The sequence below is a fragment of the Phodopus roborovskii genome, unplaced genomic scaffold, assembly GCF_943737965.1.
Source record: "Phodopus roborovskii unplaced genomic scaffold, PHOROB, whole genome shotgun sequence".
NCBI lineage: Eukaryota > Metazoa > Chordata > Mammalia > Rodentia > Cricetidae > Phodopus > Phodopus roborovskii.
The window spans coordinates 24,399,978-24,540,912 of record NW_026125295.1 but is presented as its reverse complement, the minus strand read 5'-3'; the positions used below and the strand labels follow the sequence as shown (position 1 = coordinate 24,540,912).

Genomic DNA, 140,935 nt, shown 5'->3' with positions numbered 1-140,935 from the left:
GGCAGAAAAGAAATAGGGGTTTGAATAAATTTATAGCCTATTGAAATAATTGAATCAGTGACCTCCAAAAATGTAAGCATTCTAGTTTGTTTTGTTGTTTTTAAAGCTCTATAGTGTAGATTTCTAGGACTGAAGTCTAAGGCTGTCAGAGTAGAGAGGGCTGATAGAAACACAGCCAGGGAAATTAGACTAAAAACTCAAAATTAAATATGCTACCGTTTCCTTACACCTTACTCCAGTAATCATTCTTAGTGAATATATTACCTTCAACAAAGCAAAATAAAGTGCTTAGTCCCTGTGTGGAAGTGTGTGGGAGGGACTGGGCAAAGAGTTGGATTCTGGGAATTCTCTTTAGAGAGCAAAGGATGCCGAGAAGCCGCAAGTGTCCATTGTGATCATGTCTTACTCATGACAGCTGTTTTGTCTGGTGTGCTTGTTTTATACTGGTAACAGCCAGGGAGATGGCTCAGCAGTGTTCAGATCCCCAGAACCCACAAAAATGCTGGGCAGCCATGGCAGCCTGCTTATAATTCCAGCTCTGGGAAGGTGGAAGGCTGAGGAGGTAGGGAATCCCTGAAGCAAGCTGACTAGCTAATCTAGTGGAAACGGGGTGATGTGGAGAGCAGTCACAGAAGACCTCTACATGTATGCACGCACGCACGCACACACACACACACACACACACGTAAACACATTCAACATATATATACATATATACATATACATATATATATATATATATATATATATATATATATATACAATTGAAAAGATTTTCTAAAACTTTCTTTTTTCAAATCTACTTTTCTCCCTACAGGGTCTGGAATTAAACAGGAATTCCTCTATGTTAACGATTTTTATGAACCAATCTCTATCTATATTACCAGATAAGAACTGATATGAGGGACTATTGAGATGGCCCATAAGGTAAAGACACCTACCACCAAGACCAACACTTTGAGTTTGATTTCCAGTGCCCACCTGGAAGGAGAGGAACCACTCCCCAGAGTACTTGTCTGACCTCCACAAGTGCCATGCACTTGAGATTGTGTGCTCCCCTCCCCCATCACATACACGCACCAGATAAATATGATAAACACTTTCTAAACAAGAATATCGCAAGTGTGACAGAATGTTTAAAATGACAAAACTCTGTCTTTTACTTTTGTCACTAGAAAGAGAGGTAAGGAAACAAGCCTTTCTTGGTCATGTTTCTACCTGGGACACTTTGCTGTGGAGGGCTGTCTATAGAGCGGAGGATGCTTGGCAGTACCTTCAGCTTCTGTCCAAGCCACCAGCATGTCTCAGTTGTGACAACTGAAAATGTCGTTGGGAGCTGGAGAGGTAGATCCGTTGTCACAGTGCTTGCCCGGCATGTATAAAACCCTGGGGCCAATGCCCAGAGCTGCATGAATCCAGGGGAAGTGGCAGTACCTGTAATCTCAGTACTCAGAAGCAGAGGCAAGAGGGAAGAAACAAAATTCAAGGTCATCATCAGCTCCATAATCAGTTAGAAGCCTGCCTGGGATACATCAGACCATGTCTCAAATGTCCTCCAGAAGACAAAAATCATCCCCCAGTTGAGAGTCTTTGCTCTTCATTAGTCATCTCTTATGAGGGCACTGTGCTTGTCAACTGTTAAGGCTGAGATCTCTGTGCGCTGGTGATGGAATGGGGTTCAAAGAAGCAGTGTTGATAGGAACTCCCTTAAATCTCAAGGGAGAGCAACATCACAAAAATGCAGTCCACAGCAACTCCTATCCACGTCCATCTTGTATCTCCCTAAAGTGCAGCAGTAATCGGCCCCTTGCTGTTTCTCCCCCAGAATAGCACTGTCTGTCATGTCTATGTGCCTGTCTTCTTCTCCCCACTCCAACACCTTTGAACACATTCCATGTCCTCTGTTCTCCAGAGGCTCATTTAAGACAAACTTGTTATTTGTTTCTCCTTAGGCTCTACTAGTATGGCTTATCCATCTCTAGCTTCCTTCCCATTCTCTTCATTTTGCACCCAAAAGCCAAAGAGCTGCTCTGGCCCCTCTAAGCTCTTCCACACAGTTGCATGTGGGTGGGTGGGAGGAACTGAGCAGCCCAAGCAGCACCCAATTTAGCAGCGGGGAGGAGGATGGAAAGGGCTGGCAATGCTCGTATGTGAGGAAGGTTGCAGATTTTTGTCACCCCACTCACAGATGTGCAGAGACAGCATGCTATCTTTGTGTCTCTAAAATTATTTTCTCTTTTCTGAATCTCTCCAACCACAGAATGGGGGGGCATTTGAATGAAACAACTTAAAGAGACACATCAAGTGAATAGTTCATCTTCTCAGGTGAAAAACATAAACCATTCTTAGTTTTTAAATATCTGCTTCCTCTCCATCCCCCTTATCTTTTAGAGATGGCATTTGGATCAGTGATGGAGGTTATGACTGACAGATTCTTTGGGGACAGAGGAAGGAAGGGCTCCCTGGGTCCACTTCTAGCGCCCGCATCTTTGGTGAATTTTGTGAGGTGGGTGGTCTGGATATTCCCCATATGTCACTGGTGAGGGTTAGACTGAATCTGTTCTTAGGCTACTTGAGTGCACCTGCTGTTGAGGCGGTGGCTCTAGCGCCTGTGGTCTGGTGCTTCCTGGCTAGGAAGGACCTGCGTGTGTTCCCTGATGACTCAGAGCTGCTCTGGCTGGGACTCTGACCCCACATCCTCCACCAGGCTCTTCCCAGAGTGTCCACCCCCACCTTGCTAGTGACTCACCTTTCTCTCGTGACGCCTGGCACACAGAGGCCTGTTGGCTCTCAGCACCGTCAGCTCAGCTACTTTTTCTTCTGTGGTCCTGGGGGCATTCCAGGGCATTATACTCAACCCTTCTCCCTAAATAACCTTGTAGCCACTCTTAGGGGCCAGGTAACATGGCAGGTACGTTCTCCCAGAACCCCAAAGATGGGTCTTCAGGAGAGCCCCCCAACCCCTTCAAGCTGATTTAGGAAGGTTCAGGAGAAGGGAGAGAATACTCACATCAGCTGGTGACCTGCCTCAACTTTCTGTCCCTTCCCAAAGAGTTTAGTAGGATTAGCAGGACAGGCTCCCCTCTTTCTGTCCACTCCAGGACTTCTGAAATAAAACTACTTTTTTTACTGACCCCATTGCCAACAAGCAAGGAAAAGCAAATCTGTGACCATGTAGCATACTTTCTCTCTTACAAAGTTCAGCTGTTTAAGCTACCATTTGGCTAAAATGTCTGAAAATTCTATTTAGTGCCTGATTTGAACTTTTCTTTCTCCTGTTTCCTTTCTTTGCATTTCTTCTCTAACAACTCTAGGCCTCTAGAAGTGTAAGGGAGGCTCAGTATATGGTAAATGAGAAAGGAGACCACATGGTGTGATATTTCAAAAACTGTTTTGCCACCATGCATACCTTTATAGTTTACCTACCACATATCGTGTTTTAATGTAGATGTTCCATGGAGGCCTTCAGGCTGAGACCACAGCCCTGTGGGTAGACCGCATCTGTCCAGGCAATGGCTGGAAGAAGTACAGATTCCCACCCAGGAGGCTAGACAACTTGGAACAACCCCAGACAGTCAGAAGGGTGCTCTGCCATCCTCACGTCTGGAGTCTCAGGACGAGCAGTCTTCCAGTGTGGGAAATTTCCTCAGAAACCCAGTGAGGCCAGGTTCTTTGAAGAGAGACTTCTTCAGGTTCCGCTTCAGAAGATTAGCAAAGCAAAGTCTTTGCATGGAAGGAGTAACAGAGGGACCAGAGTCTTTTACTTTGTAAAAGTTTGTTTAAAAAGAATCACTATTTGTGTTTTTACATCATCAGTGTTTCTGCTGTTTTTAGAAAGACCTAATTGGGGCCAGAGAGGCAGCTCAAAGGTTAAAAGCACTGGCTGCTCTTCCAGAGGACTCAGGTTCAATTCCCAACACCTACATACATGGCAGCTCACAACTGCCTGTAATTCCAGTTCCAGAGAATCTCACACCCTCACACAAAGACACACATGCAGGCAAAACATCAATGCACATAAAATAAGACTAGATAAATTATTTTTTAAAGAATGTTTTTTAAAAGGATTTATTTATTATCTATACAATGTTCTGCCTGCATGCCAGAAAGGGGCACCAGATCTCATGGATGTTTGTGAGTCACCATGTGGTTGCTGGGAATTGAACTCAGGACCTCTGGAAGAGCAGCCAATGCTCTTAGCTTCTGAGCCATCTCTCCAGCCCTTAAAAAATGTTTTTAAAAAGAGAACCTGCTGTTCTTCCAAGGGCACAGGTTCAATTTCCAGCACCTACATGACAGCTTACAGCTGTCTGTAATTCCAGTCCCAGGGGGTCTGGCACCATCACACAGACATGTATGCTACCAAAACAGCAATGCACATGAAATAAAAATGTTAAAAATGACCTCTACAGGTTGTGGAGTTGGTTTGGCAGTTACAAATTATGTTGGGCAAACAAGAGTTTGAATTGTCAGCACCTATGTGTATGCCAGGAGGGTAAGGGACCCCTGTAATTCCAGCCTGGGAAGGCAAGGACAGGATCCCTGGGGCAAGGCAAGACTAGCTTTATCAGCCAGCGTGGGGTTGACTGAGAGACCCTACCTCAAAGAATAGGGGGGAGAACAAGAATAAGGTGGAAGAGTGATGAGGAAGATCCCTGATATCAGCCTTGGGACTATTCCTCTCTCTCTCTCTCTCTCTCTCTCTCTCTCTCTCTCTCTCTCTCTCTCTCTCTCTCACACACACACACACACACACACACACACAGGTATTTGAATATGTATTTACACATGCATACTACATGCACACACAAAAGAAAAGAAAAAAAATTCCAAAAGGACTTTTAACATCTGTTTTAACAAGGTGACTTAGGATATTTCTAATGGACAAATGCAAAATTCACTTCAGACAGCTGGAACACATAAGCAAAGGCCAGGAAGGGGGATGGCTGATGTCTCTAGCGGGGGCAGGTGGCCATCCCTGTCCTTGGGCTTGGGATAGACAGGACTGGAAGGCAGTTGGAGCAGGCTCTGGAGATCTGAGTGACAGGATAAGAGAGCAGCAGGTCAGCTCTGAGACAGTCTGAGTTTCTGGCTGTTTCATAAGAAAGAACCCAGCAAGAAGAGAAGCATGTTCCAGAAACTTAAAAATGTAATTTCTGGTGGAATTCCTGCATTGTGAAGAGGACAGGCCAGAGATGGGGCAAAGCCATTTGAGAGGAAGCTGGAATCCATCCTAGACTTAGATGAAATATAATGCTGTGTCTATTAGCAACCATGAAGAGAAGGACGACTTTCAGAGGGTCACACGCATTTCCTAATAAAGAGATTCTAAACATTTTTGACAATTTCTCTCTCACCTGCGCAGGACTTAGGCTGTCTTTGCACAGATCTTCTGCCTTGACTTCTCTTGTCTTGATATGCGTACTGTCCTTTGGCTTGTGCTTTTCATTCCAGTCACCCACCACAGACTGTAGCTCATGTTGTCCCCACTAAAACAATGTGTGCAAGAGCAGGGTCATCATTTTATGCACTATTGTCGCTTCAGTCCACACCTGGGACCAACACATTGGTCCTCAGTAAACCCGACAGAGTAATAAGTGAATGAATAGCTTCTGGGAGGAGTGATTGACACCACCCTCATCGAACATGCTTTATCAAGTGCCCTCTGGGGTGAGGTCCTGTGTGGTTTTTTGTTTTGTTTTTGTTTTTTAAGTGAATCGAATGAGCTTAAAAACTGATGTCCCATCCTGGCCTGAAAGTGATGGTTGCTGGTAGCTAGAGGTAGCTCTCCTTCCTCTGAGGCCTGGTGCTAACACAGTGACACCTGTTGGATCCAACAGAAAACCAAGGCTTTCATGCAATCACAGTTTTTCTTTACAAAGAAACGTGTAATCTCACTTGAAATTTTCATCTTTAATCTTCTTTGGCCTTTAAATTTTTTAAATATCTGGGGCCTTTCTCCGTTTAATTTATTGTTTTCCTTTAAATACTAGCCTTATTTTACCTCATGGTCCACTTTTCAGGTAAATCATATTAAATTGTGAAACACCTCTTGCACAAAAGTAGTTAAGGAGTGAGGTATCACTAAGATTACCTTATGCCCCATGCATGCATCATTCTTATTTGCGGTGGAAACACAGGCTACAGCAAAGGTGTTGATACTAGACTGCTGAGCAGCAATCCCAGAGGCATGCAGTCACTACTGTAAACAATTGTTACACTTGAAAAACAGTTGGTAGAACCATAGCTAGAGACATTAGTGATTGTACTTTACAGCCGATCCATCTCTAAAATTACAGGAAAACATACTTGTACCTCAGCCATCTTGTCTACCTTAGGAGCCACACTTATTGATTCAAGTGGTGTTATTGCCCTCTCATGCTGTGACTTTTACCATGTGACATTAAAAATGGAATTGTTGGCTTATTTTTACTTCCGGACTGTCAAAGTTTTAAAAAAACAGCCTTGTGGTTTTGGACTTATTTTGCTTTTGTTTTCTTTTTCTAGTTACTGGTTCTATAACCAGATTTTCTTGGTAGTGGGATATTCTTATGGTCCTGATTTTGGTGATCTCTTTGAGTGGTTCCAGGGAAAAATTGTGTATTGTTCTAGAGTTTGAAACTTGAACTTATGCACATGCTAGGGAAGTGCTCTATCACTGAGTTATATCCCTAGCCCTTAGAAAGCTGCTCACCCCACTCCCCATCACCTTGTTTATGGTATTTTAAAAACAAAAATGGCCAACTTTTATGTATCCATAATCAACCTTTTCCTTTGTGATAATTTCTTTCCTGGATGTCCTGGAACTTGCTCTGTAGACCAGGCTGCTCTTGAACTCAGAGATCTGCCTGCCTCTGCCTCCCAAGTGCTGGGATTAAAGATGTGGTATATGCCATCACACCAGCTAGTTCTTTGTGATAATTTCTATCTCCTTCCTGTCTAGATATCAGGTACATATGTCCTTGGTTTTGTTTTGTTTTTATGATTTAACTTTTCCAAGTGATTTAATTCATTTGAAATTTATTTACATATATTTTTGAAACAAGCTTCTTATATTTCCTCCAAGTACAACCTCAGCACCTTTTGCTTAATTGACTATTTGCTTTTCCACAGTCTTCTAGATATTGTCAGCTGTCAACATGACTCAGCCCAGAGTTATCTGAAGGAGTCTCAATTGGGGGATTGCCTGAATCAGATTGGCCTGTAGGCAAGCCTGTGGGAATATCTTCTTGACTGCTAATTATGTAGGAGGGCTCAGTCCACTGTGGGCGGTACTATCCTTAGGCAGGGAGGCCTGGGTTGTATAAGAAAGCTAGTTAAACACAAGCTAAGAAGCAAGCCAGCTTTGTTCTGTGGTACTTGCCTCTACTCTTACAGTTCCTGCCCTGGCTTCCCTCAATGATAGACTGTAATAATAAACCCTTTCTTCCCATGTTGGTCATGGTGTTTAATACAATGACAGAAATCAAACTAGAACACATGGATTGTGTAGTAGACTGATTTCCACTCTTACATTTTTTGGGGCCCACCACCAGCTCCCAAATAAATTAATATAGAGGTTTATTATTACTTATACATGCCTGGCCTTAGCTCGTCTTTTATCTTGCCGGCTTTTTTTTATCTTAAATTATCATGTCTACTTTTTGTTTCTGAGCTTTTACCTTTCTTCTATTTCTGTCTTTCTTCTTACTCCATGCCTTGCTGCTTAGCTGGGAGCCTACCCCCTTCCCCCCTGGAGTCCTCTCTGCTTCTCCTTTCTCATTCCTGATCTCTTCTTCCCAGATTTCTCCTCTCTGCCTGGCAGCCCTGCCTATCCTTTCTTCTTCCTTGCTATTGGCCCTTCAGCTCTTTATTAGACCAATCAGGTGTTTTAGACAGGCAAAATAACACAGCTTCACAGAGTTAAACAAATGCAACACATCTTTGCTGCATTTGTTTGTTAAATAGTAAACAAATATTCCAAAGTATAAACAAATGTAATACATCATTGAATAGCATTCTGTAACAGGGTTGTGTTCTTTCCTTTATTATAAGCTAATCTGATGCATGAGTACAAATGTATGGCTTTTGCTTTGTTCCCTGAAGCACCCTACATCATACAGTTTTAACCATGATAATTATTCCACACCTTTTCGTTTGTTTGTGTTAGGTTTCCTGAGACAGAGTCTCTCTACACTGTCTGCACTATCCTGGAATTCACTATATAGATCAGCCTGGCCTCAACTCTCAGAGATCTGCCTGATTCTGCCTCACCACATGTGCCACCACCCCACAGATTATTTCAGATCTTCTAATATAAGTCTTCCTCATTATTATTTCCTTTAGAAAAATTTTAAAACTTTTTCTTGTGGTGATATAATGTCTCTGGGTCTTTTATTTTTCGTGTCATACTCTCTCCCTTCCTTTTTTTTTTTTTTTTTAAGATGACCTATTAGGATAACTTAGCCATTCGTCTGGATGCTCAGCATGTACGTAAAAAAACCAGGGATGATGGCTTGCACCTGCACCCAAGTGCTGGAGAAGCACAGCCAGGATTCCTGGGCTTCAACACCCAGCTAGTCTAACTAAATCAGTGAGCTCTGTGTTTAATAAAAGACCCTGTCTCAAAAAAGAAAAAATAAGGTAGAGGACAATAGAAGGCACCCAATATTAATCGCATGCCCTGCACATACATGTGTCTATACACATGAACATATGCACATACACCCTACACATGCAACATCATCTAATTTGAATATTTTCTGATTGTAATTGGGCTGTCTTTTTTGTTATTGAGTTACAACAGCACTTACATAGGTCTAGATGTCTTTCTGTTATTCTGTGACCGTTTCAGTTTCCTTATGGAAATAAGCATGCTTCAGTCTGAAGTGGGGGAGGAAGTTGATCCCATGGGAGGAAGCAAAACAGTGGCAGCCTGTGAGCCTAGAGTGACCCTTAGGACATAATCCTAACAGGTACAATTCATTTCTGGGTCTCTGGCCCTGTCACTTCCCTCCCACTCATGCACTTACACAGATGTCCCCTACCCCTCATTCATGGTAGATTTAGTCTTACATAATTGGAGAGAGAAACGGTGGGAATAAGAGGCCAATTGTTAGTGGAGGAACCTCTTAGGTGACATTTTTCATACTTCCTGGGAAATCACCCTTTGCCCTCACCTTGGCCACATCAGGGCCATTGTCCATCTCCTCATGCCCACACTTCTCTTCACAGTAATTTATCCGGCTCCTGTGGGTGAGCTCTTGAGGTGGGGCTGGCAGAGAGGCTCAGAGGGTGCTCAGTTCTGTTCTCAGACTGTGGCATTTCATTGAGAAGGAACAAATGGTGACTGTTCTGCTAAGCCACACAACAAGCTGCTTTCTCCTGCCTGTGACCTTTACTCAGGAAGAGGCCAAGCACACTTGTCAAGCCTCTTCATTTGCTGCGAAGAATATGTGGTAAACAGACCAAGAAGGCTCTCATTGTCATCAAGTTTCTAGAAGCCACCGGAACTTTTCACAGAGGGCCTTTGCTTGCTTAGTCAATGGCTGTGATACAATTTTACTGTGGAAATAGGTTACTTGAATAATTTAGTTGGTTGGATTTGGGTTGGCCTGGATGATGGCCAATATCTTGTCAATGTGGTGGTGATTCCATGGCAAACATGTTGATTCACCCATAATTCATGCCTTTATACGGTGCTTGATACAGAGCCCTGGTTTTGTAGTTATTCCAGAGGGTAACCTTTGAAGGGGTCATATACTTCTGCCTTTCCAGGACTGGTCTGTTGTGGACTTCTGAGAGCTTTTGAGGAAAGCAGAACATCCTGGCATGATGCCCTTTCTTATTCCCATTGGTCTTGGTGAGGTCCTGATGCTTGGACTGCTCTGGGTCATCTTCTGCCAGCAAAGTGCAGACATTAACAACAGAGTTGAGGCCTGAAAGATGGCTCAGAGGTTAAAAGCAATGCTCTTCCAGAGGTCCTGAGATCAACTCCTAGCAACAACATAGTGGCTCACAACCATCTATCATGAGATCTGGTGCCCTGTTCTGACATGCAGGCAAGCACACAGACAGAACCTGTATACATAATAAATAAATCTTAAAACAAAACAAAGTACAACAACCAACCAACCAAAGAAACAAAAACAGATTTGAGAGGTGAATAAAAGCCTAATCCAAGTCCTTACTGGTATAGCTGAACTCTAGAAACACCCATTTTGGGATTCCTTGTGGATCTGGGTTGATGCTCAGGGAATCCTAGCTGATATCCACACATTTCCTCAGTGGGTCAGATATAAAACAAACTCCTCAGCAAACATTTATAAACACACTGGTGTGGTTAGGGTTTCACAAGATGTTGCATTCCACAGGACTTCTGAGGACTGTTGCTTTATGACAAAGAACTGGAGATGGACTTGGGCAATTGTAAGGATCCAGCTCAGGGACCAGAGAATCCCCTTTGCTTCCAACTCAACAGCATCTTAACCCACGATGATGCATCTTACATTTAATTATTAATTTTCTCTCCCTGAAGGATTTAGAACTGAAATCTTCTTTCCCCTCCTCTCCTCTCCTCTCTCTCCCTCCTACCTTCCTTGCCTCTGTCTCTTCCACCCATTAAAGTCTATTGAACCTCCTCCATGTGAATATTTCTCATTGTGTTGGTGATGGGCTCTCTGGATCCCTCACCTGGGTATCATGAGCACTGTGCTGATTGCAGCGGCACCATGGGCTGTGAGCTCTTTGGTTCACAGCCTCCTCTTCCTCCTCTATCCAAAGCTGGATTCTTCTGGAGACAGGACCAAAAGAAGCTCTAGAATCTAAAAATGTTTTACTTAATGTCGACTGTGCTGGTGCCACTACTTTAAGTGTGGAGTAAAAGATTTACTGCACAATTGAGATTTAAGGGCAGTTATATCAATCAAAACATGCAGAATGGATGTAACTGGTTGGGAAGACAGTTTCTGAGAAAAAGACATTGTATGCAGCTTCACCAATATTCACTCGACAATGAGGATGCCCAGAGAGGTCAAATGTTTTTGTTTTATATGTGCTAAAATTTATCAATATGTATACAAGATTTCCACTCTACCCCGAACATTTTTAATCTAATTTAAAAAGTAAAAAATAAAAAATAAGAAATTGCCTAAGTAGTTATTTTTATTTTATGTGTATGCATGAGTGTTTTGCCTGCATAAACATACCACATATGGTCTTAATACCTGATGAGGTCAGAAGAAGACATCAGATTACCTGAAACTGGAGTTAGAGTTCTGGGAGCTAAACTTAGGTCTTCTACAAAAGCAATAAATGCTCTTAACCATTTTGGTGGTTTGAATGAAAGTGGTCCCCATAGATTAATATGTTTGAATGACTTGGTCCTCAGTTGGTGGAATTGTATGGAAGAATTAGGAAATGTGGCCTTATTGGAGGAGGTGTGTCACTTGGAGTGGGCTTTGAGGTTTCGAAAGTCCATGTCATCTGGGCAGTGGTGGCACATGCCTTTAATCCCAGCACTAGGGAGGCAGAGGCAGGCAGATCTCTGAGTTCAAGGCCAGCCTGTTACCAGCACTTTCCCCACCAGCCTTGTCCCACAGCCCTGTCAGCCCCAAATAACACACAGAGACACTGTATTAGGTATAAAGCTGTCGGCCTATTGCTAGCGTTTCTTATCGGCTAGCTCTGTCTTAAATATTATCCCATTTCTATCAATCTAAGTGTTTCCACATGGTCCTATCTTACGGGAGAGAGGATTCGGACCTTCTTCTCTCAAGTCCCTACATCTTGACTCTCCTTTCTACTACATCTCCCAGAATCTTCCTTGCCTCCTAGTCCTGCCTATCTTGCCTTCCTATTTGCCAACAGTGATTTATTCATTAACCAATAAAAGAAACATATTTACAGAATGACATTTCCCATCACCAGCCTGGTCTACAGAGCAAATTCCAGGACAGCCAAGACTTCACAGAGAAACCCCAAACAAACAAACAAAAATCTAATGTCATTCTCAGTTAGCTCTATCATCTTCCTGGTGTCTCAACATGTAAGTGCTCAGCTCCTACTGCTGCACCATGTCTGCCTGCCTGCAGCCATGCTCCCTGACATGATGGCCATAGACTTATCCTCTAAAACTATAAGCAAGTCCCCACATAAACTCTCTCCTTTGAGTTGCCCCGGTCATAGAGTATCTTCACAGCGATTGAAAAGTAACTAAGAACCGTTGAGACATCTCCTCATCCCCACACCCTTTAGAGGCCTGGAACTTGCTGTGTAGAGCAGGCCGGCCTTGAAGTCACAGAAATCCATCTGCCTCAGCCTCCTGATTGATGGAATTAAAGGTGTGTGTTCCCATGCCTAGCTATAAATACATCTTTTAAAAAATGAAAAGAATGAATGAAAATGTAGTAACATCAAAACACCTGTCTTATCTTTCCTACCCAAGAAGGTCCAGGAAAGGAATTCTAATCAGAAAAGGAAAGATTCACTGGCCCTCTGAAAAGTCCAGGTGTAACATAGACTTAAGGTATGGCTTGATTTGGTGCTGAGACAGTGCTACTGGGACTCAATTTCCAGGCATGTTGAGGCTCTGCTGCGTTGGTCATGTCTGAGGAATTGTATCAGTCAGAGTCTTCTAGAGGAGTGGTTTTCTTCATGTAGATTGTGACCTCTTTGAGGGGGTCACACAACCCTTTCACAGGGTCACACAACCCTTTCACAGGGGTTGCATGTCAGATACCCTGTTTATCAGATATTTACATCATGACTCATAACAGTAGCAAATGTATAGTTATGAAGTAGCAATAAAAATAATCTTATGGTTGGGGGTCACCACAATGTGAGGAACTGGGTTAAAGGATTATAGCATTAGGAAGGTTGAGAACCACTGCTCTAGAGGAACAGAAACAACAGGATGTATTGTGCCTCAGAAGTCCTAATCTGGTGCTGAAAACCTGGAAGTTTCTGGAAGAGCCTCTGGTCCTTAGTCAGCAATGAAACCCTGGAAACACTGGTTCTGATATCAGTGAAGAAAATCAGGTACAGCAGCAACAACAGCAGGGCAAATCAACTCATTAACAAGAGTGAAGGCCAAAGAAGCTAGATGAACCACCTTCCTTCTGCCACACCCTTTTTATCTGGGGTGTGGGCTACCAGAGGGTGCCACCCACATTTGGGGTGGGTCTCCTCCAATCTTAAGGCAACAAGGACAATTCTTCACTTCACCTGATCTTAAAAGCAGCCATTGCAAGCCCCAAGAATGGCCACTCAGTTCTGGATTTTCCCTTGTGTTGGCATGATAGAGGGCATTTCTCCAGAGTTGTATGCCCTCAGCAACAAGTTCACTGGGAAGAGAAATGTGCCCTCTCTCTTTCCATAGTCTTAGAAACTCATTGGTTCCAAGTGGATCACTTACACATCAATGGACCAATCACTGTGACCACGGAAGTACACTGCACAGCCTAGGTCACATGACTTTCCTCAGAGTTCTTTCCAAGCCAAAGACAGCTTCATTTCCTTCCCTGGAAGTCTCCTGGAGTCACTGTGCCTCTGTTAGTCCCTCTGGCATCATAGGATTATCACCATCTTTTGCCCAGTGCTCATGAATTACAGTTAACTGACCACCCAGCCACCCAGATGCCTGAATGGGAGATTCAGGCCTGATTCCTGTTGTTAGCGTTTTCACCTCTGAGGTTGTCAGCATCTTAGTTCAGGGCAGTATGTGTGGTGAGTCCTGTCCTGTGATGATTTGGTGGTGTTTAGGTGTTCCACCCTTCCCTTCCCTTCCATCTTAATAGAATGGCTACTGATGTTCACTCAAGAGGGCCAGCAGGTCATTCCATTACACACAGCTGTTGTCCATGGCTAGTTCTAACACTGAGTAGCTCAGATGCAGATGGTCTCTTGGCAACTGTACCACTCCATGTCACATTGTGATACCCATTGCTACTCAGTAGGATCTGTGTATGCAAACTCAAGCCATTTGGATGTATGTGTTCAAGTCTCTCTCTCTCTCTCTCTCTCTCTCTCTCTCTCTCTCTCTCTCTCTCTGTGTGTGTGTGTGTGTGTGTGTGTAGTGTTGGGGGAGGTAGTGCCTTCCTTAAGTTCCAGGCTAGAAGCACATGTCCCTTCCTGGACAGGTTAAATTAGATAATGTACAATCCCAAGCTGCCCTAAGTATTGCATCAATGTTAAAACAGACAGCCTAAGGTTGAGGGTATCAAAGGTGGCCCCACCGAGAAAATCTGCCGACAGTATGCATATGCACACACTTTGCACTGATTCCCTTCAAAGTGCTGAGCTGGAAGCAGGGCAGGCACGGCAGAGGCGCTGCTGCGGATTCCCAGCTGGCACATTAGTGACCTCTGCTGGTAGGATTTTCCTCTCCCGGTGTACAGAGGGAAGCCTCCCTTCCATGACTGGTTCTGTTGCCTTCTGAGGTGCCACACTGCAGAGGCTCAGGAAGAGCAGATCTTGGCACTTCCCTGCTAACACTTTCATTGTCTTTGCCCTCAGACTTCCTCTCAAATCTTGCTCACTTTCAGATACAACTGCGTTTTATTTAAAAATTCTCAACAAGGGTGCTGGAGAGATGGCCCAGTAGTTAGTTAAGAATGGATACTGCTCTTGCGGTGAACCTGGGTTTGCTCCCCACACCAGCCTCTTATGAGGGAGTGATTCTAACTCCATGTCCGGAGGGACCCAATACCTCTGACATCTGCAGGTATCTGCACATACCTACACACAGACACATGAAATTAAAAATAAAGAATGGATCTTAAAACAAAATTCTCAGAAAGGGAGCTGGCCAGATAGATCAACCTGAATAATGGAATTCAGTCTCTGAGACCCAAATGGTTTGAGGGAGAGAACCGACTCCTGAAAGCTGTCCTCTGTTCTCCACATGTATGATGTGGCATATGTTCTTGCGTGCACACATGTGGACATGCACACAAATTAAACAAATGTGAAAAAAAAAAAAAAAAAAACCAAGCATGTCCAAAACCAAGTGCAAGTCTGTTTTTGTGGTTGGGTTGTTTTTGTTTCTGTTTGATTGTTTTTTAAAGGCAGGGTCTCTATGTAGCCCTGGCTGTCCTGAAACCCGCTATAGAGACCAAGCTGCCCTTGAACTCACAAGGATCTGCCTGCCTTCGCCTCCCGAGTGCTGGGATTAAAGGTGTGCGCCACCTTGCCGGCCAAACTTTCTTAAAAACAAAAAATGAAAACAAACCAGCATGTTTACAACACATCAAAATGAAATAAATACTGAATAAGGTTATTCTTCCGGTCCACACTGGACGGCTAGATGCTGAAGCACCATTTATAGATACACAAATCACACATCGTTACACCTCATCTAATTCACAAACCAACGCAAAATGCTGCTGTCGTCCAAGCATTAGCGTGCATCTGAGTCAAGCAGACCTTTTGACGAACTTTCCAAACACATCTGTTCTAGGGGACTCCAGTTGAAGTCACTGTGGCAGATCTTCCAGGATCCTGAAGGTTTTTTGTTTGCTTTTTGTTTTGTTTTGTTTAACAGCTTTTCCATAAACCTCTTGTCTTTGTAGAGCCACTGGGTGGCACTTGAGAGCCTTTTCCAGGGTGAGGTTCGCCTGTGGGTGGAGTCTCCGCAGCCATCTTCATTGTAGGGCTCTGACTCTGTAGTCAGAGCTCATTGGGCCAGAGGCTAACTCCTGACCGTGCAAGAACCAATCGTCGCACGGGGGGCATGGCGGTCGGAAACAATTCCCTTGCCTGGGAAGATCGTTATTTTCCACCCACAGTTTGGGAGAGCCTAGGAGGCTTATCATCAGCACAGAGAGAACATAGAAAGATGACTGGAGGGGGAGAGGAGCCGAGATGAGATGTCACAGGGAAATGTTGCTGCTACCAGTTTAGTTTTGTTTGTTTGTTTTTGTCTAGGCTCCTTAGAGTCTATCATATACAATTTCCCTTCCACCATGGCATTTGTTTAAGCGAGGAAAATTCCCGAAGATGCAGTTGTTTAACTGACGTTTAAGATATAGAGCAGAATTCTGAAAAGTTTTGAGACCACTCAGAATTTGAAATGCAAACTACCGAGAAACCTCATAATGGGGTAGGGTTTTGTCTAGCAGGGCTTTGTGTTTAATGAGAAACAGAAAACGTTTCCCCCAATTTGTTTCTATATTTGCTATAACAACAACAACAACAACAACAAAACAAGAAAACACACAAAAACACACAAAAAACCAAACCTCTAAAATGCATACACAAAAGCAAAAGATTGAAAACAAGTGATCACGGTTAGGAAACTAGTTACATAGTCATCATACAGTTACACAGTAGGCAGCTATTGAAGAGCACATTATATTTTAAAGAAACTTAGTATAGACTGATGTGTGTGGTGCTATAGTCTGAAAATGGTTAAGATACAAGTTCATTCACACACAGAGCGAGAGGGAGGGAGAGAAAGAAATTGAGAGAGATTCATTAACATTTATGGAATGATGTGGAAAATTTTCTCATGTACATGTATTAGCTTTTTAAATACATATCGAACACACATGTATGCACAACTGTAGTAGCCCACTTTTTACCTTTATTGAATTTATACTTAATATACTTTACAGTAGACATTTCTCTTACTCTTAAGAGCTCCTGGAAATGAGGTGGATCTTCATAAATGTCTACTCCGATTGGTGGCCCAGCCTGCTGCCCTCCCTATCTGTGAATTAGTAGTGCAATGGGGATGGGGGGAAGAGGTGGGATGTGAAAGTTCACTATGGCTTGATCTACACAAAGTGAAATGTGGAACGGTGTAGTTTGTGGGACTGGGAAGTTGCTATCTGAAGTTGAGGCTTCTCATCTGAATTCTAAGTGCAATCTCAACACCTAGAACAGTGGAGGCATTGGCTTGGTCCTGTGAGCTCTACATCCAGTAATTAGTGAAAGCAATACCCTTTCCCCCAGATTCCTCTAAATAAAGATTAAAGCATCTGGCTTGGAGCCTGGGCTAGTTGGCTGATGTTGAATGTTTGGTGTCGTTTTGATCAGCTTGTCTTCGGTATGCCCTAAAAGGAAGTTATACCATTTACATTAGAAGAGACTGGTAGCTATGAGGCTGGCTGAGCTGTGGTTGAATTCAGTTTCTTGAGGGGATTGTTAGAGGTATCTCTTTGAATATTGTTATTGTTGACAGGGTGTCATTGTGCAGCCTAGACTGGCCTCCGACTCTCTTGTTGTTGTTGTCACAGGTCTGTTTTCGTGTATGTGTGTGAGATTATAGTATACTTACACCAATCACCATCTCCCTCCCTCCAAACCTTCCCTTATACCTCTCCTTGCTCTCTTTTAAACTCTCACCTCTTTTTTCATTGATTGTTGTTGTGACCTGCTTACTGGCTTACTTGTTTGTATGTTTTCAGGGTTGAGCCCTGGCCTGCCCGTCCCCGGGGAAGACTGTGTCTCCCACTCTCAGCATCCTTAGTTGCCTGTAGCTCTTTGTGTGGGGCTGAGGCTGTGTGGCCTTTCCTCTTTCAGCTTTGCCTTGGCTTCCAGTGTTGCCCTTGTTCAGCTCATGTTTAGGCAGCCACGTTGATGAGACTTTATAGGTGTATCTCCTGACAGTATTCGGAGACAAAGTGTCAGAGCACGCTCCCTGGCCCTCCTGCCTCTGGTTCTCTGTCTTCCTGCCTCCGTTTTCTGGGTCTCACTATGTGTCTCTGGCTGAGCTAGAACTCAGTGTGTAGATCAGGCTGGTCTCTAACTCACAGAGATCCATCTGCCTCTGCCTCCCCAATGCTTGTATTAAAGACATGTGCTGCCATATGGAGTTTTATTATTATTATTTTAATTTATTATTTGTATGTATGGTGTGGTGGTAGTGGTGATGGGCATTTCCTTTCTGTTGCTGCGATATAATGCATAACCCAAAGCAACGTAGGGAAGGAAAGAGTTTAATTTAGCTTACATGTTACAGTCCATCATTGAGAGAAGGCAGACCAGGAATTCAAAAGCAGAAACTAGATACAAGAACTATGGAGGAATGGTTCCTACTGGCTTGCTTTCTCACTCAAGCTCATCTACCTTTTTTTTTTTTTAATTTATTTTTCGAGTTCAGGCTTTCTCTATGTAGCTTTGTAGATCAGGCTGGCCTTGAACTCACAGAGATTCATCTGCCTCTGTCTCCTGAGTGCTGGGATTAAAGGTGTGGCATAGACCACCACTGCCCGGTTCATCTAGCTTTCTTATACAGCCCAGAGTCATCTGCTTAGGGATGGTGCCTCTGGGAATGTGCCAGGCCCTCCTGCATCAATCATCAATCAAGATAACTCCCAAAGACATGACCATAACCCAGTCTGATGTGGGAGATTCTTTTGTTTATGATCCCTCTCTCCATGTGACCTTAGGTGGTGGTGTCAGTAAAAACTCACCAGCACAGAGCATGTCATAGCACAAATGTGGAGGGCCAAGGACAACTGTAGGGGTCAGCTCTCCTTTCCATTGTGGAACCTGGTGTTGGAATTCAGGTATTCAGGCTTCCAAATTAGTCATCTACTGTGACTTAATATTTTTTCAGCGCTTACCTTTTCTTTTGAAGGATGTTTTCTTTTGGGTTGGAGAGGTTTATATGTGCCATAAACTTGGAGAAGTGTAGAGGGATATTCACTTTGTCTCCTTCTGTGGCACTGACCACGCCCATTGGGGGGTGGCTATATCGTACTGAAGCCAACCCAAAGGGAAGTAAGCAGGAAGAAAATCAGGGGGAAGCAGAGATGGAGTGAGTGAGAACATTGCTGTGTGAGTTCTTGGATCCAGCTTTGCTCAAAACCTATGACAGTTTGTGTCACTTATAGATGGGATGAGCTCTGAGATATGTCACTAGGCAAACTTATTGCATGAACTTCATAATTGCATGAAATTAGATAGTATAGGTTGATTGCTGGATGTAGCCTCGATGCAATAGAGAGAAATGGTAAACATGAGATGTAGGAGGGATGTTGCTAGCCTCATTGGCATATTTTTCACAACTTTAACACATACACAAACACACTCTAAAATAACCATAAGAAGCACAGTATGGCAGATGTATAAACCGGTTTGAATCCCGTGTCTTACATAGGTTCATGTCAACAGCTGGGGCGCTATTTCAGGAATTGTGGAGCCTGGCTGGCCAAGGTAGGCTCCTGGAAGTGAGCTTTTGGAAACTTTTCAGTTGAGACCTTTCTGCTTCCTGATCCACCAAGATATGGACAAACCACCGTAAGTTCCCATGTCTTCCCCTCAATGATAGGCCCTAGCCCTTGAACTTGAAGGCCAAAATAAATCCTCCTTCCTTGATTCTGTCTAGTATTTGCCATATGATGAGAATAGTATCTGGTCCAGTAGTGTATGATCATCAAATATTGTGGACCACACAGAACTGGGCTGCTGTTTTTATACAGGTGGCAGTGCTTGACCAGATTCACCATCAACTCCCGAGTAACACTGGGCTTTGATGTTCTGATGGGTACCATGGCACTAAGTGCTAAGAATTCTTCAGCTCCATTACACTCTTGTGGGATCTTCAGTCTATATTTGGTATGCCATTCATAACACTAGACTCTCCTTTATTGTGGTTTCTGTCTCTGGCAACTGAAAGGTTCTTGGTGAGATCCTACTCAGGCCCTAATCCTGATTTCAGATCTGTTGGAAAGGGGGGGCTGCTGAAGAAGAGGGTAAGGGTGCCTTCTGAAGGAAATTTAGGGGCTTCCCTTGTAAAATTAAGAAAGGGCTCATCAGGAAAACCCACAGGTGTCCACCACACTGAGAAGACTCAGAAAGGCCAGCATTTTTGGATTCTTAAAACTTCTAGGGGAAATGCCTTGTGTGGGCAGCCAGAAGCTGGGTGGATGGACCTATGTGAGGTGACTGAAGGACTCCAGGAGGACCTGCAAGCAAACCCTGGGGTTAGTTATATCCTCTCTTTTCTCAGCCCAGTCTTCTATAGCCAGGGTACATTCCTCTGTGGCCCAGCGGCTTCTCACTGATTTAAGTTCCCCCAGTTACTTCCCCTTCTGTTATGATTGCTAGTGCCTTCCCCTGGAGTCCCATCTTTCTAGAGAGACTTCCCATTACAGTGACCAAACGTCTATCCCAGTTTGCCTAGAACCTTGTTAGTTTTAGTGCTGAAAGGTCTGCATGCTGAGATCAGCCCCTGTCTTGGGCAAACTAAGATGTTGGTCATCCTGGATGGCAGATCAGATGTTCAGGACCAGTCTCTCCTTGATGTCACTACACTGTCACTGGGACCATGGTGCTGAAGAAACTGGCTCTGGGCTTCACTCTACTGGAGCTCCTGCTTGACAGCAGAGATAGAGTTGAGATTTCCACAGAGAAGGTTGATGGGAGAGGTCATTCTGTAAATCTGTTTCTCTTATTGGTTAAAGATTAAAGCACTGTTGGCAAATAGGCAGGCTAGATAGGTGGGACTAGGAGACAAGGAGGATTCTGGGAGATGTAGTACAGGAGAGTCAAGATGTAGGGACTTGAGAGAAGAAGGTCTGGACCCTCTCTCCAGTAAGATAAGACCACATGGAAACACTTAGATTAATAGAAATGGGTTAATATTTAAGACAGAGCTAGCCAATAAGAAATGCTAGTAACAGCTTTATCCTAATACAGCGTCTCTGTGTGTTATTTGGGGCTGACACAGCTGTGGGACCAGGCTGGCTGGAAAACTGCTCGTAACAAAATGGCGCCCAACATGGGTACTAAGAACTTCCACTTAAAACTTAACAAAAGCTTAAAAAGGGATTTTAGAAACAAAAGAACAGAGACAAACAGGTCATCTTGGCAGCAGTATTTTTCTCAGTTGGGCTCTGTTTTGCTAGAGACAAGCAGAGATTTTCGCAGCTCCTTTAAGGGAGATTTCCTCACTTGGCATAAGTGGCAAATCCTGCTAAGAACTTAATGGTGTGTATACGAGAGCTAGCAGTGGCAGTGATGACATCTCCAAGCTGGCAGCATGCTGCTGGATTAAAAAAAAGAAAGAAAAGAAAGAAAGAGTGTGAGTGTGGTGGCACACACATTAAATTCCAGCACTTGGGAGGCAGAGGCAAGCAAATCTCTGTAATTTCAAAGCAAATCTGGTATACATAGTGAATTCCAGGGCAGACAAAGTTACACCGAGAAACCCTGTCTCAAAAAATGAAAAAAAAAAAAAAAAAAAAGTAGAAGAAATAGAGTAATAAAAAAGCCATGTAAAAATGGAAAATACACAGAGAATCTGGATACTATATGCTATTGTGTTGTCTTTGAATTGCTCAATTGCTAAGGAAGGAACAACAATTACTGTAATACACTTGATTATCAATGCTGCTGAATTAATCCAATTTGTATATTTTAAAAATGCTTTGACTTCCACGTCTAAGGACAGGTTACTGGGAAAAAGAATTTCTATTTTTATTTCCATAAAAAACGAAAAGCTATGGATTCCTTCCAGACTAACATGGTTTGATCAAGCAATAACCCCTGAAACAGTGTCCCAGGTGATCCAACATTTAAAACAGCTGGGACAAGGCAGCCTTGTAGGCCACTACAGCCAAGATTTCTGCGTTTTCTTAGGCTCCCTAAGATAGTGCCCCCTACCAGTAGGAAGCAGTTTGGAAAGAACAGTGCCTAAATTCACAAATATTGTCTATAAATGTTTGTTTTCATTTAAATGGGGTTGGTTATAAATGGTTAATGATCACAACCAATCTGTGTTTAAAGGTAAAAAGGGGATTATGGTATAGAAATAAATACTTTGTTTTAGAATAGATTTTCATTTATTGATACAATTTAAGGTCATTTTGTGATATGTTTATTTCTCTTCTTGTTTAATTATTGTGTTTATATAGCTAATTTAAAATGTAATTTAGTACAGATTATAGATAGTCACCTATAATAGTCAAAACATATAGTTAGGTTTTCTAGATATACAGAGATATATTTCAAACAGATAGGTGTTCTTCAAACCTTTCAAAGACCTACAGAATATGGCATTTAAAATGGTTTAGGGTTTTTTCTTAACAGTGAGGTACAACTGCTCCTGGCAACACCACCTGTGTCAGAAAGGAAGATGGACATCGAAGAAACTTGTTATGGAGTTTACTTCCAATATGGTAAGACTGGACATTTGGGCAAGTTACTGCTCTTGTCTGGACTGTTTGACTTTATGCTGTATAAACTGGACATGCAGGACCCACAGAAAAATGACTGACAAGCTGCCAATGTGGACAGTTTAAAGTTTCCTACTTTGCTGAGGAGTCTGCCAGACACACTATGGCCTGTAGGTGGAAGATGGAATATTACAGAAGAACTTCAGGTGACTGACCAGGCATGGAGTTGTCTCTGTCATCTCTAGAGTTTATATACCATCCTTCTGTGGTCTTTGAGGGAGTTGAAGATAGATAGTTATGGTTATAGTTTTCCTTAGTTAGGATTAAAGGTAAGTTAAATATAAGACTTTAGACTCACAAAGATAGGATAGATGGAATCATTTCTTTAAGTCTTGCTAAATGTTAATGGACTAAATATTGTTAACTATAATTCTTATTTGATAACTGTTTTGTTATATATTTTACTATGTCAAAGTTAAACCCCTCCTTTTTTAATTAGGCAGAAAAGAGGAGATGATGGGAGATGTCATTCTGTAAATATGTTTCTCTTATTGGTTAATGAATAAAGCACTGTTGGCAAATAAGCAGGCAAGATAGGCAGGATTAGGAAGACAAGGATGATGCTGGGAGATGGGTTAATATTTAAGACAGAGCTAGCCAATAAGAAACACTAGTAACAGACCAACAGCTTTATATCTAATATAGTGTGTTATTTTGGGCTGACGCAGCTGTGGGACCAGGCTGGTGGAAAAACTGCACGTAACAGAAGGTGTCAAGATCGGAATGGCTACGGGGTTGGCCTGCTTGGAGCAATGAGGGAGTGAAGAAAGGACAGGCACACATAAAGAAAAGCTGAGCTGGGGTGTGGGATAAGCTTTGATGCAGACACACCAGCAGCAGCCCAGAATCTCAGTGTTATTTATTATCTGAATTGAGGAGGTGGATTTTTTTTTAATACATAGCTGAATGAGGAGACAGGTTTAGCCTATCCTGGAAGGAGGTCTCTATAGGGGAGCTTTCTCAGCTAAAACATTGGGGAGAAGGAAGCTGGAGCCCATACTTTTCTGCACACACCATCAACATCTGCACAAGGGAAAGGGGAAGGCTTTGCCATTCCCATGGGTCTGAGCACTGGTGTCAGCATTTATTTGATTCATCTTCCAGATATTGGTGTTTTTTTTTTAACTCTGGCTATGGTTATGTCAACAGCACACATTCATCCAGGAGCTTTTCCACTCCTACAGAGTACCATGAGGTCCCAGGCAAAAGATAGCAGAAGTCTGAGGGGCCGTCTCCCAACAGCACTGCAAGGCCGGATCTTTCAAATTAAGTGTTGAGAAATGACTCTGTGGACATAGGAGAGCATTTTAATATGGCCAGGAGCTTGGACACACACGTGTACACTGAGTGACGAAAGGCCCTTCTGTCTATGGGTGTGGTGACAGCCAGCCCCTCCCCAACCCCAGCTTTACAGGGACAAGTACACAAATGGAGTCCTGTATGTCATGTGTCTGCATATTTGAAAGTTATAAATCAGGCCTAAAGGTCTCAATTAAATATGTTCTATTCTACTCCTGTATGTGATTTCTAGTTATTAGAGCGTGGGAGAGCAAGCAGCCATTCCAGAGATGAGTCAGCTTCACTCTGGCAATGCCTGGCAGCTTATGTGAAGTAACTGTTTTCTAGCTGACATGTCATTTCCTTGCCCTTCCTTTAGAGGGACCAGGATGTGTGTGAGTGTAATTGATTTCCCCGACTCTATATATCAGGTTACGATATTATGCAGCAGAGTGCACTGAGGGAATTTGATTTCTGAAGAGACTGGATTGTCCCACAGATGGTAACTCTCTTCTGATCCTTTGTCCTCTCCATAGGTGACCCGTTTGAATGGAACATTTATTTGACTAATTTTCCAGATATTGGTGTTTTCTGGAACTCTGGATGCTTTCTCATATAAGCTTCATGGGGGGCGTCTTTCATTATCACCTGCAATCATTCTGAAACCAAAAGATGATCTGCCCTAACCCTCAATCATGTCTCAAATCCAACCCAACACCAGGTTCTGCTGATTTTACCTCCTAAACATCTCCCGATTGTTACTGCAGGTGTATACTCTGAGCCAATATCACCTTTAGCACAGCCACTTCCTCACAGCTGTTTCTGGCCACTGCAGTCCTTCAAGGCATTTTCTGCATTCCGACACAGTGCTTCCTTCTTTGCTTTGCTTTGTTTTGAGGCAGGGTTTCACTATGTAGACCAGGCTAGGTGTAAATTCACAGAGAGTCACCAACCACTGACTTCTGAGTACTGGGACTTAAGGTGTGAACCATGACTCCTAACCACAGACACTCTTTTATAACATGGCAGTGATTGAAATGCCTTCTTGGGCCTGGGAAGTCACTAAATAAAGTGCTTGCTGCTCAAACACGAGGACCTGAGTTTGATTTTCAGAACTCACATTTAAAAAGCAAAACCAAACTGGGTAACCAATAAGGGGGCTCCTCTCTGGGAGAGGCTAATTCTCCCTCTCCCAGAATTCATTAGCCTATTTTATTACCCTGTGTTTTGTTTTGATAAGGAATGGGACCACATGAAAGTTTCCCCTTTCCACATTAGCATGTCTATTGATATTGTCATTGTTTTGGTCTTTTGTATTCATAATATATATATATACATTATTATATACATATATATACATATTATATATACACACACATATGTATACATATAATATAAATGTAACAATAATAATCAAAGAAAAAGAAGCTATCAATTTGGGAGAGGGGCCATGGCAGGGGTTGGAGGGAGGGTACCTAGAAGGGCCTAGATGGAGGAAAGGAAAAGGGGAAAGTGATCTAATTCTATTTTAATTGGAAACCTATTTTTAAAAAATGGGGGGTGTAGTGGTGCATGCTTATAATGCCAGCACTGGGGAGGCAGAGACAAGCAGATCCCTAGGGATGCCCGGCAGCCTGTCTACTCTGCTTGTTGAACTCCAGGCTAGAGAGAGAGAGACCCTGTCTCAAAAAAAAAAAAAAAAAAAAAAAAAAAAAAAACAAGGTGAATAGTGCCTGAGGAACACTACCTGAGGTTCACCTCTGACCTTCTCACACCTGCACCCGTATTAAACACACTCACTGGCTTACTCTTTCCTCCTTTCCCCATCTGTGTCTCCCTCTCTCCCTCCATTCCTTTGGGTTGAACTCAGGGGCTCACACATGCTAGGCAAGCACTGAGCCACATCTCCAACCTCAGTGCCTCTGTGTTGCTCTCCATACAAGATCCAAATCTTCAGCACAACCCGAGAAGCCCTACGTACTACAGCCCTTTGTCCTTCAGGTTGATGTCAAGCCCATTGCTCCTGCTTTCTGATCTTGGCTGGCCTCCTGTGCACTGTGATCTCTTCAGAGGCAGACCCCAGCACACGCCAGAGGCCCAGAAGCCCTCTCCTTGTTAGCTGTTACTCTTCTTTAAGATCTCAACTCAAATGCTACTTCTTCAAGGTCAGTTTTGGACATGGTGTCTCATTAAATGGTCTCCTAGAACCTTGAACCTCTTTCTCATAGTACTTAAAAGTGGTTGCAATTGCTCATTTTTTGTTTCCCCCTGGATAGTGAAAACTGTTTCCTGCTTCTCCTCCTGTATTCTCGGTACTGAATGCAGCCTGCTCCATGCAACTGAAACGCAGCTCTTGAACGCACACCTGCTCATCTCCTGAATCTCAGACCATGTGTCTAGTTACCTGTAGGCAACTCCATCCTTCCAATCGCTGAAACAGTCATTCTTGATTCATTTTTCTTATATCCTGGTACCTAAACACCAACAAAAACTGTAAAATCTACTCAGTGTGGTGGCACACACTTTTAATGCCAGCACTCAGGAGGCAGAAGCAGGTGGATCTCTGTGAGTTTGAGGCCAGCCTGGTCTACAGAGCGAGTTCCAGGAAAGGCTCCAAAGCAATACAGAGAAACTCTGTCTCAAAAAACAAAAACAAAAACAAAACAAAACAAAATCTACTCAATGTCTGTTCAATGAAAGAATATGGCTCCACTGAGGAAGTTTCTTGCTAATGTCTACATTGTGAACAGCTAATAGGCTACACTTAAAAAGGAAGGAGTAGAGAGGGAAGCATACAGATTAGAAAATTATAGCACAGACCTCATTGAATTTAAATTATAAAAAATCATGCCAATTATGATAATATGATTTTTGGAGATTAATTTTTGTTATTTTTAGTTATATGGACATATGGGACAGGGGCAAGAAAGGGTATGTGCACATGAATGCAGGAGCCTGCAGAGGCCATGGGCTGTGGATCCCATGTAGCTGGAGTTACAGGTGGTTGTGAGCTGCCTGTTGTGTGTTTTCGGACCTGGGTCCTCTTCAAGCTGTCTCTGTGGTGGGCTGCTGAAGTACTGAGTGAACATACTGTTCACACAAGCACATCCATGTCAAGATCCCTCGTGCCTTAGATCCATGGGAAAGGCAAGCCCTTCCCCGGGAAGGCTCTAAGGGGTGGCAAGGTCTTCTTCCTTGGTCCACGTGCAAAGAAGTTCTACCACAGCATATTTCTCCCAGAGGTCTCTGGGTCAGACTGCTTGCCTACAGAGAACCACACTAATGAGCTCACTCACACCTTGTTTGTGTTGTGTTTAATAAACTCATTCGCGTTTCCAGGCTGCTGCTGGTGTATCAGTTGGTCAATCCCAGTCTTTCTGTATGTGTGTCTGTCATTTCTTCATTCTCTTTCTCCCAAGTTATGTCACATCCAAAGCCATGAAGGTCATGGTAATCTTATTAGTACAAGATAATAAAAAATTGTAGTTGATGGAATTTAATATAAAGTAACATTTTTTTTGGGGGGGTTGATATGTGTGCATGCTGTGTGTATACATACTCCCATGCAGAGGACAGAGGCTGCTGTCAGGGTCTCTCACTGAACCTACAGCTCACTGATTTGGCAAGGCTGGCTGGCCAGTGAGTCTTGGGGATCAATTTGTCTCTGCTTCTCCAGAACAGAAACAAGGTACATGATGTATGCAGGGTTTTACATGTGTGCTCAGAATTTGAGTTCATGTCATTAGGCTTGAGTGGCAAGCACTTTATTGATAACTATCTCCTGAACTGGTAACTATTAATTTCAAAAAAAATTTTTAAAGATTACTTTCTTGCTGGGTGTTGGTGGCACACGCCTTTAATCCCAGCACTTGGGAGGCAGAGGCAGGTGGATCTCTGTGAGTTCGAGGCCAGCCTGGTCTACAGAACGAGTTCCAGGACAGGCTTCAAAATAATACAGATAAACCCTGTCTTGAAAAACCCCCAAATAAATAAATAAATAATAAAAATAAAAAAGATTTATTTTCTTATTTTATGTATATGGCTGTTATATGTTGGGCACCACCACACACATTCTTTGTGTCTGAGAAGGTCATAAGAGGATGTTAGATCCCCTGGAACTGTAGTTATGGATGGCTATAAGCTAGCATGCAGGTGCTGGGATCTGAACCTTCGAAAGAGTAGCCGGAGCTCTTAACTGCGGAGCCATCTCTCCAGCCCACTATTTACTTTTTGGAATGAGCGCAGTGCCATCAGTACATGTGAAGTGGTCCGCTGCCCAGACCCTGCTTCAAAATATTACAATAGAGAGGGAACGTTGGAGAGGGTACAGCTAGATTATGATTGGTGACGAATTGTTGGCATGGGTTATGGGTACTTGGGAGCTGCACATTTGAAAATTTCCACATCAAAAGATCTAAAAATATATGTCCAGAATGTGACATGTCCCTACTATTTCTAACATTCTTGTTTTCTCTTTTCAGCCTTGTCCAAGTCACTGCTGCCTCCCACCTGCTCTCAATCTCTCTTCACCTGCTCTCCTGCCCTGTCCTTCCTGGTGTCTGTCCGCTGTACTGCAGGGAGAATGGTTTCTCTCGAAAGCATCAGATGCTCTCCCTTTCTGCGCAAGCCCTGTAAAGGGCCTCCCCTCGTTTGGGGCTTTTGGTACCTCCCTGACCATGCCCCTTCCCCCAGTCCCTCCTCAGCTTCACCACAGCCCTACGTGTCCGAAGAGAAGGAGCCAATGCTGTGCCAAGGTCCACAGAGACCTGCTATACGTTCTTTGCCTGCCTGTCCAGCTGGCTTACCCAAACACAGACTTTTGGAACAGTTTACATCCACCTGCGGCGCCTCTGTTCCGATCACACCAACATGGACCTGACCCTTAAGGTGGGGGCCTCCCTCAGAACTTCTTTCTCCTCTGGTTTTTGAACCCTTTGGAGCTCAGGCTCAATTTCCTAATTCTCTGTTGCTCCATCAGCCCCATTCATGAGACTTGAGTACTGGAACATACATGTTCCCTTTTATATCTTTGTGGCCTGTGGCTTGATAAACTCAACAATACTAAGAATTAAGCATATTAAGGTATAGATGGATTTTTCTTTGGGCCACCAGCTCACAAACAATGGTACAGAGACTTAATATTAATGATGAAAATGTGGCCTTAGCTTAGGCTTGTACCATTAGCTCTTATAATTTAACCTGTTTCTATTAATCTAAATTTTATCATGTGCCTTTTTTTAAAACCTTTTTTCATTCTGTATGTCCTCCTCCCATACCTAGACTGTTCCTCCTACTTTCTCTTTCTCTGCCCAGAAGTCCCGCCTATATCTTCTGCCTAGCCATTGGCTGTTCAGCTCTTTATTATACCAATCACAGCAATATATCTTCACACAGTGTACAAATATACTACAACATTAAGGCCTACCTGTAATCACAGCATGTGGGGACTGAACAGAGGAGGATCTTGGACTTGAGGCAAGCCTGGGCCACTTAGCCAGACTGTGTTTAAAACATGCACACGCACGCATGCACAAATCAAAACCAAATAACAGCCAGAACTCTATGTGTTAGCATTGATCCAGCTTTTAAGATCTCTATCTACAAAAGTTATTTATGTTAGACAAAAAAAAGTTATGCCTATAATTACTCAGTAGGCATAACTTTTATCAGAAGACTAACCTTGATTTAGATAGAAATGTTTAATGGAAACATTAAAAAATATTTGTGTGTGTGTGTGTGTGTGTGTGTGTTCTGCCACAGCTCATGCGTGGAGGTCTGAGGGCAACCTGCAGGAGACAGTTCTCTCCTTCCACCTTGTGGGCCTCAGGGATTAAATCCAGTTGTTGGACTTGGTTGCAGGCACTTTCATGAGCTGAGCCATCTCCTTGGCCCACAATAACATTTAATATAGAATCAATACCTTTGCTATCACTAAATAATAAATATAGCATTTCTAATAAAACTAGGTTTTCCATTCGTCATCTATAATTGGAGACATCATTGCATGCCAACATACCTGCTCAGTTATATTTCTTTGAAGAATTAGGGCCAAGGGTGCAAGCTAGGGAGGGAAAAGGAAACGGCAATAGGTGACCAGGGTTTGGTGAGAGGGAGGGAAAAGTCCTCAGATATGGACAGAATCCAAACTGGAAGTGCTCTTGCCTCTGCAAAGAGAGTGATGGGCAACAGAGTGAAGCCATACCACTGAAGTGGTGACTGAAATATGAGCTTTAAGAAATACATACCAACAGTGTTGACTCACTTGACTATTTTTAAATGCATTTAATATACTTTCTTTCTTTTTCTTTTCTTTTCTTTTCTTTTTTTTTTTTTTTTTTTTTTTCTTTTTTTGGTTTTTCCAGACAGGGTTTCTCTGTGGCTTTGGAAGCTGTCCTGGAACTAGCTCATGTAGACCAGGCTGGTCTCAAACAATGAGAGTACTTTCTTAATTTCTATCGGCTCTTACCTTTTGAGCCAGGATCTCTCTAAATAGCCCTGGCTGCCTTGGAAGTCTAACTGGTCTTTAACTCACCTAAATCCACCTGCCTCTGCCTCCCTGCTAGGATAAAAGGTATGCACCATCCTGCCTGGCTACAAAGCTCTTTCACTATTTAAATGTTCTACTAGATAATACAGTTGGTTTTTAGCAGGTAAGTTATCAATTTGGGGGTAAATCTGGTTTGATTCCCCTTAAAATAGAAAACAGATGCTTCAAGGAGCCACTGGTGTTTTTAAAAATCTGAATCTCTTTGCTTGTGTGGGTGGATTATATTTTCTGACCCTCTGAACCCCCTTTTCCCATTTCCCTTTATGACTGACTGCATTTGCCACAAGACAATCAGCTAATGTTAGAAATATAGTCTCTGACAATGAAACATTTTTCTTTATGTGCAAGGTTGCTGGCTGATATCAGCATGAAATTATAACTTCAGTCCACAGTCTACAAAAACAGGCAAGGTAGACACTCTGGAAGCAAGTCTTATGGGGGCAATAACCCTAGGCCATAAGAGCAACTAAAGACATATGGCACCAAGCTGGGGACAGCCTCCTTCGGCCCACTCCACAAAAGCCTCTAGAGCATTCCAAAGCTGCCTGACTTTGTCTTGCCCCCTCAATCTCCAGGTTACTATAAGCATTTTTATTGAAAGGGCTGAAGAAGTTCAAACATACAGACTTTGGAATCAGGCAAACCATACCCTGTCTAGCTGTGGGACTGTCTCAGATTCACCACAAAACAGGTAATGGGGTTCTCTTCAGAACTAGGGGCTGATACTGAATGCCTCGACCCAAAGACAGTGCTAAGTGCCTAGGATTCAGTGGATATAATGTGCTCTCTGTGAGACTAGAGTACTTTCAAGTGAGTATTTCACTCTGAGGTACTATCATCACACTAGGCTCACCCCAACAGTCAGCAGAGCGTTCAATGTCTCTAATTCAGTTTCTATGTTGGTTTGTCCACCCTTGCTGGCCTGGAACTCATTATGTAGACCAGCTGGCTTCAAACTCAGAGAGCTGCATGCCTCTGCCCCCTGATTGCTGGGATTAAAGGCATTTAATATAACAGTTTATAAGTCCTAAGCATGTAGGTTCCTGAATCTAAGCAAGGAAACAATTATGTGGAATGAGTATGGTGTTTAACAAAGCCATGAGTCATAAAGATTAAATGGCTGCACAAAAGAAATAACACTAAGACATTAAAAAAGAGACTTAATGTAGGAATAAGCTATTTTAATCAAGCAAAACAAATTTATATTTATTATTTCTAAAAATAAAATTAAACCTTTCCAATCCTTAACATCTGCATTTAATAATATCTTCTAACCAAAATACAGATGCTAAAACAGCAAATTACAATATATCTTGTACAGCATACAGTATGTTCACTGTTGACACTTTAATTCTACTTGGTTGTTATGTACTCGATGCATACTTAAACACCACTCATAACATTTTCACAATCAACAACAACAACAAAAAAATGTAACCAGTTGTCTTAAAATGGCTCTGCTATAAATTGTATAGAATATACAGAATTACAAAGTCAAGTATTTTATCAAAATATACACCCATCCCTGAAACTAACACAAGCTATCAACATTTTAAATGAATAATACAATTATAGAAAATATTTGCAAAATTATTTTTATGTATAAATATTCTGCCATATTTACTTTGGTCTAGAATAATCAGCATACAAGTCCACTTAAAAAATATCCACATATAACGCTGGGAGACATCGGTACATATAATTTTATAATTTTAGTTAAATCAAAACAACTTAAATACATAACTGATTGCTTTATAATCATAACTGAGATAAAACAAATTAGTGGATCACAGGATTGCTTGTCATCTAATTATTAATTCAAAAGTGATTTTTGTAAGCCCTTTGTGACTACCTCCTTAACAAAACACACGTGAATGGTGTGGGTGTACATATATACAACGAACAAAATAAAGATGAATTTGCTTGTATTTCCCCATTTTCCTCTAGTATATAATACTGTATGTAGGTGAAAGTAGATGAATAAATGATAAATGCAGATAAGATACAATATTGGAGTTGCTTAACAACTACAGTACAAAAAGGTCACCTTGAATCATGTCCTTTTTCCTGGGTGTTTAAATGTCTTCTTGCCTACCCCAGACCACACTAAGTCTTCATGGAAATACCACTTGTTGCAACCAACTGGAGTCCTCTGAACTACTTCTTCATAATGACAACTTTTCAGCCTTGGATTTCCATCTACCAAATCCAGTGAACAGGAATGGCCGCTGACCACTCTCAAACTGATCTGGTTTGCTCACACTGGTGACTGAAGGAAGGGCAGGGATGTGCTCACTCTCCCTCTTATCCTGGCAGTTTTAACAGTAAGACTCATGAGTTTCAGCTCGCCAGGGTCCTAGTTCACATGAAAGGATATCCTGAAGGGCAAATAGACTTCTGAGGGCGATGCTGACAGTTTGCATCAATATAAAAAACGACTTAGAAGTGTGAGACTTTACGGAGGGAGCTAGATGTCTGCAAATGTAAAGACAGAGCTTCAAAGTCATGTTAGTAAGGGCAGAACCCTGTCCCTCCACATCCTATCTCCCGATCCCTCAAAAACAACGCTGCTGTTTGAGGAAAGGAAGGTCATCACTTCCCTTGTGTCATCAGTGGGTGGGGGTGAGGTTTCTGTTGTCCTTTTAGCTAGAATGTACCTGTGGGCTGCATTATCTCCAAGAAGGTGTACACTTGAGTTAGGCTTTCTGCTGTTTCCAAGTGTCTGTAACTTCGTTACCACAGAGGTATGTCTTGTACTCAACCTCTTGCATAATTCTTCAGTAGAATGGGAGACATCAGGATTATTTGACTCCTTAAGTCTGTGTGGAATAGCCCCCAACATCCATGGCCTTGGGATGACTGGAAGACTGCAGAGAGTTCAGAAGAATTCCGCCATTCTTCATTCTCTGAGGCGAGGCCATTGCAAAGGATTATACGACGTAGGTAATCTCAGGTAAGTTGTGGGAAGGCTCTCCCTTTAGGTAAGGCATGACTTAGGTTTTGTGTGACGTGAGTAGACCAGTTCTAGGAACAGCCCAGCCATACTTTAAGAGAACAGCACAGTATTCCATTGAAAAGCACACGCAAGTTCATTGGTCAGATTCCAAACGCTCTACTGATTTCCACACCAGTCCTCATTAACTGCAGGCCTATTGCTCATTATTCTCTAAGAGGGACATGGACAGTTAAAAGCTATAGTGATTCATATATGTATTTTACAAGGTTTATGTTGCAGAAAAGATGATGTATGAATGTCCTACTTTAGGCTACCCATTACATGTTTTCAGTTATATTGTTAAGTATTTTGTAAATACCCATTAGTTTAAACAAAGGTTAATAGTGCAGAAACTGGATGGGAATAAATACTGTCATAGCTCATTTAACATTTAGCACATCTCAGAGATGCCATTTTCACGATTCTGACCCTTACTTTCTCCAGTGACTAATATCAGTTCAGCAGTCCTCATTAGCGCTCACCAGAAAGTTTTAAATTAGGCTAAAACTCAGCTGCTTTTTCTCACTGTTCAAAATACCACAGCTAAGAACTTTATGAGCCGTCACAAAATACTTGGGTCCTTAGAGAATTCAGCTATTTTGTTTATATGCACTCTGTGTGAAGTGAATGATAAAACCCAAAGTAGGTGTTAGGATCCTTTTTTTTTTTTTTTTCTTTCTTCTTTTCTTTCTTTCTTTTTTTTTTTTCTTTTTTCTTTTTTTGAGTTTACACAAATAAGAATTAACTTGCCCCCACTCCTTTGTGACTATTAAGTGAACAAAACTAAACTTTAAAAAAAAAGCTTAAAAAAAAAACCCCCAAAACTCACAAACAACTTTTTGAAGACTTTTCTAACTGTTGTCACTGGACACTATTAGCAAAGGTTTGTATATCATCCTTTTGGTCACTGTCTTCTGAATCAGTGCAAAGTTGACTCTCCAAGAGATCGGAATTTTCATCTGTTTTTTCCTGCTTAGTTAAGGTCTTGAATAAATGTTTCTTTTGGTGCATTCTGAGGGCAGCAGCTGTTTTGCATATTTTGGGGCACTGGAAGCAAGCAAAGCCTTTCCCATCATGCTCCCGAACATGCCTCCGCTCATGATTCCTTTTTGTGGAAAGATACAAAAAACCCTGAAAGCAGAACTCACAGTGGTAACGTTTTTCCCCCGTGTGGATTCTTTCATGGATTTTGAGAGACTCGTTCAATGTGAATGCCTTGTTACAATACTGACAGATGAACTCCTTCACACCCAGGTGGATGCGCTCGTGTTTCTGTAAGTTCCCTTGCACTGAGAAGCACCGCCCACAGGTCTTGCACTGGTATGGCTTCTCTCCAGTATGACATCTCATGTGCATCTTGAGCGTGGAGGGGCTCTGGAACTGCTTTTCGCATAGCTCGCAGATGTAAGGCTTCAACGTGAGATGTTGGTGGGGCTTGCCTTCGGCTTCCATCCCCGCTGCTCTGTCACCATCACAGAGCTGACACTGTAGCTTGGGCATCTCTTTATTTTCTTCTTCTTCAAGAGTCTTCTCTGGAGGTGGCTTCACCTCTGCACGATCCAGTTCCGCTGGGTATCTGCACCTACCGCCGGGGCTTCGGCCCCCGAGCTCCTTCCGCCACTTGACTTTTCTCATTTTTCTCAACTGTTTGGATTTCTTCTTGGGCTTATAGTTGTAGTATGGGCGCCACGGCTTATCAGTGGAATCCTGGTCACTCGCCTCATCAAATGCTTCACTCATCTCTACACATTCAGCCTGGCAAAGCCCAAGGGGGCTGTCCCCATGGGTTTCTGGGTCACTCTCCCGAGGCAATGTCTCCTCCTGCATTTGATACTTGGGTTTCCTCCCTCTTTTGTAAAACAGCTTCGACCCAAGGATATGCCTTTTCACAATGGCTTCATTCCCAATTTTCACTGTTATCTGGCAAAGGGGCGCCACACTGCTATTTGTGGAGGTGCCAGGCAGAGCAGGTTTTGCAATGTAAGTTTCAGTTTTACTGGTTCCTTCAACAGCATTTGTGGTTTTGTCCAGAGCCTCTCCATGGTCAGCAATGTGTTTCGCCTCCTCTGTTATTTCTCCCTTGTTACACGGAATAGCTTTCTTTTTCTCCTTAATGCTTCTGGGTCTGCTTCCAAGTTTACTGGCTTTATCTGCCTCAGGGTTGCTATCCTCTTTCAGGGATGGACTGAGGACTGGTTGTGAAGGGGCCTTGTCATTGCTGCTGGCCAGGGCAGCAACTGTATTGCTGTGCTTAATCACTGATGAAAACTGGCTGCTATGCACAATGACGGACGGCACTGTGCCACCGAAGCTGATCACAGAGGCTGACTGCTCACCGCCTCCACCCACAGGTGCGCCATGCGTGGGCTCTGCCTGGAGGTTGGCACTGACTGCGGAAGACACTGGCACCTCAGTTGAATCAAAGTTGTTGATGAGATCAGTTTTCAGTTTCTCCTTTTTCCATTTGATGCCTTCTGCATTTTTTACTTTGGCAGAAGTGGGTGTGCCCTGATGTGAGGGTGTTTCCAATGGGATGGCAGGGTGGCTGGTCAAGGTGTTTCTGCCATCTTGGAAGTTCAATGTGGGCATTTCAGAGCTCAGTGAATTTGGAACAACAAACGTATCTGGTGTAGACTCACTCCTTTGACCATTTTCTCGAGAACTTTCATAGGAAGTATTCCGGAAGCTCTTATAAGGTGCTCTCTTGCACCTCATAGGCAAGAGCCTGTACAGTTTGTATGGATAGACAGTAGGCTTTAAGCCTCCATTTGAAGTTTTTTTATTGATGGAGAGTCTGTGATCTATGGCATGAAAAGACTTCTGATGGTTTTTCAGTATGTAGTAGGTCATAAACGTTTCAAGACAAAATATGCATTGGTACCGTCTCTCTCCAGTATGCCAGATCTCATGTCGTGTCCTGTACTCGGCCAGTGCAAAGACCTTGTTGCAGTAATGGCAAGGGTATGTTCTTCTCCACGAGTGAACGTTTGCATGCCTTCGGAGACTGGATAAAGTCACATAACTACGTTTACACACAATGCAACTGTAGAGCATCTGCCCGTTCACAAATTTCACTATGTGGTCTGTGTCTGGCAAGGTACTCCCAGCGCTGGAAAGTTCACCAATCCTATTTTCTGGTACTAAGGATTCTGGACTTGTAAATGTACTTCCATTTTGTCCAATAGTGGGATAGTTTTCTAAAAACTGTTGGTTTCCTCCTGGGATGGGCACGTGACTTGACCTCATACAGATGTGCTCGTGCCGATCTAACCTGTTGAGGGTGGTGAACTGCTTGTTGCAGTATTTGCACACTAAAGGCTCCTGGGTTGGCTTGTGTAGCTGCATGTGGGCACTGAGCAGCGTGCTGCTGTCAAAGGATTTGGAACAACAGCTGCAATTATAGACAAGGGGCGGGGCCTCTGCTGCTGTTGGGCCAGGAATATCAGAGGGTTGGTTTTCCTCTTCTCTGGGAAAATGGACATCTCCTTCCTTGCTGGGAGCTTTTGAGTGTGACAGAGTCGGAGCTGGCTGTGGACTTCTTTCTTGACTAACCTCTGGGCTGGTTACTGGAAGCAGTGGTGTCTTTTCTGGGGTTGAGTCAGAATCCTGGGGTTGGGTCTTTGGCTTTCGGCATGGCTTTACTTTTGTTGCAGGAGCTTCGCCATCTTCTTTTCCTGTTTTACCAGATAAACTACTGTCAGGTTCCCGTACAGGCTGACTCCTGTAAGCCTCGGTGATGGAAGAAACGGCATATGAGTGTTCAGCAAGTGTGCGGACAGGCTCTGCCTCGTGGCAGACATTGGTCCTCTCCTGGCAGAGGCTGGCTGTTCTCATCGAATCAGACACTTTTTTGAAGCTTGCCCTCAAGTCCAGTGGAGAAAACATGTTATTACTATTTTCCGTTTCAATGATGGAAAATGCATTTGTGATCCTTGGCCCATTAGTAACGGTTGGTTCTTCCTGCCTTTTCTCATTTTTTTCCTCTTTAACCACGCCCTTTTCAGTAATGCAGACTACATAGGGACCTGGGGAATTTGAGAAGCTGCGGTCACTAAGGTCTTCCAAGAATGATATTCCCAGCTTTTTCCCTGCAGCTGCAAGATCAGTGACAGTTTCCTGCCTCTTGACCACAACAGTGGAGCTGTAGATATAATTAAGTATTTCTGTAAACACTTCAGCTTTCAGATCATCCAGCTCCAGGACGTGACTAGAAATACAGATTGTATGGCTCCAAAATATATTTTTGAAATAAAGGCTTGAGGCAGCCAAGACATTGCTGTGAGCTTTAAACTTGGTGTCTTCCACAATGATGGTGACATCACATAAAATGCCCCGAATCCGCTGCTCATTTAAGATGGAGAGCACCGTGTCACTGTGAAAGTCATCCTTGAGGTCCCTGGAGAGGGACATGACTGTCATCTGAAACAAGAAACAAATGGTCAGGGGGCTTCCATCAGTGACTTGCTCATCCCTAGGCTATTTGCTACTTTTGGGGAAAACTGTTTCTTTACACATGAAAACTCCAACTTTTATCTCATCCTGTTGTTTCTCCTGAGACTTGGAAGTCAACATTAGAAGCCCAACCTTCTCACCCCAGACTGTTTCTCATGCCATTGCTAGTAGCTGTAGTTGGAAATCCTCCCAGGACTCCCTCCCCATCTTCTTGGCAGTCTTGGCTATGTGTGTGTGTGTGTCCAAATATGGGGAGGGCAAGCAGAAAGGGTCTCCCCACTCAAAGCTGCCGTGCTCTGAGACTCGAGACCTGATGGCATCTCGGTCTTTTAGAAGCAACCTCTATTTATGTGACTTTCCCCTAAGACAGGTCTTACTATTTAGCCCCAACTAGCTTGCAGCTTATTATCTAGTCAAATCTGGCCTCGAATTCAGAGATCTACCTGCCTCTGCCTTCTTTGAAATCCCCTCCCTGACAGAGGGCCTGGGGCTTAAAGCCAGGCTATCACACATGCTAGGTGAATCACATCCTAAGTCCTGCCAACTTGGAACTAGACATGTAGGCCAGACTAGCACTGAATTCACACAGATAGGCCTGCCTCTGCTTCCTGAGTACTGGGAATAAGGGCATACATCAACACACCCGGCTATATTGGATGGTGTGTGTGTGTGTGTGTGTGTGTGTGTGTGTGTGTGTGTGTGTGTGTAAGGAGTAGGTTTTTCCGCATTTACAGAATGACATCTCCCATCATGTGTGTTGCCAAGGACTGGACCCCTGGCCTCTACATGCTGGTCAAAGGCTTTACCATTGAGCCATACTCCCCAGCCTTAATAATCTGATCCAAACATGATTCATAATGCAGGAATAATTAATTTTGAAAAGTTTCTTGTAAGTGAGTGGGACCTTTATGTGAACTGTCTGCTCAGAGAAGCAGCAGGAACGGAAGAAGCCATTCTACCTCATTCCTCTGATGACCTTCTCTTCTGAGTGGCAGGGTACGACTGAGTCTGACCAGGACACCTGCCTTCTCTCCACATGTGGCCTGCGGAGAACTCTTTGCTTTCCCTGCTGTTAGAACCAGACTAGACTAGAGTTTTTTAAAATGAAGGCGAACAAAGATGACAAGACACTAAACCAGGAAAGTGTGTTTCTCAGTCTATGCTAATGAGTCTCATCACAGCTTCCTCCATTAGAACCACTGAAAGGCATGGTGCTCTTGGATGGTTCAAGGATGGTATGCAAGCTGCATGCATAACTCATTCTCTTTAGTTAGACTAGCTGGTGTTATGAAAAATGTTCAAGAAACAACCCTTCAAAGGTTTCAGTTGTCTTGGAAGAGTGTGGCAGAGCAGGGCAGCTCACAGGTAGTGGCAGGAGGAGGAAGGAGGAAAGGGAGGAGAAAGGGAGGGTAAGAGAGGGAGAAGAGAAAGTGAAGGAGCTCTGGCTAGCTGCTCCCCACCCCCTGCTTTTATTCTATTCAAGTCCCCAGCCTGGTGCTGCCCACATTCAGGTGGGTCATCCGCCCTTATCCTTTCTGATACATACCGGGCCATGCACAAATCTCCTCTGTACTTCTCAACCTAATCAAGCTGACAATTAAGACAGACCACTCATTCTTATACCACTGTGTGGGTGGTGGTGGCTGAATGATCTTGTCATTCTCTCTATGTTTTACTGTGAACCTGGGATGACCAGAGCCTACTGTCACCCTAGTGGCCAAAGTAGCAACTTTCACATTTATGCACAGTAACAAATACATGACCTAAGACACAAATGAGATGAATACCCCGAATTCATGTGATAAATCTGTTCCGCTCTAGAACTTTCCACTTATAGAGAGAATGCAGGCAGAAACTCACAGTTCTCAGTCTCTGCTTATTCATCATCCTTGCATCTAAACTGAAACAATACCCTGCTCTGGTTGACAAGACACACAACCACACATCCTCTATTTCACCATCCTGTGTCATCAGTATGTGCAATCTCCAGAAAGCCATACAACTCAGGGTCTCTCTAACTGCCCGTGGCAATGTCTTCCAAGTTCTGAAGTATGCATTTAGTTAGACAGACCAAACATCCTCACAAAAACTCCTCTTAATCTTTTTGTAAAGGGTCTGTTATAAACTGGGCCCCATTGTGCTATTTAGCTTTCTTTACACAGCATCATTTGATAAATTCTTGTATCGCTTTTGGTCATGGGGAAAGGGCACCTTCCTCTGACTCCTTCAGTTTTCACAAGGAAACTACATACGTGCTCACCAGCTTTAGTTCTTGAAACAAGGAAGCATAGGCTTTTGGTCATTTGCTGCAGCCACTTCTAGCTGGGGTTTCTGATGTGACCATTGTTTCAGTTTCTTTATTTAACATTAGTTTTTCTACTTTGCTTTGTCTTGCCTCTAACTTAATCTTTTATAAGTCTTTCCTGGAATTGTGGGGGATTGTTTCTACCAGTGAAAACTGAGAGCGGAAATATATCCTATAGGATCAACTTTCTCCACAGCTAAGTATTCTTACCCTGTTTAATGTCTCGGCACACACACACACACACACACACAATGACAGGTGTCTTCTTGAAATGCAGGAAGGATTAGACAGTATTGGAGTTGTCAGTGGCTTGGCAAGGACTGGAACCATGTAGTCATGTCCTCTGCATAAACATACTGCTGCCTGAGCATTCATGGCCAAGCAGCTTTTCTTGGTAACTGGTTAGAACACTGATAAGAACAAGGAATGTGATGATTACTATCTCCAACTTGACAATCTGCAGTCACCTGGGAGGCCACCTCTGGGCATGCCTGTGGAAGGTTATCTCAACTGTACTGAGAGTGGGAGACCTGGCCATTGTGGGTAGAACCACTCTTTGGCTGTGTGAGTGGAGAAATGCATCTCAGAGCAGCATGCATTCATCATCTTCTGCTTTCTGATCATGGATGCAACGTGACAGCTGCTTCAAGCTCCAATGCCTTTCCATAGCCTTCATGATGGAGTGACTCCTTGAACTGGGAGCTGAAATGAATCCTTTTTCCCTTAAGCTGCCTTTTTAAAATAAATAAATAAATAAATAAATAAATAAATAAATAAATAAATAGCCATGTTATTCTCTGTGTGTGATGTGGAGGGAGGGTGATTTATGTGTGGTAGTGGGCATGTGGAAGTCAGAGGACACCTTTGTGGACTCTGGTCTCTCCAAGCATCACTACACAGGTTGCAGAGACTGAACTCGGGTCAGTAGGCTTGTAGGGTAAATGCCTTTGTTCCACGAGCCACCTCACCAGCCCTTAAGTGTCTTTGTCACAATAGCAGCAGCAAAAAAAAAAAAAAAAAAAAAAAAAAAAGGGGGGTGGGTGGGTGGAGGAAGCCATTCCTGCCAACATCGGCGGTCTCTGACATTAGAAATGGAAGCACTTCCCAGCAAAGCCTCCACATGTCTCCTCAGAGCGTAACTTAAAACAGAAGTCAGAGGAGCCTCTGCAGATGGAAGGGCCCACAATAGATCTTGGAACAAAAAGTCTAAGTCAGAAAGAAGATGAGGCTTAATTTACACGTACTTTCTAAAATGTTTTCTAAAAACAGTTTCAAGCAACAAGTTCACTATTCTTAGCTGTGCTACTGAGAAAAACTAAAGAAGCACAAAAAGGCTAAAAAAGGGTGGCTGGCTCAGCAGTAAAGAGCACTGGCTGCCTTTCCAGCGAATCCATGTTTGATTCCCAGCACCCACATGGCAGCTCACAACTGTCTGTAACTGTAGTTCTGGGGAACTTGACACCCTGTTCATGACACACATGTGGTACTCAGGCATAATGCAGGCGAAGCACTCACACATATAAAATAAAAATATATTTTAAAAGGCTAATACAAATGGTCTAGATATAAAAAATTTGGTGAGCCAATATTAAAACAATCTATAATTAGATAACTGTTAACACTTGGTCTGTGTTACAGTTTTCCCGAGTCTGTATTGTTTAAACTTTACTTATTATCATTTCGTACTGTGTATATGTTGTTTGGGTGTGGGAGGAGGCATCCGTGTGTATCAGCGTACACATGGAGGCAGGAGGACAATAAGGGAGTCATTTCTTCTCGTCACTCTTACGTGGGCTCCAGGGATTGAACTCAGGTCATCAGGCTTGCCTAACAAGTGCCTTTACCTGTTGAGCCATCTGAATTTTAACCAGAATAGCTTTTGAAAGCCCTTTTAAATACATATATGTATATAGACACACGTACGTGTGAATACATGATGCATATATGAACATAATACACGTCTATTTATAAGTACAGATAGAGAAGTAGGGTGAATAATTCAGCACCCAAAACAGGAACACTAGAGAGATGAAGGAAGTGTAATGAATAACTATGCCAAGGAAAGAGCACATACTGGGACTAGATCCCAAGAAGGTGAATGGTCATCCTATATTCACATACATAAATACGTGAACAGAATATTCACATGTCTTGTTTGAGTATGTAGTTGTCACAGGGAAATTCTAGTTAGTCAGCATATTTGGACTTTTCAGCTGGCTTTGTACCCTGCCCCACTCCAGCTCTACAGAAACAAACACATATACATATTGTACAAACACGGGCTCGTAAGTTAGATACTTCCAGTGACTAACATGACTTTGCAAGGCCGGGTGTCTTGGTGCACACCTGTAATCCCAGCACTTGGGAGGCTGAGGCAAGAAGACCACAAATTCAAGGCTAGTCTGGGCTATAGGAGAGACACCATTTAAAAATAGAGCCAGCTGGTGGTGGGGCACACCTTTAATCCCAGCACTCAGGAGGCAGAGGCACGTAGATTTTTGTGAGTTTGAGGCCAGCCTAGTCTACAAAGTGAATTCCAGAACAGCCAGGGCTGTTACACTGAGAAACCCTGTCTCACCCCAACCCCCTGCAAAAGGTAGATAAAATGAATAAGTAAATACAAATAATAAAATTATTCTGTTATACTTGCTTTCACAATTAACTACCTTGTGTATATGTTACTCTCTCTCTCTCTCTCTCTCTCTCTGTCTTTCTCTCTCTGTGTGTGTGTGTGTGTGCAGATGGATACATTGGGGGTATACATGGCATGTGTGTACATGTCCATGTGGAGATCAGAGGTCAGTCTCTGGTGCTGTTCCTAAGGAGCCACCCACCTTGATTTATGAGACAAGGTCTCTCACTGAGACTTAGGGCTCATTGTTAGGCTAGGCAAGTCCCAGAGATACTATCTGACTCAGTAATGGGTATCAAACTGGGGTCTTCGTGCTTGTGGAACACACTCTATTGACTGAGCTACATACAACCACAGCTCCAGAATTACCTACCTCTTAAAAAAGAAAATAAATATCAGCTCATGGTAAAGATTCCAACAGTTGGGGGCAGCAGTCCCTTCTCCATTCCAGCCTCCCACCCCCACATCCAGAGGTCCAGTTGGCAATCTGCCTTTTCACGTCATTGAAAGACATATTTTCTGTGTATATCATGCTTTATCTTCAAGGTCTGCTTCTCCAACCTAGAGCTCGTCTACTGGGCAGTCTTTAGATATATCCATCTCAAGTAATAGCTCACCTGGGTAGCCTCCCTCTTCTTCTGGGATTTCTGATTCATGCCCACTTTGGAGCCTCTGGGAAAATATTCGAGTACCTTTTTTGAGGAGTCCCCAAAGTGCAGGAACAATTTTGACCATCTTTGTACTCCCTAGACCTATAGCACAATACATGCTGATCATGTTGACCAGCACAGAGTAATTTAAGCAAATGTCTATATTTACATATTGTGCAAACAGAACTTCCTGAATTAGAGCCTTAAAAATCAGACCAAAGGGAGCCCAATTCTGCTTAAGCCAGAGCAAAAGTGGGAGGAAAATAAAAAATTAGATTTTGCCAGTTTTATTCCTGTGTCCTTCAGCCTGGCAGCTTTTAAAGCATGTTTCAAGGGCCTCTGGGTTTTCAAAGACATTGTCTAGATTTGTGAGGTTAAAACTACTTTTGTAAGTGATATAGAGATATTATTTATGTTTTTTGGTATTTGGAAAGTTTAGAATGGTGTAATGGCAATGACAGGCAAGTGCTGGTACCTCAGCAGACACTATGCCACAGAAAATCACTGGAAGGAGTAAAAGTTAGTCATTTTATTAACTTTTAATTTTGAGACGTATGTACGTACGTGTGTGTGTGTGTGTGTGTGTGTGTGTGTGTGTGTGTGTGTAAGCATTCTGTGTGACAAACAAAGTGCCATACGGAATACACTTAAGAGTGCATTTCAAACATAACTGCTTCCAAGAAAAGCAACTGGGTAGCTCTTTGAGTTGTGAGGTTAACCAACTTAGCCTTTTGTCATGGAGCACCGTTTTGAGAGAATCACTCACTGATAGACTGCAGTTATTTAGGGCTTTAAAAACAGCAAAGATTCCCTGTCATTTCATGGAGATAGGTATTTTGCTACCAATAACAAGGTTTTGTTTTATATGAAATTTAAATTTTGGGAGCTACATTTCCCAATACAGAGTGATTTTTCTCACGAGGTGTGATTTTGGATATTGTTTAGCATATCTGGAAGGTTGGCCTAACTCAGGGGAGCAGTATTTCCAACACATTAAAAGCAATAATGCTGTGTTAAAGGTACAAAAGAGACCAGAAGACTTAAAAGTAAAAAAGTATGCAAGGTTCAAAGCACTTGCTACACCTAATTTTTAAAAGATTATAATGTCAAATTTTGGTGTAATATCAAAGACTGATCATAGTGAACTAGAAAGAGTATTTTAAAAATCTTTTCAAACTATTTGTTTGTGCAAAATTGAATTTCTTCATATACCTCAATTCATGAAATATGCTGTATTACAACTGGATATGGGAACAGATGTGAAAATCAAGTTGTTTTCCTAGTAAGCCAAAATTGAAGATATTTGACAAAACAAAATACTACTCTTCTTACTGGCTTATTTATTTCACACAATCATCATTTTAAGTGAAATGCTACTTACTGTTTAATTAGGTTGACCAAAGTCATTTTCATGAATATTTAAATGTTCATTGAATTTTCCTATATGGTAAATAATAACAGATCTCAGATGAACAAAGCCTCTTGGAATCTTCAATGATAAGTCCAGGGGCTGAGGAGATGGCTCAGTGGTTAAGAACACTTGCTCTTCCACAAGATCTCACTTCCTGGCAGCTCACAACTATGTATAACTCCAGGTCTAGGGGATCCCACACCCTCTTCTGGCCTCTGTGAGCACCAGGCATGCAAATGGCACACAGACATACATGTAGGCAAGCAATCATATGCATAAATACAAAGAATATAAGTATATCCTAAGACAAAAACGTTGAAATTACTGTGCTAATCTATAAGGCAATATTTGTAATACTTGAAATAATTTCCGCCTTTAGGAAATTTACTTTATTTTACTCAATAAAAAGAAAACTACACATATGCCTATAAGAACTAAATACAAAGTGACTAAAAGTAAGACACAAAGCAGAAATCCCCAGGAGACAGGTAGGGAAACCTATGGATGTGGGATGGAATCATGACTACAGCTGCACAGATGCACAGTTTACCACCTTGACGTGAGTGTTCTCTTTGGACTTGAGTGTGGCTAAGCAGCCGGGTGGACCCTGGGCTGGGTGGAGCATAGGGCTGCTCCTGGCCAGTCCCAGTGAAAGCTGTTCTTTGATTGGCACAGTTGCCATCTTATTCTGTTTGTACAACTCACTACTGCTTGCATTTTGTTTTCTAAGTCTCAAGAACTATTTTGGTCACAACAATCTTCCTGTTCAAATGAGTCTGTCTGATCATTTATTTAAAAATCAGGCCCCACATCATCCTATCCAGGATGTTGATGTTAGGCCTTTGTTCCCAGACTGAATTTGAAAACAAGAAAACAATTCTTGGCAATGATGCACCCATTACTTCCCAGTATCTCCAGCTTAATTAAATCCTCTTTCCCCCTAACCAGTTAAGACAATTCTATCAAAATATACAGACATAAAAAAAAAAACCCTAGAATTGCAACTCCCATATAAACTCTACAAATTTACCATGTACTTCTTTATAGGGCTTGCCAGTAAAACCTGGTATTGTGTGTGTGCGTTCACACAGAAACAGATGTGCACCTGTGCGTGTACATGGTGCCTGTCTGCGCATATGAAGAGACCAGATATTGTCAAGTATCCTCTATTGCTCCCACCCCCGCTTTTTTTTTTTTTTTTTTAAAGAGACAGGGTCTCTCACTGAATATGCAGGTTACCAATCTGGCTAGTCGGTGAACTCTAGATATTCTCTGGTCTACTCCTCCCAGCACTACAGTTACAGGCCCATGCTACGTTAAGTAAGTACCGGAGATCCAAACACAGGTCCTCAAAGCTTGCAAAATAAACATTTTATCCCGTGAGCCATCTTCCGAACTCCTGAAGTCTGTTGTGTTTTATTAGTAAACCATGACAGAGGAGAACGAAGCAGCCCTTTCCGGGAGAAGGTTGCTCTCCAGAGCCAGTCTGGACTCCAGTTTTCCAAACTCTCTGATCAAAGAAGTCTGGGCCTTCCTGCCAGCACTCAGACAACTCGGTTCCTAACATAAATAAAATAATACAGCTGACCCGACAAACAACTTTCTCCCCTTTCTACTGCAAGTCGTGTTCTATAAAAAGAAACGTAGAAACCAACCCTAACTAAAAAAAGAATGCTCTGTGTGAGGCTACTGACCTGGAATCCTGCAAAAGTCAAACTCACATTCCATATCCAGCTAGCGCAGGCCTATGGAAGCAGAATCCACTGTGTGGGCTTGCAAGGCCCTGTGGAAATGTTCTGACAAAGGACGGTTTGCTGCAGGGAGCTGGCTCCGCCATCCCACACACATCCTCGCAGTGCATTTGCTCATAGTCATGGTGAGGTCTACGTCAGGCCACACGTGATGGGGTGTTAGAAACACAAGCACCAGATCTCAAAAACAGATTACAAAACAGAAGCCCTTTACAGAGCAGAACATTGTCTAGGAAGAGGAGCACCCTTTAGATTTTGTCTTCACAAAATGGGTTCCTGCAGGGGCACCAACAAGCTGTGTATTCCAGGCTGCAATACACTGAAAGCTATCAGATTCAAGGTAGCACGGTGTGATGAGGGAAGAAACTCAGAGTGATGTTGTGAACTACTGAATACACTCCACATAGGGGTGGCTGGCTGGGGCGACCTCACCCATTATGGTGAGCAGGTAAACAATGGGCCTCCAGACCTGTAGTTGCGTGTACAGGCTGTGAGAACGGGTATTGTCAGATTCACAAATGATGCAATATGGGCCTGGCTAAACCTTTTGGGTTGCTTGTTTGCAGAGACGAAAGGGGAATAGATTCATGGGTTCTTTTTTCTTGTTGAAATGGAGCAGTGTTTAGGATGGCCTGCCTACCATGGGTTCATCTCAGGATCAAGCTTGCTCAGACACCTGCTGGCTTGAGACACCTGGCAAACAGGCTCGGAGGCTGTCTCCTAAGCCCTCAGAGTTCTAGGTCCTTGTTTCAGCAAATTCCACCAACACTCAAGAGTCCCACATGTTGAAGGCATTTTCAGTCTGAATATTCTTCTTTAGGACGGGTTCCTGTTCTCTGAAATGCTTAGTGCATGAACGGGCTGTCTATTAAGGTAGTTGGTTTTTAAAGGGCAAATACTGTTTTCCTGGGAACTTAAGGGGCTGGCTGAATGGGTGGAGGATGGCCCTTCCTTCCTCACTTGGGGTGGACAGAGGGAAGAACTGTTGTACATTCTGGCTTCTGAACAAGAAAGTACATTTAACTAGGGGCAGGGACAGGTTATCCTAAAGCGGACAGAGCACACACGCTGCTGCTTTGGTGCTAGCCAATCTGAATCTACTGCCATTGTTCCCAACCTTTCCCAGGTCTGTTGAACTTGGTTCTGGGGACTCAACACAAGACAGGAATTGGACAAGGGAATGAAATCACACACATATACACACACCATGCAGTGCATCACTTAGTACACAGTAGGAGGGTTCAGTGAATGCGTCATAGATGACCCTGCAAGTATATCACTTAGCACAGAGTAGGGGTTCAACGCAATCAAGACAGTGAAGTACTTAGCATAGTAGTTCAATGAATGTCAGCAAATAGCTAGAGAGCTAAACTTACTGTGACCTGTCTACTTGACTATGGATAGAACTGCTCACACAGGTAACCTTTGTAGAGAGTGCAAATACAAAGAGATCTGGCTGATCTAAAAGCCTTCAGCGACCTTTCCCCATCTTGGGATAAAATCCAGAGTTCTCTACAGCCTGTGGGCCCCGTATTAGCCACGGGGTGCCCTATTCACCCCTGACTCACTTGTTCTGCCCCACACATAGGCTCCCTTTGCTTCCCATCTGCCAAGTTTCTTCTGGCCCTGGAGCCCTTAGAGCACCCTTGTTCAGGCTTTGCCTAGAGACGGCTTCCTCTCACGCTTCAGGCCGAACTCTGAAGTCACGGGCATCTATCTCTTCTCTATGCATGCTTCCATTTTTATTTTATCTCTGCTATGACCTGGACATGAAGTGTCTCCCACAGGTCCATCCACGTGTGCCACTTGGCCCCCAGCTGTCAGTGCTGTCTGGAAGGTTGTGGCCCTTTTAGGAGTCAGTGAGGGGGTTCCTGGTGGTAAACCCCCGCTTCGTTTCTTGATTCAGCGCACCATAAGAGCAAGCAGCCCTGTGCTCCTGGCAATCTTGCACTGTCGTTAAGTCTCCATCCCTTCCTTGTACATCTTTTCTCCGTTAGGTTGCTTCTTTTAGACATTTTGTCCCATGACAATGTAACACCCTTCTGTCACCTTATTGCCTTTATACTGCTCACTTCCACCTGCACATACTAGTCCCTAGTTATCTGCAGGGCCCAGACAGCACTATCCCTGTCATACACAAATACACTTTCCCCTATCCACATCTTATGATAAAGTTCAATTTATAAGTTAGATACAATTAGACACTAACAATCATTAAAATTTAACAATTAAATGTACCACAATAAATGTTACTTAATACTTCTAAGTTGCTTCTGGCATTTCCTATTGAATATGGTTAGACTGTACCTAACCTTGGAAAACTGAAACGGTAAAAAGTTGAAGTCTAGACAAAGGGGAACTACTGCTTACTCTTCACACTTCTTCCCAGGAAGGAAGCTCTGGTAGGGACGGACCTTTCTGTGGTTGCTGCTTATGATACACGAGCCACTCAGGGATCGTTGGGTGGCATGAGGCCTGGTGTGGTGGCTCATGCCTGCAATTTCAACACTAGAGGGGCTGAAGGAGGGAGATGGGGAGTTTGGGGCCAGCCTGCTTACATAAAGAGCAACAGAGATATGTAGGTTTGAGGTCAGCCTGGGCTACACAGGAGACCTTGTCTCAAAACCCAAAACAAACAAAAAGGAAAAGGTAAACTGCCTGCCTATCTCCTACACACTCATCTCCACCCCACCCCACCCCCACGGCTTTCTGGCTTCCACAGCACACGGCACATTCCAACCCTGCGCACCACTTGTGCTTACCATTAATCTGCTTGCTAGGATTTAAGCCCCAGACGGCAGTGCGCTTTTACATCTTCACTGACCAAGAAAAGGGCCTGAGACAGAGAAGGCCCTTGGTACATATTTACTAGCAGAAATGGATATATGATTATAAATCAATACTACACAGAGACAGTTATTGCTGACTACAATATCTATCTTCTACATTCTCCAAATCCACTCTGTTTTCTAAGTTTTTGACCATGCTCCAGTGACTACACACACAATACAAATTAGACTTAAATTTTTTTTCTTTGTGGGGAGGCCATAAGAATATGGGGGTTGACCTGGGAGGGCTAGGAAGTAAGGGCAATTGGGACATATTATGTGAAATTTCCAAGTAGTTTTAAAAAAAGATTCACTTTATTCATAGACATGGATGTAGTACTTGTGGTGTCCAGCAGAGGGCGCTAGATCTCCTGGAACTGGAGTTCAGGCATTTAAGTACCACCTGCTGTGTGTGCTAGGAACCAAACCAGGCTTCTTTACAGGAGCAGGAAGTGCTCTTAACCACAGAGCTATCTCTCCAGTCTCCAAATCCACTTTGATAACACCATTCTACTCAATACATTTCAGGTTGTGAAGCACTCTGCATATTAACTCATCTAATGCCCTTTGAGATCCTAGGGTCTGTCAGATAAAATGAAAGTACTACTACACACCTGTAAGCAAGACTTGAGATACAGAAGCTGATATCATTGCCATGCCTATAGAAGAGAAGGGGAAACTGAACCCATAGTAGTTATTCATGCATGCCAGGGTCTGCATAAGGTACTTGTTCTATATGCAAAAGGGTGCTGAGTCCAAACTGCAAATTTATCACATTGCTGAAGCAGTGTGTGGAGACAGGTCCTTAAGGCTCTAAGCAGAGGGGCTGTTATACTGAAAGCCATTGAAAGTCACAGACAGGATCTCTGAAAGCTACTAAATAATATGCTGGAGAGGTTCCCAGAGGAGGATGAGTGCCAAAGAATTACCCTAAGTCTTCAGGACAATCTGGGTATTGCTAGACAGTGGACCTTGATGATGGCTCTGGGTAGGAACCCTCCTAGCAGGCCAGGTGTATACAGCAGCTGTACCATAGGTATTTCCAAGTGTAGCCTGCCATGTACTCAGTCAGTGCTTGCCCCGAAGCCTGGAAAGTGTTCACATAGCCAGGATTTGCTGATCTGAGGGAAGGCCTCAGGAAGTTGAGCTTGAGTGCATCCCCTGACCTAAGAACAAGAGTGTAGATTGACCCTCTCCTTACAGGCCAGTGATGCGGAGGAACGAGGAGGCTCGGGTCAGAGTACAGCATGAGATCAGCTGTGGGAACCCTCAGGAGGATGCTGGAGAGAGAAATCCTGCAGGGGGAGGCCAGCTTCTAGTGGGAACCTCCTACATGAGAGAGGAGGAGCCAATGAGGAGCTAGGAATTTTGTATCTGGATGCTAGTATCTTTACAAAGGCATATTAAGTCCCTTACAATTCAACCTCTTTTCCTGCCACTCTAACTGACCCTTTTCACATGCTGCTTCTGGAGCCTGGAATACCTTCCAGCTCAGTTAGCAAGCTGCCCTGGTCTCCATCCAACACCTCCTTCCCTTCTCCCACAAACCACTCATCCGCTGCATACTCTTGGCATGCAGCCTCCCCCTACCTTTTTAGTACATACATTTACCAAGTAACTTTCATCTAGTCATATGTATGCCTCACTACAGAGCAAAGGTTCTAGGAGGGCTGAGACTTTTTCCCAGTTTCCCAGACTGCTTAGCTCTGTAATCGCCACTAATGTTTTCTTTACTTTGGCACCAGCACTTAGCAACTAACTAGCTTTGCCCGGTTCTATCCCCAGCTTCTGGGTACAGCACTGGGCAGCACCAGCAGTTCTGCTACTTTGTACTGTGGGAAAAAACAAAACAAAACACCCTAGTGCAAGAAAGTCAAGAAGGCTGCTCTAACTTGGAAAAAGGAAAAACAAAGCCACTCCCCCAAATGAGCATTTCTGGAGAACTGCCAGTCGGGTTACGTTATGACAGCTGAGCTGCATATGACAAGTCAGGGCTATCCATAACCTATAAAGATATTCTACCCACACAAGCTAAACATACGCACATTTACAGTGATGGAAACATTACTCTGTCTGTAGTGGGTTTTTTTTTTTTTTTGTCTCTGTGATAAAATACCTAAGAAAGTGACTTAAAGAGGGGAGACTTATTTTGGCTCATGGGCTAATTTCAGTCCGTGTTTGGCGAGGCAGACATCATGGAAGAAGAGCATAGAAGAGAAAGGCTGTTCACTGCATGGCAGCCAGGGAGCAGATGGAGCCAGAGACAGAGCACACTGACCTACTTCTCCCAGCTTGCCCAATCTCCTTGTCCCCACACTTCCTCCTAGCAATGCCATCAGATTCTGAGTCCATCTGCGGATCCAGCAGCTGAGGTCAAAGCCCTCAGGATTCAATTGCTTCCCCAAAGCCCACCAACTGGCAACTGTGGCTTTAACCAATGGCCTTTGGGGCATTTCCATCCCAAGCTCACGCTGTCACTGCTTTTCCTCAAAGGAAGGAGAGGTCAGACCTTTTAAGTTCTATGGTGGCATTTTGTTTAGAACCCAGGGACTGGGTCACTGTCTCAGATACTTACAATGCACTGGTAACAAATCCTAAAATTAATTTCCAGGCTTGGTGTGGCAGTAGACTCCTTTAACCTCAGCACTCAGGAGGCAGAGGCAGGTGGATCTCTGTGAGTTCGAGGACAGCCAGAGCCACAGAGAAAGACTCTATCTCAAAAGTTTTAAGAATTTCTTTTAACACTTTTTAGTAAAGTTGGCAGCCTGCACGTGCCATTGACATTACATGGGTGTAAGGGACTAGCTTTCCACATGGCACCCTCCCTCTGACACTCACACAGCTCCCCACACCCTGCAATCACTTTTAAATCCCCTCTGACCATAGTCCCTGCCTCCTCTACTAAGGAGCAGCTCATCTGGAGCTGGTGCTGGGCCTGTGACCTACTTCTGGATTATGGAACTGTGGGTGCCTGTGCATTCCAGTGCCCAGTATGTGACCTACCCTAAAGACACATGTGAACTGTCTTCCCCTGCGAAGCAACCAACGGCAAGATGGAAAATGCTTGGCAATGCATGCTTACCACAGTGGTTCTCAGCATAGGAGTGCAATTAGATGCAGTAGTGGGTCCTCGAAAAGAATCAGCAGTACCACTGGCGCTACGTCAGGGCGTCAGGAGACAAGTCCTAGGCTGTCATGCTTCTGGTGTCCTATTGTGCGATTTGCTATACATGTCCTTCGGGACATTATGGTGTGAGCTCAAGTCAGAAGTAGACTGCTTTATGAAGTAAGTGGCTATGTCTCCTGCATGTTTATACTGGAGCCCACTTGGCATCTTTCCTTAGTATTACTGTACAATGGCATTCACGGTCCTCATGAATGCATCAGAATCCCCACTGAAAACTTGTCCGCTGGCAGGAAGATGATCAGGTAAATATGACATCCGTACGCTGCACCCAATACCTTTCAATCATAATCTTTGTGTCCAGCAGCATTGCACACATTACATACATTACTCCGGTAAGCCTCGTTGCAGCTTTTTTTCTTTTAATTATTCATGTGCATGTGGGTATGTAGGTGGGGGTCAGAGGACGACTTCTGGGAGTTGTTTCTCTCCCCATACCTTGCTGTGGCTGAGCCTCCCTTACAGTTTTCTGCTGCTGCTGTTCTAGGCTAGCTGCTCCTTCAGCTTCTGGGCAATTCTCCTGACCCCACCTCTCATCTCACTAGGATTACAGATGTGTGCCATTGCATCTGGCTGTTAATGGGGATTTATATAGGAAGCACTTTTAACTGCTGCACCATCTTGCTGGCCCAATGGTGATCTTATTTTTATAAATGATAAAACTGAGAATCAGAGAGGTTGCGGAGCTTGGCTAAGATCATTTAGCTTGTGAGTGGCTAAGCTAGGTTCAAATCACAGGCTGACTCAAAAACTGCGATTTTCAATTCAAGTTCAGGAACTTGAAGACATAACAAAGAACTTCGGTTTGGGCTCTGGAAAGATGACACGACAGTAAAGAGCACTTCTTTTGCAGAGGACCCAGGTTTCATTCTCAGAACCTGCATGACAGCTCTCAACCATCCCACCCTCTTCTGACCAGTGTAGGCACCAGGCACACATGTGCTGCATATGAATATATGCAGGCAGAACATACATACATACATACATATATATATATATGAAATAAAGTAAATGAATCTTAAAAAGAAAGAACGTATGTCTCCTCGCCTCCTGGGTTGCAGAGAGTGATGTGTACTGGGGACCGAAGTCCCAGAGGTTTGTAGGATGTCAGCCTTTTTTTCTCCACTGCATGTTTGGCATGCCTGGACTTAGACAGGGCTTCCCTGTGCCCCTGGGGGTACATTTTATACACAGTGGTAGGCTGTGGATAAACCACACACTACCAACTCTACTACTTGGGCCTGTACCCATGAGAGAGGGATCAGATCTCTTTTGTGGTCAAAGGTACCATGTGTTCCACTGGTGGCCCTGGCAGGAACATTTAAGAGAAATCAGTACTTTCTGTAACTTCTTAACTCGTTTTCTTAAACTATACACACCTAAAAGTAACATATGGCAGTTGAGTATCGCTTCAGTTTTTATTTTTCATCTACTTTTGTTTCAAGGCCTACCACCTATTGCATCTAACACAGGGGTTATCATGAGATGGGCTAATAGAGAAGGAATGGTAGGGATGAAAATCACTAATCACCCTCAATGCACAGAAGGAGTCCACTCACAAGGCGGGCTTCTTCCCAAGGAGAATTTAGGATGAGTCAGGCTGGCACTGTAGGAGTCTGACCTTGGGTTAGATGGTCCTGGTTCTGTGATGACTCAACTGAGTTTCTTAGATCTTTGCATCACAGTTTCTTAAGTGGTCAAATAGCACTAGTGATAGAATACCGGCTCTATCAGTGTTTCCTCTAGGCTGATGCAAAAAAGCATTACAGTTTAATACCCCCACTTTTTTCAAGACAGGGTTTCTCTGTGTGTAACAGTCCTGGCTGTCCAGGTACTCGCTCTGTAGACCATGCAGGCCTTGAACTCTCAAGAGATCCACCTGGCTCTGCCTCCCGAGTGCATATGCTGCCACCACTGCCTGGCAATAAAACCCTTTTAACTTAACTACTTTTAGCTGTTAGGAAGGAGACAGCGTAAGGTGAGTGCTTTTATGATCAGTACATCCCCAAGACCTGCACTTCCCCTCTTAAGTCTGAGGCTCACTCCGATTTGGCTATGAATTCAGGAATATACACTTACAAGCTCACATATGGCCTGTCCGGGGTTTCTATACATGTTTCAGTGGGAGCGGTCTTTCCCCACACTGTGTCTCATTACCTCGAGCATCTCCTTTCAGACTCTCCACAGACTGTCTCTGTGCCCTTGTCTTCATGCAGGAGGGATTTTTAGAGTGCAGTCTTGGGACCTAGGAACCTAAGATCTTAGCAGTTTGGTTGAGATTTAGCTTACGGAATATTTTCTTTCTTTTAAGTACTGATAAATTCATTTGCTTGCAGTTTGTTCAGTTAAAAAAAATTTTTTTTTTTGAAAATTGGGTTCAGTTTGAGGTTTAGTACAGTTCTGCACTTTGTTGTAGATCATGCTTCAAACTGCCATCAAATTCCTTGATCAAAATCATCACCGCTGGGCTAAGCAGTAATTCCAAGTCATCTTGCTAGGTTGGACCAGCCTTTCTCATCTGAGCTGACAGCCTTTCTCCGTTGATGGTGGAGTTGGGTCCTGCCTACTGTAGTGCCTGGGCTCTTCTCTAGCTCTTCTAACTTACTCGCCGTATGCCAATTTCATTAGCACAGTTTCTTGGGCAAAGTCCTTCCCCGGTGAAAGCTTTGTCAGGGCTGTGTCGTGCGTGCATGTGTCACAGCTGATGACCAGAGCCCACTTCCAGTGCACAGTGCAATGACTACAAGATGGTGCTAACCACACCCAAAGAAACACTCTTTCCTTCCCAGCTGGCAAATCCATCCCCCAAATGTTTCTCAAAACAAGAAGGGTAGACGGGAAAGCATCGCTCCAAGAGAACAGAGCCGTTTGATTTAGACACTCAAAGGTACAGGAGCAGCCCACACTTGAACCATCCTTCACTTACCAGAGATCCCAGAGCCTGCTCAGGAGACCGAGGCTGCCCCACTCATCTGAGGAACCCATGGGATCTCGAATGTAACCCCTGTTCCACCACACCCCTTTGGGGATTTTCCTTTCCTTATTTTAATCTCAATTCCTTCCACCATTCTCCTTTGAAGAGAATAAAGCCAACGGTCTCACGTGGTGAGCAAAACAGGTCTCAGACTTCTGGCTTCATGGGCCTCCCTGCGTCAGGCTCCACAAATGGCTGTGCTGGGGCTGCACTTTCTGACCTTGGAAACTGCCTGACCTCACGAAGCCTGCTCACACTGCTTCCGGAGTGCTGGACGGACCAGATGGGAGATAAGCACACAGCAGCAGCCAGCAAACAAGTGCAGTTAACCAGCTTTATTTTGGGCATGTACTTTTAGAAGAGGGCATATAGGCTTTTTTCTTTTCTTTTTTTTTTCCCTTTCTTTCTTTCTTTTTTTTTTTCCAGCTCTGAGTTCCAAATATCCAGGATAGAATTTTGCAAGTGAAACTCAAAAAAAAAAAAAGCATGTTTTTCTTATTCTATTAAACGTTTTCATTTGGTCCCTGCCCTTTTCACCTGCTGACATATTGAAGAATACTAATGGTATCTTAAAAGACACCCACTGGTTGTTTAATGTGCTACATGGATCCCTGCTTCCACTTAGGATGGTGATGACCAAAAGACACGAAGGTAGCTAGAGAAACATTCTTGCACCAGCCCAAATTGCCTTTGAAGGTCAGAACTGTTTATTTGTAACTCCTTAGGACACATTTTCCATTTTCCAGGATAGGAATGGTAGAGCCTCAGTCTCCTTCTTGAAGAGGGAGGCTGAAGGTACGCTGCCAGCATGTGACCCTGAGTAGCAGCTCTGGACACTAAGAACTTGGAATCAAGACACTAAGAACATGAGGTGAGTGAGTTCTTGACTTCGGATCTGGAAAGCGACAGAGCTGCATGGAACAGCCTCAGAATGAGAGAGTGTGATTTCACCCTCCCTGGAGCTGGTGATGTACAGCTCAGGGATGGTCTTTGGTTACAGGGGCTGAGAGCAAAAGCATCATCTGTCTAGTCACTCTTTCAATAAATGCTTGACTAATTTCCGTTCTCCTCCAGTTTCTCAAACTCTTCCCCAGCATCCCTGTTCCCTGCCTAGCTGCGGAATTCAGACAGCCTGCAATTGTTTCAGCTCCCCTTTCTGCTTACCAAGCAGAATACCTCCTTCCCTGTCCTGACTCCTTCCAAAGCCAGCTTTCTGGACTCAAACACAGAACAAAGGCAAGAGTACCTAGCCATATTCATATTGTTTGTTCCTGTCTCATTTACGAGTCACTTTCATATACACCAACTCATTTTCCTTCGCTTGATGTCCTTGGGGATATGAGATGACATTTCCACTCCAAAAGGGACACTAAGGCTCGAGAAACTTAGACTGAAGCCCTAGCGCCATCCAGCTTATAATTGGCAAGGACAGGAATCAACCTTGTTCATGTGGCTCTGTGCTTCAAAAATATTTTTGTGCATGTGATCTCAACCCTAGTAAACATAAACCACCATCTTCTTTTGACTCCCTAAAACACTCCCTAAAATCATGTTTTATTAACAAGTATCTGAGACAATACTGATCCTTCCTCTTGGCCTTTTGGGTTCCTTGGTTTCTTTACACCCCACCTCCCCGGGGAGCTGTCTCATGGAATTGATGGGCCTGCAGAAACTCCCAAATTGTTATCAGAGAAGCTGTTCATGGTGTCCAGAGCTGAGAAGGAGGGAACCTTAAGCTGACTTTGGGGAATGCAGAGAAAGGGGAAGGAGATAAACTCTGAAGGACCCAAAGCATTCAACTCTAGGAACAGAACTGGGCAACACAGAGTCAGGAAATGGAACGGCACATCCAAAGAGGGATAGAGAGAGGGCGGCGGCTGCTTCCCGATGCCTCATGGGAGATGAGGAGGGAGAGTGGCAGGGCCCGGGGCAGGAGTGTCATGCCATAAAGACTTAGTTTTTTCCTACAACTCCAAAGATTTTAACACTAACTACTTAGCGGAGAGAAAGGCTTCAAAGCCACCTGGGTGGGAGAATCTCCTAATTGGAAATTGGAGGAGAGGAAAGAATGACTGACTAGCCATTAACAGGCACACATGTGAAAGAGTTAGTGTGGAGGAGGATACTGAAGTGTGGGCCCCTCTTCATAGCTGGTGGAAAAAGCAGGCATCTCTCTATGTGTGGCTGCCTGATCATCCAGGACCATTTCATTTATGTTCCTCAATTACGATACTCCGCAAGATCATTTTTTTTCCCCAAAAGAGGTCCCATTCACAGGTTCTGGGTTGTAGGCATATCTTTTGGGAGGCCTCACCATTCAACCCAGTAAAACCATCATGGTGGTGATTCATACAGATAAATAGGAGAGGGACATGGATCTAGAGGGACATGGATCTAGAACTGAAAGTTGAGGTCTCTAGCAGTTGGGAGAGAAGAAAACACAGAACCATTGCAGGGACCATTCACATACACCTCCAAGCACTCCCTGGCACTGACTGAGAGACCCCATGCTGCAAGCATCAGGGCAAAGACCACCTGAAGTACTATAGGACAGTACACACTGAAGGTACACAGGGTGCCAGAGCCACTATGACGATGCCTCCTTCAAAATGTAGGCAAGAGCTCTGAAAGGCTGAAGAGACTTAGTTCACGTTCTAAATTGGATTAATTTGATATGAAGCTCGGATTTCTTCTCTGAAACAGTGACATTCTCTTCTCCCCACCCTTGTTCTTGAAGTTTGGACAAGCCACCGTGGCAGAGTGGGATAATTACTAACTTGTTTCTTTAGGGTTGGGCAATACTGCTAGTCACCAACACCAGCATTGGTTCTGACCCCCTTTTCACCACCTATACCATCCCAAACACCTTCAAAGGGAGTAGATCACCCCTCATTTTTACAGTGATACACACTCCCCCATTAAAATACCTCATTCTAACTATTCATGCTGCTTCCCAGACACACAGGAAAGGTTTTCTGTCCCTTCAGACAGAAATGTCTCTTCTTGGAACCCCCCCACAGCAGTCTTCAGAAGTTGATTCATACTGAGAATCCAACTCTTCAGCAGCATCTAAAGCAGAATCCAACCTACACCCAAGCATGCGGTCCCCAGTGTTCTAGTTAGCAAGCTGGCAGACTCGCCTGCACAGATCTATCTCTGCGCTTTGATAGAACGTCTCTGGCAATGTTCCTCAAAGGTTAAACTCATAGGCATCATGGGGATCTCAGATACATTCTTCTACCTAGTGGGTCTGGGATAGTATGAGAAGCAAGGATCTCAGGTTAGGTCCCGACTGCCAGTCCAAGGACCACATCAGGAACAGACAGCATGACTTGCACTTTCTGGTGGCTTTTTATCCCTCAACAGGCCGTGGAGCAAATTCCCAGAACATTCTGACCCTGCTTGACATGGACCCCCACAGCCTTACTCACAGAATGGCAGAAATTTACCTTACTAACTCCAGCATTCCAAAACAAGACTAATAACCATAATAAAAGTGGGTGAAGAAAACAAAAGCGATTCTAGATCACTGTCTTACATTTGTGTTCCATCTTCACTCATGTCTAATAGAGATGGTGGCAGTTCGCCCACACAAGTGGGAGAAATGAAGTCTTAGGAAATGAAGACCCCTGCCTCCGGTGAGGGCGTAATAGCCGTGATGGAGATGACGACGAAACCAGTGATACCAAAGCTATCATTTACTGAGCACTTTCTATGTGCCGGGCTCTGTGTTGAAGGCTGTACACACATCACAACTCACTCACTGCCAAGTGGAAAATGGGAGTCCCTAAAAGACGTTGAGGAGAAAGGGAAGGCATTTCTAAGTCTAGGGTGGCACTCAATAAAGTGTGAACAGAAGGGGAGGGGACAATTTGTGCAATTCCAGGACAACTCAGAAAGCTGTTGCTTGGCAGTTTAGTAAACATCCTTGCTGAATAAGTCAACACCCTAAATCTTGTGTCAGGAGATGGCCTGCTGTCCTTTGTTGGCACCCATCGGCCTATGCTAGGCTTGGCTCCATCCTGCTGCCTTAGGAGTGCTTATCCTGGGTAAGGCGGGACTTCCTCTGATGGGCTTCTCTTGTTTCACCCAGTACTGGCAGCCTAAAGGCTGACAGGTACCTTATGTCCCTCCAGAAGGCACAACTCTATGTGTTTGTTTTTGGCTACAGACGTCACAGGAAGTTATTTTGCTCACATGAAATGGGCATAGTTGTATACAAAGCGGGTGATTTATATGCTCTGGCAGAGAAGGAAAAGTCAATGGCCATTGCCTTTCTTTGGATTGGGTCGTGGACATTTCAAGACCAATGTGCTACAGAAAAGAGTGTACAGGCTGCCACTGTGGCGATCCTGATGAGGGGACTCAGACAGGATACAGTAGAATCCACAACTGATAGCAGCAGCCTGCATACCAGTCTCGAGGTTCCCACAGTGATTTTCAAAAGTCTTGGGACTGGGTAAATGATTCAGTGATTGAGAGTAGCTACTGCTTATGCAGGGGACCTAAGTGTACATGTCAGCTGGCTTACAACTACCTCTATGTCCAGCTCCAGAGGGATCAGACTCATCTAGTATAAGTTGGTACCGACATTCACATGTACATACCCATACACATAGATATTGTTAAGAAATAAAAAGTAAATCTTAAAAATAAACAAAAATGTCTAATGTCCCTCCGGCTGGTCACATTCCAACTACTCCCCACCCTCTCCTATTGGCCCACATTTAATGGCTCATATTGCCTCCCTGCATGGACTGCATCCGGGTGACATTCCAGATCATCAGCAGCCCTCTAGTCTGTTTGTTTCTGGGGGGAAACTTTCTCAACACACAAATCCTGGGAGGCAGAGTACAGGGGGCCACTCCTCACTTTATCTGCCTGTTGGGGTCTACTGGAGCTGCAAGAGGTGACCAACCCCTCAGATCTACTGACACCCCCTTTAAAAGAAGAGGCCCACACTCCTCGTCAGCCCGTGTTGTAATGGGGAACAGTAATGGCTGAGTAACACACAAGCCTTCGTTTAGCTCAGCACTGTGTTAGAGGGCTCTGAGTTGACATCATCCCAGTGCATCGCTGTGTCCTAATATGACAAGGACAAAATGACAGACCATGAGAATGGAGCCTGGCAGTCGGAGCTTCAAGACAATGGGACAAAACAACAAAGCACATCCACGGAGACAAATCAAAACTGCTCCATGGAACAAAAGAAGCCAATGCTAGGAGGCCAGCATCCTCTCTAGAGATGCCATGGAGACACAGAGCTGACCCCCTCAGTCTGGAGAATAGTCTGAGTGGTCTCTATGCATGGGGATTCCTGGAAGAGGACTCTGGTGGTTTTGCCTGGCTCTGCGGTCAACCTCCTCGCTACTTTCAACTGACAATCTCACGTTTGCCATGGTTTCCCACAACGTTCAGACACATGATATCAACACAGAGTCATCTGCCTGGGGATGAGCCCCAGATGTTCAGACTTTCTCCACACATACATTTCCATCTCCCACGTTTCCCACAATCCCCCCTCCATGTTTCCAGTCGGAGGCCACGAATGGTGGCATAGGCTTTGGAGGTCTCCTTGGAAAAGCCACTTCCTTCCAGAGCTTGGGAAACCTGGGTGATTTGCAGAGTTGTTGAGCCAAGCACAAAGGTCTGAGGAGGAGACACGCATAGCTTTTCAGCTATGGAAAGGCTACTGAAACTCTGGCCAGCTTACAAATGGATGCATGATAGTCTAGACAGAGGGAATCAGCAGGGAAAAATGGCTGGGGATGGGAGAAGAGTATGAAGAACTAACTACATTCGGGTAACATTTGCCAATTTCACCCTGAAATTACTTTGATTAAAGCGGAGTGCAGTGATGTGTGTGGTGGTGCATGCCTGTAACCCCAGCACTGGGGAAGCAGAGACACGAAGATGATGAGTTGGAGGCCAGCCTACACTACACTGAGAGACCTCTCAACAACAACAAAACTCAGAATGCATGTTTCTGGTACTCTCTGGGTATTTAAATAGTTCCCCTGTTCACACGTTTTAGGGAGAATTTATCTACACTTTAAACGGTAAAACTCCTCAAACCCCTAGCCCATCGCAGATTAAAAAGCCTACAATATGCTGTTTAGAACAACTGTGCTTTCAGTATACTTATCTAAAAATAATCTAAACACAGGTTATGCTACTTACGCCAGTTTCTGCCTGTGCTTTCATTTTAGAAATCACGCTCATAGGCTGCACAGTGGGCGGAGCCTCACTCTGGACTCAGTACAGAAAATGGCCACCGGGTTAGGACCTGCACACAACAAACAGGGTACCTTCTGGGGATGCTCTCACTCCAGACACAGAGAACCCTCTTTTTCTACCAGTAATGTAAATCTTGCTTCCCAAAGTATTTGTTTGCTGAATGACTAACCACCAGAGCTTTTACTCTCTCCCTGAGCAAGGAGCCTCATGGGGGGAAACATGTTGTTTTTAATGCAAGATGGTTGTTAGGGTTAAAAGGAAGACTCCTATTTAAACTTTACAAAAGAAAATCATGCTGACAAGGATTTCTGAAGAGATGTGCAGAGCATTTCACCAGAAACTCTGAAGTCTTAAAGCAGTCAGTATTATCAAAAAACAAACAAAAACCTCTTTTAATTGGATTCCTAAAAAAAAAAAAAAAAAAAAAAAAAAAAAACAAAAAGACAAATGCCAAGAAATTAAAGAGATACCAAAACGTAGGGTAGGGATTCACTCAAAAAGTATATTCCTGTTTAGGAAAGGGCGTGTCTTCCAGGTGACTGAGGATGCATCTGTGCAAAAAGTCAACTCACAGTCAATGGGGCCTAACAACACTCCAGAGCCACTAGACCTTGATGGGGGTAGATGGGAGGAGGAAGGTCAGGGTCGTTTTCTTCACCCCAGTTAACACAAGCCCTGAGGACAGCCAGGGCTCTAATGCCCAGCCTGGGAACAACTTGGCTCGGGCTGCCTTTCAGTCACCCACATTAGCAGACCAATCCTTTCATCATTTCCCATTAAGGCAAATGTGAACTCAGTTAAGCCATAGGGAGGGTGAACACATACGGAAGGTGTGATTCAACAACAAGCACCCAGCGGGTGTGACGTGACACTTCCATCAAACAGATGTGTGATTCAGCGCTGAGGCAGTATAGAAAATGGCTATTTGAGTCATGTCAGGGACCACAAGACCAGAAGACGCATGCTTAAGCAGAAAGTGTGGTGTGTTTTTAAAAGAGGAAATCCTCATTTACATGTAGGAGCCCATCATGGTTCTCTTAGAGCTGAACACAGACTTCTGGGGTCACACAGACACGCAGCATAGAGCATAGAGCAGCACAGGGAGGGGTAAGGCTATGCCATGAGTATCTGGGACCTATTTTTATGTGATTACAAATATCCATCCATCCATCAACAGGGATGATATGAGCAAGAAGTTTTTGAGCACAGATGCATCTCTAAATGAAACAGGATCTGAATCAGTGCTTCACGCATCACACTTATTCTTTCTTCCACTTTCTAGAAATTGACATTTGGTAATCTTCACCTGAAGTCACGGCAATTCTCGTTTAAAACATAATTCCTGGTTCCACCCAAAACCTACTGAATCAGACAGAGTCTCAGGGCCTAGAAGTCTACATGTAAGTCAGATACCTAGGTGAAGTCTTTTTATTTATTTATTTATTCATTTATTTATGTATTACTAAAAGATTTGGTTTTATTTCAGGTATATGTGTATTTTGTCTGCATGGATGTATGTGCCCTACGCATACACGTAGTGCATATGGGGGCCAGAGAGGTACTAGGTACCTTGGGATTGGAGGTGCAGTTCCTTGTGAACCACCGTGTAGGTGCTGGGAACCTCTGCAACCACTAGACCCATTTCTCCAGACGGCCCTGGTGAAGCCTGATCCAGACTCACTCCTGGTCACTTCAATACACATATGACAGAACAGCATAACGGGAAAAATAAATACATCCAAATGAACCAGGAAGATACAGCTTCTTGTGCAGACTCGCCTTAGCATAAATTTACACTGTGCTTCAAAATAGACCAATATAAGCTTAGGATGGAAAAAATTCAGGCTTACAGGGACTTCACTCAAGTCACAAGTCTGGAAAATGGCTGGCTTTATCTGATTCCAGTATCCTCATTCCATTGTATTAAGCTCATGTGCTCAGAAAAAGAGAGACATTATTTAGTAGATATATGGTAAAAGGCAATGGAATTAAGTTACTTTCAGAAACTTTATGCAACAACAGAAAGTTGTTTGTTTTTTAGTTCGTTCTTGTAGGAGAGATTCTATGATTTGTCTGCTGATAATAAAATACAGTGTTAACACCTCTAACAAAACCACATTTAGCAGCTTGAATTTTAGTTAGGAGAAGTATGTTTGGGAGCATGCTAGGGTCAATGATTTTTGCAAGGTTTAGTCTTGATTTGTGCAAGCTATAAATGTATGCAAACAAAACCACTTAATATTCATGGTGCATATCACTTTACATACCACATTTTGGGCAAAGGAAAATGCCCACAAACACATAATGCACCTCCTGTAAATCTCATGTTCTTTGGTCCATCCCTCTTATTCCAGTGCTCAGTGAAAGCCACATTCCAGAGGCTCCTGGAAACATGCTCCTATGAGGTTCATTGCTCTCTTGATAGGTGTCTGTCTGTCTCCCCAGGTCATTTCTTTCTTAAAAGGCTCAATAATCAATCACATTCTTCCTATACTGTAATGGAAAGCCTTTTTCTCTCATGTTTTCATTTCCTCCTGTATACCAACAGCTCCTGAACTGGCCTTCCCTTCCTTATGGGCTCCCGAGCCCCATCTGGGTGAGAGATAACAGCATCAGTGTTTTGCTTGTAGTACCCCTAGGATGCAACTCACCACCTCCCTCTCAGGGTCACAATGGTACCACAGCTGTGCAAATGCTGTGCCAGCCCCTTCTCCAGTGAGACAGCTGACTGCCATTTCTTCTCATCTTACCATTTACGACCCTGACTGGTTCCTGTCTACTCTGGGCCAGCCCCTTTTCTTGGTGGACTACAGCAGCCCTCTTCCTTGATCCTTCCTCTTCTCCCCACCTCCTCTAAGCTATGCACAAGAGCAGGCTCCTATGCACAGCCGTGACATTTCCTTGTCCAGAGCCTTAATGACACCATTGATTAACACATTCCAATTTCCTAGTTGGCATTCAAGACCACGATTATTCAGCAACAAATACTCTCCAGTTTTATTTCCCCCTGGATGCCTGTATAGACTAGTTCTAACTCAACTGGACTTGATACTTTTCACAGAATATGCTCCATGCTTTCTCACTCTTCCTCTATTCCCATTTCAAATGTGTCCTCAAATTACCACAATGATTTCTTTTTACATTAGTGCCTGGACACACACCCACACCCACGGGGGGGGGGGGGGGGGGTGGGAGGGAGAGAAGTGTGTGTGTGTGTGTGTGTGTGTGTGCGCGCGCGTGCATGCTCGTGCGTACCTCTGTGTATGTATATGTATATTTCTTGTTGATTTTTTTCAAGCACTATTAACAGTCTAAGAGGGAAATGTCAATTGTTTTTCTACTGAATTCTCCAGTCCCTCTGGCAGGGTCATACTTACGGCAGCTACTTAAATATTTGCTGCATAACATTTACGGAACTGCATAAAAACTCGAACCATGTGCACACTCGTGATCTTATTTCTTTTTATATGAGACCTATGTTGTAACAAGTGGCAGTCAGGTCACACAATCTGATTTGCAGTGCTTACTGCAGTTCCTGGGGCCGCCTTTGGCTTCCTATCGCATTAATCAAACAAAGAGTGTGTGTTTCTTCAGTTCCTTTATTTTGGAATGCCCACAGCCCTCTGCACTACAAAGCTAAGAGAGACAGTTTTTGAATCAAAAAGTTCTCTTGTCGGGCTGCCATCTCCTCCCCCACCTATGGGATATGTCTAGAAATAAAAAAGGCCTCCACTGCAAGTGACAGGATTGGAAAAGCGAAAATTTCAAGTTAGATTTTAAGAGTCTGAAAATGAAAATGACTTAAGTCAATCTCCAACATTCTCAAAGTTGGTTACCAACAGAAAAACCACTGACAGCTGGACAAATAACTCCTTGCTAAAAGACTGGACATGACTAACATAATTATAAAAGCATAATAATTTTTTGAATACCCAAAAATCTCAGAGAAGTTGAACAAAAGAATAAATGAATCCAGAGGCTGACGACTGTGTATGAATCGAAAGCACACGTTTAGTAGACGTTAAAAGTGGAAAAGAACGAAAACTGGAATTGAAAAGCAAGAACTGTGAACTGCCCATTATTGTAGTCTGTCCTTGTGTCAGTTGGCATTGCGCAGTTGCTGCGGGAGCAGCGAGAGAGAGTCAGGACAGAGGGGCCTGGCCCACCAATTCTGCCTCTGTGGACTTCAGGTAGAAATTAGACTGTAAGCGTCTGGAGGACAGCCATTTAACTGAACTCTGTGACCCCAGAAAAGCACTGTTTATACAGAATGCACCAAAAAGGTGAGCTGGCTGCCCAGTCTCCCATGACCTGCTACCATTTTACATTTCAGCCCTTTAAATATCTTCTTCCTCAACTCTTAGTACCGTTGAGGAGTAAATTATTAACACACTACCTGGCACATAAAGACTTACAACCATTTGACAAATGGTACTTGTTACTGCCTCCAAGGCAGAGAGAAAGCGCTTAGTGTGCTGGGCTGCCAATACATGTGAGAACTGGAAATGTCTCTTCCCGCATGCACACCCCACAGCTAGCGGAGGGCTCGCCCTACAGTGAGCGGAGAGGCTGGCTATGTGTCTGGGAAATAGAGTCCTGCCTTGACCGCAACCTCCTGGAGGTAACAATAAAAACTCATTTGAACTCTCTGGGTTTCCGTCATGTTTTGGGGTCCTTATGATTTGAGGAAGCCACAGATCTACCAAGACACATACAAAAACTCTCATAGTTCTGCTTCCAGCAGAACTAACTCAAGGAGCTAGTGGCATTGAAGCTCTGTTTTCTGGATCTCCCTCACTACAGGGGCCTGGCACACCATGTGTCCTCAATAATGGACAGCTTGAGAGCCATGGAAATTCTGCAGTACTCAAACCTGGCAGGTCCAGATCATGATTCAGACACCTTCAGGAATCTTTCAAAAACTGCCATTTCTTATTTCATGTAGCCTAAGGGAAGACGCAGATTTTCGTTACCTCAGTTAGAACACACCAGCCTTGACAGAGTTAGTTTCTGTGCCTTGGCAGAAATCACTTGGAGATCCTTGGCTCTGAGTCCTCCATCTTCTCCACATCAAGATCTAAGTAAGAGAAGACAAAAGTGCACGGTTTCAGGACTAGTTTCTAGGATTCAGCATTTCAGCCACGGAAGAAACTGCAGTTAGTATATGGGGAATGCCTCCTGTACGTCAAGAGCTACCTACACCAAGGGCAGCCAGTGGATGGGTAATCTCTGTAATGCCCCTCAGCTGTAGGGAACATTGACCCATTTTACAGCTGCTAACACTGCCCCGAACCTGTTGCTGGAGGTCACAGATAAGTGAGTGCTACGACTCAAACCCAGGTGAACGTGAGCACAAAACACTAAGTTGGGGTCTTAGAGGCTTTTTTGACGGTGACCCATTTTTTTTTCACAAGTTATGTTATATAAGCCAGAGGGTTCATTAGACAATACGCATCTTCACTATGTACAGTGCCTACTCTTATTTTAGTCTTTTCTACCGTACTGTATAGTCTAATCTTTTAAAGCAATTTTCAGCAAGGACCCATCAAAGGGATTCTACTTATGCATTGTTTGGTCTTGGGAAAGCACTGGTTTGTCAGATGGCGCGGTAGAAGTCTGTAATCCTAGCAGTCAGCAGACCGCTGCAAGCTCGAAACCAGCCTGGGTTGCATGCTTATTGAGCGTTCTAGGCTCCTTAGCGAGACCCTGTTATGAAACAAAAACTCTGCTCTTTGATCTTAGCTACAGTAAGTCACTGTAAGTTTCTCTGGAACCACAACAAAACTCTCCTTCTTCCCAGCCACGGGGACCGGAGTGAGCACTTGAGCTTCCCAGTTAGAGCAGTCTTTAACCTTTTCCCTATAGGTATACTGTACATAAGCGCATATCATCTAGAATAGATCATTAGGAGGGATTTTCAATCAGGCCCAAAGTCCAGAATGGAATCAGGCACTTACCCACCGCGAAGCAGGAGTTATAAAGTGAAACCGCAGATAGGCTAAAATCTCAGATTATTTATCAGCTAACCTGCAAAGAAGTGTCTAACGGCGGACTGTTGAGTTGTCCCAACAGACCTAGGGCTGCAGGAGGAGCAGGAGGCCGAGGCTGCAATCCCCTGGGGGCAGGGCCCTGCCTTTGCACGTCCGGTTCAATTCCAGGGGCTTGGTGCACCAGGATCTCATCGCGATCGGGTAGGGTCAGGACTCAGCTCGGGTCCGCGCTTCAAGGGAGGGGAGGTGCAGCAATCGCGAGCCCCAGGTGCGCGCCAGCCCCCCCCTCTCCGCCCCCCTGCAGCTGGGCCCGGTGGGGCGGGACGCTCCACCTGCGGACGCTGGCGGCGGCTCGGCCGGCTCGGCGTCCGCGGCTGCAGTGAGCGCTGCCCCCTGGCTCCCGGCTCCCTCCCGGAGATGCGCGGACCCCGGGGCACTTACGGGGCTCCGCCGCCCGCGCGCTTCCCGCGGGGTCCATGGAGCTTCCGGACCTGCGAGCCCGGCCGCAGCGCCGCCCAGAAAATGGACGCCGGCGTCTGGGCCCGGACACCCGTTCCTCCCCCGGTGCAGGCGGGAGGACGGCCAGACCTCGAGCGCGGACGCACAGGCCTCAGGGGCGCTGCGGGCGGCCAGGCTCCAGCCCCCGGCGCCACCGCTGCAGAGCCCACTGGGACAGGGTCACAGAGCAGGCCCAGGCCACCCGGCGCAGGCCTCGCGCACCCGGGTCCTGTGTGGTTCTAGCCGCACCAAATTCTCAGGAACGAGGTTGTCGCCTGTGCTTTCCCATGGCTGTCAGGGGAGGCCTAGATTATTTCCCAACATGGTGTAAGAACTGTCTCATGCAAAAGAGCCGACCCTCTTCCCCAAATAAAGGCCACTGACTGACTGCAGGCATCCTTCCTCCAACCAACTCGCAGTATGGTGCTTACTGTTGCATGCACACCTAGGTGCGGTGTTTTGTTTTTGCAGCCATCCAGCATCGAGTCTTTAATTTTTTTCCCTTTGGAAAAGACTCACTCCCAGGTTACATCTTAAGATTTTGAAAAAGGGTGTTTTCCTGGAGTATAGTGCTTGCCTTTATGCACCCCAATTCCTGGCCAAGCGTTAGGAATGTGATCATATTTTCTTTTTGGTGAGCTGAGTAGATTTTAATAGTATATGCAAAGTAAAGCACCTTAAATGATACAGGAAAGAATAGTGTCATTTAAAAACACAGTTATGAAGGCCGATGGGTTGAGCAACATGCATAAACATGTAACAAGCAGTTCCCAGCTTTCTCAGAGCCAAGAACCCTCTTATTCTCTCTCCATAGGCCAGCGTTCAGAAAGATCAACTCCACTGAACTGCGTTCATTAAGCAATGATTCATCTTCTCCTTTAAAAAAAAAAAAAAAAAAGCCTGAAATGTTTTTGTCTATATAACTGCCAATGAGAACTTCCACAAAACCTGAGCTAACTTGTTGGTAATGGTGGATTCCAACCTTAAAAACAAAACCAAAGAAACTCACAGTCTAATTGCATGTTTATATGTTTCCATTGAGGCTTTTGGAAACTGAAGTTTTAAAAACTTTCGGGAAAACTCATATACATAGAAGAAAAGTCTGTAAGCATATTGCTGTTGGTGATTCCCTGTGACTGGCGGTATAGGTGGAGGGTGAGGCAGTTTGGCCTTTTGGATTCCGCTTGCTTGTGTTGACAGCCAGGTTTGTTGCTATAAGGCCTATCTCTGACCTTCAGCTTTGGTATCTAACATGCAACAAGTTTTAGTATTAATGCCTACCTCCTAGGTGTTTTTGTTTCTGTTTTTTAATAGAATTAAATAATGTGTGAAACATTTACAGTAGCACCTGGCATTGTAAGTGCTCCGTGATCTCCAGCAGGTGTGAGTGTTAATAGTGAAGGTTAACTTTAGGATGCTTGTTGTTGTCTGCAGTGATTTTCCACGGTGATCTGCTAGGACCATGTGGGACTTAGACCCAGGTCAGACTCCAGGGTCCACTTTCTCTCCTTGCTAATATGTTCTGGGAGGTGTCTTGATCAGGTGTTGTCAACAGCTTGTTACTAGTGAAATTCAGCTCTGGCTTTAAGTTTCTTAGCTTGTGAATAGCTCCTTACCAATACCAGGGCATTTACAAATAGTCACATTTCTCTCATATTGGAGTCAACTGTTTCTCCAGAAGCAAACAGATTTCCTCAAATTGTTATTAATAACTAAACTATCACAGCAATAGTCTAAAAGTTACGTAATCAGCTAGTCCTTCAAAATTTTCCATCCTCTCTCATAACCAGGCTGTCTCAATGATCCTTCTGAGTATGAGGAACTATCTGGAAATTTCCAGAAATATCCCACCGTATCATAATTATCTGTAAGGTTTTCTTTACAGAAATTTCCTTTTCTAAAATAATTACATGTGGTGTTTCCTTTGTAATAATTTCCATCTCAATGCATTTAAAAAGGAAGAAAAGAGGAATCTAAGACTTTACATTTCTTCCATTTAAACTTTTGTCTGCTCATCTTTCCTGCACAGCTCCTATGCCTTGTCCAGAAAGCTATCTTTTGTTGAATAGCACATGATTTTGTTGCACTGCATGTGCTTTCTGATTGGGACTACGGGGCAGTTTAACACTGACTGTCCTCTTTCCTTTATAGGGCTTCAAGACAGCAACTAAAAAGACTAAAATCTTGCCTCTTTAAACCCACAGAAGTCATCCTCCACAAGTCAGCTCTCTCAGCCCTGCCAGTTTATAGCCGACATTGCCCCTCATCATGACAGTCCTCTGTTCTAATTCAGTCTTCCTTTTTAAAAAAAATTATTCGTAATCTATGTGCATTCATATTTTGCCTGTGTATTAGGGTACTGGATCCCTTGATACTGGAGTTACAGGTAATTGTGAGCTGCCATGTGAGTGCTTGGAATTGAACGCAGGTCCTCTGGAAGAGCAGCCAGTGCTCTTAAGCACTGAGCTATCACCCCAGTCTTCCTTTCTGACTGGCTGCTTATTTCTTTTCCTTCAAGCCTTTCAGACTATCCCCATCTCTATCATTTTCTGTCATCTATACCACATCCCTGATTGGCTGTGGGGATGTGATGCTGTGTTGATATGGACCACAGTCTCTGTTGAGGCATTTAGAGTTGAGGTGTCATCTTTGAGTACCTAACAGAGAAATGTGTAGGTATGCACATCCTAAATAATGTGACCCTAACCTACAGGAGGTTATTCTTGTTCCATCCAGAGTGGGAATTGAGAGTTGAGTACTTGCTACCCAGACCCACCCTAATTGTTAGTGGGAATGGGATAGTTCAAAGAAACCCCAAATCAGGCTTTTCACACAAGACTGATGAGCTGTTGATCCCTCCCCTTAAAAAAGGGAGGGAAGGCAAGGTGGTGGTGTAAGCCTTTATTCCCAGGGAGGCAGAGGCAGGTAGCCCTCTGTATGTTCAAGGCCATCCTGATCTACAAGTTCCAGGACAGCCAGAAACCTTGTTTGGAAAAAAAAAAAGGGGGGGGTGGGATAGAGTCTGAATCTGATCAATCCTCTAACCCTAGACCACCAATTTACAGGACACCTCTGTGGCAGGAACCCACAACTTTATTTTTAATAGCAATAGCAAGGATCAAAGAGGGGAAGTGTGTGGGGTAAATGGAATTCAATGTGCTGTGAGATGAACTTTGTGGAACTTACTTGGGATTGTGCTTGTTTGTTTAATGACCTAATTGGACAAATTCATATATTGCCTATGAGATGTGGTAGCATTTGGCAGTATGATCCTACAACTATACATATTTCCAATAATCTACAGTTTAAAACCTTTTTTGTATTTGTTATTGTAAGAAATATTTCAAGCTTACAAAAGAGTGGCAAGGATGCTGGCAGGTGTTTTCCTGCTCTCTCCTTCCTCCCTCCTCTCTCTCTCCCTCTCCCTTTCCCCTCTCTCCCTCCATTCTGAATCACTTGAAAGTTTAAGGCATTATTCTCTTTTAGCCCTACATAATTCACAATTTCTTTCCTAAGACAAAACCTTTTCTCTTAGAATTTGTGTCTTTTAGAGAACCATACTCAAGAGTCAGAAATAAAAAGATTTGAGGTATGAAAACCAGGCTTAGTGGCATATAGCTTTAATCCTAGGATTTAGGAGTCAGAAGCAGGTGAATCTCTGTGAGTTCAAAGCCAGTCTGATTTACATATTGAGTTTCGTAACAGCCAGAGCTAGAGACCCTACCTTGAAAACAACAAAAAGATATAAAGTATGAGATTTCCTTTGAAATAATGGAGGAATTATCATGAAAGAAGGGGAACATTTGATAAGCCCTTTTGCTTCGATATATGTTCAAGATTTTCAAAGCAAAGTTTTAAAAGGTTATGTTTGTGAAAGATTCTTAAATGGTGTAAAATACTTGTGCTGTGTTATCAGATAGGAAATATACAATGTGTCTACAAAACATTAAAATGTTTACTGAGTGCAGATAAAAGATGAAAATGATAGGTGCAAAACATTAATATTCTAATGATTTCATAGTATGTATATTATAGTTTTATATGAAAACATGGTAAAATTAGAAGATATCCTCTGATGGAAGCTATCCTCTGATTTCCACATGTCTGCCATAGCATCTGGACTATGTGCATCTAAGTGCATGCATCACACACACAGTTTTAAAGATTTTATTAGAAATAAAACATATTGGCTCAATCTGGCCAATTGGTCCTCAAAACAGATTATAATTTACAAAACAGAATCACCATCCATGCATGTAATCTCAGTACTCTGGAGGCTAAGACAGGAGGCCACGAGTTTAAATCCAGCCTGGGCTTTAAAGCGAAACCCTATTTCAATAAAGGAAGGAAGGAAGGGAGAGAGGGCAGATCTTCAATTCTGAATCTAACCTGTGACCTATTTTTGTATGGCCTGAGAATAATTTTGTATTTTTAAGCTTAAACAATATTTTGTGGAAATTTGCTTTCTTCTTGTTCTTCTTCTTCTTCTTTTTTTGTTTTAGTTTTTTGAGACAGGGTTTCTTTGTGTAGCTCTGGAGCCTGTCCTTGGAACTAGCTGTTATAGACCAGCTGTTATAGACCTTGGAACTAGCTGTTATAGATCTCAGACTCACAGAGATCCACCTGCCTCTGCCTCCAGAGTGCTGGGATTAAAGGTGGGCGCCACCACTGCCCATCTGTTTTCTTTTTTGTACTCAGCTTTGCTTCAGCTCACTGTTTCTGTTTTTTTTTTTTTTGTTTGTTTGTTTGTTTTTTTTGTTTTTTTGAGATAGGGTCTCACTGTAACCCTGGCTGGCCTGGAACTCACTATGAAGACCAAACTGGCCTTGAACTTTCAGAGTTCTGTCTACCTCTGCCTCTGAAAACTACCTCTGGAATGCTGGGATTAAAGGTGGATAGCACCATGCCCAGCTTACCATCCCCCCATCCCCCCCCCAAAAAAAACTGATTCAGAGTTCCTTGTGGATCCAATAGATGAGCCAAAGGAGCCACTCATACTACATTTCCAATCAGGTTGGTATTTTACCTTCTGAGAAATCAGTAGATAATCCTGAAGTAGGCCATTCCTGGCTAACACATAAGAAAGTCCCTCTACTTTAACCCTCCTAGGGGAAGAAACTTGAAGAAACCCAATGTGAACGCCTGTGTTCCCTCTCAAGCTACCTTATAAAACTTGGCTCTTCTGCTAGGCCTAAAGCAGCCCCCCCCTTTTTTTTTTATAGATCAGGTGCTCTCTGATTAACAGGTCTTTAAAGAAAGTCAACTCTATCTTTAAAATCAATTTGTTGAAGTTTTGTTTATTTCTTTATTTTGGCATTTCTGGGGCCTGAACCTGAGGCCTTATGTACAATAGACAAACACTCTACCCCATTTTCCTAATAAAAAATTTTACTTGGCATTACAAAAAAGCCTCAGCTATTTTCTATCTGACCTTTTATAGACAAAAGGGCTAAGCTTCCCCATTAACTGGAAACAATTGGTTTAGTAGAAGGAACATTATACTAGGAGCCAAATATGAGTTTACATTTGACTCCCCGCACAACCTCCAGAAGGTACAATTTCTCTGACCAGTTCCTTCAGTGAGAGAAAAAGGACGGTGCCTGGGGCACATCAAGTCTGGTTTGAATTTCTGTCGGTGGCAGGCAAGGAAGACAGCATGCTCAGTGTTCCCATGCCACCCTGTCCTGGTTCTTCTGCAGACAATCAGAGTATCCCCTGGGGATGGTCAAGGGGCACAGAGACCACACAGGATGCTGAAGAAGACGACGAAGGGAGGGAAGAGGGCAGAGAAGAAAGGAGGGAGAGGAAGAGGAAGAGGAAGGAGGAAGCCAAATCAGAGAAGCATGGATTTGGGAAAGGGAAGTTCTTGGTTCTGCAGCTTATAGCAAGTATTCTGGGTAGTGTTAGCCATGGTAGCACCATTTTTTAAAGCTCCCATTTTGATTAAAAATGACAATTCTCAGAACTAAGGTAACTTGCTTTTCTAGTTTTTTACCCTCCCTATCCTACCAACCCCTAGTAAAGGCTGACCACCATGGGAGAGTTTATTGCTCACCAACATCCTACCCACTACTCACTTTATTTCTCTAGCTACCCTAGCATTGCCTGACCATGGGCCTAAAGAGGGATACTACCCCTCCCTTCCCCATTTCTGCCCTAGTACTATCCAGCCTATAAGTGGAAAACAGGTATCCTTAGACCACAGATGTCCCTCTAGATCTTTCCCCAAATAAACCTGTGCTGTCCTGAGTCACAGGTCCCGCCAACCTGCTGTCCTTTCTCAGACCTTGCAGGTAGGAGCTCCAGTGTGTTCTCTGTAGACGTCCAACAGCACTTGGGCACAGCATGTCCTAAAAGGCCTCTCATTTTGTCTAAACTTGGGTGGCGATCTAATAGAACAATAGGGAAGGGGGTCTTTTCATGCATCCCGAGCCTTAGGATGGAACTGGAGATTTTGTAAGGCTCCAAGAAATATCACATCCAAGGAGATCCATCAGTGGACATTGCCCAGTCGGCTACGTGGTGCAATTAAGTAACAAGGTCAACGAGATGTCCAGCGTCCACTAGAATGGCATAGAGCTTTGTCTCTGTGCAGCTGGCCTGAGGCTCACGCCCAAGACTTTTTTTCCGTACAGCAAACCCTCTCCACGTTTCCCCTTGTGCCCTGTACCCCTGGCTTCAGAGTGGGACAAAGCAGCCTCCCCCACACCATTGTCCCTGCTGCTTGCTGGCTGCTCCCGTTGTTCCCACTTTCTGACCTTCTGCACCCCCACCCGCCGCGTCGGTCACTGCCCTCTCAGTCCGCGCCACCCCATTCCCGTTTTGCTTCCCAGAGGACGCCCTCTTCTCTCCACTTCCTGGTACCCGGCATTCTTTGAAGTATCCATGGCATAGTTCCTCCCTGCCCCAGCTAGAGATCCTCCTTTCCCCTTTCCCAGTTCTAGAACTAAAGAAAAAGGGGGTGGGGGTGGGGGTGGGGGTGGGGTGGGGATTACAAGGGCACTGCCCTTCTGGGATTTAACCACATTCTCAGCTGGTGGCTTTTGTTTCCTCATCTCACTGGTTTGTAAGGCCCTCAGGCGGGCACTCAGCAGCAAGCTCAGTGCTGGGGAGAATGGGAGGCAGCGCAGTGAGGCTTTAATTAGAGCAAGGCCTCAGACCTGGTGAGGGATTTTAGTGTGCAGAAGGAAAAGAAATTTCAAAATACCCATTTGGTAGCAATGAGCGAGGGTAAAAAAGATGGTTATTTTATTATGGAAAGCAAACAAACAATGAAAGCCTCCATGTGTTCACGAATACAGAATATTTGTACTGGCTTTTTTTTTTTTTTTTTTTTTTTTTTAAGCAATACTAGAAAACAAATTCCCTCTGCCGGCCAAACAGAATGAGAGTGGACACAAATACTGGTCTCCAACCCTTAGCAGAAAGGGCCTCGGAAGCAAAGACAACATTAAATGAAAGATGCAGAATCAGCTATAAGACCAAAGAACAATTTTCTGGTCACTGAGATGTGTAGGCCACAGCGGTGATGTGCTGGGCTCACCTAACAAAGACGTATGATTTAGCAACTGGGTTCTATTTACCTGCTGACCAGAAAGCTTTCTGCAGATGGTCAGGAGCCAGGCCTCCCTGTCCCTTGCTGTCAGCAAGGTGAAAAGGCAAAAGCATCTTGCCTGCATCACAAATTCAAATTTTTGCATTCAAGGGCTCCTCAGCCTAACATCTGCTCATGAATTCGAAAGTGGCAGCCGTTATTGAGGTCACCTGGCAATGTAGGCAGACCAGCTTGGAGAAGGGTAGCCAGGCATACGGTGGCTTATTAGGAGCCAAACGCATCTTAGTAAGGTGGTGAGAGAAAAGACTCAGAGTCCAAGCAAAGACCTGTCCTTGACATTGGCTGATCTGCCTGTAAACTGAAGAATGGGTTCAGGGAAAAGTAACAAAGGTTTCTTTTCTGCAAAAGGAATGATACATAATTGTGCCTATCCATATCATTATTTAGCCTTGTGTGGGACCTGAACAGAATCTCATGGGGGCCCTGTCAAAGTCCATTTTGCCTGTCTGATGACAGTGTCTGTTACCTAGTAAATGCTCAACAAGTACACCAAGAGGTGAACCAAATTGCTGAAGCATCTCTTCCGGCCACCCTTGGCAGGCAGTCGTCTACAACGAAGGACTAGAACAAGCTTGTCCTGCAGGAGGAAGTTTCACAAAACCAATGATGTCTGAGGAACCAGCCAGACCACCTCTGTGATACTATGTAGTCTGTTAAGTTAGGGATTGGTTTTTAAAAAGTGCTTCTAGAATGTTCAGAAGGCTTTTAAGAACCGTATAGTGCTTAACGTGTGTGTATAACAGATCATCCCTGTTCTCTGGTCTTCATCTGCAGACTAACCTGACAGGCATAGAAAAGTACTGGCTTTTAAGACCTTTCTTAACCCTATTACTATGATAGATAGACAGGCAGGCAGGCAGACAGACAGACAGACAGACGGACGGATGGAGAGAGAGAAAGGCCTTTCCAAGCCAGGGCGGGAGAGTGTGTTAGGCTTTTCCAGACAAAGGCTGTTTACTGGCCAATTGAAAATGCAGACCCTTGGAGCATTTTGCCTTTGGGAAAGAAGAAGAAGGGAAGGAAGAAAAGAAGGGAGGAAGGAAGGAAAGGTAGAAAGAAAGAAATGGAAGGACGTCTCAGTGTTTTGCTATGAGCTTAAATCCTGGAGTCCTTATGAAAAGCAAAACAAGATACTTTCCAGAACATTCCTTGCTCCAAGAGGCTGTTACTGAGTTGATATTGGGTCTATGCCAGTGTTGCATCACTACTTGGTATGCAGTGCCAAGAGTTTCACTCTACCTCCCCAGGTAGATTTGGGGTGCTGCTGGGGTCAGAGGCAGCCTTATCTGGTGTCTGACAGGGGCCTGGGCTGCTTTCCCATCAGGAGCTCCCTATGAGCTCCCTATGGCAGGAGCAGCCATGAGGCTGTGAAGCCTAGCTTCAAGGCTGAAGGGTCCACAAAGACATGGCTACAGTTTGTGCTTGCACAGTTTGATGTATGGCATGGGTCCAGCAGCTCCTTGCCTGCTGCATCCTTAACGTGCAGGTCTCCACTCCAGTGCACATCCCCAGGAAGGCTTTCCCAAACCACCCATTCCAGTGGTTCTCCTACAGTATCACCCTTGCCTTGCTTTTTTTTTTTTTAACTTGTAGTTCTTTATATGTTTTTGAGACAGGGGCGCTTGCCCAGGCTAGCCCAGTACTGGAATTACAGGCTCCTGCCACTCCATCCAGCTATTTTTCCTTCTTGTTCTTGTGTTTGTTAGTTAGTTGCTTCCACGTTTGTTTTCCAAAGGTGTTTTCTAGACAATCTCCCCCCCCCCCCCTGTAAAGCAATTATGAGGCTCTAAGTCTAAGCCATGGCTGGCCTGCCAGTCTGGCTACAGGGGGTCCTCAGACTGGGTTAGATACAGATACACATCAGTGTCAAAGCAAGAGATGAAGCCTTACACTGCCACTGAGTTAAAGCTTGGAAAAACATTTTTCTATTCCCCAAAGAAAAACAAGAGCTGAGAATTTTATACCATAAATCATTCAGGCAGAAAACCACACATTTGTCCATTTCATTTTGGTAAGAACAAAGCAGTTGTTTGCACATTCTCCTGCCGCACCTGCTCTGGCCTGCCCAGCGCAAACACCTCAGCCAAAAAGTGTAAATGGGTTGAGCCTACCTAGTCCACTAGAAAGTAAGTGCACTTTCCCTCATTTCAGCTAATCTAGGAAATCCAATAATAATTGTAAATGGGTAAGTTTAGAAAAGCTTTATGCCTTGCGAACATCGCTCTAAGCAACACACAACAAAGTACTAAATAATAATTATTCTTCCATTCACTGGGCTATTTATTAGCTTGATAATGGTGCAGTGTATTTCCCAACAGTCTTATTTGGTTTTCTGGCTCTATGAATGATATTTTAAATTCTTTTAGGCATGGCCGAGAGCAACACAAATGAATAATGTCATTAAAAAAATCATTAGATATGAAAATCTACGAGATGATGAAATCTCACTTGAGTAGAAAACAAAAGGGCCAACGTTCTATGAGCGTGGGCTCTCTCAGGCATTCATTCATGCTAAAACAACAACTGCGTTTCATCCATCTAAACTTGTAATTAGGATTCAAATTCATTTAAAATGATTAATTTGTACTGGCCTACCAAGATGGAAGACATTCTGTTAGGATCTTTCTGAACAGCAAGGGTTTTAACTACAAATGCTGAGCTCACAGTTTGCCCAAGAGCGAGTGACAATTAGCCCCATCCTTCTGAAACTGTTAATGTTGCTGGTCCTAAAATAAATGTCCATTCTGAATCAGGTTTCCGACATTTCCCTTTGGTCTGCAATCTGATGGAGACTATATTCAAAATGTACTTAGTCATTTTAAGTCACAGGCAAGAAGCAAAATGGCTCCCAAGCAGATTTACAAAAAAAAAAAAAAAAAAAGTGTTGCAGGAAGACAGGCTATTTCGTGGCAAGCCCAGAGAGCAGATCACCACATGAATCATGTTTTAATATAACTGAGCCACAGAATGAGTCCAAGCAGGATAATTTAGTTGGCCTCAAAACAACACAATAAACAGCAACTACTCTTTAACCCATAGAGATTTGACTGTGCAGATCACACTGTAGGAAGTGAAACAGACTGCTAGAAATAAGCAACTATTTACATATACAGTTCTGAACCTCAAACTTCTCCACCTGGGAGCACCTCCCCAAGGAGGTTGCTGGTCTGGCAACAGCCACAAACACCTCCCATGAGGGCTCAACGTGCACTTGTCATGGGGAAGGAAGGCTTGGGTTTGGGCTCTGATCTGGGAGGTTACCATGGAGGGCTGAGGAGGATGGAAGCAGAAGCATTGGCTGATTCTTAGAATTTCTACAATGGCTTTTGTTTCGGAGGCACTGGTGAGCTCATGAGCATCAAAATACACCTTTCTCCCCAAACCTTGACCTGTGTCCTAGAGCGCATGGAGAACCTTAATTTACAATGTCCTGAGCACAAAGGGGACAGAGAAAAGCTGTCACTGAGCAAGCCTCTGTAGATTTAGAAATGCAACCGAGATGTTAAGGTTTGAAGACTGCATTAAAAAAAAAAAAAAAAAAAAAAAAGAGTGTCTAAAGCCAGTTCAAATTCTGCGTGAGAAGACATAAAACTATAAGACTCTCACTTGGCAAGGGTCTCCTCCTTTTCTAATACATTCTTGTGCATATCTATTACTGCATTTTTAAATACGAGTTGGTTACCAAGGAAACAGGTTCTGGTCCAGTGTTAATTTGAAACTAAAATATTTTTGAGGGGTTAGGCTCAAAGGGAAGAGCTCATGAAATGATTCTGAAAAATGCCAGGATTTGGTACATGGAGAGCCCCAACTGTATTTCTGCAATGAGCCATTCTAGGGGCTCAGCTTCATTTAATGGAGCTCAATTTCTGCACAGAAGGCCATAGAAACATAGTATTTCTCCCTTTAAAAATGATGACTCCCCGCCCCCCAGCTATATGCACATACAAGTAGTGGATTTACCACTGTATATGACAAAAATATGATTTTGAAAGAATTGAACTTTTAATTTTCATATTTCACACAGTACAATTAAAAGTCCGCTTCTTAAAGATTAAGAATTTTTGATAGTTCCTATTGAGCTTATTTACGCTCTTTGAAATTAACTCAGAAACCCATTTGTTTTTAGTTTCAAGCTAAAACTGAACCAAATCACCAGACTTTTCAAAAAATTCTTTTGTCTAGTGGCGCCACACCTATCATACAACTGAATTTCTTTGAAAAAGAAATCATCTCACTTTTTACAGCAAAATCATTTTTTAAGTTCATGCTTATGTTTATGTAATATTTGGATTCGAGAGGCTGTCCAGTTTAATGCCATCCCCAACATATTACAAGTATCTTAGTTTTAATTTTAAAAGTCACATTTTAATGCATCTAATGTTTTTCCTGCATGGCTCAAAAACAAAAAAAAAAAAAAAAAAAGTCTATAAAGCATGCAAATTCCAACCTACCTGTACGCATCACTCAGAGCAGTGTTAGCATAAAAGACACTCGGCCATTTTTATGTGAGGCGATGGAGACCAACTGATTTCTCCGTCTTCTTGCTCACAAGTTTTTAGATTCGATTGCCACGCACACCAAAAATCATACGCAGAACAGCTTGAATGCACGTGATCACGAGGACTGGATTTATCAACAGCAAAACAGGGCTGAAAAAAGAAGTTTCTTATCCAAGGATTCTCTGAGGCTGCAACCAAGGAGGTGGTGTGTTCATTTTGTTTTTTTCTCCCTTGCTCCTTTGAGAGTTCAAAGCTCAGAGCTGACCACTGCAAAGGCCACTGTCACATTTGCTGAAAATCAAACCACAGATCCCAGCACTGAAAACACAAATCTATTGCTTGCACATGATGTAGTGCCTATGAGTTAAAAATAGAGTCCACTTTGCCTCCTACCTGCATAATAAACATGTAAGTTTCAAGTGTTTAATTTGATATTCACATTAATTAACAATACAACATACATTATTTAAAAGACAGCGAATGCAAGAAGAAAGGGGGAGACACCATCTGGTAGCAGAGTTTTGTTGTTCTTGTTTGGATTTTAGGGTTTTGTGGGATTTATTTGGCTTTGTTTAAAAAAAAAAAAAAAAGAAGACAGAATCTTAATTTGAATGTGATGAAAAGCAAAACCTCCAGAAGCAAATGAATCCGAAAAGAAAGGTGATGTCGAAATAACGAAGGTTGTAATGAGGCAAAGCAAGTCTTCGCTACCAGACGATAAGGCGTAGAAAGCATTTACATACTCACATCTGAAATACTAGGCAACATGTAATGAATTCTACACAGCACGCACACACAGCACAGCACAGCTAATCCTGCCTGCCATCTTAGGCTCACACAGGCAAGATACGTTCTGCATGCAGCACAGGAGCAAGCGAGCATGAGGGGAGGAGGAGGAGGCAAGGAACAGCTCACCTTAAATGCGGTATCTGATTAATGTTGTAAGTGACATTGCATATCAGCCTCAGAGTCTTGGCTCAACTGGGTAGGAGGGAACAAAGAAAAATGTCATCAACTGGTGATGCAAGATGAGCCCAATCACTAACCACTGTTTAGCAAACTCCAAATTCTGCAACCAGGCAGTAGAAGGCATTTCATGCACTTAAGCAGAGCGGCTGCACAATGAATAGTTCCTTCTGCATCTGAAAATCAAACAGTCCTTTTGCTAAGGAAGAAAATCAGCTGGAACGAATACTGTCAAATCCTCTTCTTGGAGAGAGCTTGCAATACAGTATGTATCTGCTTGGGGATGCATTTTATAGACTGTTAATTTCATAGAATTAGTAGCAGTAGCAGCAGCAGCAGCACAAAAAAAGAAAAAAAAAAATCCAAACCTGCTAAGCTACTGCCAAGTGAAGACAAATTGTGAAAAAAAAGGAATAGCATTTGTAGATTGTTTTTTTCCAAACCCTAAGGTGCCGGCAGGCTTGTAGAAGAATGCATGATCAGTTGTCTGTATCCGTTCTATAACCTTTAACCACAGGCAGTGTTAATGTATCCGGCTAAATGTATCTGCAGTACAGAATGGCAGACACCGCTGCAGACAGAACTGTATGAAAGATGGAAGTGAATTCTCTTACAGTTAGAAGCCAAAGAAAATCAGTATAGAAAAAGAAATTGATGTCAGGTTCCTTAGGGTGTACAGCTGGCCTTCGTAAACAATTAAAGCTATCTTTAGGATGTTGACCTAAATAATAGTAAGATTCACAGCAGCATACTGAAGGTGTTCCAAACATAGCAAATGCAGAGTGATTTGTCTTCCCCCTCCCCCTCCAAAGCCAACAAGCCAGTTACAGGAATACCAAAGGCAACGGACAGTCCACACTGGAGGGAGACGGTGTGTGCTGAGAGGCAATGTCCCTTTGTTTTTACTTTGAGGTTTACTGGAGCTACACTTGCACCATAGCATTGACGTTAGGAGGTCAGGGCTGATGCGGAGTTGCTATCCATTTTATGAATGACATGTTCCCTGAAAATTAAACCTCGTCTGCTCAGATACCAAATTTTATGCCTTCTTCAGTGTCACCTCCCCCGCTGCTCAGGATTGATGGGACCTAGTTTGACTGTGTGTAATAAACTGGGATGGCTTTCTGTAGACTAAAATCCATAACTATGAGAAGCTATATTTTAATTTTAAGAAGCCTGCAACGATTCATAGGCACAGACCCTTTCATCCCTTGCTCTCTCTCACGCACATACACATGCATGCACATACATTCACGCGCGCGCGCGCGCACACACACACACACACACACACACACACACACACACACTCGGAGCTCAAATTGCAACAAAAACGTTTAACGTGAGGAACAAACACTGTTAAAGGGCTGCTTATCCAGGATTTTAAAGAAATGCCTCATAAGCAAATACCATTTTGCTACAAAGCCAGTGTGACTATGTCCTCCAAGGAGGAAAACAGGGTAGCTTGGTAGATTTTTGTTGTTGTTGTTAAGATCTTACCAGCAGATTAAAAACAGAAAACGAACAAAAAACAAACAAACAAACAACAACAACAAAAACCTTAATTTTGAGACAACAAAACAGATTCTTTTCTACAAAGAAACCCTACCCACTCCCACCCTCACAGCCCAGATATAAGCTAGCATTTTTATGAAACGCTCTGAGGTTATTTTTAAATATGTAATCTTTACATTTTTCTTTCCACCTCTCACAGTCTTTAATTGCCTATTACATCACCAAATATGCTAATGTTAATTAATTTTAACAATGCAATGATGAATTTGATGTTTTCTTGGTTTGCCAGTTTTCTACCGACGCTACCCTCTGTTTGAGCTGCCTGACAATAATAAGGTTAGCAAAGCACTCTCGTGCCCTGGAAATGGCTTAGAGGAGAAAATCCATTTGAAAATTTCAGCTTAGGCAGTACGCTGCACAACTGGATCGTTTCTAGTTAGAATTCTGTCTTCTCCCTTGGAACGGAAAAGATTTGCGGCTGGCTGTGTCTGAAGCATCCCTGCCTATCTCATCTAGCTCATAGGCAGTATTCTGTCAGTGGGGTAGGCTGTCAGGATTGTGGGTCCTACCTGATCCACAGCACGTCGTCATCTTGTTGAAGCACACTTCTCTCTCACAAATGCTCCACAAACGAATGTGGCTTTAATGAAGACAGTAGCTCCAGTGCTACTAACACCAGTGATGGAGCCCTCTTCCCCACCCCCACATCATGGCTCTCTAAGCTCTGGCTAACAACATTGACGGCGGCAGAAAATTAGAACGGAGTGTCCTTGTGCTAATTCCTTCTTTACCAAGGGGGCCTAGAATTGGACAGTTATGTGGAGTTACAAGCACCAAGTTAACTACCGTCTGGTCACCTGTAAAGTGGGGGTCCTTCAAGAAGACTCGAAGAAGGTTGAAGGAAACGCCTTTGGCATGCGACACTCCGTATCTGTTGAGATAGTCCCCGTGAATGACATCGCAAAGCTAGACGTTCACGTTACACAGGTGCAAAGTATTAGGAAGATACGGAATCAGTGGTGACAATACCCAGACAAGTCAGTGCCTCCTCTGTCTGGGACAATAAATGAAAGTGACAACAGTCGTCCATCTCAAGCCCCCAGAGATGAGTGAATGGTGTTATATATCACTTTATAGCAGTGGTTTTCAACCTTCCTAAAGCTGTGACCCTTCAATATAGTCCCTCATGTTGTGTTAACCCCCAACCGTAAAATTATTTTCCTTGCTACTCTATAACTGTAATTTTGTTACTGTTATGAATCGTGATATAAATATCTGACATGCAAGATATCTGATGAGCGATCCTGTGAAAGGGTTGTTTGACCCCCCAAAGGGGGCATGACCCATACTTGAGAACCATTGCTTTATGGGGCAGGGTGGTGGCTGTGGTTGGGCCCCATACTGGTACTTCTTATAACCAGCTGCCAGGGCAAAGGGTTTCCACACCTCCCTGTGTGGTGCCCTTGTTCACTATTTGTGTCAAAATGAGCAAAAAGCCAGATATTGGATGTTATTTTGTGATGTCCCCAGACAGTGAGCAAACGTGATATATTTACCAAACCTACTTGGGTTAAACAAACATGAATTCTAGCTGTAAATATTCTGTGGAATGAATCTGTTTGGGCAGATGCTGTTAACTAATAAATCTTATTTTGTGCTGGGGGAGAAAAAAGCCATGCTCATGCTTGAATTATTTAAGCTTTGTTACAATTACAAGTGACATAGATATGCATTCGCTTAGGATTTTTCAAAAACCGAATGCCCTTCATCCTCAGGGCGTATGCACAGACATTAACTTAAATGAGAATTACTTTTCCACAGTGAAAATTGTAGGTTTTGACAAGTCAAAAGCAAGGTTCCCAAAACAATGTGGCAAGAGCAAGTTGGAGGACAGAGCGAGGAGTAGTGATTCTCTCTCTGATGTATGTTCTTGCTTGCCCTGGCCTCTGCGTTCTGCAGGCGGAGCTAATTTTACTTCCAGGCCTGTGGGTTAAAGTTAAATTGCATGGCTTATGCAAAGTACATAATTCAAGTATGAACAAAGCTTGACTCTTCTCATTTAAAAAAAAAAAACATCAAGTCAGGACACCAAGTCCCAGAGGAATCCTTGGTTTATAAACATTTGGATTGGTTTGCATATTTCTTGATGCCACTCACGGCTTTAAAAATTACAGCTGGTTTCATTTTATACCTAATATACATATCAGTAGGTGAACCCATGATCAGGTTAGATAGTCAACTGAGTTTTAAAAATAAATGCTTACCATGTGTAACATTTTTGTTTAAATTCTTAAAATATAAACGGCAGAAAATTTTTATGAGGTTGATTATATTCAGACCTGGAAACAGTTTGGTAGTTCTTTTTCCTTTTCTTTCCTTCTTTAATTTATTATTATTAATATCTGTGGTCTTTGAGACAGACTCTCAATGTGTAGTGCTAGCTGGCCAAGAACTCACTGTGTAGGTAAGTCTAGCATCAAACTCAGAGATACCTGCCTGCCTCTGCCTCCTGAATGCTGGGATTAAAGGCATGTGCTACCTCAACCTGCAATAAAGTGCTTTATCAATGACTTAAAATAACTTTATGGAGCTGGAGAGATGACTCAGCAGTTAAGAACACTGGTTGCTTTTTCAGGGGACTTATGTTTGACTCCCAGTACCTACATGGTATCTCATAACCATCTATAACTCCAGTTCCATGGGTTCCAACAACCTCTTCTGAACTCCATGAGCTCCAGGCACACTTGTGATACTCAGATACACACTCAGACAAAACACTTATACACATTTAAAAAAAAATCTAAAAAAATAATAGGATGATATTTTAGCTGACATTTCCAAGAAAGTCCATCAAGCTTCCAGTTGCTACATCTTGTCCAGAGATCAGGGCAGCAACTTCTGTGAGCTGGTCAAAGCTGAAAATCATACTTAATATGTTACCTATGTTATATAATAAATTCTAACCTAGTAATACTATATCTTACAGTACCAACTATCATCAGTTTTAAAGATAAATATCATATAGAGACTAGGATTAAAATCTGAGACTAGTTGGTTGAAAGCCTGGACCTTCCCTCAACTCTAAGGGATGAAACTAACTCCTGCATCTCATCTCCACCTAACTCCAGAAATCTTCCCACTAGGATGACATCCTGGGGGAAGGTTTCTCTTGGAGCACCCTAGTCCCCTGTGGCAGTGGCTACCCCTGTTTATATGAACCAGGCCAAGCATACTGTGGAGATCTAAGCTGTCACCAGTCAGAGACAGCCTGGGGCACAGCCATTTGATAAAAAGAATTAAAAAAAAAAAAAATCAGCCGGGTGCCTTTAATCACAGCACTCAGGAGGCAGAGGCAGGTGGATCTCTGTGAGTTCAAGACCAGCCTGGTCTATAAGAGCTAGTTCCAGGACAGCCTCCAAAGCCACAGAGAAACCCTGTCTTGAAAAACAAAAACAAAACAAAACAAAACAAAAACAAACAAACAAAAAGTAGACCATGTTGGGAAATTAGGAGTAGAAAGCAGAGCAACAATGCTGGAGGGAGGTTTGCTGCAGTTTGTAAATGTTTCATGGCACAAAGTATCCGGGGAAAGTTTACATTTCTGCACATGCTAACATCTCACGAGGAAAGCCCTGTTTTTTCCTATTACACCCTAGGCTTGGGTGTAGCTCAGTGTACATAAGGCTCCAAGTTCAACCCCTAGCACCACATACATACAGATTTGTCCCAAATCTCACCCTTAATCAGCTAGTTCACCCTCTCATTGTATTAAAAATCATGGCTGGCTTCCTTTTATACCTACTATGCTTAGCATTTATGAACAAATTCGTTAGAGATTATCTGGCTTTTAACCTAAATTAACAGTAAAGGGAAAAGTGCAATCATCGAGGCCAGCCTGGTCTCAAGTCACAAACAGTACTCTCTTCTTAAATGGGAAATCAATGAGGCGCTGAGAAGAATGTATATTCTTTTGTGTTTGGTTGGGAGGTTCTATACATGCCTGTTATTTGAGTCATAACATCTGTTAGTTTCCTTATTTCTCTGTTTTCTGTCTGGCAGATCTGTCCATTGGTGAGAGAGGGGTGTTGAAGTCTCCCACTGTTAGTGTGTGGGGTTTGATATGTGACTTAAGCCTTAGTGATGTTTCTTTTACAAATGTGGGTGCCGTTGTATTGGGAGCATAAATGTTCACAAGGATGACCCCAGCTAAGACTCCTAGCAATGGTGGAGACAGTGCCTAAACTGGCCTTTCCCTGTAATCACATTGGTGAACACGACAACTGTTATCACAGAGCCCTCATCCAGTAACTGATGGAACCAGATGCAGAGATCCACAACCAAACACCAGGTCAAGCTCCGAGAGTCGAGTCAGAGAGAGGGAGCAGGGAATATATGAGCAAGGGAGGTCAAGATCATGATGGGGAAATCTACAGAGACAGCTGAACCAAGCTGGTAGGAACTCATGAACTCTACACCAACAGCCATGGAGCCTCTATGGGACCGAACTAGGCCTTCCATATATGGGGGACAGTTGTGTAACTTGTCTATCTGAGAGGTCCCTGACAGTAGGACCAGGATCTTTCCCTGGTGCAGGAGGTAGCCTGTTGGAGCCCATTCCCCATGGTGGGATGCCACACTCAGCCTTGATGCAGGGGAGATGGGCTTGGTACTACCCCAACTTAATGTGCCAGACTTTGTCGACTCCCCATGGGAGCCCTTACCTGTTGGGAGGAGTGGATGGGGGGGTGAGCTGGGGGGGAGGATTGGAAGGGGGGCACAAGGGGGAGGGAGAACTGTGGTTAGAATGTAAAATGAAATGAAAAAAAATAAAATTTAAATAAAACAGAAAATCTAGTGCATGTTATGAGGCCCTTTCCCCAACATGTGCTTTTCCTTTATTTCATTGTATGTGTAGGTATACGAGTGTCTGAGGGGGTGTACATGCACATGCATATACATACATATGGGACCAGGGTTCAGTCTTGAGTGTAGTTGGCCTTAGATGACCATCCACCCTTTTCTTTTCTTTGTGACCCCTACCTACATGTTTTTTAGTGGACATTTTCTTTTTAACTTTATTGTAAAGAACTCACAAATAAAAACATCACACAGCTAGATTAAAGGAGCCACTCAAACAAACACTTTCCCAGCCATAAGCTCTATACAGCTCAATGGACATTTAGAATGGCCATTCTTGAAGCCTTGGGGTTTTGCTTAGGATTTCACACTTATACTTTCAATTGCATTTTAATGTGCATTTTCCACCATAAAAAAAGAAAAGCTATGATAGAGTTGAAAGTAGAAAAACATGTAGTATATTTTCTTTCATGACTCATGTGTGTTTTTAAGAGCCTGACTTTTGAGTAAAGCAGTAAGACATTTTCTTCAACTGCTACACATTTAAATGAATGAATGTTTAACAGCTGCTCTCTTTCCTCCTTCTTTCTTCCTTCCTTCCTTCTTTCCTCCCTCCCTCCCTTCCTTCCTTCCTCTTCTTGAAATAGGGCTTTCTAAGTAGCACTGGTTATCCCGGAAATTGCTATTTAGACCAGCGGTTGCTATCCAAACTCATAGAAATCTGCTTGCCTTTGCCTCCTGATCTAAAATCCCTTCTGTTTGTACTTGATTCTAAAAGAAACCACCCCAGCTTGCTTTCTGTGTTGAGCAGACAACAAGCTGGATTCCAAGCCTCCTGCCTCTTCATAGCTGTGGCAGATTATTTCCATTAATTGTCAGCAATTTTGTAAGCCAGTGAGATGGCTCTCAAAGAGGCTTTCTTGTCAACCTGCTCCACCCTGCCAGGGAATGGGAGGGGATTATCTCACCCTGTCTGTTAGGGGATGAGTGAGTGGCATGCCTGAGCAGCTGGAACATTAAGGAGCCTTCAATTCTTAGCTTTCAACTTCTTACCTCCACCTATCAGCAGCTGGGAAAAATCTGGTGGCAAGGTTAGGCAGCAAGCTTTGGGGACCAAGCTGAAGTGGATACTCCCAATCCTTGGGGGTCCTTGCAGAGGTAGATACTCCAAGGAAGAGGTAGAAGGAGAAGGGAAAACCGAAACACAGGGTTTCAACAAAGAAAAGGTGGAGACTGGTAAGATAAAAGGGGGCCTATTCCAACACCTTCAACAGGTGCCACCTTCTGGAGGGACATCGATACCTCAGCTTGAGCAAACTGCATGACCTCTGCTTTCATGTCTTAGTGCATTTGAAGAGCTGTATTTGAAGAACAATATTTAGACGGCCTTGAGTCCATTCGGGTCTTCAGCATTGCCATACCAGGCCCATTTACTACCACTGACCAAACAGACAGACAAAATGATAGGCTAGTCTAGACTCGGAACTAGGACAATACCGATTGGGCAGGGGGGGGGCTGTTTCCTTTTTCTAGAGAGAATGACAATCAGGAAGAAAAAGAAAGATGGGATTGTAAACAAGATTTTCTATAGATTCCAGCATCTACCTCACATTGAGAGAATCATCTTTCCCATATGCCCCTCCCCTTGACAAGAAAAATTCTCAGACTGAACCTAGGAGCACACTGGTCCTTTCTTTCATCTGCAGCTCAGAGTCTCTACTGAGTACCTCACCTCAGCCCAGCCAGCTCAGCCAACACCCCAGTGACTCCTTGTCCTTGTCCTGAACAAAAGCAAAGTAGGCACCTGCTGGTGGAAGTATCCCTCATTACCTGAGACTGTGCGCTCGCCCCCTGTGGAATCTTTGCGTCTCCCAGGGCACCTGGAGTTGTGCCTCAGGCAATGAAATGACTCATTAGACTATGTTACTAACTCCTAACTTAAGTCATGAGATTCTTTCGATAGCTCAGTGAGGGAACTTCAGTCTTGGGGTTAGCAAGAAACTTCCTAAAATGGAGAACTTTGGCCCATGAGAGAAGAGTTGGAGATTCCTATGGAGATCTTTTAAAGACTTCATAGCTCACTCCTCAAAGAAAAACCCCAAGTTGATTGAGAAGCTGTGAAACCTTCCCTTTCTGGGACAGGGAGAGGGGAAATGGAAGCACGGGTTGGTTGTCTGATAAGATCACCTCCAAAGAGTACCTTCCGTTTCCTCTGGGCCTTGGTGCCTGTGTGCATTTCACAGAATTGTAGCACAGGGAAGATGGTTGGAAAATGTCATCTACACTCTCTCAAGTTCAAAGATAGTACAGTCTGACCTTCCAATAGTACAGAAACAATACTCCTTACATCCCTGAGCTCTGCTCTTTGTGATTTTGTAGTCCGGTTCCTTTCAGAAGAAATTCTAGACCGTCACTTACTTGCTAAGCTGCTGTAGATTACTTGGAAATGATCATATGCCAGAAGAGGGTTTATAATGTGTTTCTCAACTCCTCTCCAAAGCAAATACATTTACATCTTTAAAAGGCTAAACTAAAAATAATTTTAAACAAAAATATAGAAGTATAGGCTTAAAATTCCCTAGGCCCAAATGTCTTTGATACTTGGGTAATGTCAGAGACCGAGGCTTAATCGCTATCAGTCAGTCATTCTAAATTTAGCTGGTTGAAGTCACCTTTCTTCTATTTGGTTTGCAAAGAAACATCTCATGAGTTAGCATGAACAGCTAAAAATAAGCTTCAAGTTTCGTTTTCTGTTGTTCAGCATGGCTTTGAAACAAAACAGTATAAACCCAGAAGATTCGCCGAGCGGTACGGAAAGTCAGCCATGCAGACTGCTTCTTTTCCTGTGCCAATGACCAACTCAGCATCAGGCCTGAAAAACTCACACCTCTGTCCCTCTCATAGACTTGAAGTGAATCACACACACACATAACTAACACAGGCAGGAAACTCGGTGCTGAGGTTGGTAGTGGGGGTGGGGTGGGGTGGGGCAGTGGCTTGTATGTGGCTGCATCATCACTTTGGTACAGGGTGTCACATACAATTTAGTCTGAATCTCAAGTGATGCCAGAGACCCTTCTGCAGGGAGTAAATAAACCATAGGTTCCATGACGACGGGTTCTGAGGGACTGAGCTCAGACTCTCCCTTGTCCCAGATGCCATGTTCTTATGCAATTCCATACTTCAGACCCAGGCAGCTCACAACAAGTTCAATTTCAAAACCGTCTTTTCAGGGCCAAGTCGGGCAAGAAGGTGTTCAACAACAGTGCCTATGCTTCAAAGGGAAAGCAGCCACCTCGTTCCAGAGCATTCAGCCGTGTGCGTGGCCAGCAGACAGCACCAGGGGGGGGGGGGGACCAAACTCTCAGCTAACCCAGATTGAAAGGGGGCAAAGAAGGGTTAATCTCCCTCCATTAGGGAGGGGATGCTGGGTGGAGGTGAAGAGTGTAATCGTATGAAGTGCAGAGCAGACAAAGCACATTCTGGAAATGAAATTACGGTGCAGGCTGAGAAGAACGATTGTCTTGATTTTCATTGTGTGGCCATTGCTTAGATCTTGGGGTCTTTACTTAGCTTTGAAGTTAAAGCCTGCCAGAGCGGGGATGCGGGCATGTTCACACTGAGAGCAGGGCTGACTATTTGAGCTGAGATTCCATGGAATGGGGCTGTTGGGAGCAGAGAGTGAGGCCACAGCTGTCAGAATACTGCACAGGCCTCTCCAGCCACTGGTTAGACACCAGCCCCGTAAACAACAGGAGTCACTTCTCCGGGGTAAGATGTGTCATCCACTGCTTCTTCGTTTTCATTTTGAAAAACTTTTAATAAAAGATTTATTTTATTATTATCTTACATGTGTGCATGTATGCATGCATGTGTGTGCACGTGTGCTCAGAAGCATGTTAGATCTCTTGGAGCTGAACTCACAGACAGTTGTAAGATGCCTGATGTGGGTGCTGGGACACAGCTTGGGTCCTCTGTAAGAACAAACAGCGAGTTATCTCTCCAGACCCTATGTTATTGCTTTTAATTACGTGTGTGCATATGTGTGTGATATGTGGACACAGAGGCCAGAGGCATCGGAGCCCTCGAGCTGGAGTTATATGTGGTTGTGAGCTGCCTGACCTGGGCGCTGGATCAAACTTATGTTTTCTGGAAGACCAAGCAGCAAGTGTTCTTAACTGCTAAGCCATCTCTCTAGTCCCCTATTTTGAAAACCAAAACTTTAAGAAAATTAAAAAAAAAAAAATAAAGTTTTCTTTCTCTTTTTTGGCAGTGGGGAGATGTCACAAAAAGTTACAAAAACAGTATAGGAAAGGGTGGTAACACACACCAGCGACCCCAGCAGAGGCTGGAGTTTGGGGCGTTGAAGTCCAGCCTGGGCTCAGGGTGTGACCCTGTCTGCAATTAAGGAAATGGATAGTACTCCCCAAGTGGCACCTTATAAACTGTAAAACACCGACTCTGAGTTCAGGGATGGAGCTTTTCTATTTCTCTGTTTTTCACATGCGTTCTCTGTGTTTCAATAGTTCTATAACATGCATTCACATACAGCATCAACACACTCAGGACACAGATTACTCCATTACTCCCTCTTCCATGGCCCCTTTAGAGTTGCATCCCCTGAGTCCTGGACCCTGGCGGCCATGGAGCTCATCTCCCTTGCTGCCATTTAATCTCTTTGAAAGTTAAGTATACACATAATATATATATACATACACACACACACACACACACACACACATATATGCATATGTAACCCTCTGAAATGAGCTTTCTTTCACCCCGTATAAAGCCCTTCTGATCCGTTCAGCTTGTAGGCAAAAGGATGCCGTTTTGTGGATAATGTTTCACACTCTACAGTTGGCTGCCCATTCATTTGTTGAAGCCTCTCTGGTTGGCTTTTTGATTTCAGGTGTTACATGCAAGCCATGGATATTTACATACAGACCGCTGGGTGAGTGTAGGCTTTCATTTCCCATGTGTAAGTATCCAGGAGTAGATTGGCTGGATCATATGGAAAGGATGTTTTACTTTGTGAGAAAATTATCAACTGTTTCAAAGAATGACTGTACCATCTTGAATTCCCACCAAAAGGTACGAGGTATCCAGTTTTCCCATACTCTGGCCTGCACTTGGTGACAGTGGTATTTTTTTTTTTTTTTTTTTGGACAGCTCTGGCTGTTCTGGAACTCACAGAAATACCTCTGCCTCTGCCTCCCAAGTGCTGGAATTAGAGGCATGTGCCACCACCACTAGCATCAGTAGTATTTTCTATTGAGCCATCCTGGTAGGTATATGGGGGCTCCTTTTGCTGATGTACAAGAAAATGGGGAAAAAGCTTGGGGTTACTGATCCTCGGTAGGACAGTTACTAAACAGCTCTCACTGCTTCAACTTTCCTGTTTACTCGGCAGTTCATGCCTGGCATTTAGATAATGAGATGAAACCCTGGTCTCTCTGCCTAGGGTGAGCCTTCAGGCTTGCGGGGTTGCTCCTGGATGTAATGATGGGACATTTCCAACAGGAGCTGCTAAACCTTGGAGCCAGTTCCCCCTTGGACTAGAGGTACCTGCTTCTATAAGAGAAGAAGGGTGATATAAATTCATGGGGAAGAGATAGAGTTTTCTTGGGCTAGAGCCTTTGTGCAGCTATGGTCATGGACTGTGTAGATGCCTGTTTTTATAGTGCAAGTGGGGCATGGAGTCAATACAGGCAGGTAAGAGTAGGGCTACCAGCAGTACCTGCCAATCAGAAGACCTATTGAACACTTTTTGCCTTTGGGCTTTCTGTTCTGTGACCACATAAGACTCTCCAGTGGAATGTAGAGATCCCGTCTAGATGCCATGGAACTCTGATTTCTCTCTCCCACTGGTTAGGTATGGAGGCACCATTCTGACCTGTTCTAGCCTGAGGATTCAGTCCTTTTAGTAGTCAGAATGTCATGCCAGTGTCAGAAGATGCCTCAGAAATGGGAGTTTTGAAGGGAAGCTGCAGAGATGGCTCAGTGGTTAAGAGCATTGTTCTTGCAGAGGACCTGGGCTTGGTTCCTAGCACCCACACAGTAGCTCACAACAATCTCTACCTCTGATTATAGGGTATCTGATGCTTTCTTCTGGCTTCTGAGGACAGCAGCCATGCGATGCATACACATTCATACCAGTAAACACTCAAACACATAAATAAAAATAAATCTAAAAACTTGTTTGTAATTTTGTTTTGAGACAGAGTCTCACGATATAGCTCTGGCTATGCTGGAACTCACTCTGTAGACCAGGCTGCTGACCCTAAACACACAGAGATGTGCCTGCCTCTGCCTCCTGAGTGCTGGGATTAAAGGCGTGTAACACTAAGCCCAACACACACACACACACACACACACACACACACACACAAAGAAAAGAAAAATTTGCAAGACAACAGGAACATGAGCTTCATAGAGAGCAGGCATAGAGGGGCCATGGATTGGGCCAGTCATTTCTGGAATATCAGCCCATACCAGCTGAGCCCGAGACTTGAGGGAGAGCACAAACACCACTTGAATCCGTGCTTATCGTTAGCTTGCACTCATGCAGTTGGACTAGAAAGCCAAGAGTCAAGAGTTACCACCAATGGGAATGAGGACACTCATTAGAAGGTGGGGACAAGTACAGAAGTGGGGACACCTGGTGATAACATCAGCTTCTCTGTTGTCTCAGCATGGAGAAGGGCACAGCTGATGTGCTACCATTGAGTTTTCTTCACCAGCGGATGCTGCGGACATGGATAGGCACAGAGGAACTACATGGAGGTTTCGGGTTTCTGAATGTGAACAGGGGGACTGTTGACAGTGAGGCAGTCTATAGAAGCAGAATTCAAGAGGCAAATGACAGTGGCTCATGCCTTTAATCCCAGCACTCAGGAGGCAGAGGCAGGTGGATTTCTGAGTTTGAGGCCAGCCTGATCTACAGAGGCCAGCCAGCCAGGGCTACACAGAGAAACTCTGTCTCAAAGCAAATTAAACCAAAACTGAAAGGCAAATGGCAGGATGTGCTCCCTTTGGCAGCTGAGGTAGGAGAAAGAGGGGAAGTATGGGGCAATCAGAGACCATCATGTGACTGTGGGTGTGGCTTAGTGGTTTCTGTAGTGTTCTGCCGAAGCAAGGGTTCAGTAGGCTTCCTACTAGATGACAGAGTTTTTAAGTCTTGGTTGGGTTTGCTCAACAAGTTCTCTTCAACTACAGTTTTACCATTTTCTAAGTTCCCATGCTCCCTGCTGTCTGGCTCATTGTTCCCATTTCCCTGGTGTGAAGGTTCAGTCACAGCACCTTTCAGATTCCACAGGCACAGACACCTCCCCTGCTTGGAACTTCACCATCTCTTCCTGGGGTGGGATTCACTGAGGCTCCACCCCACAGCCTTGCTCCATCTTCTTTTCAGTCCCCATCTCCTGTCCTGACATCAGCCCACACACTTACTTCAGCTTGGCACTTGCCATGACTGCCTTGCTGGCCTAGTTTCTTTCCCTCGTCCCACTGCGGCTCAGTTCTGCAGGCACGGATCTTACAGATGCTCTCTGCATGACTGTCCTATGTCCTCCTAAGGCCACTTCAGGACTTAGACATCACAGGGGTCAGCCATCACTAGGTGACCAAGAGGATGACCCGGGTCCCTGCTGAGGTCCAAACTGTTCGTGTGAGTCCTGAGAGATGACTCTACCTTTCCTTGGCTGAGGAAAATTGGTCTTCTTGTTGGTTCCTTTTGTTTGCTACCTGAAGGTTGGACTTCTTTGGGTCCTTTGTCTAGTTCACCCTCTACCAATAAATCTCTGTGTGATCATTTAGGAGGCAAATGATCTATGTTTACTGTACCACTCTCGTATTTACAATAAGCTTTCCTGGTTCCCTAATAATCATCATGCTATAACATTCCAGATAAATTTGAAACTCAAGAAGCCAAAAGGAATCTTTAAGTTTCTGGTTTGGATGTGTGCTATGGCTCGGGTGCAGTTTTTCCTCCAGAGTTTATGTGCGGGAGGCTTGGCTCTCAGGGTGGTGGTCTTGCGGCAGTGAGGCCTTCAAGAAGAGAGGCTCTGGGAAGGTAATTAGGTCATGGTGGCATTGCCCACTGAAGGGATTATTGCAGGTCTTGTGAGATGGGATTAGTTTCCATGAGGATAGTTTTTGTAAACAAGACTGGCCCTCTCCTGAATCCTTCTTCTCTATGTAATAGATGCTCCCACCAAGGTGATATCATTTGCCAGAGGCCCTCATCAGAGAAGAGCAGATGCGGGCACCATGTTTTTGAACCTCCAGAACTATAAACTAAATAACTATCCTTTTAATGATATTTTTATTTACCAGGTGTTTTGTTATAGCAATACAGACTACGACAATATACCAGACTTCCCTAACTTTTTTTTGGTGTGATAAATACCTATGGAATTGGTTAAGTATCAACTAGACACAACGTGTAAGTAGTTCTCAGGCTTTGATGTATATAAGAATAGGAAGGGTGTGTTAAAATGTACAGTCCTGATATTGGAAAGATAGCAGGTGATTCTCAGATATGGTTATCCAAAGTCTCCATGGAGTGGTACAGATAAAGCTAAAATGTCTGGGACTGCAATCAGAGCTTCTGATGTCACTGGGCCCTATGAGCATGCATTTTTGTGTGAGAAACTGAAGGGGTTGGGTTCTAAAATAGACACTGATGCTTTTCTGCAACAGGATTTACCAACTGGTGACTTTAAAAACAGACCTTCCAACTTCACACTTAAGTTTCTGGGGATTTCCCTTAAATTGCCCACAAGGATTCACTTCCAAGAGTGCTTACGTATTTGTAACAGTAGAGCACCAGAGGCAAGCAAAATATCCATTTAAAAATGGCTAAATTAAAATATGCCCATGCAAAAGTAATAGTCATAAAAAAAAAAAAAAAAAACCAAAAATCCAAACTAAGACAACAACAAACTGAAAAGGAATTTGTCTTCTATAGAAGGACAGAAGGAAATGAAGTGGGATAAAGTCCAGCCAGGCATGGCTCAGCTGCAGAGGGAGGATGCAGCCTGTCCCTGGGGACATCGTCAGCTACCTCTTTCTCAAGGCACCTTGGCAAAGCTGCCACAGACTTTAAGTCATGAGATTTTCACTGGCTACTTCCTTCCTCCTGTAATTCAGGATGATAGCCTGTGAGATCCCGGACCGAAGGGTGACCCCAATCACACCAGACAGACTGACTGCCCTACAGCATGTAGTTTAGGAAGCACAGCCCAAGATCGGTGCATCTAGAGTGGTCAGTGTCCTTTGTCAACTAGACAGGCTCTAGAATTGCTTAGGACTTGGGCCTCCAGGTACACCTGTAAGAAATGATTATTTAAAAGTTAGCCTATGAGAATATCTGTGACAGAATTTATCTCGATTAGGTTCGTTCCTTCGGGAAGACCCATTTGAATTGTGGGTAGGTCTGTTCCCTGGGTGGGGAAACAAAGGCTGGCTGAGTGGGAGCATGCATATCTCTATGCTTCCTACTGTGTCTGGCTGCTTCAAGCTCTTGCTGCTATAACTCTCCTACCGCAATGGATTATCCCAGACTGTAAGGCAAAATAAATCCCTTCTTTGTTCAGTGTGCGGGGACCCTCAGTAGAATTCCAGGAATTATCGCTCGGCACAGAGAGAACTCAGTCAGTTTCTCTCAAAGACTTCAGCGAAGTCGGCAGCCTTCCGGGCCGCTGGCCCTCAGTCAAGCCATGTGTGTTGATTAGGCGGTTGCTAAGGATCACACATGTGAGGCAATTCAGAGAGACCCCCCCCGCAAAGCACTGCTTCCTAGTAATCTCCAAAGCAAAGACACCAACACTGACAGGAGGGGGCAATTGTGACAAGCAGGCTGACTTAGCCTTCATGTTCCTACATTGTCCAAACCATTCTGCACATGGAACCTTACTCACTCTAATGGTCTTTATGCTGTAGTTTAAACAAAACAAAACACTGCTTTGGAGGTGAGGAGGTGCTTAAAAGTTCTGGTAAAAACCAGAGGCTTCTTGAATTGACAACAAAACCCCAAAGTCTTTTGTCTGGTGTTTTCCAAATCTGTTCTTGATGAGAACTAGGGGATTTCAGTGTGAGAAATGACAAAGCCCAATTACTATGAATTCTCAGCTTTCGTAAGTATGACGTGAGATCGTTGCAAAATTCTCTAAACGGGGTAACGGGGCATTCATAATGCTGAACCAGGAAGAAGGGAGCTAGAATGTCTGTGCTTTGAGAACTACGAAACCCCTCAGGACAAATAACCAGCTGGCCCAGATGGCGCCCATGTGAGGCAGCGCGTTCAACTTGTCAGTGCTCATCGTGGAAAAAAAAGGTCAGGCAAACATCTTCAGGTGACCTAACTCTGCAAGACCATGGTGTCCCCTATGTGAATTACACAACTTATGTATAACTAAAATGGAAAAATAATAAAATATAAGATTAAAGTGAAACAAACTTATGAAATCCCTTTTTCTTCCTGCGAGAACTATTTTGATGCCATTTTAAAAATGTCAAATAATAAAACATGAATCGTGTGCTTGTACACAATCCTGCCTTGCTGGTGATGTCTCTGAGGTCACCTCACCTGCCACCCTAACAATGTCAAGTGATCATGAGATTCTGTGGCTTTCTGTCAGATGCGACGTCTATAGTAGTGAAATTCTGGTTACTCAATTTGGTGGTCACACACCACTCTTTGTCATACAATGTAGCTAGAAATCTCCGAGGTCAGTCCTGTATCACGTTGGTGTGCTATATGCATTGAGGGGGATGGTATCAAATAGTAGCTGAATTAACAAACCATGATTAAGGTTGTGGCTTGAATCGGAAATGTTCCCCCACGGGCTCATGGGTTGTGCACACGGACCTTAGCTGTTGCTAATACTAGGAGGTCTGGAAACTTTATCAGATGGAGCTTCGCTGGGAAAAGGATGTCAGTGAGGGCATGTTCTCACAACTGTGTTGTCCCTTGTCCCTTCGTAGATCTCTTTCTGCGTCCCCTCAACAGTGTGACTGTCCTCCACCACACATTGCTGCTGCTCGGGAGCACAAACCACAACAACCATGGAGTGAATCCTCTGGAACGGGGAGCACAAACAACTGTGTCCTCCTGCATTCGCCCCTCCGGGCAGTGTGTCACGGTCTGAGAACATACTAACACAGCCCATCGCTCGCTCTTCCTGGCTGTGGCCTTTGGCTCTACATTTCCTGAACACCTCTGTTAAGCTGGGACTTTTGACACCTTGTGCTTATTCTCAGCTTCTTCCTTCAGGTGTCTGCTTCTAGCATGCAGTGCCTTCCCACACTCAGTATATTTTACTCTTGCCTGTCTCATCATCCCAGCTTGCTCAGTGGACACTCTTAGTCCTCCGCAACCCCAGAAAGTGGGCTTTCAGAGGTGGAAGTTTTTATTGGGGTAAAACAAAACAAAAATGCAAAAACTTGTTATTCATTCAGTCCACTCCTGATGTGACGGAACTAATAGCAATCGAAGAGGCTGTCAAATTGGCCAGTAGCTGATCTTCCTGCACAATGGACAATGCTCACTCTTCAGGATAGGGATGTGGGAGCAAGGAATATCAAGTCCAGTGGAAACATTTAGTCTGCTTAGACAGATAGTGACCACGAAACTAGAGAACTATGTACCATGCAGCCCGGGCAGGACTTTACTGGAGCCCTTTCCTGACATTTACCAGTGAGAAGCAAATTCTACAAAGACCAACAATGGCTAAAAATCTACATAAATCATAAAGTGAGGCAAGGCTTTCTAAATAGGACCCATACCTATGCCCCCCATTGTTTCAGCAAATGAGACTTTTCCTGAAAAGAAGCTAGAATTACACATATATAGTATATATATATATATATGTATATATATATATATATATATATATATATTTCTGAGACAAGGGTTTCTCTATGTAGTCATGGCTGCTCTGGAACTCACTCTGTAGACCAGGCTGGCCTTGAAGTCACAGAGATCCATCTGTCTCTGCCTCCCAAGTACTGGGGTAAAAGGTATGCGCTACGAACACCTGGTGGGTATAATTTTTTTGTATTTTGTGGGGTTAGCATTGATGTACTTGCCTAAGTTTTTTATAGCATAGTTTTTGAACAAGCATCACAGGGTCTGGTACAAGTGGGGTAGAATAGTCTCCCAAAGTCCCCAGGACTAGGCAGAACCATGGTTCAGGACTCTAGGATATTCTATAGATCACTGCAGCTCATAGTTGTGGGAACAGAATCCTGTTGAGAAATCTCAGCAAGTTTGCTTGACTCAAGAACACAAAAGGAACAAAGCCAGAAAGGACTTAGAACAAGAGACGAGAGGGAAGAAAAACAAGGGGGAGATGCCTTTACTGTTTGACTGGCCACTGGCAACAAGGATGTGTTTACCTCAAATCACAGGATTAGAATGGACAGAGGCATTTTGGGAAATTTCTCTCACTATTCTTTGCCTTCATGGTCAGATGAAACCTGATAGCATCCAATAGAAACCTCTACATATCTCCTAATTTTTGCTGTTGTTTTGCTATGTAGCCCTGGTTGGCCTGGAACTCACCATGTAGACCAGTTGGTCTTGAACTCATGAGTAACCCTCTTGCCTCTGTCTCCTGCCTGGGCTTACAGGTGTGCACCATATATGCTTGGCATCCGAATAAGCTTTTCTAAGATTTATTTTTATTTTATGTGTCTACACTTACTACTCATTTGCCTGTATGTTTGTGCACCTCCTGGTGCCCAAGGAGGCCAGAAGAAGGCGTTGGAGCCTTTGGAACTGGATAATTCCAGATAGTTACAATCCCCTGTGTGTGCTGGGAACTGAATCTGGCTCCTCTTCAAGGGCAACAATTGAGCTATCTCTCCAGCCCATTGTCTAATCCACATACCCCAAACACACACTGTTCTACTCCATAGTCTCATATTTGAGCGTTTCTAAGTTTTTACATTCAGTGGCGAAGAGAATTAACTTTCTCCAGAAACTCCACAGTTGTCTCTGGGAAGTGGATGCTCTGTAGTTAGCTATAGCCATGTGCCTGGGTTTTAGCCAATGGAATGTAAAGAAAGGTAATGAACACCCCTTCAGCCCATAAGAACCCCCCCCCTTCAGGTTCTTTGCTTTTCTACTGCAGAGCAAAGATTCACCATGGTGGCTTTGCAAACTGCCTGCTGCAAACAACAGAGCCTCTTTCAAACTCTGAATTTTTTGCTTTTGTTAGTGTTTGTTGGGCATCAAACCAAGGGACTTGGGCAGTTTGGGCAAGGCATCTCCCACTGAACTATACCCCTAGTCTTGAATCTGAATGACTACATGAAAGAGAATAACCTGAATTGTCACATGATCAAGAAGTAAACTCTATTGTGTCTGAGGTAATCTATATGTAGGGTCTATGATAACAATTAGCCTATCTTGACATATAGCCCCTTTGACATAGCTATTGTCATTGTGTACAGCAGAAGGATCTGTGTCCTGCACCCTTTTCTTTATTATCCTAAAAACCAAAAGAAGTAGAATTAGAGACTTCAAAGAAGGGACTCATCAAGGACAAATGACACTCACCGAAGTATTTGTCACAGCACTCAGATCTTTCCGCCAGAGGAACAACGGGCCGGCATAGCTTGGCGTCAAGACAGCCTGATCTGTAAAATTACATTTAAAAAGTAAAACACAACACCTACAAAACATATATTAAAGTGTGATAGTTAATCTCAAAGGAATTTGTGTTTCTCACTCAATGACCAGCTTCTGCTTTGCCTTAAAGTTAAGGGCCATATTCTATAATACATGCAACCACATTAGCGTATGAAAAACAGCCTTAATGTGCTGAGGAAAACATACAGAAAAGAGATGCTCACTCAGGAGGTGACCCGAGAAACAAGAAAAACCGAGATACGGCTCTATGCCTGTCTGCTCTGTGGTTTTCATGCACATGCGAAATGTTTTCCACAGAAACTGAAATTTCTTGAGTAGAAACTTCCAGAACTCATAAATGACAGGTTATGCAAAGACCTAGGAGTTTTTAGATGAAATCAAAACAGATAAACTATGTTTCGCCTCTGCTTAACGTCCCAGCGGCAATGAAAAGTGCAAATGAAAAACTGTAACCAGGACAGCAAAGAGATAATGAAGGCGCTTCAGCTAGCACAGGGAACGTGCTCTCAAGGCAGGCGGCTGTAGACCCTTTCTGACCAGGATTGCCATTAACCCCCTGGGCCCTTACTGGTCCCGGTAAAGTGTGAAAATACTGCTTGACTGACAGCATATGCTTGCCTAGCATGAGGCTTGTTTTAGGTCGGATTGCCCCATAGAAGATCCAGGAAGCAAACTGTCCAGAACCCCAAACCCCAAACGCATACTTTGGCCTCCTTGAAACAACGGCTCAGGTGGGCCGAGAAAACAAGCCTGAACTCAGTAGGTCATTCTCCTCCCCAGGGTTTCAGCCTGAGTAGCTTTTGTTTATAAGTTCTTGCTTGGCCCCATGGGGAAGAGAGAGCTGGCCCCTCTGGGGCTATATTTAGAGGGTGTCTCAAAGGCCGTCCCCACCCCCCACTTTCTGGGCCAGAGCCTGCCAGGCCTGACTCTTAGGAGCAAGATGGCGCCCACATTGTTGGGCCTTGAGGGGCTGAGGGGCTGAGGGGCTGAGGGGCTGAGGGGCTGAGGGGCCTTCACTTACTCGGAGGCGCTGGCTCCTCTGAAGCCCGCGCGCTGCCAACTCCCCGGGCTCAGGAGTCACCACTGTGTTCTTCCTCTGGATTCCTCAACTCCTGGTTGAGATCTGCGCCACATAATTTTCTCATGATGTCACTCATTCTGAGTGCTTACATTTGCAAAGCAGATTCACAAGTAAAGCCTTCCTTGAGGCTTCAAAAAGAAGAAGAAAGAAGGCAAATGAAGGTGGATCGTGGGGAAATGGAGAGAACGGCAGTGGCCTCTCCGTTTTGATATTTGCTGCAGCTATGAGAACCACTCCCCGGTCAGGTTCCTGGCTGCAAACCGGGGCCAGTGGCAGGGCGTGGGTGACGTCAGGGCCAGGCCTGAGTCATAGCCAGTGGCCCGGCTGCCCTGCCACTCGGAAAGGGACAAAAGGAACCTTTGATGTCCAGAGGCCCTCCTCTCTCGCAGGCTGGCTGCACTGAACAGCAGGCCAGAACATTCCAGCTGTCTCCCCACCCCTCCCGCCCTTCCTCCTTCCGGAACAGTCCCAGACAGATTCAACAAGGCCTCCCTGAAGGACATGGCACTCCTGTGCAGCCAAGGCATGGCCATCCTCTGTAACGGGAAGCAGGGAAGGACAGGGTTCCCCCCAGGACCCTCCCACTTCCCCTCTGTCCTGTGCCTGCCTCGGTGCGGTGCTCACCTTAGCACAGAGTTCCAATGGTATTTAAAGCCGGGAAAGATGGTCTCTCTGTCACCATCCCTGGGGGCAGCCTCCAGTGTTCAGGGTGTATTTGCTTCGGCAAATGCTGTGGAGGCACACATTGGTTCTCCTCGCAGGTCTGGGTCTAAGTGGCTTACCTCATGCCAGATAGTCATACCCCAGAACCTGGCATGAAGCTCACTAAGTACGCCATGCATGGATGGATGGGTGGGTGGATGGATGACAACTTTGAATGTGGAGGGCATATATTGAAAATTTATGATGAATGTTTACGTCTCCACGGTAAGTATTTTATGGCAATATTTCACTTATTATTGTGGCAAAGCTGGAGAGGAGGAAACAGACAGACGAGGAAATGGGTTCTCAGAGAAATCAAGACACGTCTTTGAAGTCTCACAGCTCATCAGTGGCAGAGCCTGAGTTGTCGTCAGACCTCAAATTGTCTTTCAGTCTCCGTGATGAGACGGGGTTTGAGTGAAGCAATACTGACAATGTACTTTCCAGGAGAGGGAAGGTAAGAGTAAAGACCCGACCCTACAGGAACGTGGCAGAACAGTCAGGTATGTCCTGTGTAGGTGAGGTAGGCCTTCTATCCTCTTGATGAGCCAATGCCACAAGCTGAGGCCTGTGTGACAAGCTACCAGTCTGTCCTGAGAAGCTGGAGCCGGAAGACAAAGCCAGGGAAGCCTGGTGGCACAAGCTGTGCTGTGGGATGGAAAGGTCACAGTGGGCAGAGCACTGGACCCCATGGGCAGGGGTGAGAGGACCAGGGATGAGTCTGGGTGGGTAGGAGAGCTAAGGGGAAAGGGACACAACAGTGCTCTGGAGACCTGGCAGGCTGGAGGAGGAGCTGAAATGTGTTTTCAGAGGGTGAAAAGGAGCCTATGCCTAACAATTGCAGCCCCTTCCTTCTGTTATCTCTACTCCACCTGGAATAGCAACCTGGCCAGAACACAGCTGGAGCTGCTCCACTGTGCTCACACCAGGGCAAAGGGGTGGCAGGCGGAGAGCGCTCACGAGCTGGGACCTATCAGATGAGCTCCTTGGCTCCTCCTCCACGGTGACTTGTGATCTGTCTTGTACTTTTCCATGACTCTCAAATGTCTCATTTCAAGAGGAAGACAAAGCCAGAGATTTCCAGCCCCTTAGGAAAGGGACTGGGGACTCTGGTCTCAATAATGCGGTCTCACAGCATCCCCCACCCCCACCCCCGGAGGTGGGTCAAGGAGACCTCTCTCCATGGCTCACAATCTGTCCCTGATATGATTCCCCTTTCCTGAGAGCCCTGCCAGATGACACTCAGGAGTCACACTTGTCGGCCAGTTTGGATCTCTAGGCAGGTGGAGTTAGCAGAGAATTTCTGAGCAGAAGCGTGTGCGCTTGTCTTTAAGGGGACAGCAATAACAGGCCAGCTTCCTGGCAGTGTCCACCAGCGCCTGACCTTGGCCCGAGGAAGGCGTCCTGAGTCTCAAGCTTTTATGGTAGAGGGTTTATTTACCCATTTCTGCCCTGTCTACAGAAATGCCACTAGATGCTCCCCTGCTCGGTTTCCCCTGGGGCTCGGAGGCCTAGCTTACATCACAGACACCAGCCTTTATTTCTTTAATAAGAAGACTAGAGGTTTGTTATTTCCCACTGTACCTAGTAACACTGCAAACAGAAAAGGGAAAGAAAGTAATAAGCAGGAATGACCTGTGAGCAGCAGATCCTTGTTTTTCAGGCACCGTGGTTGATTGATTGTTAATGGGGGAGGGGTCGGGAGGGCAGGGAGGGGGATGAAGTCAGGGAATTGGGCAGACATTCCACTTAGATGCAGAGAACTGGCCCCAGGAGCTCTTCTTGCTTGTACCTCATTTGGGAAACCTCCTTCTTGGCTACAATAATATAACTGCATACAACTAGCTTTCTGGTAAACCTTTAGGGGCTCAAGGAATTCCTCAGACCTCTCCATACTTGCTGCCTCCAATCTTTCTCACTTCGTTTAGTCTTTTAAAAACACAATTAAGACATAATTTACATATCGGAAAGTTCACATACTTCAAGTGTGAAATTTGATGGATTTTAGTATATCTGCACATATTTACATATATTTAGTATATTTATTTATATATTCAGTCTACTTTTCCAATGTTTTTGTTAGATATGCCCTGCAAAGAAACATTGTACATTTTAGCCATAGGTGATCATCAGTGTGCCTTCCAGACCTCAGGATTTCCTCCTCTGGACATTTCATACAAATGGAATTATGCAGTACATGGCATGTGGCGATTGGCTTCTTTCGCTTAGCATGATGCCCACAAGGAGTATCCATGCTGTAGACCATTTCCTTGCCTAATTTGGATAATATCCAATGTCTTGAATATGATATTTGTTTGAATCAGTTGGTGAAAATTTAAATAGTTCCACTTGTTTGGTTTGTTTTTTGTACAGTGCTGAAGATTGAACCTAGAGTCTCATACAAGCCAGGCAAGTGTTCTACCACTGAGCTATTTCCCCAGAATTTCAGGATAAATAAAGAACTTACTAAAATTGAAAAAGAAATTTTCTTTCTTCTATTTCAAGCAGATCTTGAATTCATCTTGTGTCCCAGGCAGACTTTGAACTTAGAGCCCTCCTACATAAGCTTCCTGAGTAGATGAGGCCTGTAGCACAGGTACAACACACTATTTTTTTTAATTATTTATTTATTTTATGTATATGAATGCTCTATCTGCATGTAGGCCTACACACCAGAAGAAGAGATCAGATCCTACTGTAAATGGTTGTGAGCCACTGTGTGGTTGCAGGGAATTAAACTCAGGACCTCTGGAAGAGCAAGCAGCTGGTGCTCTTAACCACTGAGCCATCTCTCTAGCCTTGTACATCTCACTTTTAATCTATCATGAACAGTATTGCCATGGACACTGGTGTGCGATGTTGTCATTGATGGTATTGTGTGTGTGTATACGCATGGTTAAGTTTTTGTTTGTCTTGGGCCAACACCAAGGAGTATGATTGCTGAGTTGTGTTAGTTACTTTTATTGTTGGTATGAATACATGATAGAAAAAAGTTAAGAAAATATCCATGTGTGTTGTGGCGGGGATGGGTTCACATGGCCCATGGCCTCCAAGGGAAAATGTCAAATACAAATACCCAATTAGGAACATCACAGTTAGCCAGATTTTTCACAAACAAGCTTTGAATATGCTTTGTACCCTTGGAAAACTCTCAGATAAGACTCACACAGAGAGAAACAGGAGAAACAAAGAGTAACAGAGAAGCAAAAAGATGGATTAGGGCTAGGTACTAGTACTCTGGAGCCAGACCAGTTTAGCCCAGTGGGAATAATCGTCCCACAATTGTGACTCATAGTTTCAAAGGGTTGCTTGGCCCCATCTATTTGGGTGCTAGGAACATGTAGCGGGCAGAAAGCAGAGAGAAGGGAGAGAGAGCCTGGGGAGACAGCTCAACTAGTTGGTCAGGTGTTTGCCATGTATACATGAGAACCAGAGTTTGGCCCCCTAAAACCAATGTTAAAACAAAATAAAAAACAGGCAAGCATGGTAGCCACCTGTAATCCCAGTGTCTGGATGCAGAGACAGGGGAATCTCTGCCTCAAGTGGAACCTGTGAGCTGCAGATTCAGTGAACCCATAATTGAAGTGGGAAGTGGTTGAGGAAGACAAATGTCAACGTCAAGCTTCGATGTGTCCATGCACACATATGTGCACATGCACCCCCACATGTGTCTGCACGCAATGAACACACACCATGCAGATACACACATGTAAAACCAAATATATATATAAAATATAATACATATTATATATACTATTATATAATATATCATGCATATAACAAGTAAATATTTTACAAGAATGGGAACAAGAGAAGTCCAGCTACAAGATATTCCCCACTGATCTTCCTTCTCCAGCTGAGACCTACCTCCTAAAGTTTCTAGAACCTTCCAAAATAGTGCCACCCACTGGAGATCTAAGGCTTTAGCCTTTGAGCCTGTGGGGACATTTCAATTTCAAGCCATGACATGGAAGGTGTGGAAACTCTATGCTTAACATTTCTGAGAACTGTTGAACGCTCTTCTTTTCCTTCCTTCCTCCCTCCCTCCCTCCCTCCCTTCCTTCCTTTCTTTTTTTGTTTTGCAAAATGCCACCTCATTTTGCACTCCTGCCAGTCATGTGTGACGTTTCTGATTTCCCCATATCCATGTCACCAGCTTTTTGATTATAGCCATCTTAGTAGGTGGGATATGGTGTCCCATTGTGGCTTTGAGTTGCATTTACCTAATGACTAATGGTGTGGAGTATCTTTTCATGAGCTAGTTGGTCATTTGTATATCCTCTCTAGAGAATTGTCTGTTCAAATCTTTCATCCACCCCTAAATTGCCTTTTGTGCTTTTTTATCTTTGAGTTGTAGAGGCTCTTTATATTTTAAGTTTATTCTGAATATAAATCCTTTCTATTTCATATTATCTCCCTGTCTGTGAGGTTTTCTTCCCCACATGGTTTAAAAGTATTTATCATTATTTTTTATTCATGTGTATGTGTTTGTGTAAATATCATGTGCATACAGATGTCCTCAGAGGCCAAAAGAGGGTGTTGGGGCTGAAATTACAGATGAATGTGAGCCACCTGACATGGGTAAAGGAAAAAAAAAAAAAAAAACTCCAGTCTTCCAAAAGAGCAGCAAGTGTTTTTTACCCTGAGCCATCCTTCCAGCCCTCACTTGCTGTTTTTACTGTTTAAATATCTTTGTTTTTATTATTTATGTATATGTGTACATGTGCCCACAGAGGTCAGAAGAAGGCATAGGATCCCCCGGAGTTGGAGTTCCAGGCTGTTTGTTATCAATTGCCCCTGTATGGACTAACTGATCCTCCCCAAGAGCAGCGCAGCTGGTAACTGATGGACCATCGTTTCAGCCCCACGTTTCTTCACGTTCTTGATGCACTCTGAAGCACAAGAGCTTTACATCCAAAGAAATGCAGACGATTGCTCTCCTCCATCACTGGTGCTTTTCACGCAAGAACTGGGAAAGCTTCGTCTAGCCCAAGGCCATGACGGTGCCACTTGAGTTTCCTGTAACAGGCTTACCGGGTCACTCCTTACGCTTAGCTCTGTGAATGGGTTTAAGTGGTGTGATAGAAATCCACGGTCACTGTTTTCATGTGGCTGTCCTGTTGCTCCAGCACTGACTATTGAAAAGACTGTTCTCATGATGATAGCACACATCTAAAACCGGCCTGAAGTCAACTTTATTTGAAAGGCGATCTATTCCCTCGCCTGTAGAATTGTCTTTTCTCCTTTGAAAGAAATCAACTAGTAGTAATATTAGTAATTTTATTTCTGGTATCTTAATTTTCATCCCATCTACCTTGGCGTCTTTATGCTGTTGCCACACTATCCTGCATATGGTAGACGCATACATTTGAAAATTTCTGTCCAGCAGCTTAGTTCTTTTTCCAATGTCATTTTGGTTATTCTGGGCTCCTTGCATTTTATATGACTACTCCCTCTCCTTTCTTTTCTCTTCCCCTCCCCTCCTCTCCCTCCCCCCCTTCCTTTTGTTCTCTCCCTGTTCCCTTTTCTAGCATTCTTTTCTAAGAACAGTAGAGTTCTAAGAACAGTTCCTCAGCTGGCTGTGTCTGGTGTTTTGAAGCTTACCTCCCTGTGATCTACAAATGGAGCTTGAGGGCTCCTTTGGAGGGTCTTACAAGAGGGTATGGCTACTTGTATACCCTTGACCAAAGAATGATCTCTATCAGGGAGAGCTCTTCTGGTCAACCAACAGGAAACTTCTCGAGGGACACACACATAGGATGTGGGGGTATGGTGGGGGTTGCGCCTATGTAGTCAGTCAAATCGTGGAATCAAATGTGGCAATCAGTGTGCTAACAGGCACCACAGCCAGATCACACTCACATCCCCAAGTCTGAAATTGATTTCTAATCTACACCTGCATTCATCACGTGGCATCTCATACCTTACATGCCACGGTGCTCCTAGGTAGTCCTCTTGGCTCCCCACAGCTCCAGCTGCCTTTTTTCCAAGCTTCTTAAGAAGCTCCCCATTCCAGTCCAGTCCTAACCAGTGTTTCTCTGGTTCTGCTCTTATACAGCTCTTTTGCTCACAGGGCAGGAAAAGCTAGACTGGAAAAGCCAGACCTTGTTAGTAGGCAGCAAGAAGAAAATCAAACCCACTTATTGTAGTTCATGACAACCAGCATGTAAGTGCTTCGTACATGTCTGCTGTGGTACAGGACAAGCATCAGTAAGTGCTAGATTTTGATCTCTGTAGTCTATATTTGAATTTCTGTAGTATATTGTGACCGCCTGTTCTTCCTATTAACAGATGTGGTCTGGAGCTGCTGCCCAGTGGCTTCTGTCACATTTGCAGATTTTAAATGTGGAATTGTCCTTCTTGAATCGCGCCTCCTCCAAAATCAGCCCCTGAGAAACTGAAACAATCTCTGGGACTCCCTGAGTGACTTGTGGGACCGTATCTCCTGCCTGCTCCCTGATCAATGTGGTGACTTTATGCTCCCTCCTGCCCTCCACAGACTCGACACCTTGGGCCTTATAACATGCCAGGCAAGGGTTGTACTATTTAGCTACATCCCTAGCCCTTAGCTTTGAAATCTCCCTATGAATCCCAGGCTAGCCTCATGCCCCCTTCCTGCTGCCTCTAACCACTGGAGCTGGGATTACAGGAATGTGCCGCACTTTCTGACAATGCCAGGCTTTTAAAGCTGAAGGCCAGCAGCCATTATTTAGCGGGTCAGCATTGGTCATTGTTGATGATGTAAAAGAAAGCAAGACAGAAATGTTAACATGTATCAGCAGCAGAGCACTTGTTTCTGCTTTACAGTAAACCATGGGCTGGGTCTCTCTCTGGGGAATGTGTTTCCTACTGTGATCCGGGGTTTAAAAGTGATTAATAGGTGGGGGCTGGAGAGATGGCTCAGTTGTAATCCCTTGATATAAGCCATAAGATGGAATCCATACTTGACACTGCTAAAGTGAAGCAAACCTGAGACTAGATAGGTCATGGGGCCTGGTGGGAAACTACGACTCTTGTCCTGCTAAAGGAACACAACAATAGCATGACTCCTGATGACACAGCACCATGCTCATAGATCAGGGCCTTGCTCATCCCTCATCACAGAAGCTGCTTGCAGTAGATGGGGATTAACACAGAGACCACAACTGGACACTGTGCGGGGAGCGAGGGACTTTGGAGCACTCAGCCCTAAGTGGGATGACTTCATCAAATCACTCCTTCAGGCTCAGAGAAGAGAGGCAGAAGGCGGTAAGAGCCAGAGGGTATGGATGACGCCAAGGAAACAGTGTCTTCCAGACACAACAGGACAGATAGGCGTGAGAACTCGCTGAGTGTGGCAGCATGCAATGTACCCGCACAGGTTCAAGCCAGATGAGGTCCCAGCACCGAGAGGGGGGAGTGACACAGACCCCCACCCTTAACCAAGAAGCTATTTATAAATGACATCCACTGGCAAAGGGACAATCTCTTTTCTCTAATGGAGTGTCACTGGGTACATATATCACCCTCGGTCCAGGGCAGCCCCATGTCCAGGAGTAGTTGGCCAGCACAAAATGAAATGTGTTTTGTTTTAACTTTTTGTTTCATTTTGGGTGTCTTTGCTTATTTGTTTTGATTTTTTTTTGATTGAGGGGGGGGCATAGAATTAGCTGGGTAGGGAGGTTCTGGGAGGAGTTGGGGGAGGGGAAGAACATGATCAAAATATGTGAAAAATTTTTAATTAAAAAAAAGAAGATGATTTTAGAGGCTAGAGTGTAGCTCAGTGGTAGACCATTGGCCCTGCATGCACAATGCCCTGGGCAGTGGAGGGATGGAGAGGGAGGGAAGGAAAAAAGGAAGGAGGGAAAGGAGGGAGAGATAAAGTGGGGGTGTTTTCCTTCTGTGCGGCCATTTAAGTAACTCATAGGTGCGAGCATGGAGGACACCTGCCGCTAACATCATGAACAGTGGGAAACATGGTCACGCATGGAGTCATCAAGAGTGAAGGACCAGCAGACACTGCCCCCCTCCCAGGGCTCCTCTCAGCCAGCTCCTCATTGCCACAACGTGTTTACAGCCTTATACGGAACTCCTCTGTCTTCTGAGACTCTAACATACCCTGTCTCATTTTATTCTCTCAGCTGCCCCGAGAAGTAGATGGTTCGTATTCAAATTCCGATTTAACCACACCAAGTGACCTTAGACAAGTCACTAAATGTATTAGACTCAGCATCCTCGGTTCTGTTACATGTAAAACCAGAGAGGCTGAGGATCTTGACCAACCTCCCGCAGCATGGGATTGTCAGGATCAAGAAGAGAGCTAGAGTCTTTCCTCCCGACCTAGATGCTCCACCGGCTCCCTTCCTGAAAATCCTTCTCTTTTTAGAAGGATGGTTCATCTGGCTGCCTTAGGAAGAATGTTTGAAAAAGCCAAGACCATTTTGTTCTCCCCACCATGTCTGGAAACACCAGACAGACAATGCTTCGTGCCTGGAGGTTAAGGGTTACCACTCCCCATATCAAAGACCATTTAAAGCCAGAACCATGGAAGTAGAGACCAATCAAAGCCGAGGGGAAGACCAAGTTCCCAGCCTGCTTTTTTGCTATTTTTGTTCTTTGTATAGCAGTGTCCCCTCTAGTGGCTTTGATGAAAATAGCTTGTATAAACAGATCATAGCTTCAGCACTGAAGAGGACAGAGGGCTCTGGGTTTCTCTTCCCTGATGAGAAACTGAGGTTCAAGCAGAGATGATTTTTGTTTGCAGAATGTTTGACAACATTTGAAGACCCAGCATGTCTGTGGTGCTGATGCGGAGGAACCCTGGTCAGGAGGTGATGCGTCCTGCCTGAGACCCATGGCTTCCTCCTAGCTTATGAAGGCTCAAACTGAGTATGCGATTTCTTTTCATTCACTCTTACAAATAGTGAGGCAATGGTTACACACACTTTTAATCCCGGCACTCCGGAAGCAGAAGCAGGTGGATCAAGACCAGTCTGGTCTACAAATCAAGTTCCAGGACATCTAGGACTACACAGAGAAACCCTGTCTCGAAAAATATTACAAAATAAACAAGTATAACAGTCTCTCCGATGAGAGCTGCTGTGGAAATTAAGTGAGTTCCTATACATGTAAGGAAAGTGCCTAGATCGGGAAGCCCTCACCATGTGTTAATGTCAGGTGAGTTTGAACCGGAAGCTCTAACCATGTTAGCACAGGTGAATTTGAAAAGTTTTATTTATTTTTGTAAGTTTAGAGAGCATTTGGATCTTCTTTTTTGCTCCTTATCCTTTGATGATTTTTCTGTGGACTTGTCTCTTATCAGTTTGTAGGTTTGTTTTAATATTAAGAATATTTGGGTGCATGTGAGATATTATTGCAAATATGCCCATTTCTGCATCCTGTCATTGGTCTTTTGACTTTAAGTGTAATTCAGCTACTCAAATTAGCCATATATTAAGTTTGTCTGTAGTTCCTTCCCTTTGTAAATGCCAGGTTTTATCCCTTTGACCGTTCCTGTTAAACAGATGTATTTATAATTTGGAAAGGAATTTTTATGGTTGTATTTATTTTGCTCCATTTTTTTTTACAGTTTAAGATATGACTGATGGCAGTAAGAGCAAAGCCCACGTATGAGTGTCTACGCAAGTTTACTTCCTGTAAAGCATCAAACTGCTCTCCTGTGCTTGGTTCTAAGAGTCCCCATGCTCCTGCCATCCATCCCTCTCTTCTCCTCTGTGACCTCATGGCATCTTCTCTGTTGCCATGGCAGCTGAAGGTTATTGGTGACCTTATAACACACGTAGTATCATGTTTTCCTTGGCCTTCATTCTCTTGTCTTCACTGTGTTGTTTGACTCCATTAGTAATGCCCACCTTCAGGAAAGGCTGCCTTTCCTGGGCTAAAGACTCTTTGTCCCTTGCAACAAACAGCATTGTGTGCCCAGCCTCCTTTCTTTCTTGCTGGCAGAGTTCACAACTTCACAGCAACTGTCAATGGCAGAGATGTACTTTCTCATCCTGTCCTTGAGCCAAGGCGGAGAAATGCATTGTGGTCCGGAATAGGGGCACACAATAGGAAGTCTATTGTGGAGGGAAAAAAAATCCTTCTCTTCAGACGCATGCTTCTGTAATCAGTTATATTAAGAAGTGATGCCTTGAAGAACAACAGCATCTTGTAACAAAGAGCAGGGGGAATTCTAGGCACAAACGTCAGAACACTATGTCGATGGAGAGGAAGAAAAAGATATTTGGGTCTCTGTTAACATGGGTGAGACATGGCCAACGTTAGACTAATCTACCTCTAGATTCTTGTTAATGAGACAGCATTTCTCTCTTATTTAACCTACTTGTGGCCCAGTGTTCTTATTTTCAGCCAAGGGATTCATCCCTGAGCATGCATGACCTCATAGCTACTGGCTGTCCTCCTCAAGGTACTCACCAGCCTCCCAGCCCCTTCCAACAGTTGCACCAATCTCTCCGCAGCATTGGTTTGGAGAATTATAGCTTGAGCCTTTTATAATATATCTTGCCATACATGAATTTTTTTTTCAGAACAGGGAGATCTATAGAGAAGAAAATAAAATGGTGACTGCTTAGGGGTAGGATGAGATGGGGACTTGGGAAGGTGACAGCGAAAAGGTTTTTTGTTTTGTGTTTTTGTTTTTGTTTTGTTTTTCAAAACAGAGCTTCTCTGTAGCTTTCGAGCCTGTCCTGGAACTTGCTCTGTAGACCAGGCTAACCTGTAACTCACAGAGATTCTCCTGCCTCTGCCTCCCAAGTGCTGGGATTAAAGGTGTGCACCACCAATGCCCGGCTTAAGGCTTCTTTCTGAGGTGGTAAAAATGTTCTAAAATTATGATGATGATCATTTATGTCTGTGAATATTCTAAAAGCCATTGAACTATATGCTTGAAGCAGGTACTTTATAAGCATATTGATTATATTTCAGTGCCACTGTGGGGCTTGTTTGTTTTGTTTTTGTACTAGTTACCTTTTTGTTGCTGTGATGAGTATCACAATGAAGGCGCCTTATAGAAGGAAGGGTTTATTTGAGCTTATGGTTCCAGAGGGATAAGGGGCCAACACCATGGTGGGAAAACATGGGGAGGCAGGCATGGATGCTGGGGCAGCTAAGAGCTCATCTCTTAAACAGAAAGGAGGAATCAGAGATAACTCAATTGAAACCTCTAGAGTCTTTTACTTCTCAAAGCATGACCCTACTACCATTCTTCCTCCACAAACATCCTAAGCCTTCCTACACAGTGCCAGTAACTGCAGACCAAATATTTAAACAGATGAGCCTATGGGGGATATTCTCACTCAAAGCACCCCTGTTCCAGTCTGTGGTCTCTATCCGTTTGTAGCCATATCTTAACGCAAAATGCATCTAGTCTAATTTCAAAAGTCCCTGTATGAGGGGATGCTCCAGCAAAAGACAGAGATAGGGATGAGGGTGAGGTAGTCCATGGATGACAAGCAATGGGGGCAGGAAGAGAGATCTGGTCTAAGCATCCTTATTAAGCGAATGGATTTGGGATTGGGGGAGAGAAGGGGGGCTCTCACCTACCTGAAGGAAGCTTTGCTGTGTGTTGTGTTATGGGGTACCCTCATCATGGCCTGTCCAATGCTACTTCTCAAGGTGCTATGGTCTGAGTGTGTCATTCACAGTTCATAGTTGGAATCTTAATCCCCCATGCAGCAGCGTTAGGAAGCAGGGTCCCTGGGAAGGTGCTTGGGTCACAAGGGCTGAGCCTTCAAGAATGGATGAGTGTATTATAAAAGAACATGAGGAAGGGAGTTGGGTCTTTGCTCCTCTGCCCTCTGCCACATGAAGAAACAGAGGTCTCCTCTTCTAGAGGAATTTAGTATTGAATCCACCATCTTGGGAACAGAGCAGCCCTAACCACCCAACACCTTGTTCTTAGCCTCTACAGCCGTCAGAACTTCGAGAACTTAATTTCTAGATTTTATAAGTCACCATTCCCAGGATATTCTGCTAGAGTAGCACAGATGGTATGAGGCAAGAGATCAGATTTTTATTTTTTTCTTAGTGAAAGCTACCGGCAAGACTGAGGGCAGTTCAGGATCGACGCTCTTCTGTTCCATGTTTTACAGTCAGGTTATACCTGTGCATGTTTGCTATCTGAGTTCATTGGCCTGAGTGTATCCCGGTATCATGGTTAGCTTCAGTTGTTAACTTGACACATGGGAGGAGGGAACCTCACCTGGGGAATTGTTTCCACCAGACCAGCTTGTGGGCGTGTCTGTGGAGCATTTTCTCTTGATTGCTAACTGCTGTAGGATGGCCCAGCCAATGTACACGGTGCCAATAGTGGACAGATGAGCCTGACTGTATAAGACAGGCAGCTGAACAAGCCAGAGAGCAAGCTAGGGTGCAGCATTCCTCCAGTCTCTGCCCCAGTTCCAGCCTCCAGACTCCTGCCTTGAGCTCCTGGCCTGGCTTCCCTCAGTGGTGAACTGTAACCTGTAAGCTGAAATAAACCATTTATTCCTAAAGTTGCTTTGGTCATAATATTTAACACAGAAACAGAAGAAAACTAGAATAGTTGGGTATGAAAAAAATGAGTGAGGCAATGAATGATGCCTTCAGCGTGAGCATTCTTCCGTCTGGAGAACACAGACTTCATTCACGATGATCTTGCAGACATCTGTGGTAAAGATAGCACGTTTTGTTTATTCTCTGGTCTCCTCTTTATTTCATGTTTCATGCCTGGAGTCCATTTGACTTTAAGTCCCCCTGCCCAACTTTTCTTATACATGTTGTCCATGTATCTCCAAATATTGGGGTGGTGGATTATGTCCCCAGACAGCTTCCCTTACTCCATTCAGATCTCTGAATGGCAACCATATCATGCACTGGTCAGGGCTCCCTAGAGAAACAGGACTGATAAAGTGAATATGACTTATAGTCTGTGGCCCATATAGTCCAACGATGGTTGTTCAACCAACAGCAAGTTCAAGAATCCAGTAGTTTTTTCAGTCCACAAGGCTGGATGTCTCAGCTGGTCTTCAGTATATAACGAATTCCAAAGAAGCAGGCTCTGATGCCATTGGAACAATTGACTTGCCAGTGAGGAAGAGAGTAAGCAGGCAAAGAGCAAAAGCTTCCTTTTGCTCCTTTACATAGGCTGCCACCAGAAGGCATGGCCTAGATTAAAGCTGGATCTTCTCACCTCAACAGATCCATATTAAAAGTGGGTCTTCTCACACCAAATTATTTAATTAAGAAAAACAGCCTTCACAGTTGTACCCACCTGCTTGGGTTTTAGTTAATTCCAATTGTAGTCAAGTTGATAACCAACCAAGAATAGCTATCACACTCTCCCTGGTTCCCTCATTCTTTCTTTGATGATTTCTTTATAACTTGCTGTTGAACATAGTTATTATCCCTATAATTAGAATGTAAGCACAAAGACTTTTTCTGTACTTCCAAAACTAGAATTGAGCCAGGCATAAGTGTGTGTGTGTGTGTGTGTGTGTGTGTGTGTGTGTGTGGTATGTATTATGATGTACATGTATGTATGAGTGATTCTGTGTGTATGTATACAGACCAGAGGTCAACTTTGAATCTCTTCTACAGCATTATGTACCCTAGTCTCAGATCAGCACATGACTACCTGCCCAATGGATTTCCACGAGGCAAGGCACCTATGGAAATGGACTCTCACTTGGCAAGGATCCATAGTCTATAGGATCTCAAAAAAATATTGCAAATGGAGATCATAATTTCTGTTGAGTTGGCTAACCAGCAAGCCCCTAGGATTTGTGTGTCTCCCCCACCCCTCATCACTGGGGTCCCAGGCATGTACTACCCACACAACTTTTACATGGGTCCATGTTTGGATAGCTTGAAGTTTTACCCACTGAGCTGTCTCCACTGCCCCGTTATAAATTTTCCTTGAATAAATGTATTCCTAGTGACCCTTGTTACTCAGTCAATATATAACAGATTTGAATAATCCAAAGTACTATCTGGAAACCTGATCTCATAAAACCAGACTGCATTTTTGCCCATGATAAAATTCTGAGCAAACTCAGGTTCCCATAGTAATTTCTATTTCTGGTTCATGAGGATTAAAAACAAACAAACAAACAAACAAACCAAACCAAAATCTCAAAGTAGAAGCCAAACCAGATGTCACCAACAAGTGGTTAGAGGATGATTGTGCTTTATATTTAGTATTTGGAATTTATAAGATTAACTAGACAGAAGCAAAGGGGGAAATGAGTGATAGGATTTTATACTTATAAAGAGAACTATTGATTTTTATATTTTGTCTGCTGGACTTGGATGACATAGCTGAGTCAGCATTTGGAATAAGTATATATTATATGAGTCTTTAAAACTTATAACTGTCAGAAGAATTCATAAAACATGTATCTATCATTTAAATGATGACTATAAAGCATGAAGCTGGTTAAATGCCCCTAAGGTTGATAGCAGTCAAGCCATCTTTCTAGAATCCCCTGATGTCCTTTCCTCCTAGAGGAGGCACAACCAGAACTGACTGTGTGAGAACTTTTTACTGCCTTTTAAAAATAGTTTTATAACCCATGCTTTATCATTTTTAAAGTTTGTCAAAATGACCATATACATTGTTAAGAAAAGTAAATAAAACCAATCAATGGTTTCCTGCCTTTCTACAGAAGCAATCATTCCTGGCCTTTTCAGACATTTCTTCTGGGTGATCTCTCCAGACCTGTCAACAACGTGTGCAGATCGCGTGTGTGGCGTCTGTAGCCGTGTTACAGGAGTAGAAGTGGAGGGCAGATGGAGGGCAGATCAAGTGTTTGGATTGTGTCTGATACATCCTTAGCAACACTGGAGGAGACTAGAAGGCATTGGAGCAATCTTCTTAATGTTCCAAACAAATACTTGGTTTCAACCTAAAAATACATTTTAGTTACTTTTCTATTCCCGTGACAAAGGACTATGATCATGCAAACTTATAAAAGAAAACATTTAATTTGGGACCTACAGTTCAGAGGGTGAATCCTGACCATCGTGCTGTGAGTATGGCAGCAGGCAGGGGGCCTGGTGCTGGTATGACAGCTCAGAGCTTTTACCATATCACAAACACGGGACAGGGAGAGCAAGCGAGTTTCTGAAATCTCAAAGCCTGTCCACCCCCAATGACACACCTCTCCCACACAGCCACACCTCCTAATCCTTCTCAAGCAGCCCCACCAACTGGGGTCCAAGCCTTCAAATGTGAGTTTGTGAAGCCGGTCTCATTCAGACCCCCACACCACTCTTAACCAAGCCATCAATTAAATATAATAACTGAGGTCAAAGAAAATTTGCCTATACCTTCTTTTTCCTTGAAGTTTTCGGAAGATCTATATCAGCAAATAATAAAAATAAAACTAGTAAGAACAAATGGCAGGCTCATGGAGGCAGTCAGATCTGGGGAAGACCCTGAGTCCTGAGAGCAGTTTACCCAGATTGAGCAAGGGAGGCCTCAGATGCACAGAGGACTCCGTACAATGCCTCATTCCATAAACTCCAGGTCCAGAGTCATGGCAAAGGTCCTCAGAATGGCAAATACAGACTCCAGGGATGAAAAAGTCCAAAGAGCCATGCAAGATAGGTAAATAAGAATGAATGATTTCTAACTCCATACTACACATTTTTCATAGTCACAATAACCTCTATGTCTGTGTGTGTGTGTATTGTCAATGTGTTCACATGTAGAGACCAGAGGAGGAATATTAGTTTAAGATGTGTTGTATTTGTTTATGCTATGGAATGTTTGATTAATGATGGTTTCTCTGCATCATTTTGGAACCTGTCCTAGAACTTGCTCTGTAGAGCAGGCTGGCCTTGAACTCACAGAGATCCACCCGCCTCTGCCTCCCGAGTGCTGGGTTTAAAGGCGTGCGCCACCAACGCCCAGCGTGTTGCACTCTTTTACGTTGCATTTGTTTAACTCTGTAAATCTGTGTTACTTTGCCTGCCTAACACACCTGATTGGTCTAATAAAGAGCTGAACAACCAATAGTTAGGCAAGAAAGGATAGGTGGGGATGTCAGGCAGAGAGAATACATAGGAGGAGACATCCAGGCTAGAAAGGAAGAAAGGGAGGAATGAGAAAAGGAGAAGGTGAGAACTCCAGGGGCAAGTCACACAGCCACACAGCCAGCCACAGAGTAAGAAGGGAAGAAAGAGATACAGAATAAAGAAAGGTTGAAAGCCAAGAGGCAAAACACGGAAGAGAAACAGGTGAATTTAAGTTAGAAAAGCTGGCTAGACACACAAAGACACAGGTAAGAAAGAGAACTACAGACCAATATCCCTCATGAACACTGATGTAAAAATAATCAATAAAATACTGGCAAATCAAATCCGAGAACACATCAGAGAAATCATCCACCATGACCAAGTAGGCTTCATCCCTGGGTTGCAGGGATGGTTCAACAAACAAAAATCTATCAATGTGATCCACCATATAAACAAACCAAAAAATAAAAACCACATTATCATCTCACTAGATGCTGAAAAAGCCTTTGACAAAATTCAACACCCTTTCATGATAAAGGTCTTGGAGAGATCAGGGATGTCAGGAACACACCTAAACATAATAAGAGCAATATATAGCAAACCAACAGCCAACATCAAACTGAATGGAGAGAAGCTTAAGTTGATTCCTCTAAAATCTGTCTAAATCAAACTGTCACTATTTGCAGATGATATGAGAGTTTACATAAGTGACCCCCCCCCAAAAAAAATCTACCAGGGAACTCCTACAGCTGATAAACACCTTCAGCAAGTAGCAGGATAAACTAAAAAAAATCAGTAGCCCTACTTTATTCAGACAACAAAGGGTCTGAGAAAGAAATCAGAGAAACATCATCCTTTACAATAACCACAAACAACAAAAGTATCTTGGGGTAACGCTTACCAAACAAGTGAAAGATCTATATAATAAGAACTTTGTGTCTTTAAAGAAAGAAATTAAAGAAGATAGCAGAAAATAGAAAGATCTCCCATGTTCTTGGATAGGTAGAATAAACACAGTAAAAATGGCAATCTTGCCAAAAGCAATCTACAGATTCAATGCAATCCCCATCAAAATCCCAGCACAATTCTTTACTGACATTGAAAGGATAATACTCAACTTTATATGGAAAAACAAAATACCCAGGATAGCCAAAACAACACTGTACAATAAAGGAACTTCAGGAGGTATCACCATCCCCGACTTCAAGCGCTACTATAGACCTATAGTCCTGAAAACAGCTTGGTACTGGCACAAAAATAGACAGGTAGACCAATGGAATCAAATAGAAAATCCTGATATTAACCCACACACCTACAAACTCCTGATTTTTGACAAAACAGCTAAAAGTATACAATGGAAGGAAGAAATCATCTTCAACAAATGGTGCTGGCACAACTGGATGATGGTGTGTAGAAGACTGCAGATAGACCCATGTCTGTCGCCATGCACAAAACTCAAGTCCAAATGGATCAAAGACCTCAACATAAATTCAGCCACACTGAACCTCTTAGAAGAGAAAGTGGGAGGTACCCTTGAACAAATTGGTACAGGAGATTACTTCTTGAACATAACACTCAGTGTCCTGAACAGACACTGAGATCAACAATTAATAAATGGGACCTCCTCAAACTGAGTAGCTACTGTAAGGCAAAGGACATAGTGGACAAGACCAAACGGCAGCCCACAGACTGGGAAAAGATCTTCACCAACCCTACATCTGACAGAGGGCTGATCTCCAAAATATACAAAGAACTCAAGAAACTAGTTACCAAAACACCAAATAATCCTATTAAAAAACGGGGTACAGAAATGAAGAGAGAATTTTCAATAGAAGAAATAAAAAAGGCTGAAAGGCACTTAAGAAAGTGCTCAACATCCTTAGCTATCAGAAAAATACAAATCAAAACAACTCTGAGATACCATCTTACTCCTGCCGGAATGTCTAAAATTGAAACACCAATGACAACTTATGCTGGAGAGGATGTGGAGAAAGGGGAACACTCCTCCACTGCTGGTGGGAGTGCAAACTAGTACAGCCATTTTGGAGATCAGTATGGTGGGTCCTCAGGAAAATGGGAATCAGTCTACCACAGGACCCAGCAATCCAACTTTTAGGCATATACCCAAATGATCCACATCCATGCAACAAGGACATGTTCTCAACTATGTTCATAGCAGCATTACTTCTAACAGCAAGAACCTGGAAGCAACCTAGATGCCCCTCAACTGAAGAATGGATAAAGATGTGGCACATTTACACAATGGAATACTCTGTGGAAAAAAAAACAATGGAATCTTGAAATTTGCAGGCAAATGGGTGGAACGTGAAAAAACCATCTTGAGTGAGGTAACCCAGTCACAAAACAAGGAACCAGCCTATAATTCACACCAACAGAGAAACTAAGATACAAGGAGGAACCTAAGAGATTCATACAAGGTCCCTCACAGAAGGGGAAAGGAACAAGATCTCCTGAGCATATTGGGAGTGGGGGGGGCAGTGAGTGGAGAGGGAGCTAGGAGAAAGAGAAAGGGGGAGGTGAGAGGAAAGCATGTGGGACTAGGAAGATTGCGTCAGGGGAGGAATAGATGAGAGAGAGAGAGAGATGAGAGAGAGAGAGAGAGAGAGAGAGAGAGAGAGAGAGAATAAAAGAGGGAGCCATTATAGGTTTGAAGAGAAAACTGACTCTAGAGAAATATCCAGAGACCTACAATCTGAACAAGAGTGGAATGCCTACCTTAAATGCCCTTCCCTGATAATGAGATTGATAACTGACTTATCTGCCATCATAGAGCTCTCATCTAGTAGCTGATGGAAACATAGACATCCACAGCTAAACATTGAGCCGAACTGGAATCCAGATGCAGAAAGGGAGGAGTGATAGGAAATGGGGACAAGACCAGGCTACAGAAACCCACAGAGACAGCTGACCTGAACAAGGGGGAGCTCATGGAACCCCAGACTGATAGCTGGGAAACCAGCATTGAACCGACTCAGACCCCCTGAACACGGGTCTCAACAGAAGGCCTGGCAGTCTAAGGGACCTCTGACAGTGGAACCAGGATGTATCCCTGGTGCAGGAAAGGACTTTGGGACCACATCCCCCATGGAGGGATGCTCCCTTAACCTAGAGGCAGGAGGGAGCACCTAGTCCCTACTCCAAATGACTTGACAGATTTTGTTGACCCCTCCTGGAAGGCATCCCCCTCCCTGTGGAGTGTGTGGGGGGAATGTGACGGGAGGATGGTGGTGGGGCATGGGAGGGAGTGGAGGAGGGAGAGGGAACTGGGATCAATATGTAAAATGAGAAAATAATAATAATAATAATAATAATAAAAAGCTGGCTAGAAACAAGCTAAACTGGGCATTCATTCATACATACATAAACTGGGCATGAATAAGTGTCTGTGGGAGACTTTGTCTATTTGGGAGCGGGCTAGTGGGCCCCCAAAGACTAAAAACAAAAAAAACAACAACATCACCTTATCCCCTTGAGAGAATGTCTCTCATGGAACCTGGAGCTTGTCTAGTGTTTGTCCTGGCTGGTAACTGCAAGCCCCAGCATCCAATCTATCTACATCTCCCTTCCCACCCCTGGACCAGTGCTGGGGTTACAGGTGTGGGAGACCATGTTCTGCTTTACAAGGCTGCTGGGGCTCCAGACTCAGGCCGTGTACTTGTTCAGGAAGCCTTGTTATCCTCTGAGCTGCCCCCCCCCACTCCACAAGTGCTCTGTTCACCCCTAAGGGTCTTCAGTTTTCTACTGCCTTTTTTTTTTTTTTAATTCCATCCTGTTCTTTTATGACACAATGGCTTTTTAAGTTTCTCTGCGGATGTTAACTGAAAGCTTCTTCTCTTCAGTTTCCTGTTTGCATTTTCCCTTTGGTTCATCTGTGTGTTTGTGGTTATATATTGATTTTTTACCCATTTTTATGTTGTAGCCCTTATTGAAACACATAGTCATTTCTGTCACTTAAAAGAAAAAGGTTTGGTTTAATTTTATGTGTTTGAATGTTTTGCTGTGTGTTTTTAAGATCAGGAGGTACAGATGCCTGTGAGCCACCATGTGGGTGCTGAGAATTGAACCTGTGTCCCCTAGAAAAGCAACCAATGTTCTTAACCACTGAACTGTCACTGCAGCTCATTGATTCTCAACCTTCCTAATGCTGTGACCCTTTAATACAGTTCATGGTGTGGCAACCCCAACCATAAACTTATTTCTGCTGCTACTTCATAACTGTAATTTTGCCACTGTTATCAATCATAGTGCAAATATCTGTGTTTTCCAATGGTCTTAGATGACCCCTGTGAGAGGATTGTTCAGCCCCAGGCTGCGAACCATCGCTCTAGCCCCTCTGTTGTTTTTATTGCAGGTATTGAATGAGGCAATGTGACAAATTCATCTCCATTTTCTTTTGCGCTTAGGCGGGGCATGTTGTTTGACAGCTTTCCTATGTTGGGACTTATCTCCATCTTTCACTTGCTGTATGAAGCAGACTAACAACAACAGATCCTGCTTTTGCTAACTGCATCCTCGCTTGGGCCTACAAGTTAACTAAGGGGCACAAAGCCCCCCCCCCTTTCATTTTGTGTCTGTCTCCTTTACAATGTCAAATGTCAGACTGCTGATCTGGTCCTGTACACAAGCATGTCAGTCATTCAAGGACTGTCTGAAAACAAATGACACAGGATGTTCAGCCTCAATATATCTAACCCTCTTCAGGCTAAAGACACAAAGATAAGAATAACTAAGATATTTTACTATCTGCCTTTACAGCATCCTGTCCCAAGTCCTAGGCACCCAAAAGTCCCCAGTCTGTCCTGAACCTGAAGTAATCTTGGATTCCAGAAGTGTGAAACTTCGCAGATCACCATGTTGAGATCACCCTTAAGTGGAAACTATGTCCCTCTGTTGGGGACCAAGGAGCAACCATCTCATAGGAACTGGCTTTCCCTCTCCGGTAACAAGGACGTCTCTGGAGTCGTCTTGTAGAATGAAGAAACGAGGTGGATCACAGACTGATGGAGGCTGCTCAATCATGCATGTGTCCGGCAGGCCCCAGAGGCCTCAGTGCCTCACCTCTGCTTGCTAGCTTTTCCGTTATCACTTTCCCACTGATTTCCAGGGCTAATGGACAGCCCCAATTTGCAGGGACTTCTAGAGTCTGGCCATTTGGTCACTCTAGGCTTTAGTACATTAGCTACTGCATTATTCACTTGTTACAGTGTGTTGCAGCCATCTGTTGACTTTACTTTCACTTTGATAGAAGTATCTAGGTAAAGATCCAGACATTTAACAGGGAACTCCAAATACCAGCATAGGGAGCCTATCTTTGAGAGGCGAGCAGGGTGTTTGAGTTCCTGTTCTCCATCTAGCTGGCTACATAGAAGGAGAGTGAGTCCTGTCTGGCTGCCAAGGGACTGTCAGGGGGTCATTTGCTCATCCGTGGAGTGTTATTAATCACCACAGATCCAGCTCTGGTCTTCATTCAGCCGAGGTTTTACAGATCGCCTGGGCTCCCACAGCTTTCGTTGTCAAACATCTTCCTCTGGGTTTTAGCCTCCAACCCCCACTCATACAATGCAGGTTTGGTAGCCATTGTCCTCTTCCTCCCTCCAGAAATTCATTGAAATCACTTCTTTGCCATGAGTCCCCTTTATTGTTGCTGGATTTGTGTCATTTTTCAAGTGCCTTTACTATTATTTTAGTATCACCTTGGTTAGAAGAAGGCAAGCATGTTTAATATGCTGTCATTCATCAAATACTTATTTACTGTCTGGGTAGGCATAGTTCCAGGTTTCCCTGTTTGAAGGTGTAGCCCCCCCCCCCTTTTTTGTTTTTTGTTTTTTTGTTTTTTTTTGTTTTTTTTTTTTTTGTGACAGGGCTTCTCCATGGCTTGGGAGCCTGGCCTGGAACTAGCTCTGTAGACCAGGCTGGCCTGGAACTCACAGAGATCCCCCTGCCTCTGCCTCTGTCTCTGCCTACAGAGTGCTGGGATGAAAGGCGTGGGCCACCCATGCCTGGCTGAAGATGTAGCTCTTTTACATGCTTTCCTTCAAGTTGTAGGTCCTGAAATAAACACTTCATAAAATGAGGCAAGGTAGTGCTACTCCAGGTGATGTGCTTCAGTTGAGACCCCTTTGGAGACTGTTTACAAATGCAACCCCAATACCCCCTAGATGCAGCCTTTCTGAAATTGCATTTAGCAGTAGAAAGGATTTTAGGCAGAGGTTCAGGAACAATGTTCCAAGTACTGATGGAAATCATTATGAATAAGATATAATCACTGCCGAGCTCTGAAGTCCTTCTGAGCATACCTTTTACTGTAACTACCATTTCATTCCTCCGTGCCATTGCAGGAAGTCAGCATGCACACTAGCTCCAGAATGGATGTGGGTTCTTCCTTTTACACAGATAGTCATCCCATCCTAAATAAGTCACTCATTGGCGTCTAATTCACCATCACCATTGCATTTACAGTATGAACGTGCTGAACAACAACAACAAAAAAATAGTGAAACTAATGAACATTTAGGCATTTAAATTTTTTACTGGCAATTTACTGTAACTTCAACAGGCAAAGAACCCCAAATAATGGGAAACTGGTTACCACATCCCTAATTAAGGGATATAATAATAGCTATCCATGTCTACAGCCATAACAACCTGAATGCCTCCATCTCAATTACTAATAATTGTCCATGTTAAGGAAAGCCATGTCACAGTGTAATAAATATATCATTCTGGACAGTTTCAGTACTAGGTGTGTTAGAGCCCATCGAAGAGTCACAGGCAAGAGGAGGCACTAGGCCCCTCTCCCTGGCAGGCAGCTGATGTTCTCAGAATGCAAGAGTTAGAAGTTTCCCACAGTCTGCTACATAATGGAGCCCATGGTCAGGAAAGGAGGCAGGAAACAGAGTAAACAGCCGGGGATGTCCATCGGATGAAGCTGTGCATCCTGGAAGACAGAATGGGGACTTGGGAGGGGGTATCTTAGAAGAGTGCAAATAGTGTACCTCTCTGCAGTACCGGGGGAAGAGGGCAGGGATGTCCTGTGACTCGGACTATAGAAACCAATCTCACGCCAGATCAGCATGCGAGGCAGCTTCACCCTTTCCCGACATGCTTCTCTCTTTTTGCAGAATGCTGTATTAAAAAATAGTTGCACTTTCACAGACTGAAGGTCTTCTCAGTCACATATGCATTAATCACCACTTAATCAAAGCAGCAGAGATCAGTATGCATGTGGTCAAGATGGGGTTCAAAGTGGAAAATTGGTTACAGAGACGGCAGAGAATCAGAGTAGCTCAGATTAGTGGCAGCAGGGAGTCACTCCCAGTCTGTGTGATAGGAATAATCAGAAGGGGCTACCAGAGTCAGGGGCAGCAGTTGGAGACAGGGCAGATTTTCCTGGGTGGAGCCATCCCATAGTTACAATCAGTGGTACATTCAAGGCCCACAGACTTAGAAAAAGATGCCTGGACTTTCCCTCCCTCTCATCCTCCAGTGGTTCTCATGGGCTGATTCCAGCTAGAGCCTCCCTGCAAGCCTGGGAAACCTGTTTGCAAGGGTTGGCACCTGTATCACAGAGCCATTAGGAGAAGCAGGAAGAATGGATCTGAAATCAGATAGGTCATGCATGACCTGTGCACTGTACTGCACTCATTATGGACACCCCTTAGATGAAATATTTAGTAAGACACTGTGCATAATATAAATACGTGTGTGTGTGTGTGTGTGTGTGTGTGTGTGTGTGTGCTTCTGCAGTTCTTTGCTTTCAGTCAAATTAGCCATAAGATATTGCTAATATAACAATATAGATGGAAAGAAAATATCCTGATCAGGCTGCTCAGACCAGCTAAAGCAAACTCTTGAGAGCCCTGGATAGTCACGTATTTTGGAAGGCCCTGTGATTTCAGCACACAGCAGTGTCGAGAAGTACCAGGAAGCCCTGAGCACAGTACAGCAAGGAAGACAGCAGGAGTTCCTGGCAGAGGCTGGCTTTCCCAGCTAAGAAGTCTCAGCACTGGCCAGAAGAGTGGAACCCAGCAGAGGGGAGACTAGATTTGGTGGGGGAGGCGCTAAATAGTGCTGCAACAAATAGCATGTGTCTGCAGCCATTTGTACTTACATACATGCTCTTACATGGACATGTTGTTTATTTCCTCTTGTCTTGCGTGTATAGTTAGGAGAGGAATTTCTGGGTCATGTGGAAAGTTTAACATTTGGAAGAACGGCTGCATCCTTTTCCCAACTGGCTGGGCTGTTTTAAAATCCCACCAGGAGTATATGAACTTCGTATCTCTCCATCCTCATCGATGTTTGTTACGGTCTGTCCTTTTTATTGCAGCCGACCTAGTGGGATATGATATGTCATTGTGATTTTGATTGGCATTTCGCTGGTGATTAATAATTTGGGCATCTTTTCACATGTTTGTTAGCCACATTAACGTTACTTATTGTGTGTGTGTGTGTGTTGTGCATGCATGGCATGTGCTCATGGATATGTATATGTGAGTAGGGAGGGAGAAGGGTAATGGTGACATGTGCCATGTGCCATGGTGTGTGTGTGTGTGTGTGTGTGTGTGTAAATTAGAGGACAATTCACAGGTTCCAGTTCTCTTTTTCTGCTGCTATGTGGGTTGAGTCCTGAGATTGGAACCAAGGTCTTCAGGTGCCTTTACTCACTTAGCCATCTCACCAACTTAAACCACACACACACACACACACACACTTTAAAAGAAATGACTATTTGGGTTATTAATCAAAAGATTAATTATTGGGCTGTAAAAGTGATTTTTCATATATTCCATATACAAACCCCTTTTTGGAAAAATTTGCAAGTAATTTCTATTCTGTGGGCTGGTCTGGGATGCTTCACTCTGTCTACCTCTGTGTTCATATTAGTACAGGTACACGTGTGTGCCTTAGTGAGTGTAGTGTTCCTCCAGCATCATCTACCTTGGTTTTTTGTTTGGTTTTGGTTTTTTGAGACAAGGTTTCTCACTGCCCTAGAGTTCCCCAAGGTATCTGGGCAGTGAACCCCAGGAATGTGCCTGTCTCAGCTTTCCCATCACTGGAATTAACACACCACCACATCCCCCGTTCTTTAAAAATATGATCTAGGATCAAGTGTGGGTCTTCATGCTTATAAGACAAGCACTATGCCACTGCTGGAGCCTGGAGTCTCCTTTTTTTGTCATTTTTTTATTGAGCTATACATTCTTCCCTCACTCCCTTCCCACCCCCCTCCCATTACATCCTCCCCTTTGTCCCCACATGCTCCCAATTTACTCAGGAGGCCTTTCTATTTCCTCTTTCTAGGCAGATTTATGTATGTCTCTTAGGTCGTCTAGGTTCTCTGGGGTTGTGGCCTCTATACTGTCTGCCCATTGCTTTATGTCTAATTCCACTTTTGAGTGAGTAAATATTATATTTGTCTTTCTGAGTCTGTGGTACCTTTTTCTATTTCCATCCATTTGCCTGCAACTTTCAAGATGTCATTTTTTTTTTAGTGCTGAGTAGTACTCCATTGTACAAATGTACCATATTTTCCTTATCCGTTCTTCAGTTGAGAGGCATCTAGGTTGTTTCCAGGTTCAGGCTATTATGAATAATGCTGTTACCAACATAGTTGAGCAAATGTCCTTGTAGTGTGAGTGTGCATCCTTTGGGTATATGCCCAAAAGTGGTATTGCTGGGTTTTGAGGTAGATAGGTCACAATTTTCCGAGAAACCACCATACTGATTTCCAAAACAACTGTACAAGTATGCACTCCCACCAGGAATACAGGAGTGTTCCCCTTACTCCACATCCTCTCCAGCATAAGCTGTCATCAGAGCTTTTGATCTTGGCCATCCTGACAGGTATAAGATGGTATCTGAGAGTTACTTTGATTTGCATTTCTCTTATGACTAAGGATTCCTCAAGTGTCTTTTGGCCATTTGAGATTCCTCTGTTAAGAGTTCTCTTTTTAGATCTGTACCCCATTTTTTTCGAATTGGATTATTTGGTCCTTTGATGTCTAGTTTCTTGAGTTCTTTGTATATTTGGTGATCAGTCCTCTGTCAGATGTGGGGTTGGTGAAGATCTTACCCCAGTCTGTGGGCTGCTGTTTTGTCTTGTTAACTGTATCCTTTGCTTTACAAAAGCTTCTCAGTTTCAGGAGGTCCCATTTATTAATTGTTGACCTCAGGGTCTGTGCTACTGGTGTTATGTTCAGGAAGTGGTCTCCCATGCCAATGTAATCAAGACTTCTTCCCACGTTCTCTTTTATGAGGTTCAGTGTGGTTGGATATATGTTGAGTTCTTTGATCCACTTGTATTTGAGTGTTGTACATGGTAACAGATATGGATTTATCTGCATTTTTCTACATGTCAGCATCCAGTTATGCCAGCACCATTTGTTGAAGATGGTTTTTCCCCCCTTTTATATTTTTTGCTTCTTTTTCAAAAATCAGGTGTTCATAGGTGTGTGGACTGATGTCAGTGTCTTTAAATCAATTCCATTGACCTACATGTTTGTTTTTATGCCAATACCAAGCTGTTTTCATTACTATAGCTATATAGTAGAGCTTGAAGTCAAGGATAATGATGGTCTACAGGGCTAGTTCTAGGACAGCCAAGGCTACACAGAGAAGCCCTGTCTCAAACACACAAACAAACAAAACCAAAAACTAAACAATCAAAAACAAAAACAAAATGTTACAATCCAAATTTATAGCCCTGGATTCTTTGTCCCATAGATCTGTTAGCTGATTCAGCACATCTGTCTGTAGGTCTAACAGTTGTGCTAAAAATAGGACCTTTGGTTCCTAAATTTATTCCTCTTTCTCTGTACCATATTAGGCCTTCCAATTTTAGTAGCTGCCCCCACCTCCAATAAGCAAAATCCTAGGTAGCTGCTTAAAGTTATCCAGCTACTCAAAGACCCTTATCCTGGGGTTGGAGAGATGACTCAGTGGGACCACTTCCTGTGCACCCATGAAAAAAAGACAGCACTGATCACACATGCCTGTAACCAAATGTTTTTACCCTCTCTGGTCCCGGGTGACTCTATTCTCCCCTATGAATTCCTCTGGTAGCATTTTTCTAATGTCCCTGTTTCTACTGAATCATGTCAACTTGGTAGCTTCTCGAATCACCTGGGAGATGGGCCTTTGGCATGCCTCTATTAGAAAATAACTTGATTACATCAGTTGATGTGGGAAGACCCATCTTAACTGAAAGGGGAAGAGGGAACTGAGCACATGCAGACATTGCTCTCTGCTTCTCCCTTACAGGTATGATGTGATCAGCTCCCTTAGTCTGCTGCATCTGTGATTTCCCAGTCATGAGGGACTGCAATCAGGAAATGAGAGCCAATTAACCGTTTCTATCTTAAGTTGTTTTTATCAGGGTGGCTTCTCCATAGCAACAAGGAAAGAAACTAAAACACCTGCCTATAGTCTTTTCACCACACCAGAGACCAGGATGATGTTATAAAAACCCAAAATGGATCATACCACTCTATGGTTAAAATTCTCCAAAGACTCCCCATCACACCCAACATAAATCCAACCTAACCCTAACCTTGAAATCTTAGGTGACTGTGTCTCATTTCCTCCTCATGTTCTCTCCCAGGGGCTCCATCCAGTCTTCTGGAACCCTTGTGCAACCCATCAGGTTCTTCGGTGGATCACCTGATGCCTGTGTGGTGACTAGTTTTGCTTGTCAACTACACCAGGCATTAACTAAAACCCAAGCTGCTCAGTACACCTGTGAGGGATTTTTTTTTCTTAACTAAATTATTTAAAATGGGAAGACTCACTTTTAATCCAGATCCCTGAGGTTGGAGGATCCACCTTTAATACAGGTCTTTTGAGGTGGTTAATCTGGGCCACAGCTTCTGGTGGCAGCCCATATAGGGGACAGAAAAAGGAAGCTTGCTGTCTCTGCCTGCTTGCTCTGGCTCTTACTGGGAAGCCTATTCCTTCAGTGGACTTTGGTCTCTACTACTTTGGGATTCCAGCTTATACTGTTATACTGAAGACCATCTAAGATATCCAGACTTATGGAATGAACAACTACTGGATTCTTGGAACTTTCATTGGTAGACAGCCATTTTTGGATTGCTGGGCTACAGTCTGGTAGCCTGTAAGTCATTCTATAATATATATATATATTCATCCTATCAGTTCTGCTTGTCTAAAGAACCCTGACCAATTCAGCCTGCAACAGCTTGCCTGTAACAGCTCATCTGTCTCTCTCTTCCTTCGTTCAGATCTCTGGTTAATGTCATGATATCAGAGGTATCCAAGGTCCTTCCTACAACCGAGTTTCCCTTAACTTGCTTTGTGTTCATTTATAGAACTTAATGTGCCCAAAATAATAAGATATATTCATTTATTTTGGCATTTGCTTCCACCCCTCATTAACATGCCAAGTCTATACTAGAAGGATTCTTGCCTTTGTTTACTGCTATATTCCTAATGCTCAATACTGTCCTTGTACTTCATAGAAATTCAACTCATACTGTTGAGTTAACATATTTTGTCATAATTATCATTGGAAAGCAAGCCCTGTGTTTGTACCACTTCCCAACTGATGTGCGTCAGGCAAACCATATCATCTTTCCACATTTGGTTTTTTGTTTTGTTTTGTTTTTATCACCTATAAAGTGAGCTAGGGTTATTATGAATGAATTTAAAACAAGGAATGACTGCTTGACAATAGGTGCTCAAGTCACAGATCTAGAATTATACACACACACACACACACACACACACACAAACAATTGCCTTCTATTTTATTTGAAGAAAAAAAAAGGGTTTGAATGTTTATTTTAAAACCACATTGCAATTAATCACCACTGCGACAGGACTGGAGCTGGGACCTTTAGGAGATGATTGGGTCAAGGACGAATAAGTGTTGTTGCCACAGCAGTGGTTTTATTGTAAAACTGAGCTTTCTGTGTTCCCTGTCCTGTTTTGATATCATGTCAAGGCTCCTGATAAATACTGGCACCAGGCTCTCAGACTTCACAGCTTCCTGCTGTGAGTGTAATAAAACTTACCTTTTGTTTATAAGTTATTCAGCATTAAGTTTGGATCTTAGATTTCCCCCAAGGTCCCTGTGTTAAAGGCTTGGTCCCCACAGGGATATCATCAAGTATGGTTAAACCTTCAAAAGATGGAGTGGAGTGAGTTTTCTTTAGGTCATTGAGGGTACTCCCTGAAAGGGGTGAGACTCTGGTCTCTTGCATTCTAACCAAGAGATGAACAGTTTTGCTCTCCTAAGCACTATTTGTCACAATGGCTACCATGACACAAAAGCAACACGGCCAATTAGAACAAGACTCCAAAACTGTGAACCCAAAGAAGCCATTCCTCTTTATTAATTACCTCAGGTATTTATTATAGTAAAGGAAGATGGCTGGGCTACTCTGTCTCAACTATTTTGTTACAGAAGCAGGAAGCAGCTGAAAGTTACCAGTCCTGCTTTCTCAGAACCACAACTTAGTCACTGCAGTGATGTAGGCTGAGGGTCACCCATGTGCCTTTAAAGTAGCCTCGATATTCATTGACCCACCGAGCTAGACTTGGGAGGAGTTGTTTGTTAACCGTGTCTTACATGGGTTAAACAAACATCTGTCCACAGCTGGCCAGGAAAAGTCACACAATATACCTGAATAGGGAGACTGAGCCATTGATGAGTTTACAAGGAGTGTTTGTTTGTACAGCCCCTGCTATATGTGATAAGTTGTACAACTGAGATGTATCCATCTATAAATGGGGTGTTCCTGGGGACAATTCCAACACGGCTACCTTTCCCTATGTGGGGTAGGATGGTCTTCTTGCTTAATGGCAGCTGAACATCCCCATATATGAGTAATAAGACACACAGCGAAGGCTGAGCCATCTACAAATGGTGCATACTTCATGGGGAACCTAGGTGGCCACATTCCTCTACCTGGTGTGGGGTAGTATGCATCCTTGATGAATAAAAACTGTCACTAGAGTATGGGAATGTCCTCCCAAATGCCTGGTGAAGGAGAAAATAGATTGCAAACTTTGAAAGTAGCACCTGTAAGCCAGGTTGTGGTGGTGCATGCTTTTAATCCTAACACTTGGGAGGCAGAGGCAGGAGGATCTCTGTGAGTTTGAGAACAGCCTGGTCTATGAAGAGTTAGTTCAAGGACGGACTCAAAAAAAGAAAGAAAGAAAAAAAGAAAAAGAAAAAAGAAAGGAAGGAAGAAGGGAAAGAAAGAAAAAAGAAAAAGAAAAGAAAGGGATTGGAGCAGGCTGTAGTGGAGTAGCTTGGTCTTTGCTGTGGGTGAGAAGATGAGCAACTGAGGCTCAACTGCTTTCCCAGACAGAACTCACTCATGCAAGGGAAGAATTCTAAGAAAAACACATGCAGATCCTGCTCTTAACATTAGCCTCTGGTGTGCTGGAAAAACAGGGAAAGGAGAGGATGCCCAGGGGGCACCCATGCTTCTGGGAGAAACCCAAATAAACTCACTGGTTCAGCAGGCTGGGTGTGGATGGAGTGTCTCTCTGGTCTGTTCTCAGTCTCCTGTCTGATGTGAACAGATGTTTGTTCACACCTACTCAGGAACAATCACACGACAGAAGGGATGACTCAAGATGACCTCAGCTTTTGTTTAATTTGGTCCTATGACCAGACCAGAAGCAGCGCCTCCTTTGGGGTAACATTTTCCTTTATGGCTTTCTGCTAGGAGATAAAGTATTGCTTAGCAGTTACAAAGAACTAGGCATTTCTCTATGTTTAGACATGGAAAAATAAGCAGGACTCATTTTTGAGCTAAAAACCCCAATATGTGCTCATTTTGGCAGCACATATACAAACATTGGAATGAACCAGAGAAGATTACCATGGTCCCTGTGCAAGGATGACATGCAATTTCGTGAAGCATTCCATATTTGAAAAGCCGGGCGTTGGTCTCGAACGCCTTTAATCCCAGCACTTGGGAGGCAGAGGCAGGCAGATCTCACCAGCCTGGTCTACAGAGCGAGTTCCAGGACAGGCTCCAAAGCCACAGAGAAACCATGTTTCGAAAACAAAAACAAAAACAAACAAACAAAAACCCCAACGTTCAAATAAACATAGAGCTACCTTCTCACCAAGAATACCTTACTATATTACTAGGAGCATACAGTGGTTTAAGGTGTAAAAGTGATTAAACTTGAATATGGGTAGCCACAGACACGTCAGCGTTATCTATATTTGATTACTAAGGAGATGTTCTGGGGCTGGAGAGATGGCTCAGCAGTTAAGAGCACTTGCTGCTCTTGCACAGGCTCCATATGTAGCTCCAATCCCAGGCCCTCCTATGCTCGCATTGGGCACCAGGCACACAAATCATGCACATGCGTACATGCTGGCGCAACACTCTTATACATAGACATTTCTAGTTAAAAAAATATTTTACAAGTGAGCTGTATTGCTTACTAATCTAAATTATTAATTTTAAAATGTGGGTTTTTTTGTGTGTATGTGTGCATATGTGTGAGTATCTGCAAGTATGCATGCACATCCCTTGCATACCCGATGCCTGCAAAGTCTAGAAAAAGGTGTCAGTCTTTGGAATTGGAGTCTCAGGTAAGGTCCCTGCAGTGGGTGTTGGGAACAGAACCTGGATCCTCTGGAACTGTGGTGAATGCTCTTAATTACGAAACCATTTCTCTAGCTCCTAAATTAATTTTTAATATTACCTGAGTAAGATGATTTTCAATCATACTATATTTGAGATAAAATGAAATAATTTACTTCCCACTATTCTCAACTGGCACACCAGAACCCTTAGGGGGTATTTAGAAATGCCAGGAACAGTTTGAGTTGTTATGGAAACTCCTTGGGTATTGGAGGCAACTGGTATTTAGTCCCCTCATGACAGATGTTAAATGTCCTATTACAGGGGAGTCTCACAGCACGCAATTGGGTCCCACTTAGATGTTTGCAGCTGTGCTAGTGTGAAACTGCACAAAAGTCAAGCAGGTTATACCTGCATATTAGTCTTTGACTCTATAAGTTTTTTTTTCCTTTGAACTACTAAAATGACCAGCAATTCAGTAAACTAAGCATCATTCAGGAAGGATGAAGTGCATGCAAAGGACTGGTACCCATGATGAGTGGGGTCCGGCAAAGCACATGACACTGACCCTCCCTGGAAAGGTAGCTCATTTCCATGTGAAGAAAAGGTATGCAAGTACCTAGAAGGCAGGGACAGATGGGCATACTGTTCTCTTGTGGGAGCCTTAGGTCAATTTAACACATATCCTTGGCAGGAAGGAAGGGGAGCAAGAGGGTGGATGGATGAGAGGAAGGAGGAAGGGACTTAAAGTTGGGGCATAAATCCATATTCTCATTGAGGGAGTACCTGTGTGGTGATATATTGTTTATGATCTAATAAAGCTTGCTTGAAGATCAGAATGCAAAGCTAGCCACAGCCATAGAGGCCAGGCAGTAGTGGCCCACACCTTTAATCCCAGCAGCCACACTGGTTAGCCATAGAGTCTGGGTGGTGGTGGTGCACCGCCTTAATCCCAGCACTAGAAGGAGAATATAAGGCAGGAACTCAGGGTCTCATGCAGCATTCAGTATTCAGCCTTTGGCATTCAGTCTCCAGCCATGCTGGGGACGGGATTGTGCCAGCCTTGGTAGAGATAAGAATTCTCTAGTGGCTGCTTCTTTGCTTTTCTGATCTTCAGCTTGAAACCCAGTATCTGTCTCTGGGCCTTTATTATTCATACTGCACACCTGAGAGCAAGCCTGTCTCTCAGTTATTGGGAGCCTTTACAGCACTGTGGCTCCCAAGAAGCTTTCTGTCTAAGGGTTTCTCATGAAGCATATCCTGAAAGGTGCTTCCTAACCCTCTTACTCAGTTACGTGATAGCCCACATTTTAAGGAGCCATGACTTTGAATGCAAGCCAGAAAATGTTGCTTGGTTTTCAAGAAAAAAAAAATTATGGTCTGATCTGGGGCTGAAGAAAATGGTTGTGATGGATTACCGAGAGAGTAAGTACATGTGTATATAACTCCGAGCTCACGGTGGTAGATGCCAAGCAGAGACAGGCAAAGAGTAATAGGAAAGTTCTGAACAACTATGCCTATGAGTAAAGTCCCGCTCAGAGTTTCTGGGCTTGGCCACACCTGACTCCAGGTTGTAAGCCTGTTCCTCAACCCTAACCTCAACTCCATTTAGGAGCCAGAATGAACAAAGTTTTGTCTTGTGTATCCAATAAAGACTTTACTGGACACCTGCCTGTATCCTGTCATTGGAGTCCTCAGAGGCCTGTGGAGGTATAGGAAACAGAGACAAGTTTCTTACTGTGTAGAACTCCCTCTGACTGTCAATCACGTGTGGCCTTTTGAGAATGTCCAAAAATGAGATGATATTTTAGGGCTTTGGAACCATAGACTGGTCATTTTTTTGTTGGTGTTGCATAGAAATCCATCCACTCTGGTCCAAATTGTTTCTATTCTGGTGATGTCTCTGTGCCTCAAATGCAGTTGACAACTTGAGTTATGAATCTACCATCACGTTGGCCATGGAGTAATAGCAGCGGTCACTATATTTTCAGTAAGCGTCTTTTTTTTTTATTACTGTTAATGTTTATGAAACGTCAATATAGAACAGATATAAGTGAGCCAACTTCTCTGGTGTTTCCACACTCCCAGTGCTACCTCCAGAAGCCTGGGCCTTGGGGGTTGGACATTCAGGCTAGTGCTCCAAGGCAACAGACCCTTCATCCTTGCTGAGGCAAACATCACGGAACACTTCATATATATTATAGCCCCTCCCAAGATCTGCAAATGTAGCAAAGTGGAAAGTATAAGCCCAACAGAAAGGATAGGTGGCCCAGACTGTAGAGAACAGAGGAGGCCATAGGTGAGTGAAGTCCTGAGTGGATGTGTATTTTGTCATGGCCATAGCCATGTCCAGGACTCATGGGACATTTGGCAAATCCAGTTCCTTATACAGGCCAGGCTCAAGATGGGTGGCAAAGCTTTCCCTGGGAGCCCAGGTATGAGTGTTTATGGACGACCGAACAACGTGTACAAAGACTAGCAACCACGGCTTCCTCCTCTCTGCCAAGGCTCTGGGTTACTGCTGTTTGAGAACCCACCTTATCCTGACTTTACTGTACATGTGTCTGTCCTTTCTCATTCCCTCAAGGACCCAGCTGCACAGGGCATGGCACTGGATAAGGCACAAAGAAACATCGGCCAGTGTCCATGCCCAGCAAGGAAGGCACGGGGCTGAGACATAAAAAAGGGATCAGGGGCTAGAGTGGTTGGGGCAGGCAGGGGGCAGGTGCCAGGGGAGCCAGGACAGGAGGAGGAATTCGCAAGCTTACACAAAAGGAGAAAATGAAATCTGAGGCGTGTAGTGTAAGAGACAGCCAACATGGGAGGAAGTAAGAATCTGAATGACAGGGAATTCAATGCTTTTCAAGAGACAAGGGATGCCAGGGAGGGGAGGGGATTATCCACTAGCAAGAGGAGGAAAAAGAAAAACAAACAAACACAAACAAAACAAAAACCAAGAAGCATCAATAATGAGAGCCAAGCTCCTGAGCTGCCCAAGTCTGCCATGAACCTACAGGCAAGCCTGGGGACAGCCAGGGGACATGGTGACTTCTCTGATGCTCACCTTCTTCCCAAAGGCTCATAGGCTACCAGCGTGCTGACAGTAAGCTGCATTATCTTCCATGTATTTGTCAAGAAGCACCGTGACTCATCTGAACTCACCCACCGAAGACTCCAGGGGCTCTGACTCAGGCCTTCCCGAAAGAATCCTCTCTGGGCAAGGTCACGCGATCACCAGGCAGAGGAGCAGCTTCCTGACCAGGCCAGGGTTTCTTGGAACTTTCTCTCCATACCCACACCCATAAGAGAAAGGGCCATAACCATTGTCACTTTGCCATCATCCTATGACACTCTTGTGGCCAAAGAGCACTGGTCTTCATCTCTAGCTGCTCCCAAACCATCAACACACACAGAGAACACACACACACACACACACACACACACACACACCATCACCTGTAGTACGTGTGTGCTCTGATGCTGAGCTGAGACCTGTGGGGGCAGGGCAGTGTATGAAAGAGCAGATGACAATCTTGGAAGAGAATAGATGTCATTGTCTTTATGGACACCATAACAGTAGCACATTTGGGCTAGCCTGCTTTCCCTGACTTTGTTCAGTGACTGCCTGGAATGAGATGAATTCCCTTGTGGGAACTAACGATGGCCTTTGTCCATCCCAGAACTTACCTGCCAGCACATGGTTATCTCTGTCACTATTACTTGGATAAACACACCTTAGGATTGATGTCATAGACAATTAATCAAGTTGAGGTGGGATAATTATGAGCAAAACTTCAAATATACTGCCCACAAGAGAGACTGTTTATAGCTGAATGTATCCTGCTTCCTTCTTCTCTTGATCCTTACAAGAATCTGGGGACACAGAAAGCATGCTGATTGGCGGCAGGGTGGGATGGGGTTGGATAAGGCCACTAGGAACCTGAAGGAGGCAGAACATGGCCTCCTCTTCTCGGGTCCTCGGGCTCCAAAGCCTGGGTAATTTTGAAGAATCATAAGGTGGGTCAGAAAAGGGGCAGCGAGAGGGCAGGAACATCTCCGTGCAGGCATCCTGGCGAGGAAGGGGTCTACTCTGGTGAGAAGACTGTACTAACTTCCCAGACCCCATCTCCAAATTCCTAGCAGTCTGAACTGGGGGCTCCAGGCTGAGACCAAGGCATTCCGAGCCCTGGTAGTCAGCAGTGCTTGTCAACTGCGCTAGCAGCCAGTGACTCAACTCTGATGGGAAGGCCAGATCCTCTCCCAGGGGCCACTGGTACACTCAGCCCTGGACTCCGGAGGAAGGAACTCTTTCAAGCAAAACAGCCTCTTCCATAATAAACATTCTACAGTCTCGGATGTTTGTCCAGGCCAGCTAGTCTTTCTGAAAAGAAAAACAATAGGGGCTTAGGTACAATCTGCCTTCCTTATTCACAGGTGATCTGCATTCTTGGATTCAGTCAACAAAGTATCAATGATATTAAAAAAAAAAAACCAAAAAAAAAAAATGGCCTCTGAACTGAACAAGAACAGAATTTTTCCTTGTCAGTATTTCTTTAGCAATACATTTGGAAGCTATTTACATGTTATCAAGTAAAGGTACCAGTGGGTGATTTAAAGTATATGGGACGTTGCATAGATGTTAGCCAGATCTATGCAAATACTATACCATTTCTATTTTCAATTAGCATATTGTACAAAACAATGGGTTCCACGGTGATATCTTTATAGATGTGTATGACGTTCTTTAACATATTTGCCCTCCCCTTGTTCTGCATGTCTGTCCTCCCACTGGTCTCCTTACAGCTTCTCTTCTATTTCTATGTCTTAACAAAGTCTACACTCTGCACGTGAGAGAAGACACAAAGGATTTGTCTTTCTGAGTCTAGCCTATTTTGCTTAGTAGGTTAATGTCCATTTCCCTCAAGTAGAGAAGGCAGTTAGCTGCTTCGTATATGTATTGCTTAGTCTTTTTGTGTGGGGGTCAACTTGATACACACTAGAGTCATCTGGGAAGATGGCACCCAGTTGTGAAAACGCCTCCATTAGGCTGGCCTGTAGACACATCTGTGGGCCGTATCCATGATTAATGTTGATGGGGAGTGCCTAGCCACCTCTGTGTTGGTGGCCCTGGGTTGTATAAGAAAGCAAGCAGAGAGCCATGAGAGTAGGAGCAAGCCAGGCAGCAGCATTTCTCCATGGTCCCTGCCATGGCTCCTCCTGACAAAGGACTACAAGCTATGAAATGGGATAAACCCATTCTCCCCCAAGTTGTTTTTGATTGTGGTTTTTGATTGATGACAGTAGTGGGAAGCAGACTAGGATTGCAGATCTAGTTCTGTCCTCCTCACCCACTCTAGCCTCTGCTCCCCTTAGTGTCCCTTTACATGGCAGCAACCCTGCAGCTTTTGTACTCTGCCCTAGAAATATTTAATTGTTTGTGCTTTGGATATGGCTTGATTCTTTAAACAGAAGCAACCAGCCTGCAGGACATGTTGGATATGGACATAGTCTTCCCTGCAGAGGCAAGTAGAGATCCTCAGTGAAGGATATGCTGTCGTGTGTTGTGGGGGACAGAGGAAGTGCTGAGGGAAATGTGTATAGCTGACATGAGCATAGCCATGTCAAGGACCCCAATACTTCAGACCCATGGGAATTGGAAAAGCCTTCGCTGGGTCAAGCTCAAAGGCTGGCAAAGGCTCCTGGTCCGAGTATGAACACTGACAGTGTGAGCAGAAACCATCAGTGTGGCTTCCTCTCTTGGATGACTACAGTCTTGAGATTCCACCAAAGACCTCCTACTGAGATTAGTTAAGCCCATCTCCTTCCTGTTCCACTGTGTGCCCTAAACTGTGTGCCTTAATCCAGATGCATATAATGAAACTGCCTCTTCGGCTCAGATCTATAAGATAGACATGCTGAGAGTCTGGGCTGCAGTTGGTGCCCTGCATCAAGAGTGAGCACAACATACTCAATCCCAGCATTCCTGTGGGTGCACTGTGCATCTGTTTGCTCTTCCTTCTCTCATTGTACCAGTTAGTTCAATCCCCAAGCTGTAGAGAACACCTCAATGTGTCAATGTGTCAGTGTCTCTAAATCTGTGCTACTTAAAGGGCTGGGAATTTAGCTCAGTGATAGTGAAGTGCTTATCACACTTTAGACCCTCAGTTTTTAATATGTGTTTGCATGTACACGTGGGTATGCATATGAATACAGGCAACTATGGAGGCCAGAGGCATCAGATACCCCTAGAGCTGGAGTTATAGGCAGATGTGGATGCTGGGAACCAAACTTGACTTAGATCCTAATTTTAATCATCAACACACACACACACACACACACAGAGAGAGAGAGAGAGAGAGAGAGAGAGAGAGAGAGAGAGAGACAGAGACAGAGACAGAGACAGAGACAGAAAGACAGAGACACAGAGAATGAACTACACTGGTAGAAAGATTTAAGGAGGGGATAATTAATTGGTTACTTGTTCTCAACACGTTGAAGGTATTTTTTTTTAATCCCTGTCATTAAGTGGCTTGAAGATGAGGAGTCCAGACTT

General features: G+C 43.9%; 1 protein-coding gene and 1 non-coding gene across 16 annotated transcripts; one reads left to right on the top strand and one right to left on the bottom strand.

Annotated features, from left to right (window-relative positions):
• Positions 1-31,148: 31,148 nt before the first annotated feature.
• Zbtb38 (zinc finger and BTB domain containing 38) lies at positions 31,149-100,991 on the bottom strand. 15 transcript variants are annotated; one of them, XM_051206675.1, is made up of 5 exons: positions 100,912-100,991; positions 80,925-80,990; positions 79,962-80,402; positions 66,381-66,484; positions 31,149-37,402 (listed from the first exon to the last, which is right to left on the bottom strand). In XM_051206675.1, exon 5 carries the CDS (start codon positions 37,400-37,402, stop codon positions 33,845-33,847), a length of 3,558 nt encoding a protein of 1,185 aa, XP_051062632.1. In that variant the 5' UTR covers positions 66,381-66,484; positions 79,962-80,402; positions 80,925-80,990; positions 100,912-100,991; the 3' UTR covers positions 31,149-33,844. The 15 variants fall into 15 exon arrangements, with proteins under 15 accessions (XP_051062632.1, XP_051062650.1, XP_051062673.1 ...); XM_051206693.1 differs by having other exon boundaries at positions 79,962-80,366; XM_051206716.1 differs by having other exon boundaries at positions 79,962-80,197.
• A 32,617-nt stretch (positions 100,992-133,608) lies between these two features.
• On the top strand, positions 133,609-133,715 carry LOC127213502 (U6 spliceosomal RNA). The gene has a single exon (XR_007833640.1). It is a non-coding gene; the product is annotated as a U6 spliceosomal RNA (small nuclear RNA).
• Positions 133,716-140,935: the final 7,220 nt, after the last annotated feature.

Bases quoted from the DNA above. Each gene is read 5' to 3' on its own strand.
- Zbtb38 (XM_051206675.1), bottom strand. From the start codon at position 37,402: ATGACAGTCATGTCCCTCTCCAGGGACCTCAAGGATGACTTTCACAGT.